The sequence below is a fragment of the Salvia splendens genome, chromosome 22 (assembly GCF_004379255.2).
Source record: "Salvia splendens isolate huo1 chromosome 22, SspV2, whole genome shotgun sequence".
In the NCBI taxonomy this organism is placed as follows: Eukaryota; Viridiplantae; Streptophyta; class Magnoliopsida; order Lamiales; family Lamiaceae; genus Salvia; species Salvia splendens.
Window position 1 is genome coordinate 23,243,325 of NC_056053.1, and position 137,939 is coordinate 23,381,263.

Below are 137,939 nucleotides of genomic sequence, written 5' to 3' on the forward strand. Positions count from 1 at the left end.
ACTCAAATTCTACTACACCTATATTATATGGGTATATAATTTTTGTTTTAAAAGTTAAAAGTGTAAATGAATGGGTATATATCAAGTAAGGCACAAGGTGGCAAGTGGAATGTAAGTTACGGTAGAACCTTCGCAAGAATCAATAGTGGTTGTTACATGGATTAATAATAATTAATTAATTAATAATGTCTCATGTCTGAAAATAATAAATTAATTAAAAATGTCTCATGTCTGAAAAAGACAGCTTATTAAGTGGTAGATGCTAATATGGTTTTCACAAAAAATTAAGATGCTGCGTCTAATATAAGAGATGGATGGAGACATCATATCTAACTTATAGTATTACTATAATTATCAATTATTGGTTGCATGTCTCTACAATAGTTCTTTCAAACAACCCTCTTTGTCTTTCCTACAACTTAATTATTTACTTCATAGCAAATTCAACTACTTACCTTCGAATAGTTCACCTTTCCAAATTAATTTTCTAATTAAAACTTTACTTTCATGAGTATGGAGTGTAATTTCATTATCAGATTAAACTTTCACTATAATTCTCTTCTTATTTTTTGTCTTCTTATTCAATCATCGGTCATTTCAACGTGTACTCCAACCTTACATTATGAAAATTGCATATTGTGGGAATTCTTCAATTCTTTTATATCCCATAAATATTTATTTTCATTTATATATCTAAAATAATTATAAATATAACTTAAATAAAAATTATTTAAGTAAAAGTAATTAACTGGCTGCGGGACACCCAAATTAGTGTGGGGTGAAATTAATTAATAACTTAACCATGTGATGTGATAAACTAATTAATCACGAATTTATATGGTGTGGTTATTAGTTTATGGAATGATTAGTTGGTGGTGTTGAATGTGACTTTGCAATGTCAACACTCAACTAAATTCACTTTATTCTTTGTTTGAGCATTTGGTAAATAATAATTCTCCAAGTTTAATTTACTACTTAAATTAATATCTTCTTCCATTTCACGTGCACAACCTTTCTCTAATTATTAGTGGGATTATTATATTGTGATCTAATAGTGCATGTATATTGTGAATCTGCATTATATATGCTCGATGTGTAATGTTAGATAAAAAATAATAGAAAATTTTATTTTTAGATCTCAATCGAAAAAGGAACTCATAAATGTCAGCTGTTTCCATTAAAGCGAAATGAGTCGGTAGAAGATATTTTTAAAAAAAAAAATCCAACATCTTAAATAAGATGTTGATTGTGGGGTTTTCGGTTGGTCGAGACAAATAAAAACATGGTACTTTTATTGTAGTATTGATATATGAGTCATGAAAGATAATAATATTGTAGAACTCCGTTTTAATTAATTTAAATACAAAAAGAGTTGTTCGTAAAAAACATCAATTTATAAAGAAAAAAGTACTTATTATAAATTAACTTTCATTCTCATATTCCATGACATTTCAATCACAAAAATATAATTTTATTCAAGCCATCATTTTATTAATAAACTTATTCCATTAATACTTAAATTCCCTACTCTAACCCTGACATTTATGTGTATCGGGTACCCGATATCCGAATGAACAGACTAGACCGCCCAAAATCCAAATGTCAATTAAAAAAATTGTACACTTTCTTTTAATGGGCCAAAGCCCAAATCTTCTATTTGAGCAACTTCAATGGGCCTTTGAGTTATGCAATGCAAATATAAGACATAGGGAAAGGGCTATAAAAAGAATTAGGCTGCAGTTTGCAACAACTACAACTTAGAAAATCATTATGCTCTATTCAGTGACTGTTATATTCATATTTCACTTAATTTATAGCCAATTTGAGCTAAATATCAGTTCTTGCTTGAATTTTAGTTTGACATCACATAACTAAAGCATCTGAGTCCTGAGAGCAAACTGAAGTTTCCTTGAAACAATTCTATATGCACATAAATCTTCACATTATACAAATATCATAATAATTTGGCAAAGGGAATCACAAACATTACTCTTTTTCTTTTTGTTTAATGTCAAGAACCTTTGGCAGCAGCCTCTCTGAACTTGATGTTAAAGTTACTCAGATTCCTCTTGCTACCATAATCTGCATTCTCTTTCTGCATCATCGCCACGAACTCGTTGCAATCTATTCGGCCATCCTGCAACAAAAAAACAAAAAAAAAAAAAATTAAGCCATGTTATGTGCTTTTCATGACTAAAAACTAATGAAAAGCAACAAGAATTTATTTACATTGTTCTGATCAACTTCGCGGATGATGTCTTCCAAATGAGAATCTTGCAATCCAAACTCTTGGCACGCCTTCTGCAGCTCGTCTTGTGTGATGAAGCCGCTGCCATCCTTGTCGAAGTAGGAGAAGGCCGTGTAGAGATGGTCCTCTCTCTCGATCTTGTTCAGATGCAGCATTGCTGCTATGAACTCCCCGTAGTCTATGCTCCCACTGTTGTCCACATCTGCCTGCACGCGTGTAAAATGTCAACTGCAACGCACACGTTTCCTTTGACTAGATGATGGCAATATTCATTCCACTTACAGACTTCATGAGATCATAAATCTCAGATTCACTGAGATCAGCACCAACTCTTTCAAGACCAGCCTTGAGCTCTTCAAATGTGATGTAACCACTGTTATCCGTGTCGATCATCTTGAACATTTCTCTCAGCCCTCCTATTTCCTCTTCAGACAGACTCTCTGCAATCACCTACAACCATTTTTCCCCTAAAAATTTAGTCGAAAACTTTCCATGTTTGCCAAGATTGATAGATAGTTAAGACTTATGAGTGCCTTATACCCTTAGAGCCATTTTCTTGAGCTTGTCCATAGCTGAAAACTGCGTTAAACGGCTTAAAACTGCAGAGTCGAGAGGCTTATCAGGCGCTACTCCCTCCACCTGCACCCAAGGATGGCCTGCAAGAAACGACATCGCCTCTGATGTTATCATATTTGAGCCCTCAAACATAAGGCAGCCAACAAAATTTAAGTACTCACAAAGAATTTGATGAGCTGTGATACGCTTCCTGGGATCACGCAGGAGCATCCTCCTCACGAGATCCTTGGCGCTCTCGGATATGCCAGGCCATGGATCCGAGTTGAAATCAACGGTTCCATTCAAAACCTCTTCAAATATTTCTTGCTCAGTCTCTGCCAAAATGTAAGCACAAGCATGGGAAATTTGTTCAAGGCTGAGTAAATAGAAAACAATGGAATCACAACTTACCTCCCCAAAACGGGGGCACACCACAGAGAAGGATATATACTATGACACCGGCACTCCAGACATCTACCTCTGGTCCATAGTGCTTGCAAAGCACCTCTGGAGCGACGTAGTAAGGGCTTCCAACCACGTCCGAAAACATATCCCCTGTCGTTGTTTGTCAATCCAAATATTGCTCAGCCTCATAAACCAAGTAATTGTGAACTATGACAAGCAATCTTCAGCATATAAACAAATTTTGAAAAGTAAAGCAAATAAATCAGAGAGTTTTGTGCTATGAATACAGTATTAGAAGGATATGTTCATCAGTTCCTACAACGTGGACCACACAAATACACGTCGACTTTGGCCTACTCCGATACCATGTTAGAATTGACTCCATCTTCCCCTTAAAGGCCTTTAATTTATACCAAGTTGATGTGGGACAAATAGGGCTTCAACAGACAACATCTGTAAGTTTTTACTAATCAAAAGATGGAAACTATAGCTTAACAATTAAGATATCAATGTTCTAATCCACCTTTTGCAACTAAAACCATCACATTCTCTTAGACATAATAACTACACATCAATACCAACATTCACTACAACATATTGTGAAGTTCTAAGCCAAGAAACATGATAAAACAAGAGGCATAAACATTCACCTGGCTTAAAAAACATGGACAGTCCAAAATCAATGGTCTTCAAAGGCGAATCCTCGTCCTCATTCACGAAAAGGAAGTTCTCGGGCTTGAGGTCCCGATGCATCACTCCCAAAGAATGACATGTTTCTATCACACTAACTATAGTCCTAGTAAGCTCTGCGGCCTTCTTCTCCGAATAATGCCCCCTCTTGAGGATCCTATCAAAGAGCTCACCCCCTCCACACAGCTCCATCACAACATGGACTGCAGTGGCATCCTCGTACGCCCCCTTGATAGAGACGACATTCGAATTCCCCGACAAGTGATGCAAAATCTCCACCTCCCTCCTCACATCATCCACATCCTCCCTAGTCAGCAGCTTCCTCTTAGCAATGGACTTGCAAGCATACTCTTTCCTGGTCTCCTTCTCAACGCAGAGGAACGTCGTCCCAAACTGGCCTTGCCCGAGTTTTCGCCCAAGCTCAAAGTCCTCCTTGAGCTGCCCTGACTTGGATCTCAGCACAGAGTCCACCCGAAGGCCGGCGCTCACAGCCCTCGTGAAAACCAGAGGCTTCTTGGGCTTGGGGGGTGGTAAAGATTCTTCCTTTTTCTCTGCCTTGGGTGGAGGGGGCTGTGGGGGTGCCTCAAGCTCCATCTTGGGGGGCTGAGGGGGGCTGGTCTGGACAGGGGGAGGAGGAAGAGGGGTTGTTTGTATGGGTATAAAGGTGTCATCTTTGTCTTTCTTGTGATGGTAAGTAATCACGGTTGGCCACTTAACCCACCATAGTGTGTGTGAGATTGTGGAGAACCAGCAATTCTTTGCATTGATGCTACACTTGTTTCCCATTCTTCTTCTTTTTTTTTTGGTTATGTACAAAATCACATGCTAATCATATTTGTGATGTGTGTGATCAAAATCAGTGTGTGAAATGGGAAAAGTGTTGAAACCACTAGGGGGGGGGGGGGGGCTTTGATAACCCCAGAAAAAACCCAAATTGTGATTGAAAATTCAAGAACAAATGGTGAGATAGAAGGAATTGAAAATGGCGATTGAGGAATGGGAAGGGTTCTGAATTATATACATCTATGTATATATATACATGTGCGTGTGTGTGTGTTTGTCTCTCTCCCCTTGGGTGAAGAATATTTGATTTAGGATTGAATCATCTCTTCCTGTTTTATTGAAATGTGAGAGAATGGGGAGAGGGGGATGGAGGGGGTGAGGGAATAAGGTAGGTTTTTCTGTTGGAAGCTGTGAAAAAAACTGAATTAATTGAGCATATATATATATATATATACATTCAATTAATCAATTTATGTGTTTAAGTCGTAATTATGAATTAAATACTCTTAATTATTAATCTGAGCAATAAATATCCCGTTATTAATATTCATTACAATTTCTAGGGATTTCATGCTACAATTTTGGACTCTGTTTTATAAGTTTTATAGTTTGGATAATTCTATATATTTTAAATTGATTACATACATGTTGCACATATTTTTAGGTCATTTTTTTCATATAACCTCAAAATAAATTAATTTATTTTGAGGTTATATGAATTAAAAAAATAAATTAATTTATTTTGAGGTTATAACCTCAAAATAAATTAATTTATTTTGAGGTTATAACCTCAAAATAAATTAAATAAAAAAAAACCTAAAAAAAAAACCTCAAAATAAATTAATTATCTTACCCTACCAAAATAAATTAAATGAATATATATATATATATAGGGGTGCATTATAATGATAACCCCAATTTGTGTGATAACCCTATAACTAAATCTTCACCACACATTTTTAAAATATGTGGTCTAGATTTAATCTAACAAAACTAACATTTTATCAAATAAAACTATCATATTTCGGTTATATAAGGGCAAAATTGTCATTTCGGATATATCAAAATTTGACCTATCAAATCGCTCTGCCTCTCTTCCTCTCCCGCTCCCTCCACTATCTTCGCGAAATCCTCCAAACCCAACAACCCGTCCCCGTCCGAGTCCATCGGCGCCACCGCCGCCTCCGCCTCTTCAGCCGCCATGTCGCCACCGTATATTAATGTATGTGTAGAGATAGAGAGTGTATGCGTATACGAGTGAGTAATCTGCTTGGATTTGTGAATGAATCGAGATCACGACGCACCGTTGTTCTGTAAATATAGCATAAGCTGGTTTGCCTTTACTCACTCTCACTGTGTGATGTGAATATATACTTGTGTGTGGGTTTGTGTGTGAGAAATATTATTGTTTTTTGGGGGGAGGGGGGTGGTGTAGGGTGGGGGAAGTAATGCCGCGTTGTATAGAATGCTGCGGAATAATATACAGTGCATATGGATAATTTTGATATGATTAATATACATAAATATTTTTATCTAAAATCCCAAAATTTGGAGAGTACTAAACTTTGCTTGTTGTATTGTGACTATTGTCCACATTATTAATTAGAGGTAATGAGTTGTGGAAAACGTTTTCGACGAATGAAAATAACAGTACTTTTAAGAAATGAAAGGAATAATACTGATCTTCAATTTTTTGATTTGGAGATTTTAGCTTGTTAATAAAATCGCAACAAATTGAAAGTTGTATTGAAAGCTAATATTATCATATAAAATGATAGTTTCAGAAGGTAAAATGATAGTTGCACTTGATAAAATGATAGTTTCAGGGGATAAAATGATAGTTTCAGAAGGTAAAATGATAGTTGCACTTAATAAAATGATGGTTTCAGGAGATAAAATGATAGTTTCAGGGGATAAAATGATAGTTTCAAATGATAAAATGATAGTTTCAAATGATAAAATGATACTTTGCATAAAATGATAAAATGATAGTTTCAAATGATAGTTTCAAATGATAAAATGATATTTTTGCATAAAATGATAAAATGATAGTTTCAAATGATAGTTTCAGTGGATAAAATGATAGTTTGAAATGATAAAATGATAGTTTCAATTACAAATCGTGTTTTGTCATGTCCTCTGCTGTGTCCTTTGCAATCGTGTTTCAATCACGCATCTTAGACCTTATTTTAGCTGCAACAGCTTCATGAATATGAGAAAAAAAATCAATATAGCAAAAAATCAAAGACACATCACTCTTGTTCAGAAAACACTTCACTCTTGTTCACAAAACACATCACTCTTATTCTGATTTTACTTCACTCTTGTTCAGAAAACACATCACTCTCGTTCAGAAAACACATCACTCTTATTCTGATTTTACTTCACTCTTGTTCACAAAACACATCACTCTTGTTCAGAAAACACTTCACTCTTGTTCACAATACACTTCACTCTTTTTCACAAAACACATCACTCTTGTTCAGAAAACACTTCACTCTTGTTCACAAAACACATCACTCTTATTCTGATTTTACTTCACTCTTGTTCACAAAACACATCACTCTTGTTCAGAAAACACATCACTCTTATTCTGAGTTTACTTCAGTCTTGTTCACAAAACACATCACTCTTGTTCAGAAAACACTTCACTCTTGTTCACAATACACTTCACTCTTTTTCACAAAACACATCACTCTTGTTCGGAAAACACTTCACTCTTGTTCACAAAACACTTCACTCTTGTTCAGAAAACACTTCACTCTTTTTCACAAAACACATCACTCTTGTTCAGAAAACACTTTACTCTTGTTCACAAAACACATCACTCTTATTATGATTTCACTTCACTCTTATTTGCAAAACAACTATAAATCTAACCATGTAAACATAATACAAAGGCCATACGATTTTCATAATCAGTTAACATCAGTGAAACAACTATAAATCTAACCAAAGAAACTACGGTTTTCATAATCACTTAAAGTCAGTGAAACAACTATAAATCTAACTCAGAGTATCATTCTATCCGGCAAAACTATCATTTTATCAACTCAGAGTATCATTCTATGATAAACTCGGATTTTAACTGTTTTATTGGACATTAAACATGATCTTTTGTGTGCTTTCATTGCATTATCTTAGAGTTTATGTCCATGTTTCACTATAAAGGTGCTTTGATGAGTTTATCTAGTGTTTGAAGTTAAAATAGGTCAAAAAAAGGGTCAAAATGAGCCAAGACGAGGCTGGGGTCTGCTTCAAACGTTAATCTTCCTATCAAGATGGGGTCCAAATCCTATTTTGAGACTACCATTGTCTTCATCATCGAAAGAGCTTCGCGTGGGTACCTCACACGCCCCAATCGGAGTTCGGATGAGAGAAATATGACCGATCTACAAAAGCCGCGCGCGATTGCCGGGAGTGCTACCCGACCGGGTGGAATTTATGTTGAATAATTCCACCCGGCTGGGTCGCCAGTTTTGTTCATGAAGAATCCAGAGAGTTTCACCCGGCCGGGTGAATACTCAGTTCAATAATTCCACCCGGCCGGGTCGCCAGTTATGTACATACCTACAAATCAATCGATCATCCTAATCAATAAAAATAGATAATAAATATAAATGAAAACTATATTCATTTTGTCACAATGCCATATACTAGTAATTAATTTAATTTCCCATCCTAATTGTTGTATTATATAGACCAAAGGAAATTTTTTTTTTTACAACAACGCTATATAAAAAAACATTACTCTAAATAAGATGTGATTTCAAGAAATTATAATGCACGAAAATAAAAAAATTATCGAAGAAACAACAGTAATTATGAAGAAGCTTGAATCCCATCCCACAATATGCAGTAATAAAACATATAGTAGATGGAAATCTTAAACGATTACCAAAACATGGAGTATTAGTGTTGTGTGAGTTGGGCTAGTGGGTGTGGTGTTGAATTGGTTGTTAAGTTGAGAAAGAGGCAGGCCACTGCACAGTCATCAACCTCTGAAGTTGGATACTTATTCATCCATGCAATTCAACTATCATTTCAGGGGATAAAATGATAGTTTCAGGAGATAAAATGATAGTTTCAGGAGATAAAATGATAGTTTCAGGAGATAAAATGATAGTTGCACTTGATAAAATGATGGTTTCAGGGGATAAAATGATAGTTTCAGGGGATAAAATGATAGTTTCAGAAGGTAAAATGATAGTTGCACTTGATAAAATGATGGTTTCAGGGGATAAAAGTAAAAGTATCATTTTATCAACTCATAGTATCATTCTATCCGGCAAAACTATCATTTTATCAACTCAGAGTATCATTCTATTCGGCAAAACTATCATTTTAGCATCACTAAAATGAAGAACATGTAGACAACTATGTATTGGATAGCTCATCAAATATATAAAAAATGATTTTTTATGTTTAACTTCTAGGCAAGATTACAGATAAAAAAGACACTAAAACCTCTTTCAAAAAAAATTTTACTGAACAAATAAAGAAGATCTCACCCATTCGAATAAAATCATCATCAAATTAATTATAAAACTGAGTTGATGCTGAGTTTAGTTTCAGCTGATATTACAAAAGAAAGATATATATAGAGTTTTGAGGTGTACCAATCAAATTGTACATGCACCCTCTTTCTCATTTTTTATGGTACAATTATTTTTGGAACGAAATTAAGACTCACTAGCTTTGTCTAACGACGGTGGCGAGGAGAGTCAACATTTCTCGGTCGGCCTTCTTTCGGGAAGAGATGGTGCGATTCTGTTCCAGATCCGGCGTCGTCTGCCGCTTTAGAAGCTTCATCAACCAGAATTCTTCCCTCAACACCATCAAATCTGGGAACAAAATCGATGAGAAGAGGAATATGGAAACAAAATCGCTGAGAAAGAGGAGAGAATCGAACTGAGAGAGAATGAAAGAATGGAGCGAAATTCAGAAATTAAATGAGAGAAATGACATATTTACCCCTTGCGCCTTTTTTTATGAAGTAAATCTAAGTTTGAATCCCAGCCACAAGATTAGAAAATATGTGCGGTCCAGATTTGGTTATAGGGTTATCACATAAATTGGGGGTTATCATATGGTCACAACTATATATATATATATATATATATATATATATATATATATATATATATAGGGGAACGTTATTCTCCTTTTCATATCTTAGATCCTTTTTTCTTCTTAATATTACGCGTTAGATCTAAGGCATCAACGGATCAGATTGATTCTATAAAACTGATTCCGTGTTGCATTATAGAAGGTGGTTGTATGCATTACAGGGTTATTATTGACATTTGACGGAAAAGTACCTGCCACATTTTGGTATCTGCGAATAATGCACCACATGGTCACGAGTAATGCATATAATTGACTATATAATGCACAATATGTGAACTGCAATGCATACGAATAAGATGTACCATGTTATGATGTTTGGACACACGTTTCTTGTTTCCCCTAAGGGTTTAATAAGCTTAGGGGCTAGGGTATAGTACGCAGACACGTATGTAATCTTCACATGGTAACGAGAAATGGATATAATTGACTATATAATGCACAATTTGTGAACTGCAATGCATACGAACAAGATGTGCTGTGTTATGATGTTTGACACACGTTTCTTGTTTCCCCTAAGGGTTTAATAAGCTTAGGGGCTAGGGTATAGTACGTACGCATTAATAACAAATTATAAAACGATACGAATAATTCACCAAATTGTCACGAGTAATGGATGTTATTAACTATATAATGCACAATATGTTAACTGCAATGCATACGAATAAGATGTACCATGTTATGATGTTTGACACACGTTTCTTGTTTCCCTAAGGGTTTAATAAGCTTAGGGGCTAGGGTATAGTACGTAGACATTACTAACAAATTGTTGTTATTGGAATATATGTATGTGCATTATTTGGTTTAGGTAGTGCATTATATAGCTGTTAATTGTCATTATCTGAGTATATTATGCATTATTACAGGTATTGTGTATATGGGTTAATCAACGGATTGAAGATTACATACGTGCATTTAGTAATGTCTACGTACTATACCCTAGCCCCTAAGCTTATTAAACCCTTAGGGGAAACAAGAAACGTGTGTCAAACATCATAACATGGTACATCTTATTCGTATGCATTGCAGTTCACATATTGTGCATTATATAGTTAATAACATCCATTACTCGTGACAATTTGGTGAATTATTCGTATCGTTTTATAATTTGTTATTAATGCGTACGTACTATACCCTAGCCCCTAAGCTTATTAAACCCTTAGGGGAAACAAGAAACGTGTGTCAAACATAATAACACAGCACATCTTGTTCGTATGCATTGCAGTTCACAAATTGTGCATTATATAGTCAATTATATGCATTACTCGTTACCATGTGAAGATTACATACATGTCTACGTACTATACCCTAGCCCCTAAGCTTATTAAACCCTTAGGGGAAACAAGAAACGTGTGTCAAACATCATAACACAGCACATCTTGTTCGTATGCATTGCAGTTCACATATTGTGCATTATATAGGCAATTATATGCATTACTCGTGACCATGTGGTGCATTATTCGTAGCGGTTTCCAGCCATTATTAGATTACTATTGTACCCTCATAATACACAAAATAGGACAAATAATGCAACACGGGATTAATTACCCAATGTTGATCTGGACCGTCCATTTCTCTAATCTAATGGCTGATATTAAGAAGGAAAAAGGAGGAAATATAGGAAAAGGAAATGAATACATCCCTATATATATATATATATATATATATATAGTAGTGATATAGGGCAAGTGCCCATTAACTACATAACTAGAAAACAAATCATAGCCACAAGATCAAGAAAATCAAGAGCTAGTACTAATATATGTAATTTTTTAATTTAAAGGAGAAATTAGTTCCCTCTATCACAAATTTACTTCACAATAACAAGGCGGGGGTATAATGGTCATTGCACATCCAAAATTAGGTTACGTCATTAGCAAATTCAATTCATTTGAAAAAGAAACTGCGTTCTTCTCCTCTTCCTTCTTCTGCAAAATTAAACCGCGATTCAACCTCGCGTCGCCTTCGCTGTAGCCGTCGCCATCGCTATCCAGTCGTCAACATCTAGTCCTTCGTCAAACAACATCGGCTCAAACGGCTCCTGATTTCTTCAATCAAACCTTCCACTCAACAAGCTGGGAGCTTCTACAACTCATTTTTGTGGGCATCGTCGTTTCGTACGGACTGTTCAGCAAGAAAAACGATATTGAGCCTCACAAAGACAACTACAAGATTGATAATGCACATCTATATTTGTCCAAGCTGCTGCAGGTTTCATCTGTTTTTGACAATGAATTCGAATCCGAATCCGTGATCGAGGAGAACAAGTTTGAAGCATTGAACTCTCAGTATCATAGAGGCGAGGTGGTAGTTGTAGTTGATGAGCAAAACGACGTCGTTTCACAGAGCAGCCGAAAGCCTCTCCTTCTTCCCGTTAGAAGCTTGAACCACCACCTTCCCAACCCTAATTCCAGAGCTGGAGAGGCGGAGGAGGAGAAGAAGGTGCTCCGATCGCCTATTCCATGGCGATCGAGGTCGGGAAGGAGCGGTGATGGCGAAATCACCTCTCCTTCATTGAATTTGAAGAGGAGTGATCAGTCTACGAAGTATTTTTTGCTATAGTGATGTATTTTGTTAACATCAGTGAAGTAAAAACATGATTATAATGATGTATTTTGTTAACATCAATGAAGTAAAAACATGGTTATAGTGATGTGTTCCGAGTGATGTTTCTATGATATTTTGCTATAGTGATGTATTTTGTTAACATCAGTGAAGTAAAAACATGGTTATAGTGATGTGTTCTAGGGTTAGAGTGATGTTTATTTGATTTTTTGCTATAGTGATGTATTTTGTTAACATTAGTGAAGTAAAAACATGGTTATAGTGATGTGTTCCACGGTTAGAGTGATGTTTTTTTTTTTGATATAGTGATGTATTTTGTTAACATCAGTGAAGTAAAAACATAGTTATAGTGATGTATTTTGTTAACATCAGTGAAGTAAAAACATGATTATAGTGATGTGTTCCAGGGTTAGAGTGATGTTTCTTTAATTTTTTGCTATAGTGATGTATTTTGTTAACATCAGTGAAGTAAAAACATGGTTATAGTGATGTGTTCCAGGGTTATAGTGATGTTTCTTTGATTTTTTGTTATAGTGATGTATTTTGTTAACATCAGTGAAGTAAAAACATGGTTATAGTGATTGTTTCACGGTTAGAAACATCCAAAAATCAAGCGTATTCTCCTTCAATGGCCTTCACGTGATAGCTTCCTCAATCGTCTCCTTCACTCCACCAATGCCCAAATCCAAGAAGAAGAAAAGAAAATAATACATACATATATTATATATACATACATACAATTGCAAAACCACCATTTCTTTCCTCTAAGCATAAATACAAAAAGCACACTCACACACCAACTCATCATTGCCCCACAAATTCTCAATTGTCTTTCCTTAACTGCATAATTTCAGCAAAAATTCAATTCACCAATTGAAACTCCAACCGAAACAAAATGTGTTGCCGGAACCATAGACTAGCAAATTTCTAAATATTGATGTGTCACACATCTTTTGCCAATCCGGAAAGATCAAATTCTCCATTGGGAAGAGCTTCTTCTGGAGGGAAGTTCTCAAGATGGCATGAACTATTTATCGAATAAGCCCGGGGCACCAACTGACTCGAAGATATTGTTCTTCGCCTCTTCAAAAAATCTGAGCTTCATTAGAAAATATATCTAAAAGGCTACCTGAGCTTCAATCACTCATTATTTGGAGCATCATACCAACTTTTACCCTAATTGATATGGTGCACCATGTGGTGGATTTTGGGGGCGGATGTCAAGCTATGGGTGGGTTCCTTTTCAACAAAAATAGTTACTTGTTCTCCTTCATATTCGATTATCATGTTATGCACATAATACATGTTAGATAAGCATGATTAGTAAAACATACGTGACAGACCTTCCATGATTGTCGGACTACACCCAAAGCGCTCAATGTCCTTTTGGCTGCCTGTTTGGACTAGAACTTAAGCAAATCTACTTCATAAGTTGTTGGCAAATGATCACTAAATTCTTCCAACAAAATTCAAATGAAAAAAATTATTAACAGTGAGAACTAAACCAAAGTGTAAAACTATATGGTCCAAGATTTCTTTAATCTAGGTTTGCAATTGCTTCGTACTTTCAAAAACCATAATCATTTAATTGTCAGATTATTCTCGTACTGAATCTATTACTACAAACAAACATGTCTCTTCCCAAGCAAACACTAGCTTCTCATCAACTCAAAGTCAACCCACTTCCTAAAGCGTGCCGGCCGTTCGTCACTCCGGCCTGACGAGGAGGCGTCGTGCGCGGAATCCTATCCTCCTCGAACTTCTTCACTGATGCAAAGAACGCCCTCCTTAAATACCTCTGTCCCAATTAAGCATCAACGAAGAAATAGTTTGATAGGATAGATAACTTATCTATCCGGAGTTATATGTATTCTTGTCATATTTTATTTATTTATCTTCTGTATCCAACTAAATGCCCAAAGTCGATGGAAGTTCGGTTTGTAATCTACTAATCTTTATGTTCTCTTTTCGAGTGAACTTAATTTGTATCGGGGTCGCACCATCGCGCGTGTTTTGAATACATTTTGTTTCTCTTTAAGCTTCTAATAGCTTCTTACTGGTTCTGCCCGCGGTTCATTTTTTTATGAGTGGATTCAAACTCGAGACCTTTGATCTCAGACATTTACTATTTACCATTAGGCCAACTCACACGCACGGGCATTGCATTTTATATTGGCTAATGCTTGCTTCTTTCAGGCAATAGCGTAATGGCGCGGCTCTGTTGCAGGGTTCAAATTCTTTTTTAATTCCAAAATCAAAACTCTATAAATACAACTATATTTCACTGTTTCATTTCATCCACTCTCTCCAACAAAAATTATCCATTCAAAAACTGTCTAACTCTCTACACAAATGGATCTGATGACAAAGGGCGTATAAATCACCGAGCTCGTGAACTCAGCTGTGAGGCAGCTATTCGATGAATATTTTGTGCGGCCTGATTGGATGAATTTCCATTTTCTCTGTAGGACCCATGAATTTTCATTGGATGGAATTTACTTGATAAATGTACTGATACACAGTTACACACTAAGGGCTCGTTTTGTAGCGTGGATTGGATATAGCATGATAATTAACTTGGGATTAAATTTTCAGGCTGAAAGATGGATAACATCTTGATAAGGTTTTTGTGAATTTGTTTTGTAGAATAGATATTGCTTAGGATTATTTCATAGATAAAACATGAAATGACAAATATACCCTCATTGCATATATAAATAAACAATTAGATGTGCAATTCACCTTACCGGTTCAATTATTTGCAACTCTACTTGCAAGTTTTAATTCTAATAATTATTCATCCATCTCTAATTAGAAGTTTAATTATAATAATTATTCATCCATCTCTAATTACAAGTTTAATTATAATAACTTTTTATTATCAGTTCTACTGGAATTCAAAGTAGCGACCATATTCCGTCTTAGTTAGTAATGGAAAAAAATCGAAAAAAATTCAGAATAATCAAGCATTAATTCAGAAAGAAATAAAAAGTTGGGTGAACATATTGTGGTGTTCTTTGCTTTTACAGTTTAACAAATTACAAATTAGAGAAGGCAAAGTGATGCATCACAAATTTGGAAACGAGAACCACTTTTACAGCTCTCGGATCAGCGAACAAATCTACAGAAAATTTAGGGAGGCTCATGATCTTAGAAGAGCTCATCACTGCCTCCAATTTGTGTAAAATTGTGCGGCAACAATGAATTTATAGAACACAAAGCTCAAGTCCAAAACAAATCATCTATCAATATCAGTGGAGTAAATGATGATTGAACAAATCTATTGAAACAATTTATAGAAAATCAAGGCTCGGATTTGGATTACCAACATCATCACCTCCTCAGATTTGCAAAAATTGAAGGAGATGACAGATGTAAGTGTGTCGGCGGTCGTGGAGAAAGGCGGCCACGCGCCAGCAACCACTACCACCGGAAACCTGCACTACAGTCGCCGGCCATTTTCGGCACAAAGGAGAGAGACGCATCGAATCTATGGAGAGAGAGAAAGAGGGAGGTAAGTGTATAGGCGGCGTGGAGAGGGCGGTCGTGCGCCGGCGACCACTACCACTGAACACTTGCACAACCATCGCGGGCCAAAGTATCGTGTTGAGAGAGTGGACTTCGTTGAGGGGGTAACAGAAAAGGAGAGAGAGAGGAGGTAAAAGAAAGGGCCTGGAGGGGAAATCTTGTTGAAACAGTGCATAAACCCACAAATTTTTTGGGATTAATTAACCAAGCCCAATAGTGAAAAATAGAACTATTCATGAGGGCCTGGCGGGCCGCCGGCTTTTTTTTCGGGCCTTGAGTTGTATTTATCCAAGCTACAAAACAGACGATTAACAATGATAATAAACCTTTTCCATGTTTATCCCATCTATAAAACATGCCTTAATAGTATTAGTTAGGGATTAAAAGTATAATAGCTCTCGGACCATCTCCAAGTGGAGAGGTAAACTAATATAACTACCATATTTACCTTTTTACATTAAAAATCATTGTCCAAGAAGAGAGGTATTTAAGAAGGTATTATACATTTTCCTATTTTGAAATGGTATCTTTACCTCTCCATTAATGGAATGGAGAGGTAAAATCTTATAACTACCATATTTGCCTTCTTTTCATGAAAAATCCTTCTCCAATGAAAAATGTATTTGAGAAGGTATTATACGTTATGTTTTTAATGCATTTTGTACTATTATTTTATTTTTAAAAAATAATTTATCTTTCTATATACCTTTTCCCTTTGGAATGCGTTACTTTTTAAAATGGTATATTTCACTTTTAATAAGAAGGTAAATACATAAGTTTATATTTTCTACATACCTTCTCTCATTGGAGATGTTCTCACAAGAGGAAAGAGGACAGAGAGCGTTTATTAAGGAGTTAGATAAAGACCAGTTTTTCTTACTGGTGTAAATTGTGCAGGTTATTTATTATCGGATCGATCCATTAATGACCCAACCATTAAGGTCTAATATTTCTTGTACTTTTTAGAAATTGATCTGGTGCACTATTTTAATTAGTAGTACTAGTTTAGGGTATTATGTAAAACCCAAATAATTAGCTAGAGTTTAGAATTTTACTGGCCGATTACCTAATTGATTACATAGGTAAAATTACAAAAGAAAAGTCAACAACAGTTGAGGGGCTGGGGTGTGCCCAAATTTCTCATTGTGATCGAGTTGGAGTTGGAGTTGGAGTTGGTCGTGAACTCATTCATCATGGCCCGGCTCTCTGGTTTTGGCCTCCTCAGTTTTGACCGGTTCCACATCCATACTTGCCTAAGTCATTATAAATATTTCACTCCATTCCATTCCCACCGCGTGGTGATGTGATAAATAAGCAACAAGTTGATAAATAAGGAACAAGTAAAACGCTGAGTTAACAAAAGTAAACGCGTTATTAGCCCAAACCCCAACCTTCATTTCAACATTCTCATTTATAAAAACCCACCCACCCACACACTTGTGTTCACAACCAGAATCATTTTATTCATCACTATTACTACAAACTAACATGTCTCTTCCCAAGCAAACATTAGATTCTCCCCAACTCAAAGCCAACCCACTTTCCCAAGCATGCCGGCGGTTCCTCACTCCCGCCCGCCGCGGAGCCATTGTTCGTGGAATCCTCTCCTCTTTCCTTGGCTGTCTCCTTCCCAACTAAACCATCTTTGTGATCATCGGAATAAATGTGTTCAAAAATATACCCAGCTGCTATAAGAATTTCATTGAATAACTTATGCTACTACTACTACTACTACTTTAGTTTGAGAGGTTGGGTTTGTAATCTTTTATTGTTCTCTCTTTTCGGAGTGGAGTGAGCTTTGTTGTATCGTTCGTGGTGTTGGTGGTTTTGAATAAATTCCGATGACAAAATTATTGGCACGAGACGAGCTCAACAATTTAGCATTACAAACCTTATTTGAATAAAAAAAAATCAACATCTCTTTTATAATGAGTATCGATATTTTTGATAAGTAAGGCAGTTATAGCCTTAAATTGATATCATTAATACTTATGATTTTAGTGTACTATATTTTAATAGATTAAACAATTTAATTTAATCTTATCAGCTACCGATAACATAAACCCGCGGCTCTAACTGAGTGCCCTAGCCGCTCATCGCCGCTGCGCTTAACAACTTTATTCAGCCGTAGTTGCGCCGCCTTCACCCTCTACTGGCGACATCCCGTTATTTTCGAGGTGAATTTTGTTGCTGAAAAGCAACAATTGAATAGATTGATGAAAACTGCGTTGTGATCAATATGATGTAAAATTTCCTAATTTCTGGAATATGAATCAAATAATAGAAGAAAGTTTTACAGTTAGATATCGCGGAGCTGTTGTGTTGATGGCGCACTGAAATTCCTTTTCAATTTGCAAAAAATTAGTTTTGGGAACTTATTACTTATTAGTGGTTTTGCTGAAACTTGATGGTTGAGTCCAGGCTTGTGAATTTTCATTGCTAACGAAATGCTCAAGAGAAATGAGTTTGATATTTGCAGTTTTGTGTCTCTGTGTTTGCAAAATATTCAATCTGCTGATACAGTATTTGTCAACTTTGTTGGACTGTATTCTACCATTTGTCTTAGTATCTAGCTCTAATAGTCATTAATTTCGGTGATTGTGCAAAAACTGATACAGATGAAGTACTTGTAGCCATTGAAATTGTAACGAGTCCGTTTGCTTGGCTTGGATTGGATGTAGGTGATAAGTTCTCATGCCTTTCTGATTCTTATGCTAATAAAATAACTGCATCGCCCTTAAGGTTAAGGACGTGTTTGCGTAGTTTAATTGCTAGCTCCTAAGTTTAATTTTTAACATATTTGCCCTGATTGAAACCTCTAAGGCTCTAACTCAGGATTTTTCATGCTTGAAGTCATCCCCAAACCAAACATCTCTTATCCATTCCGACGTGGCCAGCTGCCTTCTTGGGCAGCCATTGCTGAATTCGAATTATGTCTCCTAAAATATTTCTATTGGATTTAGCCAAAAAATATTTCACCGCAGGCATAGTTTGCCTCACGATTTCCGACCGTTATGCTAGCTTTACTGCTGTTCGTGGTTCGTCCATGTCTCCGACTTTCAATCCCCATACTGACAGTTCTACCGGAATTTCATTTGGTAAAATGTCTAATTCATTTTTCATAAATGTCCAATTCATTTTTCATCTCCCCTCAATTTGGGGCTTGATTGTGTGTTCGCTTGCAGATGACTACGTATTGGTTGAGAAATTCTGCCTTGTCAAGTACAAGTTCTCGCGTGGCGATGTCGTCGTTTTTCGGTAATTTTTTGTTTCTCGAGCGACATTATCATATTGTTTGATGTTCTTGTTTCAAATTTATAGGTGTTATTTTTTGGGGAAATGTTGATAAACAATATTTGTGCTGTTGAATTAATTCTTGGATTTGTAACATAGTTTCGTTAGACCTAAACATTGGTTTGGTGTTATCTGTTTTAAGAGGCATTATAGCTTTAATAAATTGCTGTAATTTGATGCAACACTTTGAATATGTAGAGTTTGATAATGGCTTTTAATCGATTTTTTTATCTGACTGCTGCTAATGTGTTCAGTACAATGCCATCTATGGTTCCTTCGAATACACCTGAATTACTTCATATGGTAAAGACATGAAGTTTTCCTCTTGAGCCTTTTTGTTGTCTTTGTAGGGGTTAGTATCCTAACTCGTGTTTTTCCATTTGTTCTAGTGCAGTTGTCAGCACTTGTTCATGCGATGAAGTGTTAAATTTCAATTAAATTCTTGCAGTTACTGATGCAGGATAGATTCGATCATAACACTAAGGGATCTTTTCTATGTCGTACAAAAGACAAGTATTTAATGATACATGCCTGATTAAGCATACTGCAGAAACTCAACAAATTATTATGTTATCTTGCATTCAATGTATTTCTTGCAAGATATTGGTGGTATGGTTGCTTATATGTTGACTGTGGACGTATCACAGAGCTCAAGATTTAGCTTGTGTCTAGAATCTTTTCATTAAAAATGAGCTTTTTGGTTGATGACGCGCTGTATTCTAAATAGTTGTGCATTATTTCATTCATATCACATAAGTCAATTGTCCATCTCTAACTGAAATGCAGTTCAAAGAGCCCCATTGATTAAGTTGGCTTATATAAAGATACTCAATTTGTTCTTTGTTTAAAATGACTAAGATTTACATATACTATGAAGTAGTAGTACAATATGCTTATTTATTTTAAGACTAACTTTCTTCTATGTTCACTTATGGGATGCCATGATGAATTCGTATATGTGTGTTTCTCTTTACAGTTCCCCAAGTAATTATAAGGAGAAAAACATAAAAAGAATCGTTGGCTTGCCAGGCGACTGGATTGATCTCCCTTCACTTGACACTGTGAGGGTTCCTGAAGGGCATTGCTGGGTTGTTGGGGATAACTCAGCTTGTAGCCTTGACTCAAGATCTTTTGGCCCGGTATGATGCTCGATATTTGTTATATGAACATATTTATATGTGTGTGTGTGTAAGTCGGTTTAGGAAGAATTAAGTCACAAGAGTGTCCCAGAAAGTGTTAAACTACAGAATTTGGACCATCTTGGTATCTTGCTTTTTGCTTTCTACCCTGTTAATGGGTGATTAACATTATATTTTCGATTAGTTAAGATATGTGCAGTGATGATTTCAGACTTGTATGCATATGTGTATTCGTCGTGTCCTAGCCTAGTATCCAGTGGCATCGTTGGTGTTTGGTTGTGTTTAGAATCGTGTATGATAGTTTGACGGGCTTTTGCCCCGTGAGATGGTTTGGAACGAGACTCTTAACTTCCGTCTCCCTAAATGTTGTGGCAGATTCCTCTGGGTTTGATTTGCGGGCGCATCACGCATACGGTCTGGCCTCCTCACAGAATTGGTGGAGTTAATAGCAGAACCCATGCATTGCCGCCGGTTCATGTTGAAGAATAAACTTTTCTTTTTTATTTCTTTATTTAACAAGGGAGGTTTTGATTCATTTATTGATACTAGTATTCTTCTGAATTTTCAGGATAAATCTCATTTGTTTCATTGTAAATTGGGAAATATACTTTGTTATAGCATTGAATACTTTACTACTAACATTAACTTTTTTTTATTATAACATTGCAGTGCGTGTATTGATTTTTGGGCAAATTTTGTGTAAAGTCGGAAATTTTTAAAGTAGTTTGGTTTTTCATGTTAATTTTAAATGTTGTATGAAAAGTCATGAATTTTATCGGACTGTGTGCATTTCCCATTCGAATCGACCCGATAGATTTCCGATGCAATTACTTATCCTACGCGGCGCGTCGGATGCGTGACTTGGCAAATTTCTACTAATTCTAATTATTTTCTTCCGTCTTTGCAATCTCTGACCCTAGACTTATCATTAACATACAAGTAGCACAAATGTAAACATATAAGTCAGAATTCAACATGCAAAATCGAAATAAACATACAAATCGAATTTAGCATAAAAGTAGTATTAATTCCACAATTTGAATTCAATCCCAAATTTGGCATTTTCCAAGTCACGCCTCGGGCGCGCCACGTAGGATAAGTTTGTGTCCGAAATCTATCGAGTCGGGTCTGATGGGAAATTTACACAATCTAGTAAAGTTCATGCTTTTCGTGCAACATTCAAAATTCACGGAAAAAACCAAATTATGCCGAAAATTCATGACTTAACAAGCAATTTACCCTTGATTTTTTTGTTCAAATTGATTACGTAAACATATGCAAACAGATACCATGTCGTTTTAAAGTTTCTATTAAAAGAAGTTGGCAATATTTAGTTTGACTTCGATAAATTAAAAAATATTATTGACTTTTTTACTTTATACTCCCTCTGTCCCACATAATTTAACCCAGTTTTCCATTTTGAGCCGTCCCACATAATTTGACTCATTTCACTTTTACCATTTTTGGTAGTAGACCCCACATTTCCACTAACTCATTCATACTCACATTTAATTATAAAACTAATATATAAAAGTGGGACTCACATTCCACTAACTTTTTCAACTCATTTTTCATTACATTTCTTAAAACTCGTGCCCGGTAAAAGTGTCCCAAATTATGTGGGACAGATGGAGTAGTATTTATATATATTAAAGTTTAATTTATTATTATTTTTTGTTTAGTTTGAAGTTAAAAAGAAAATGAACAAATTGAATTTTAACTTTTATAAAATAAAAAATGACAATATTAATTTTTAATATATCAAAATTAAACTAAATATATAAAGCAAAATAAGACATTGTAATCATGCGAAATAAATAATGCTATATGTGGTGTGATTTTAATTTTGTCTTTAAAATAAAATTTAATTTATACCCAAAATAACCCTCACACTGAGTGCCCTAAACCTTGCAGCCTCCGCGCGCCGCTCACCGCCAATTCAGCCGTAGTTGCGCCGCCTTGTAACGCCGCCTTCATCCTCCCGGCGACATCAAATACTCTGTAATCCTATCTATATCATGAAATTATAGAAAAGTTTTACAGTTAGATATCACGCAGCTGTGGTATTGATGCCGCATTGAAATTCCTTTGTCAATTTGCAGAAATTTAGTTTTTCGGAACTTATTAGTGGTTTTACTGAAGCTTGATGGTTGATTACATACTTCTGAATTTGCTGAAATTAAGGAAAATCTCTTGAAGAGAAATGAGCTTGCAAAGTTTGATATTTGCAGTTTTGTGTATCTAATTGAGGTGAATGCTTGTTTGCAAAATATCTCATTGAACTGTATTTACCCATTTTTTAGTATCCTGCTCTAATAGTCTTAATGTGGCTGATTGTGCAAAAACCGATACAGATGAAGTACTTAAAGCCACTGAAACTGTATCAAGAATTGTTGAAGTCAAGTGAGGTCAAACGAGGCCGTTTGCTTGGCTTGGATGTAGGTGATAAGTACATCGGCCTCTCTGTTTCTGATGCTAATAACATAACAGCATCGCCCTTAAGGTTAATGCTCCAGCTTGTCTGTTTCACAATTTACCCCCGAAAAGGACTCATAAGTTGTTTGCAAATATGCACATTCCATTTTATGTGATGTTGATTTTTGTTTGCCTGCAGTGTCCTTGTACGTAAAAGAACAAATATCGACCTGATATCTACTGATTTCCAGACTTTGGTGAGCATTCTTTATATTCTTGATTGATCATTCATTCATTTGGACTCTTGATTGATATAGATTAAATTAAATGCTAAACTTTTTTAGAAGGCTAATCGGGCAGTGTTTGTCTTCAGTAAATAGCAGATTTTGGTGCTACAACAGAATTTTCAGTTGTGATTTGCAACCATGATATATTGAAAGTAGTAATTTTAACATGTATGTGACGTTTGTGGAAGCTTGAGTCATTGATACGCTGGCATCTTCTTGCTATTGTTTATTCCCCTTTTACATGATTCACTGTTAGAGTTGTTTTCGTGTTTCTCAACTTTTTGCCATGAAATTATTGGTATAGTTATGTCTCCCTTGTGTGCTCAACTGATGATTCACATGCTGGTGTATATTATGTTTGCTGTTTATTTGTGTATTCACTATTCATGCAGATTTCCGGACTTTCCCTGGAAGGCTTTGTCATTGGCTATCCTTTCGACAGGCATAAGAGCAACCCAGATGTGCGTTGCCCTCATCTTGCACATCATGCTTACCTTATTTTTTCTCGCACTTCAATATTCCGTTTCTGAGTTTCAAATATGCAAATTATGCAGGCAGTGCAAGTGAAGCTTTTTATCGATGATCTCAATAAAACAGGGAAGTTTGAAGATTTAAAGTACACATTCTGGGATGAGTGCTTTACATCGAAGGTGAAAGCTTCTTGTTTCTGCTTTATTTATGGTTATTCACTGATAAAGGGTAATTTTTTTCGTGATTTGAGAAAATACTCATTTGCACAAGCTGAACCATTTAATTAATGAATGTTTCAGAATGTTGAGTTTCTCTTGAAGCCTTTGACATTACATCCAGTACAACTCAAGACAATTATGGACAAATTTGCTGCTGTGGGAATCCTTCAGGTATCAATCCAATCTCGCCTTTATATTTTTTAGTTACACAGGGTATGTTGCTGAACTGGATCATGTATATTTCTACTGCATAGATTTCATACGAATATTCTCGTAAAAAATAGTCATATCACGTTCCTTGCAAATTCTTGTCTATAAGTATTTGAAAGACAAGGACATGAAAGTCCTGTCTCAGAAGTCGGGGTCTAAATCAAGAAACTGAAATTATTCGTAGGAGCTGTATGTCGTAGTGAATATAGTTTTTGATAACTGGCAGGGTTACCTGGATTTTGCTAGCAGAAGTCGAGGTCTAAAAGAAACTGAAAATCTGCTTGATGAAAAAATTGACTGATGATCTCGACTCACGAACACTATAGAGTGGCAAAATCATACAATTTTTAGCACGTGGAGTGTTTTAATATCCACATATCTGTTGCTATTCCGAGTGAAATAATACATCAGCGTCCGACACCATATGGTTATCATACCTGTCTGTCGTTCTTTTTATCACGCGATGAAACGAGCCCTATATGTATGACTGTATGAGTCTTATGGTTTGCAGACCATGGTATTTAGATTACACATATTGTTGCTCACATCGCATGGTGTGATTTATCTATGTTGTATGATTTGCATTAATAAAATGTACTCTTTTTTGTGATATCTCATATCGATTGGACTATGATTAGTTCAAATGTTAGATGAGTATTTGTGAATGCAATTCCACCAATTGAATTTAGACCCAAGTGAGCCACAATAACTGACTTTGAGTTCTATGACTTAATTCATTTGTCAAACGTATGCACATAATAGTCATAGCCCATGACTTAAATAGGCTTAAAACTAAGTTATATGGAGTAGTAAATAATATCTCAAGAAAATATTCAAGTTCATTTCTGAATCCTGGGTGCTCTTTATTTTTGTTCTGCTTACAAATGATGGCAATTATATAATGATTATTTAATGACTAATGAGTTGTAATACATGTGACCTACTATACTATAAGCTCAATCTACTCACAATCGATATCTGACTTCACTTTATTGGATAGTGATAACTCGAGGAGGAGAATGACGTCACATCTTGGAACCTTAATTTATAGAATTTAAATATACATATATGGAAGCTTAATTTATAGATATTCAAATCACTTTTTTGACCCCAAAAAATCATGATAGAAAATCCACCACATTAACATTTTCTTTACAAAGTGCATGCTGCTGACGATGTGAAAGTGATAAGGGATATCATTACAATAAACTTTCTTTGGAATTTGTTATTTATTAGAACTTAAAATTTAATTGCAAAATTTTATGAACTTAGATCTAGTAGGTAGTAATTTTTTTACAAATTCGATGTTTTTCCCAAACTAAAACCAGTTGTGGAAAATTTAGTACGCATGAGAATTAAGTTCATGATTTTTACAATAAAGTAAAAAATAACAAATTCAACAATAGTTTGTAACTACAAGGATTAATAAACCTAATCATAACTCTATTGGTCACTTAAAAAGCAGTCAACATTAATTAACCAAAATAATTTAATACTTTGAAAGTTTGGAGTATTAGTGCCAACTATTAAACGCGGATTTGATATACATAAATTATGATATCAATACAAAAATTTAATTTGTTTTTTAAAAAATCGCATAAAAAATAGCAGAATACGACGAAAGAAAAGGCGTTGCGGAAAGCGACATATCGCACGGCTCATTTTCCCCCAAAACAATGACATATCCATTGTTTTATATGCTGATTATTTTAATTGTCTACCATATATAATTATGTCCAAATTTGTTTGCTACCAATAATTTCCACGAGTCATGATTTTTAAATATAATGTCTTCGACGTAACATGGTTCAATTTAATTCTATTTTTGATTGATTACACTAAAATTTAAGGTATAATAGGAATCGAAATGTAAGTGCGTCCCCACATGAAAAAAAGTTGGTGCAAATAAATAATCCTATATTCACAACCACTCCAATTAATATGAATAGTAGTAGTAGTAGTATTTAATGTCAACATTTCTTGGTTTAATTTTCTTGGACCGGCCTATATCACTGATGAATAATAAACTTTTTTGTTATTAATAATAATTCTTGTGGACTAAGTGCTAATTCTAAACTTAATTAGTTTTAATATGTGAATTCATTTATAAGGCCACATCTTTATTTCAAATTCATTCTTCTAATTAATGGGCACAACTAGACACATACTAAATTTTTTAACAAAATTTTAAAATACTCCACATCTTCAAAATTTAATAATTAACAATAAATAATTTCAAATAAAATAAATGATTTTGGGCTGTGACATCATATGAAGATTTGTTCGTATCTAACTAGACTATATATCAACAATGGAAGGATTACAACCTTCTTTTTTGGAAAATTAAGTCAAAAGTCCACATTGGATGCTTCTATATAATCATATATATCGATCTGTGAGTACTCTATAATTTAGATACCCCCATTTATTAATTTAAATCCATTATCAATATAAGATTAATTTATTTAGTTTTTTTTTGCCATGCCAAGTCTCTTTCTTTCCTTGTCATTTTATTGGTTGGATTGGAGCAATTAATAGACAAAACAAAGACAAACAAAAAGGATTTTCCACTTTCCAATGTTTGGGGTAGATGTTAAATGCATGCTGAAGAAAAATTATAATATTATATTTTCACCCTTAATTCTGTTATACAAAAATTTGTGATTGCAAGCAATCTATATACATAAATTTTCTTCCAAACGCATTAATTATCACATCCCACCTTCCCACCATTTCAAGCAATATATTCATTCATAAATGGAGAGAGTTTTGCATGAAAAAGTCAATTGTCTAATTTTCAAGTCACAATATTCATTATTATCATTTTGCTTCCCCCATTTAAAGCTCAACCTATTTCTCAGAAATTAAATGACGAAATGTGTACTAATACTATTAATTTAGCTTTATATCATAGCTTTAATAATTATGAGTTCATAGCCTTCTTAAGTCCTTATGTTTAGCATTTTTTTCGTTTATCCCCTTTAAATTAATTTATTTTTCAACAAATATCCTCAACTTTGCAATTTGCTTTATTTTTTCCCAGTAAAAGTGATCCAATAGATATCTATTACGATGTTAAATCCATTATAAATTATGACAATAAGTAAAGTTAATCATAAATAAATGTTACGTTAATAAGTAGAGTACCTATTATGTAATTTAAATTTTACTATTATTAACTATTGCAAAAAAACATCAATTTTTTTTTTGCAAAAATTAGAAAGAAAATACTAGTAATACTTTTTGCACTAAAAGGTTTGAAAGTGGTGTCGATATTATAAAGTGGTTTTAAGCTCGAGGTTTATTTTTTAAACCGTCCCTAAGATGATTTATATATAGTTCATCTAGAAACCATTTTGTAGTTCACAATTTGATGCAACTTTAACTTCAAGAAATATATTAAATCGCATAATAAATGTAACTGTACCAAAAATATACTCCATACTAGTAGGATTTTCGAGCAAAAACAGTACTATTGCTTGTATTTTCGAGCAATAAAATAAATCGCATAAAGAAAGATATAGTGTAGTATTTTCGAGCAATAACTAGAACCGACTAAAAATTTCTTAAGTAACATAAAAAAGGCAATTTCAACTCCCTTTTCACTCGTGGTCATGCTAGAAATGATCGATGATCTGAAAAATGATTCCATCACAATGAATATTGACAATTGTATTTGTTTGGATGTACATATTATTTGATTACTAGTACTAAGTTATTTTTTATTTAATTTTATATTTTTGCAATTTAAAATTCACATACGATATCGATTATAGTACTCCTATATTCTAAAATAATAAGAATATTTTTACTACTATCAAAATTGAAAAATAAAGATTATCCAAACTTCTAAATCCTGATTTTCTTCAAAATTTTGCAATTAAGTCAACTCTCTCTCTCTCTCTACAGGCATGCTGCTGTGCTGTTATTACTATCTTTGAAGGCCAGCAAAATAACGGCATATTCACTCTCCCATTTTCAAACACATTTACACAGAAATCCTCAAAATTGGATAAAAACAAGCCAGTATTTCGTTAATCTGCATTTCCCAGATGAAAATCTACCCATCTAACTCCCCCCACGCTTTCTCCTTCAACCAAATTCCTCCCCTTTCTCCATAAAAATACAATCTTTCCGCCAATTTCTACCCTAATCCGATGGTGGCGGCGAAGATAATGAGGTGGAGGCCATGGCCGCCTCTAATTTCGAGGAAATTCGAGGTCAGGCTCCGCGTCGGGAGCCTAGAGTGCGGGGATTACGACAAGGAAAATAATGGTGGGCTCGCGGTTGAGATCAGGTGGAAAGGGCACAAGCTTTCGTTGGGCTCCTTCAGGAGGAGTGTGAGGAGGAATTGCACTCGGGAGGAGACGGTGAAGAGGGTCGATGAGCCAAACGGCGCCGTTTTGGTGGAGTGGGATGAAGAGTTTCGCAATGTTTGTAGCCTTTCTGGGCATAAGGAGAATGTGTTTCATCCTTGGGAGATCAGCTTCAGTGTTTTGCAAGTGAGTTACTTTTCCCCCCCTTTCTTCAATTCAAGATTTTAGGTTTCTGATTTGTGTTCTTGAATTTCTTTGGGATTTTTGTTTTGGCGATGATTTTTTTTCCCTCAATTAGTGGATTGCCCTTTTCTTTTTAGTTTGTGAGAAAGAGGGAATCAGGATGTTGTTTGAGATATTGACAATCTGATAAAAGATGAACTTTTTATGGGTTATCTAAGTTTGTAGTTGTAGCATTATCTCTGTATGGTTATGATTTTCCCCCAAATTCCTCAGATTTGTGAGGATTGCCTTGAGTGATTCAGCTTTTATAAGTTTAGTTGGAGGATATTCATAACTTAGATGAGTTTTTTTCAATAAAAATTCAAACTAGACTTGTGTATATATTCTCGTTCTAGCATCATCTGTGGAGCCCTTTCGTTGCTTCATATTCATGTATATTTTCTGAATGAGGCGACAATTCACTAACTCAATTCTCTGTGTGGTGTTTTTCTGTGCGATTATGAGCTGTTACCTGTTTTGGTGGGATCTACAATCTTAGTATGAGTTTTCCTGTTTGTTGTTTAAAAGTTTGAGTTGTTAATTCTAGTTGGTTGTTTCTGTCGAAACTCTTAAAATCTATCAATCTGAGGGTTGAACGTCTTAACAAATCGGGTAACCTGAATCTTTCAAGTCAATGAAGGTGAAAGTGATTATGAGAATCAATGTTTTTTACTAAATATAGACTAGACTACTTACCAATAGCAAATAATAATGTTTTCGATTTCTGTTCTGCCCTTTTTCTGCAACCAAAGCCTTATTTCTCAATGTTGTTAAAAGTTAGGTTCTACAATTTTCTACTTCAAGGAACCCTTGGGAACTTTTGTTGGCTTGGCTGACTATGATTTATGATAGAGAACTGTGCTTTATAACTTTTGTTGTGCATCAGGGCCTGAGTCAAGGGGCGAAGAACAAGGTATCAATTCTCGGTTCAGCGTCCTTGAACCTTGCTGAATATGCTTCCAAGACTGAGGAGCACCTTGAAGTCAAGATTCCTTTAACTGTTTCCGGCATTCTGGTTGAGAGTCGTCCTATGCTCTGTGTAAGTAGTTGTACTATTTATGTTAGGACCATAAAGATGTGGACAGTGTTCCGTCTCTTGATTAACTCTTTTGTTCGTTGCACACATTAGTGACGTTAAATCTTTCACCTGTCTTGCAGTTGTCTTTCAGCTTTCTGGAGCTTATAGACGTGCAGGAAGCAGCGGCTGTGGTGCCAAGTGCAGTAATGTCTCCTCCGTCTCCTCTAGCATCTGGAGAAACTTGTGCTACAGAGAAAGACGAGGTTTCTGCTCTTAAAGCCGGTCTGAGGAAGGTAAAAATATTCACAGAGTACGTTTCGACTCATAGGGCTAAGAAGGCTTGCCGAGAGGAGGAAGGTAGTGAAGAAAGGAGCTCTGCCAAGAGTGAGGAGGGTGAATATGCTTACTCTTTTGACTCAGATTCACTTGATGAATATGAGGAAGGGGAACCTAATGAAGCAAAGGAGGATTCTTCAGTTAGGAAATCATTTAGCTATGGTACATTGGCTTTTGCCAACTATGCAGGTGTATCGTGTTATTCGAGTGATAGAATCAATAATGAGGATTTGATTTACTACAGCAACAGACGTAAATCAGATGTTGGTTGCTCTCATGTTGAGGATATAGCATCAGATATCCCTGAGCAGACATCAATTCAGAACTCCAAACGTAGTATTTTGCCATGGAGAAAGAGGAAACTGAGTTTCAGATCTCCTAAAGCTAAAGGAGAACCGTTACTTAAGAAGTCTTATGGAGAAGAAGGAGGTGATGATATAGACTTTGATCGCAGGCAGCTCAGTTCTGATGAAGGGGCCTCATTGGGGGTAAGATATCCAATACTTCCCTGGTACCTTAACAAAAGTTATAAGAAGGCGGCGACAACAAAAGTTCTTTGCTTTTTTGTTATGTACAACAAAAATATGATAATAGGATCTTCTGTTTTCTTCCTGTTTTGATTATCCACAATTCTGATTATGATTGAAAGACCAACCAAAGCAAGATTTTACGCGATACAATCTTCCTTTGGCACTCTTGAATACAAAATTTTCAGGAGAAGTAACAAGCATATCCATTTTTTGCAGTGGCATAGAACTGATGAAGAGTCGAATACAAATCGGACATCAGTTTCCGAGTTTGGCGATGATAGTTTTGCTGTTGGCACGTGGGAGCAGAAAGAAATAACAAGCCGGGATGGTCATCTGAAGATCCAAACAGAGGTGTTCTTTGCTTCGATAGATCAAAGAAGCGAAAGGGCTGCAGGACAAAGCGCTTGCACAGCACTAGTTGCTGTTATCGCTGATTGGTTGCACGACAGTCACAACCTCATGCCCATCAAGTCGCAGTTCGACACATTAATCAGAGACGGCTCCCTGGAATGGAGAAACCTCTGCGAGAAGGAAACTTACAGGGAGCGGTTCCCTGATAAGCACTTTGATCTGGAGACGGTCATCCAAGCTCAAATCCGCCGTCTCTGTGTTGTTCCCGAGAAGTCATTCATTGGATTCTTCCATCCCGAGGAGGGGGATTTCGATTTTCTGCATGGAGCTATGTCGTTTGACAGTATATGGGATGAGATCACTGCCTGTTCGGCAAGCAATGGCGAGGCCCCTGTTTTCATTGTCAGCTGGAATGATCACTTCTTCATCCTCAAGGTCGACAGCGATGCTTACTATATCATCGACACATTAGGGGAGCGACTGCACGAGGGGTGCAACCAGGCTTACATGCTGAAATTCGACACGAACACCACTATCTTCAAACTGCCAGATACTAGTCAATCATCAGAAGAAAAACCTGTTTCCGAGCAACTTGTGAACTCTGAAGAAAGTGCCCCAGTGACAGGAAACACAGGGGACGACCACGGACAGGAAGAAGGCGTTGTTTGTCAAGGTAAAGAGTCGTGCAAAGAATACATAAAGAGTTTCTTGGCAGCAATCCCAATAAGGGAACTGCAGGCAGATATGAAGAAAGGCTTGCCCCTATCGACACCTCTCTATCACCGGCTGCAGATAGAGTTTCACTTCACTCAGGCGGAGGAGCAGTTGGCGTCCTCGGCTCCTGCAATGGAAGTCGCGACGTGCGCTACCCAAGAAGTCTGCTAGAAAACTGGTAACTGTGATTATGGCTAACTTTGTTTTTCCTTTTTAGAAGCTTAGTTTTGGGATGAATTTGGCAGCAAAAGAGCATCCATTTCACCATCTTTGGTCTAGTATGTATAAGTGTAACCATCTTTCTTGTAAAATCAAGTGTTTCCGCAACTTAATTTGGTTAAGCTAATGTAGCTTCTTTTGTAGTGCCTAATTTTGGGTTATACTTTAGTTTTGTGACTTTTTCTGATGGAAGGTGTGACATCTTTTTCATTTTATAGTTAGGTATCTAATCTTGTGGCTTTATTTGATAGAATTTTGTGTGATCATTGAATTGGTAGACAAGCTTTAGTGCAAATTATACCACATGATTAGTATTGGGGCATAGTAATGAGTGGGATAAAGGGAAGGAATTGGGGTATGATTGAATGATGAAATGATGGGCCTAAGCTTCAACAAAATTATAAAGGTCTGGTTTATTTAAAAAGGTTGTTGGAAAAAGTTAGTCGATCTTTTGAATATTGGTAATCACATATTTGGTGGATAAAAATCATTCATAATATTAAATGCCTTGGCCTCACATGGGTGGGGTTCATAACTACTCCATTTTACATTTGTTGTTGTTTATTGTTAAAATAGTTAAACACACAATTCAAAATTGAATAAACAATAAAATGTAGCTCAGCTCAGTTGGTAAGAAATTTCTCCACCCATTTAATAAATAGGAGGTTTGAGTTATCATAGAGTAAACAATGAACTATTATTATTTTATTTAAAAAGGGAAAAAATTGCAAAATTGATTTATGAGCTTTTTGGACAATATTTGATATAGTTTCTATGAAATTGACTCGACAAGTAAATTAAACATACAATATAGCATTATGAAAATGAAGAATAGAAAGGAGAAAAAACTGAATATACATATCCTGGTTGGGCCAAAGACCACTAGTAAATTCACTATATTAGCAATCAATTGTTATGAATTTATGATTTCTCGAGAATTGTTGGATTTGGAGTACATCGAAATGTACATAAAATTTGAATAGCTCAAAGGTATACCGATGTGACAATAAAATTGTTATATGCTTATGTAATTTTTTGCTCGTGATATTATCGGTCCTCTATTGGACATTCAAAATAGTGCAAACTGCCATCTTATATGGTGATTAATATTTTACTACAGATTTTGTAATAACAATGTTAAGTACACTTATTTGTATGACAAAATATTCTATACATAGAAACAGATCTAGAAAATGAAACTCGTGAGATCAAATATTGTGATAAAGGCCGCCAACAACGTTGGAAGGCAAAGTGGTTCAACGACAGTGTCTTACAGTGGATGGCAGACGAAGAACGAAAGTGAACCTCAACCCTAAAGGAAAAGATCACCATGAAATCGATACAAAAGGTTGCGCAATTTTTGGCACAGTAGGATTGATCGACCACCGATCCCACCTGGATCCGCCACTGACTATTCGTACATCGTACATGTTGTAGCTAATGCTAATTATTTGAAAATAATTAGGTGGAAGATATCAATAGCCCTTTAACTTGCATATTAGTTCAAACTTTCATGACTATAATTATTCATCAGCTCATGTGGATACAAACTAGAGTTTGGATATACACATAGCTAAACCTTTGTACAAAATTATTCCAATCAGTTAAAACTAATTAAACCACATAACAAAGTAATTAACCACTTATTAACCAACGTGACAAAGTGTGCACTTAACCAACCCATTCTCATTACAATCGGGGCACCTCGCACGTGCCCCGTTCGCCACATTAACCCTCCTGCTCCCGTTGCACGTGCCACACAGCAGGAAGGTCATACCCCCGCATGCCCCACAGGGGCGTGCGGAGGGGGCCAAAGGTATACCTTGCAGCATAGCCCGCAACATCCCGTTATCGTGCAGCCCAACAACCTCGTCCGCCCCTCCCACGTATTTCCCCCTAACGAAGAGCCTCGGGGGGACCACCCTGCCTCCTAGGATCCCCCAGAGCTCCTCGCGATACTCCATGTGCATCGACACGTCCCTCTCCGAATACACAACCCTAAAACTCCCCAAGAGGACCTTGATCGTCTTGCAATCCTCGAAGGTCTTCCTGATCCCCCTTAGGCTCGTGGTGTAGAGCACCACCGAGGAATCCGATGCTTCTTGCTTCGGACGTGGTTGCTCGTCTTCGTGTTGTGGCATGGTTGGCGAGACTGAGGCTTGGTTTGTCCAAGTAGGGGAGGTGTTGGAGATTTTCTTGAGTTTTCTTAGCATGATTTTCATTGTTTTGGTTTAGGATTTGATGACTAAGTGAAGAGGGGATGGATGTAGAGGGATGAGACTAGTTGATTGTGGAGGAGTGATGAAGTATATATTTCATATTGGGAGAAAGTGTTGTATGTTTTTGTCCAACTTGTTATGTGCCACAGCTATGGCCTAAGAGTGGCCTACTTGTGGTGATGAGCTTGTGTTTAAAGGCTAGCTAGGTACATGAGTGATGAGTTGTATGTACCCTCCTAACATTTTACGAGGGCTAAGTATAATCTCATTCATTGAAGCGTACCTGACACATGAAAGAGAGACCAACTATAGCTTAAGGGTGACCTAGCTAGTTCTTGGTGAGCTTGTGGTTAAAGGCTAAGTACATGAGTTCTATGTACCATGCTAGCATTTTTTAGATCTAGTTTTTGCTACTAGTGTTATATACTATGATGCCTACTTGCTAGCATTTGGCTCGAGCATGGTACCAACTCTGATATCATGTTAGATTTTACAAGGCTAGGTACGATCTTATTCATTGATTCATATCTGATACGTGAACGAGAAGATGCTCTATTTTTTACTTCACATTTTCGATATGGGACAACTACATGCCTTTTGTTAGTACATTTTTATAGTTTAATTGCACGAAAGCAAGGTCACATAGAAATAGAGATACAATCCAAAATGGAGCGAATGGAAATAATTCTTTTTGTGGTTTATAGGTTATGGCACAGAAGAAGAAAGTAGAAGATATACAAGATAATTTGGAATATTCTGAGGAAGTCGTCTCCCTCTTTCTTGCTTGATTGTTGGAAAGTAAAACAATTTTTTATCACTTTTCAAAAAAATTTAATCATGTATTTAAAAGATGGATTGTTGCAAGAAACCCTTTTCGATAAAACTGCACGCCAATCAGAAAGCTCCACGTGGATGATCGAAGGGCGTAGGGGTAATTTCGATCAATAGGGTGGTGGGGATGAAGTGAAGGGGAGACAAGGAGTGCCATAGTTGATAATTGAAGCACAAAGGGAGAGCAAAAGCAACCTTCTTTTTCTCAATTCAAATTTTCGACTTTGTGGGTATAAAGCAACTATGATTGAAGCTTTTTTGGTACAAGGCCATGAGGCATGTCCACCAATTTTCAACCCTTCCAACTAACTAACATATACAAATATACATTTTGCAAGTCCAATCACAATCACCAATCAATAACAATGGCGGATGATCTTAGGGGCTAGAGTCGGAGGCCGACCCCTCTAGGCTGTCGGGAGGCCCTGATTTTCTCCTTAGGGTTGGCCGGAAATGTCATGGTCGGCCCCGATTAACATAATTTTTTTGTGATTTCTATGTGTATATATGTGTGGTGAGTTGCATAGAACAAAAAGAATTAAGATAGAGAGACCTAATATGTTCATCTCTTTATTACTGCATATTTTGGTCTTGAAATTAGGGTTTTATAAATTGAAATATTGGGTATGGTTATATTTTAAATAAATGGTTACACTGAAGCTATTTACTTATTAGTTGCCCTAATTCAAAAAATTTAGGATTTTGGCTAATTAAAGGGGTCTCTAGATTAATCGAATTATATTCAATAGATTCTGATAATCTGTTAAATTCATACGTGCACTTTTGATTTCACTGATTAGATATATATTTTGGATTTGAATTTATAGAATGATAGACCATCAAATTATTCGAATTTATTTCAAAATAATACTGTAACACATAAGTTAAGACTACCTTATTATAGGATATGAACCAAAATGAAAAACAAGCTACGCGAAGTGACTTGATGGAATACTTGTTCAAGTATCGTTAATATTCCCCCCGTCCCACTCAAGATGACCACATTCTTGAGTGACACGAGATTTTAGGAAGAACTGTTAGGTGAAATAAAGTAAAAAGGAAAAAGGTAGCTAAATATGCTAATGAGGAGAAGGAGAGATGATGTTATTTCCAAAATTGGAAAGTGGCTATCTTGATAGGGACAAATAAAAAAGAAAAAGGTGGTCATCTTAAATGGGACAGAGGGTCTTGCTTTGGGTTAGTAGAATTATGATTAAACCCGAAACTTGTAATTTACTTATTGCTTGAGTAATCAACGTTTAATTGGGTTCACGCGTCGATGGATAGTAGCACAATTGAACTCGAGAGGATTCCCTATAAATAAAAATGTCATGCTAAATTTCGTAACACATATTTACCACCCTTCAATTAAACTAAAATTTACTCCTAGCCTGATGTTCAGATTCAACTACCATTTGTGTAGTATTAAATCTGACTTTCGTAGCCTTCTAACGATACAAGCCACACCTCCAATCTAATTCATAAATATAGATGAAATGAGTTGTTACAAATGTGTCGTGATCTAAATATGTAGTAAAACATTTAAATGTCTTCTCTATGGATAGTTCACTGCCAATTTAAAAAGGGGAGAATTGAAATTAAACAATTAAGACAATTAGTACTTTTTCTGAATAATTGTTTTCTTCTGTTATATTGCAAGGGAAGTTATTCAGAAATTATAAGTGAGAAAGCAAAAGAAAATGGATGAACGATGCTAGACTAATTATACAGACTGTTAATTAATTAGTACTACTTCATTTAGATTTCAGACCATAATTGTGATCATTATGATTTATGACCAAAAGAACAAACTCTATGAAGCTTTCCGTTATGACCTAGGATTCTGTAAATCACACTTTACAGGTACAAAATAAACAAATAAATCATTAAATAAATAAATAGATAAGCATGATGTTTATTTGATTGAAGACAAACTTGACCTACTAAATTGATTGATGATAATCTTTCACCAACAGATACATCAAACGCCCAACGTTAATTTCGAAATGCCATAATGTTTGATTTTTTATTAATACTATATACATATATTGTTTTTATAAAATAGTATACAATGGTTTTAGTTAATTTTCCACGTACTAATGTCAATGTGATGATTGGAATGTTGATGTGGAAAATATGACAGTTTTTCGATACATAAAAAAGCTCTAATCATCTCGGTGAGCAATGATCAGATTCACAATAAACTCCAAGCCACGACAAAGTGAAACAGAAAGTAGAATCAAAACAAAATTTGAAGATTTAGAGTCATTACTCTTTTGGTTTGAGCATTTCTTGTTATAAAAGATATGAAGTACTCCCTCCGTCTACAAATAGGAGTTCCATTTTTCCATTTTAGTCCGTCCGTGAATAGGAGTCTCGGTTTACTTTTACCATAAATGGTAATAAGGTCACACCTTCAACTAACTCACTCCACCCACATTTCATTTAAAACTAATATATACAAATGGGACCCTTATTCCACTAACTTTTTTCCACCCACTTTTCTTAATATTTCTTAAAACTCGTGCCGTCAAGGAATGAGACTCCTAATGGCGGATGAAGTAAATAAAATCGGAAAATAAATAGAAGACATATTAGAATATTTGAATAGTTATGCACCTGATTCCAACATATCTTGAAAAAAATACTTTTGCTTACTATAAGTGTAACGTATCTATTTACAATCAACACATTTAATTTGACTTGTCACACCACTTACAATCAACACATTTAATTTGACTTGTCATACCACTTGAAATTACTATACTATACAATTTCTTATGATCGAAAATTTGAGCATATATCTTCTATTTCCATTTTGACAAATAAGACTCTTGCAAACTCCTCAAGAGTCAAGAAATTATTTGACAAGATTTCATATTCTCAAGAAAATAATTCCAACCTAATATAGTTATCGCTTAGTATCAATCTACTCCCGCTGTTCATGAAATGTTGTCCACTTTTGTCATTTCGATCTTCTCAATTTCCATTAACTTTCTACACTCACATTCTATTATAAACTAAGAGTAGTGGAGTATATAAATGTGGAACCTACATTTCACTAATTTTTTCCACTCACTTTTCTTCACATTTCATAAAACGCACACCGAGTCACGAAATATGGACAACATTTCGCGGACGGAGGGAGTATAAGAATTGGACCTTAACCCTAGCATACTGTCACGCCCGCATTTTCTAAGGATAGAAAACACGGTTGATCGCGACTAGGGGAGGGTTAAAGAAGCGGGGAAGAAAGGGGAAATCAACACAACTCAACCATAGCCCGAAACAAATGGGAATAGCTCGAATAAAATCAGAGTATCTCAACAATCAACAACTCAAAAGAAACAATATTTAGCGATACAAGAACTCAAAAGAAAGACAACTACTTAGCGGAAGCATTTCGAGAGAAGGAATATGCCACGTGTGAAGACATGACACATTCTAAACACTTAATTTCTTCAACGGTCTTGCTCAACACCCACCGCACCCGTCACGCTCAACCTGCAATTTTTAAAAGAAAAGCAGGGCTGAGTACTTGATGCACTCAGTGGACTCATGCCGAAAACATTTTATAAAAAGTATTTATCATGCCACCATTGAGTGACCTCGGGTTTTAACTTTGAAAATGCCCGAGACACTAAAATCATTTCCATTGTAAAATTCGGTTGATCAACCATTTTCCCATAGCTATCTACCATATCTGATCCATTGATGACAAGGAATGTGGCCACATCCCAAGTCACTAGACCGGCCGACCCAAAAGACGGCTCACGATCTCCATAGGTGTACACTAGCCTGAATAGGGACTCACTCCCTAGACAGACCCGAATTCGATTATCCATTGATGGCAAAAGCCACATCAGATAGGTTCCATAGAATAAAACAAAACACGGCATGACAAATATTCATATCATTTTCACATAAAAATATACTTTGGGCATTGCCCTTATTTAAAAAGAAAGCCCACCTCGTTCGTTTAATTTTTATGATTCCTTACTTCGACTTCAAATTGATTCGCGGAGAATTCCCTTCCTTAAGTCCATGCTTCCCGTCTTTCAATTATTGCTGAGGCTGCCCAAGCTTGACCCAACAAAATGAATACTCCAGCCCACTTAATTCTTTAACAACTTGGCCCAAATGAAGTATTTGATACAATAGCCCAACTAAAAAAAATATATCTTCCTGAGGCCCAATCTTTTTTTAAAAAAAACCATAGGCCCAAATCCTTATTTTCTTCCCCCATTGTACACGCCCATCTTCTTCTCTCCCAACCTCTCTCTATTTCTCTCTCTCCCGTCTCCATCTATCTCTCGACACCACGTCTCGAATTTCTCCCAACCCGTCGCTCCTCCAACTCCGCCAGCCACCGCTGTCGATTCGTACTCGGCGTCCAGCCACCGCCGCCGTTGCGGTCTGCACAGGGTCGTCGCTGCTTCTCGCCGCCATCACCGTCTGCACAGAGCCATCGGCTGCTGTTCGCCGCTGCTCCGTCTATCTGTCGTCGTCCAGCCGATCTCTCCCTCCATCTCCGGTGCACTCTCTCTCGTCGACAAATTGAACAGTTTCTCCCAAATTTTCCGTCGCTCCGATTTGCCGCCGTCTGTCATCACTGTTGGAGCGGAGGTGACCCAGCCGTCGCGGTTCACGCTGCTGCTGCCGCTGGTTGCCGTAGATGCGGTGTCTCAGCCGCCAGACTCTCCGACCTCGGGTACGTGCCGACGGGAAGTCATCCAGGCACGCCGGCTCTGTTCCTCCGTCATCACTCGACTGCTCGCACAGGCCGACTTGTTCGGCAACCACCGTTTCTCATCGCTTCAGCCTCGAAACAACTCCGAACAACTCTCGAAATTCTTTGTTGCAAAGAGTTGCCGGAAAAATAATTTGGGGAACTCTCGGCTCTCTTCCTATAACTATTTCTTCTCAACTTTGTGGAAGGAAGAAAATACGGCAGAAAGGATGTTGAATTCGCAGTGTGCCTCTTTTGTTTGTTTTGGAGGAATGAGAAAACTGCATTGTGTGGTTGAAGTAAATATACGGACATATTTTGGTTGGAGATTTTGCTGGGATGTGGGCATGCATCTTTAAACGTGGGAAAAAAAAGGGGTGGGATATGGCTGGGTAGTTAGTTTCAATCAATATTAACTATGATTGATAACGTTTATTTATATATTTTTATTTATTTCATTTGTAGATTACGGAGAAGGAAAATCTCTGCAGAATCTTTAATTAGAATTTAAATTAATACAGCTTGGTGACTAAGTCAACAGAATCAAATATTTAATTAGATTAATTTAACTTTTTTTTCTCTTTTTTTTCCGGGTGTTACAATCTACCCATCTTAACAAAAATTTCGTCCCGAAATTTGCTTACGTCCTTCGAATATAGAATTTCTCCATCATCTCGTCTTCCAAGCAGCTTCGCCATATCGTTTAATTAACATTGTAGTTGAAAGTCTCACGCTGCCACTTTTAATAAATTACGCGAGATTCGACTATATTAAATTAAATCGCGCACTTCGCATCATCCCTCCTTGTCTTGCACGCTCTTTTGCGTTTGGACATTTCGTCTTTGCTATCTTCCACTTCTTGAAATCTTCCTCGTATTCTTTTTGTTCTTGTCGTTCAGGGAAAACGTAGGAAATAGTAAAATAGTTCGCACATCAAGCTTGCTCCAACGTTTCGCGCCATTTCAAGGAAAAGTTTCATGGTCCACCGGCCTCCATTCGCACTCTCGATCTCCTTGCCTCGTCGTGCCTTGACAAATTAGGGGTTCACCCCAAACTTTCAGATTCTCGTTCGTTTTTGGCACTCGGGAAAGTGATCGATTATTTCAACTTAAAACTACGGTTCGCGCATACACAATCTAGTCTACAACATAAGCACTCTATGTTCGCAACATACTTCATCATCTCACATCTCAACATCTACCACAATTAACGTCATTTATACCACAAGATAAATACACAACATTTTCACATCTCATAGCTAAACACTTTCGCACTTCACATTTGCATTCATAAAATTTTGACACAAAGGCTTTCTTCAAACTCTTTCACACTTTCCTAAAATTTCCACATATCACTTTTAAAGTAAAAGTTTTGACTCAAAACTAAAATATACTTTCGCATCAACTTTCATCCATCGTATAAAACACTCCATTGAATAACGCATCATACTTTGCACCTCATAACATAAATATCATCATACTTCCATAGCTCAATTTTCCAAACGAAAAAGTTAAAACTATTTTTCTCGAAACTCAAAATTTTTTTCGAACAAATCATAAACACAGTATTTTCCATTGATCAAATCTTTTCATAAATGATAAGTCACCCCATTACAAGACATACATCTTTTTATCACTATAGATTTTCATCTTCTCACAAAACACACATATACTTTTTTTTTCAACCATAGCTCCTCTATCCCATTGTAAAACATATTTTGTATTCATAACCATAGCTCTTCTATCCCATTGTAACACATACTTTGTTTTAATAACCATAGCTCTTCTATCCCATTGTAAAACATACTCTTTTTTTTCATAACCATAGCTTCTCATCTCCTTTCCTGAAAACTTTCTCATAAAAATTTTCATAAAAATAAATTACCTCTTTCTTGATTGAGCGTGGCGAAGCGGGATGTTGAGCCTTCAATACACAATTATTATTTTATCTTCTTTTATTAATTATTTTAGTCTAGCGAACAAGTCTAGACTAAGACTGAAAAAGACTCTCGGGTCCAGAGCGGAAAGAAAAATGGCTCTGATACCACTTTGTCACGCCCGCATTTTCTAAGGATAGAAAACACGGTTGATCGCGACTAGGGGAGGGTTAAAGAAGCGGGGAAGAAAGGGGAAATCAACACAACTCAACCATAGCCCGAAACAAATGGGAATAGCTCGAATAAAATCAGAGTATCTCAACAATCAACAACTCAAAAGAAACAATATTTAGCGATACAAGAACTCAAAAGAAAGACAACTACTTAGCGGAAGCATTTCGAGAGAAGGAATATGCCACGTGTGAAGACATGACACATTCTAAACACTTAATTTCTTCAACGGTCTTGCTCAACACCCACCGCACCCGTCACGCTCAACCTGCAATTTTTAAAAGAAAAGCAGGGCTGAGTACTTGATGCACTCAGTGGACTCATGCCGAAAACATTTTATAAAAAGTATTTATCATGCCACCATTGAGTGACCTCGGGTTTTAACTTTGAAAATGCCCGAGACACTAAAATCATTTCCATTGTAAAATTCGGTTGATCAACCATTTTCCCATAGCTATCTACCATATCTGATCCATTGATGACAAGGAATGTGGCCACATCCCAAGTCACTAGACCGGCCGACCCAAAAGACGGCTCACGATCTCCATAGGTGTACACTAGCCTGAATAGGGACTCACTCCCTAGACAGACCCGAATTCGATTATCCATTGATGGCAAAAGCCACATCAGATAGGTTCCATAGAATAAAACAAAACACGGCATGACAAATATTCATATCATTTTCACATAAAAATATACTTTGGGCATTGCCCTTATTTAAAAAGAAAGCCCACCTCGTTCGTTTAATTTTTCTGATTCCTTACTTCGACTTCAAATTGATTCGCGGAGAATTCCCTTCCTTAAGTCCATGCTTCCCGTCTTTCAATTATTGCTGAGGCTGCCCAAGCTTGACCCAACAAAATGAATACTCCAGCCCACTTAATTCTTTAACAACTTGGCCCAAATGAAGTATTTGATACAATAGCCCAACTAAAAAAAATATATCTTCCTGAGGCCCAATCTTTTTTTAAAAAAAACCATAGGCCCAAATCCTTATTTTCTTCCCCCATTGTACACGCCCATCTTCTTCTCTCCCAACCTCTCTCTATTTCTCTCTCTCCCGTCTCCATCTATCTCTCGACACCACGTCTCGAATTTCTCCCAACCCGTCGCTCCTCCAACTCCGCCAGCCACCGCTGTCGATTCGTACTCAGCGTCCAGCCACCGCCGCCGTTGCGGTCTGCACAGGGTCGTCGCTGCTTCTCGCCGCCATCACCGTCTGCACAGAGCCATCGGCTGCTGTTCGCCGCTGCTCCGTCTATCTGTCGTCGTCCAGCCGATCTCTCCCTCCATCTCCGGTGCACTCTCTCTCGTCGACAAATTGAACAGTTTCTCCCAAATTTTCCGTCGCTCCGATTTGCCGCCGTCTGTCATCACTGTTGGAGCGGAGGTGACCCAGCCGTCGCGGTTCACGCTGCTGCTGCCGCTGGTTGCCGTAGATGCGGTGTCTCAGCCGCCAGACTCTCCGACCTCGGGTACGTGCCGACGGGAAGTCATCCAGGCACGCCGGCTCTGTTCCTCCGTCATCACTCGACTGCTCGCACAGGCCGACTTGTTCGGCAACCACCGTTTCTCATCGCTTCAGCCTCGAAACAACTCCGAACAACTCTCGAAATTCTTTGTTGCAAAGAGTTGCCGGAAAAATAATTTGGGGAACTCTCGGCTCTCTCCCTATAACTATTTCTTCTCAACTTTGTGGAAGGAAGAAAATACGGCAGAAAGGATGTTGAATTCGCAGTGTGCCTCTTTTGTTTGTTTTGGAGGAATGAGAAAACTGCATTGTGTGGTTGAAGTAAATATACGGACATATTTTGGTTGGAGATTTTGCTGGGATGTGGGCATGCATCTTTAAACGTGGGAAAAAAAAGGGGTGGGATATGGCTGGGTAGTTAGTTTCAATCAATATTAACTATGATTGATAACGTTTATTTATATATTTTTATTTATTTCATTTGTAGATTACGGAGAAGGAAAATCTCTGCAGAATCTTTAATTAGAATTTAAATTAATACAGCTTGGTGACTAAGTCAACAGAATCAAATATTTAATTAGATTAATTTAACTTTTTTTTCTCTTTTTTTTCCGGGTGTTACACATACTCCTTGTCGATCGCGTGTTTCGTGATAACTAAAACTCTCCGGCTAGAAAATTCGAACCTCATCCCAAGGCCCGTGATAACTCGTATCATTTAAAATTTATTTTTGTTTAAAGGACTATGGAATTTGAATTTGAATGCTTTGTGGAAACAGATTCTGTGACAGTGAATCTTGAAAGATGAATAATGCATGGTAGCATAAAAGAAGGTTCAATTTGGTGGGTTTTGGTGTAAGGAAAAAAATGCTTAAAGAAAAGGGTGTCTGTCTTAGAAAGATGTTTGGATGGTCATCCTTCAATTGGTATAGCTGTACATATATAATAGAGTACCAAGTATCTTTAAAGCCTACTCAACCTACTTAGAAAGATTCTCTTTCCTAGAGAATTATTTCAATCTTACCTTCTTGATCCCACGCTGCGACAATTCTGTGACTCTGTCCAACCACATGAGTTCCGATAAAAATATTGATGTGGGACAAAGACCGATTCAAGTTTTTATGAATAAATATGGACATTTATAAAAAAAATCATGTACAAGGCAAAAATGCTCGAGCAATAGACTTCACGATCAACACAACAAAATAAACCTCTAAAAAAAAGTTAGCAAAATGTCAATAATAACATGACACCAATAAAGATCGGAGATAAAGGAAAGCAAAGACAATAGCTAAGTAATAAAACAAGCCAAATCAGGAAAATCAAGCCAACGAGATCAAACCAGATATCAACACAAATGACTTAGTTCATCTTTTATTTTATTTTTTATCGCGTTCTATCATTTTTCTTCTATCTTTAGAATTATTTCTCTATTATTTTATATTATTCGTCGTACTTGTTGAGATATTAACAAATGCTTACAATACTTTCGCCTATCATTCCATATCAATGTGTAACAAATTTCGCATGACATTTATCAGGCAACGTAACAATGTGTAGAAGGGATTGATTTTGAGGGAGGAAATTGAAGGAATCCAAAAACATCAATCACTTCTAAAATAATTCAAAATTATGTCAATGATAGATTGATAATCTATTAGTTGTTTTAGCTAGATTTGGACATAACAACAATTATATTAATTGTAAAAAGCACATGAACTTGATGTTGAGCAAGGATGCTACATGTTAGTGATATTGCTAAATCAACAAAATTAATCTAGACCCCTAGCTAGAAGCATAAAATAAAGTGTTAGAAAACATGAAATATCTGGTACTAGAATCCACCCAATAATAGGGATTCCAAAGATAAAAGTGTTGCATAATTATTATTTTAAATTCAGCATGCCACATCATTGAATTCATGTAAAAAATTTAGCTCTCTAGTATCAAGTATCCTCGTTCCTTGATTCTTACCATTAGTAAAAGCACAATATCAAACAGCATGCAGTAGAACTATTATATCCAATTATCCATGCATGACGAAGTGTTTTTATTGCTATATACTATCACATTCACATCCAAACACAATTATTAATACAAAATTGATAAGATAAGAGAGATAGAAAGAAAAAGGTTAAAGTTTAAATAAAAATTTTGACCCACCTCTATAGGAAAAAAAATAACTTATTATAAATAAATAAAGACTAATTTTGGTGTACAATCCAAACTAACTATAATTATTTTTGGTGGACAATGCTAGTATAAGTTAGATAATTATTAATGCATGATTATATCGGTTTCGATCATCATATTCACAACTGAAATCACTCAACTTTGTTCACTATATAGAATTATAATCAAAATTTCATTGAACTTTCACGATCATTTGCAATATTTAAGAAATATACCATTAGATCTCAATCATATCACATTCAATCATTGGCAATGGCGAACTTAGAAAATATGTTGATAGCAAATTCACTTATTTATATTTTTCTTACATATTACTCTCTTAGTCCTATAAAAATAGGAACTTTGGGTATGACACATATTTTAATGCAAAATTAGTAAAGTAAAAGAGAGGTAGAAAGAAAAAGTAGTTGGAGTATTGTTAATGGAGAATGAGACTCACCTCGTAAGAGAGAAATACTTGCCAAAATTGGAAGATGACTATTTTTGTGGGACGACCCAAAATGAAAAAAAGAAGACTATTTTTATTGGATCTTCTTCAACTACTTCTTTCTAACCTGTTTGCTGCATCCATTCTTTTTCTTTATTTTTCAGTTTAGGCCCATCCACATCCTCCAATCCAACTTCCGATATTTTGGTCTTTAGAGAATCGCGAAGATAATTTTTGACAATTTTAAAGTAGGAAAAAAATAATTTTCATATATAGAGTTATGCAGTTCCAAGAAACAAAGTTGAAATTTTTTTAAATTTGCATGTCACTCCTAAAATAACAAACTATGCAAGCAAAAAAACATGGAGCTCAAGTTACATTATATTGAATTCAAACACAAACAACAATAAATCTTGAGCTTATTCATTGAGATATTCACAATGCAGACAGAATTAGTAATGGATCAGTCGTCGAGATTTCCCCATTTATGAGTGGTTAAAGAGATATAAGCAGAGGCCTTCTCATCGATTCTGGGCTCAGCCACCCACCACCCTCTGTCTTCGTCGCTCGGGTACACTTTGTAAGCTTTCACGTGCTCGTCCCTCACCTCTCTCTCCGTGCTTCTGCTCTTGCTCTTGCTCTTGCCCTTGAACAACTTCGCCAAAGACAAGGACGATTTCTTCTTGTTTCCTTCCCCCATTTTTTTTCTGATTTAGTTAGGAGATGAATAATATATATGTGTGTGTATAATATGATATTTGTATTCAATTTGTGCTGAATTTATAGTGAGAGAGGGAATCTGGAGATGTGAAGGAGCATTGTTCTGATTGATGGCTGTGATTTCATGATCATGACATTACATATGCTTTGTCTAAGAGGAGAATTGGTTGGATCAAATACTACCATGCTCAAGCGTAGTTTGTTTAGCTAACGAGTTTCACTAACTTCTTTAAACGAGGGTTAATCGGAGAGGGAATAAAGTAGAGAAGAGCGATTGTGTTATATTTTTGTTCAAAAAGGAAATGACTCCACTTTAGGCGAGAAGTCAGAAAAAGAAATTCGAGGAGACTACCAAATAGTACAAATAAATTAGGCTAAGTTTCGGGTGAAATTATTGTGTATCATGTCCAATTTTTAGGCATTTAGATGATATATTTCGAGTCGAGATTGACCATATGATTGTTTGTCATATTCTATAATTTATTTATTTATGAGAATTAAGTATATTATGTTAATAATATACTAAAATGAACAAATGTATGATACTTTATATATGTATCTCATATTATTCACACTTTTCATGTTTTGACTCGTCTTAAACTATTTTCTCTAAATTTATTTTAAGTAATGCTATGATATTCAATTAGTATATTTAAATTTTTTTTTATTAAGTTGATCTCTCATTATACTTAAAATATCAATTTAATTATATTTAAAAATGCAAGTCACATAAAACTTAAGGAGTAGTATTATAGGTAAAAATAATCAAATAGTACTATAATAATTTAGACAAAAAAGTTGGAATAAAAAGTAACTTTATACTGTAATTTCCGATTGAAAAGCATCAAAACACTCGAACCATTTGTTAGGGTTTATACTGTCTTACTATTCAACAAGATCAAAATCGATTTAAGGTAAAAAAAAAAATTCCAGCAATCTTGCCTTAGTTCATCTGTGGGAGCTATGGAAGATGGGAGACACCAAAGAGATACGCTGACGCTGACCCTTGTGGCAAGAAAGCCCTGTTTCTCGCTGCCCACCGCTTGCCCCAACTGTCTCCCAGCTTACATTTATCTTAAATTTGCCAACGTCCCCTTCACTTTGGAATTCAATCTCATACATCCCGATTCTGGTAATTCCCCCATTTTTTTATTGTATCATAATATTATTAATTTGAATTTCTGCTGCAGATTTTTCTTTTGGGACTTTTATCGAGTAATTATTTTGTCCAGCTGGTTCTGGTTTTTTGTTTCGTATATTTTCACACATTTTCTGTTGTTTGTTTCGCTGCATAATTGAACCTTGCCTTGAACGCCTTGTAATTGAACGAAATAGTTCTTGCTTTGGGATTCTGATTCTACCGAATTAGCTAAAAATTGCTGGCATTAAATGAGCCTTCTGCAACGTTTAATTTTGGATTATGAATTTATGGATTTATTGTGTTTTTTAATAAATATTCTGCAATGTGATTCTTATCTGCAAGAATCTGGTTGATTGTTAGCCTGAACACTATCGTTATATCTCTTTTAAGCATGTTGGAAGCGAGTCATGTGACTTTATATAGATGTAGGGCCTTCAGATTGTTGTTATAGACTGTAGTTTGATGAAATAATTCTCAAGCAATCAGACATTTCCAGATTTTGCAGTAAGCTGTAATCAGGAACTGATACTGCAAATATTTCACAGTCCAACTTCTCCAAAATCACTGGCAAATAAATCTTTGATGGTTGTTGGATAATTACTATTGAATAGTATCTGAATGACGGGTTCAAGTTTCAATAACAGGCTAGACTATCTAATAATTTCATGGAAAGGAGGATGAAACTAGCAATGGAGTTAGCTTAATTGTTCCATGCCAAATCTAATGGAATTTATTGATATCTGACTCCATCATGTTTAATCAAGAATCTTGACATTGTTTGGTTCCTCAATGTTATATCATGCTTTAAATGATCAAAGTGGTATTGTCGAAGAACGTTGAGTTTCTATAATAACAGAGGCGCGTATCCATTTCCTTGAAACTTTCTTTTGACCAGAAGACTTTTTTTTTGTCAGAGCCATTGACTTTCTATATAGGCATTAATCTTTCTATTAGAAACAGCAAACATGATATTTTGTTTTTGCTTATTATGCATCTAAAATTATTTAACTTATAAGTATGTGTATCTCAAATAATATACATTGCATTGTATCCCTACCAGATCAGATACCCTTTGTAGAGTCTGGTGATTATGTTGCTTATAACAATGAGAACGGCGGAGTCCTTCAAAAATTAAAGGAAGAAGGCATTGTTGACTTGGACGCTGAGGTCAGTGGTGTACCTGAATGGGTTTCATTCAAGGCGATGGTTGAGTCGTGGCTTGCTGATGCAGTCTTGTATGAACTATGGGTGGGTTCTGATGGCAAATCAGCACACAAGATTTATTACTCTGATCTCCCTTGGCCAATAGGGAAGATTTTGTACTATAAGCAAGTCTATGCAGTGAAACAACTACTTGGGATAACTTCAGAGAATGCAGAAAGAAGGGAAGAAGAGGTATTTCTGTTTGGATATATTTCTTTCTACGTCATTTAAGCATATCTATCTAATGGGTGAAACAACTATTTGGGATTTCAGCTGCTTTTCTCTATTGATATGTGTGCTATCTTGTGAGGATGTGTAACACATAAAACAATAAATCAAATCTGTCAAGTTATAAGGTTCTGGAATCTGGATGGAACAAGATCTAGATTCTAGACCTAACCTTGTTACATATGTTAGTCTGTTTGTATTCTCAACATTCACAACTGTCCACGTGATAAACAGAAATGCATATTATAATGGAAACATACACACACATGTATATGTATATGTATGCATAGTTTCTTATGCATTTTGCTGTTTGCGTAGTGTGGCTTATTCTGCTGTTTCTATGTGCAGATATATCGAAGAGTAAGTGTGGCATATAGTGCATTGTCAGCTAAGTTGGGGGAACAGACATTTTTCTTTGAAGACAGGTGATTTCCTTTGCTCTGTATAAATCTAAATGACTGCTGCCTTTTCTTGTTTTATACTTCCCCTCGTCACCCAAAATATTGCACATTTTGCCATTTTGGAGTGTCCCATGGATTAGTGCACACTTCTCTTTTTGCTATTTTTGGACACAGTTCATTATTTTATCCTCACTTTCTACTCTTATTTACAACTTTAACACACATGGATCTCCATTTCTCCACTCACAACACACTTCACCTAACACTTATTAAGACCCATGCCACACAGCCAAGTGTAAACTATTTTGGGGGACGGAGAGAGTATTTAGCAACTGCTTCCTAACGCAATGTTTCCAATGCAGGCCAACAAGTTTGGATGCAGTTTTTCTTGGTCATTCTCTGTTTACGCTTCTTGCTTTACCTGTAAGTACTTATAATGGTTATATTTGAGTAATCATTGTAATTGGAGACTTCCTTGCTGAAGTGAGTTTGGAATTTTTGGAATCTATATATAATGAAAAGCTGAATAATGCATTCCTGTGTTCTTACTTTTTACCCCATAGGAAACATCTGTTCTAAGAAGCAAGCTCTTGGCTCATGCTAATCTTGTGAAGTATGCGGAGAATCTTAAAATGGAGTATATAGATGCCAGTTCGTCATCTTCATCAGTTCCTCAATCAGATCCCTCGTCATCAGCTCCCAAAAGAGGCCCTTCACATTGGAGTGAGTCACTTGTAACTATGTTGCTATCCGATTTTACTAATTTTACATTGTCTATGTTGATAAATTTACATGTTGTTACATTGTCTTTGCTTTAGAAAAACATGGACTCTTGTGAGAAACTTCTTAGGCTATATTTGGTTTCTTTTGGAGTACCTACAACTATCTAGAGATATGTTTGGCAGTTACTCGTTTTGGGTCGTTTTCAAAATGCATGATCTAGTTAATGCAAAACGCATTCCTTTACTCTTGATTAAGGTCCGAGTTTTCATATTTGATTTTTTTCATGTTGAGAGGTTGAATCATGTTCATGTGCTTGTAGTTTCTATTGACAATCTTTACCTATTACTATTTGCATATTTAGTAGAATTAACCCCATTAACAACAAATTTAGGTTCAAAGCCAAAGAACAAACCTACTAGGGAGAAGACAGAGGAAGAGAAGAAGTTCAAGAGACGCGCTAAATACTTTCTTGCTACTCAGCTTGTTGCTGTTTTGATTTTCCTTTCCATTCTTGGTGGATCTAATGATGCTGAAGTGGAGCTTGATGATGATGACGGCTTCGACTATGAGTAGGAATTACCCTAATGATTCATTTTTTTCGTGTTTTTCTAGCCGACTTGGACTTGCTAGGGGTTTGAGAAAATCTGCAAGTCACTGGGTTTCTATTTTCTGAGAGAGTCTGCTAATGAGTTTTGGACTGAGGTTGAATTTTCTCTTGTACTAAGCTATTGAAGCTGAGAATAAATCATAAATGCAGTTTTGCCCATTGACAAAGATGGATTCATAAACTCTCAATTTTTCAACATTAACTCATTATTGTTTGTCATGTGTGTATAGTCCAAATCATTTGTTTATTCATTTAATACTGTTAAAAGCTGTTAACTGACTTTTCTTTTGTAATTTTAGCTATATACTAGTAATGTTTTGAGCATATGTATATGCTATTTTACTAAGAAGAAGAAGAAGAAAAAATTAAATTATGTTCATGCGATTGTGCAATCGAACCATTTCAAGTGATAGTACAATCATATGTAAAAATCAAAGGTTCACTATAAAAAAACGTGCTTAAAGTATTTTTCATTCAATTAATGACGTTAAATTAAATTTCTAAATACATCGTGGTTTGGAAAATATTATCATTTTTAAATAACTTATTTATGTTGATATATCTAATTGATTAAATATTGGATTTATAATAATTAGTGTCACACTCCCATTTTATTTTCTTCATACCAAATATCTAATTGATATTTTCTTCACAATATATAATAATATGAAATCCAAACTCATAAATTAATAGTATAATAATTTTTTTTGTAAAGTAAAAAATCAAATAACTTTCAAAATAGAAAAAAATAAATAAACAAATACTCGTACTACATATTGATTGGTGAAATAATTAGAAAACATTGGGCTTATATTCATTATTATTGGGCCTTAATGAATAGAGAAAACAGAAAAGCAAAATAAATCTTTCTAAAATTCTCCCTCCTTTATTTCTCCCTCATACTTACGCCGCCACCTGAATCTCTACCGCCGGAATCCCCCGCCGCCGCCGGCCAATCAGGTCAAGAGAACGGACCGTAGGTATACTTTAGAATTCATTTAGGTAAGAATCTGCTTCTCTTTGCTCTAATACGCCTCCATCTTCTCTCTTCTACTTTTTTTAAAATTTGTTATATGTTGTTTGAAAAATTCAGCATATTTGCAAATTCAGTGTAGTGTTCTCTGCCATGGGAGCTCCGAAACGACAGCGTAGCCCCAAGGACGAGGAGAAACTCACTGCCAAACAGAGGAAAACTGGTAAACATGGAGGTATTAACAGAAATTGAAATTTTGCTACGTTTTGAGGTTGCAAAGTTTTCCCCTTTTAAAATTTGTATTGTGTAGTGCCTGCAAAAAAGTTGCATGATAAGGTGGAGCAGCGAGTAGATGAACATTCAGAGGGCGAAGAAGCAGAATTAGTTGCCAACACAAACACAAAGCTGACAGTATACGACAGTTTATTGAAAAAATTGGGTACACAGAATGTTTCTGTTGCAGACGCAATCAGAAGAAGGTAAACCGAACCTATGTGACCTATTCATCCAATCCGTATACAGATACACTAATGTTTGTAAGATAAACTCTAAAAGCAATAATACTGCTAGCAACAGTATGATGCTTAATTGAAAAGCATTGCACATTTTTTTCAGAGAGTTAACGGCATTAAGATTCACTCATTTCAATTGTTGAAATGTTTTGGGATTTCTGATGTTACTTTTTTTGGGTAGGCAACGAGAAGAGCAAGGGGAAAGTGATGAAGATGAAGATGATGAAGAAGACGACAGTGATCCAGAATCCATTGACGAGCTGGAAGAAAATGTTGATGATGATGGTGAAGACGACGATGGCGACGCTGATGATGGTAATAACATAAAGGGAAATTTGTCTCCAATAACGCTGGTTTCACCATTCCCTAGTTATGCTCTATGTACAGAGATTAAAAAACTCGAAGTCGGATATTATTGAGAAAGGAACTTCATGGACTATATACATGTGGTGCAAAAGTAATTACCGATATTTGTTTTGCTGATTGGTTTGCCGTTTGCTCTTAGTTCTTATTGAGAAATAACTATTTGTTAAGAACATCAATAATTATTTGTATATTTTTTGAAACTCTGAAGTAGAGATAATTATTCTGTAATGCCATTGCAACTGAGTTCAAATGCATACATATCTACTCAATTTTCTTTTTGACATATTCCCTAGATTGCTTGAAGATACGCTGCTGAATTTTCTTGTGACGAAATGATAGGGTCCTCGATTTATCAAATCTCACCGAAGAACATCTCCAATATCATAGTATCTTTTATTTTAGTTTGTTGTCATTAATTGTCTTTGTTTCTCAGGTATCTAGATGGACAGGCGCGTTTCTATCGGCAGACATTAATTTTAGGCTCTCATACAAATCCAGGTACTATAGTTGATACTATCTGCTATGAGTTTTTGTTAGTGATGTAATGCAAATGGAACTTGGAAGCTCATGCACGAAACATGGAAGAAAATAGATCGTAGAAACATAGTAAATCCTGGGTTTTTTTTTCTTTTTTTGTTCTAGACTACGATTATTATTCCTCGAGTGTACTAGGCTTTTTTTAAATTCCGGCTTTGGGAGAGACACATGACCCTCATGCGTCACCCGTTAATGAAACGCATGACCGTGATGCGTCTATGGGTAAGACGCATGAGGGTCATGCGTTTTTCAATTTTAATTGAAAGACGCATGAGGGTCATGCGTCTTAGGGTAAAACGCATGACACTCATGCGTCTCTCCTATAAACATAAATTCGCTCCGTAGCTTAGTGGTAAGAATTATGTGTTGTCATTGTGGAGGCCTGGGTTCGAATCCTTACACTCGAGGAATGATAATCGTAGTCTAGAACAAAAAAAGAAAAAACCCAGTAAATCCTAAGATTCGATAGTAATCAGCGTTTCTTTCATAATGAACTCAATCATCTCTCTTCTCAACATTTTCTGAATGCAAGTACCACCTGAGTAGATATGGCTTTTTCGATTTGGTTTTAAGTTGAAGTATCTTTTTTAACGTTCTTATTTTATTGCTTTTGCAGAAATGAATGCCTTGTTTAATCAGCATTGCCTTAACTACTGAGGAAAGGTATGCTCATATTCTCTGTATTGTAATTCATGCAAAGAACTAAGTTTACCTTACTTCAGTGTGAAATTTGTTTCACAATGGTGTGCATTCTTCCTTGCAATACTCATTTCTATTTGATTACTTTTGCTAAAATATTTGGATAAGACAAATAAATCTTAACAGAAGTAGCCGGTAATATGTTTGCTGCGTATGTCTTCCCACCTGGAAATTTTTTGTTCAATCCATCTGGTGAGGATCTCTTCATGATGTTCATTGTTGCAGGTGAAATTGGAGTGCACATATCACTAGCGTCTAGGTGTGAACTGAAAAACGAAAAATTCAGCAGTTACCCTGTTATGTGGAATTGGGTGCCCAGTTCGTATTCCACATGGTGCTCAATCGATGCCCATGTGCTCATTCAACAAATGCATAAATTTTCGTGCTCAATTGAATTTGTATATAATATTTATTTATTTTAAATTGGAACTTTTAATTCACATAGTAATTTATTTAGTCTCATCTGATTTAATAAAGCACTGATATACTAGATATGTATTTCAGATAGTTACTTCGTGATCTAACAACTCATCTGTCGATTTTGCAGATCTATGAGCATTTTGATATAGAATCAATAGTTGAAGCTGACAATGCCCGCCTGAAATATTTCTCTGATAAGGTTTATCCCATGCTGTTATATTCACGTATATATACTGTCAATTTTGTACATAATACTACTATGTTTTTTTGAGTTTCAACTAGTACAAACACATCCTATACTGAAATAATAGCTTCCATGGGTTGTCTTCTACAACTGCATTTCTTCATGGATGGGAAAAGCTGACAGTGATAAATATTTTTTTGCGGATCTTCCCAAAGATAAAAGATTCTGTTCAGGTGATACAAGGCTTTATATGTATACGTTTCTAAAATTCCCTTTCCATTTACAAATGATTCACCTTTCTATATGCTTCCTTTTTCAGGATGGTGTGATGATTTTTGCAAGCTCCTACTTCGAGTACGTCCGGCTCAGGAATTATTTGAAATCTCAGTCTGCTTCGGTCTGCTTGTTTGGAGAGTAAGAAAATTGTCATTTTTTTTCTATTTTAAACTCTTGTATCTTTTTTGTATTATCCGTTTCCATTGTTTCATATTTTTCTAGAGCGTTTTCTTAGACAACTAATGACTTTCTCTTTATTTAGGTATATAAAACGAAATGAGATATCTCACGTCAGGGGTGAGTTTTTCAGAGGAGAAAAGAAAATTATGCTCTACACTGAGAGAGCCCACTTCTATTACAGATACAAGGTTAGTCCAACTCCCATGGATATTCCTTCGAATACTGCACTGCTTAATCCTAACAATACCATGTATAATCCTCTTAGCCATTATAGGAAAAGAACTCGTTATTGCCAGCGTCTGTTAAGAACAGCTGCACGTGGAACTTCTCATTTAAAAATGGACTAGTTTTACTTACTAATAGTTTGCCTTGAACGGTTATTGCTTAGTATCGAAAAAACTTCCACATGAGTGTCGATGCATATACAGATTCAAATTCAAATGTCGAGTTCTATGGCTGCAAGAATTTTCTTTTCCCTGTCATAATCTTAATGCTCTTTTCAATAGATTTGTGGAGTGAAGAATTTGATAATCTACTCCTTGCCAGATAGAGAAGAATTCTACCCACAGGTATCTTTACATTTTCCGGTTGCAGTTGTTTCCTATTTTCATGTCTATATTCCTTCCCTAGTACTTAGTTGTGCAGATTATTAACTTTCTGGAAGAGTCCGACAACATGAATTGCAGAGTGCTGTTTTCTCGTTTGGATAATCTCCGGGTACCATTCTTGCACTCTGTCAGGGTCAAATTTATACAAAAATAGGTCATTTTTTTCAAAATGATAGATTTGTAGCCTCATTGTCATTTTTCTAAATTAAGAATCTAAGATCACTCACTTTTTAAGAAGAAATATTAATCGTTGCATGTGTTTGTGTCCGTGATCAGCTCGAGAGAATAGATGGTTCTACTGCTGCGAAAAGGAAGATCAATTCAGATAAAGGGGTATTCGTTTTCGCTTAGAATTTATTGCAAGATGCAGAAATCATTTAACCTCATCTTCACGATTTTGTGCTATTCAAGAAGTATTTATCGCCCGCGTGTTTGATAGTTGTATCACCAATGACTTCGAGCATCGTTGAAGTTTTCAACTTCGTGTTTGCTCAATTTTGGGACTCACATGTAACCATTTTGTAACTCTTACTCTCAGAATTCGAATAATCTTGTGTTTGTAACTTATATGCAATTCTGAACGTTTAGTTCCCACATCATTTTGCTTAGTGAAATTGGTTCTAATTGTATCTATCTCTAGATAAATCCTAAATATTCACTAATACAATACACATCACTTACTAAAACACAAATGGTCTTTATTCTTCTACAAATACACCCAAGAAAGGAGATAAAAATAAAACACGAAGAGATACCCGACAAGGATAGGAGAAATGCAACATTCCTAAAAAGGACTAAAGGTTTGAAGAAGAAAGCAAACGAACTATCGATTCTCTGTGGCGTCGATATAGGCCTCGTGATCCACAAAAAGGAGCAAAGCAATGCGGCTCTATGGCCTTCTCCCGAGAGCTTCGGGTCAAGGCTGCAGGAGTTCTTGGAGTTTCGCAACGAGGAAAGAAAGAGAAGGATGACCACACATGAGGGTTTAATGAAGCAGATGGTGCAAGGAGAGATGGAAAATCTTGAGAAGATGAAGAAGGCCATCCAGCTAAAGGAGTCTCGGCAGCTAGTGATGAAGTCGATGCAGACTGACTCTTTCAACGGGTTTGGAATCGATCAGTTGAGAATGCCATGAACTCATTTGCAGATCACATGCTTAAGAAGTTGCAACAAAGAGATAATGAGCTTAATGATGGATGATCATTAATATTCTATCTTGTACGTGTTCATGTTCTCTTATTAATTTTGTTGAAGAGTTTAGTTTTGTAAATGCTTTGATTTGAATGAAATTTTTGTATGACAGTATCATCCCTATACAACAATATCATCAATACAACACAATATTATCAATCATATATCACAATATCACCAACACAGCCAAGCATTATCATCAACGAAAATAATTTTCATAGAGATCATATAAATTTCTTTATATAAACCTTTGCTACTATGATTTCATTAGAATTTTTTAAAAATATATTTAATTCGATATATTTTCTGTGAAACAATAAATTATCTGAGTTATTGAAAGAAAGCAAAGTAAATTACCTTAATGGTTTTGTGATAATATACTAAAAATAAGGAATGAATCATATATGAAATATTTTATTTTGTTAATGTGTTGATGAAATATGTTGTGTTGATAATATTATATTGTTGTAATACTCAATGTTTATTTCCCAGATCATTTTGCTTGGTGAATTTGATTCTGATTGTACAATTCATTTTTCAGAAATGGATTGATGTCTAAAATAGATTTTTGAAATTCACTAATACACTACTTGCCACTTTCTAAAACAAATACACCCAAGAAAAGAAAAAAGGATAACACTAAAATCTCAACACAAAACAAACACACAACCATAAAAAAAACCATGACAAGAGGAAGCATAAAACACGAAGAAATACACAACGAATATAGGAGAAATGCGATGTTCCGAAAAAGGAGAGACGGTTTGCTGAAGAAAGCCAACGAGCTGTCGATTCTATGTGGAGTCGACGTAGGCATCGTGATCCACAAGAAGGAGCAAAGCAACGCGGTTCTGTGGCCTTCTCCCGAGAGCTTCAGGTCAAGGGTGCAGAAGTTCATGGAGTTTCGAGACGAGGAAAGAAAGAGAAGGATGAGCACACATGAGGGTTTGGTGAAGCAGATGGTGCAAGGAGAGATGGAAAATCTTGAGAAGCTGAAGAATGCCATCCAGTTGAAGGAGTCTCAGCAGCTCGTGGTGAAGTCGATGCAGACGAACTCGTTCAACGGCTTTGGAATCGATCAGTTGAATGCTATGAATTCATTTGCAGATCACATGCTTAAGAAGCTGCAACAAAGAGATAATGACCTAAATGCTAAATAAAATGAGCAATGATAATATTCTAGTTCATTTTTTTGTGTTTGTTTAAACTTGTAGTGATTCCATGTATGTTTTATTCAAGGATTGATTTATCTTTCCTATTAATTAAGATATACTTGTTTTTTTATGTTTCATTTTTTAATTGTTGGTATCAAATAAATGAGAATGAAAATAATGAGTGAATGTAAATAATGAGGTATGGAGACATATATAGAGAATTAATTTTTTTTTATATAAATTCGATAGGGCGGCCTATGATCGGCTATATCACCGCTATGATAGGCCGATCATGGCCCTATGGAGATCGGTCATGGCTGTTCAATCGGCCCTATGGGGGAGGCGAGAGAGGGAACGGCCTATCATAGGCTCATTCTCAGCAATGCCTATCATGGCCTCGGGAGATCGGCCATCCATTTTCAATGCTCAAATAAGCTCAATTTTGAGTTTTCTTGCAATTTTATAGAATTCTCTATAACTCATTAAAAAGAGTCTTAAAACATCTGTACAAACTCATGAAGTCCTAAACTATGAAATGTTTTCTCATCTTTCTCGAGGAGGTTGATGACGTGGCGGAAGAAACCAGTTTCGCACGGCAGCGAGATGGCGCCGTTTGGTTGGTACCCGAACTCCTCCTCCGCCTGGTCCAGAAGGGCCACGAATACCGGATAGTTCAAGAACCGGGTTGGAACCACAAACCGGTCACGCTCCAACCCGACATAGACCGCCACTGAACCAGGCGGAGTGTGTTGGTTCAGACCGTCCGGTTCTTCACTAAAGCGCCTCATGAGGCTTCTGGTTTTCCAGCGCCTCACAACTTGCCTTAGCCTTACGATTTGAGTGATCCCAATCACTTTCTTCATTGCTGAAGAGTGAGAATAGAGATATGAATACTAATTTCAAAGGGTGTATATATACTAGTATTTGGCAAAGAGCATAACTAATAAATATTATTTTCTTAATTTTTTTCATTTAATCAATCTTCTTAAATACAAAGGTAACTGAACCTATCCATAAAAATCTAGCTTGATAGTATCTTTTTATGATAACAGTAGATTATGTATAGATTAATGGTTCAAATTAATTTCCAATTAAGAAAGAGGGAAAGAGTTTTATGTCTTTATTCAAATTCATTTGTAATACTAAAGTAAGTGGATAGAGTCTTTATTCATATTATCCTACAAATGTACATTTGGTGATCTACTGGGAAAGAGTAAAGGCCAAAATTGGTCCTAAATATATATTCATTTTATGATTTTGGTCATATACATTACGTTTTGAATTATTGCGTCCCATACATTTCAACTCGGGTCAGACTCAATCCAAAATAGTAGTAACAGTCAACTTGTGTTAACTCGGTTTTGGCCCAATTAATCATTTTAATAATATATTTTAAAATAATACTCCTACTAATTATTATTCTAAATTCCCAAAATAAAAATAATCCTTTCCTCTTTCTGATTCTTCTTCCCTCTTTAAACGCGTTTTCTCCTTCCTTCTGTTTGATTCTTCTTTCTCAGTTCTTCTACTTTGAAGAACCCTAGTTCTTGCAGCAACCCAAAATAATTATAAGTATTATTATAAATCCAAAAAAAAAGAACTCATCCCTCTTGTCGTAATTCATTTATAAAATATTCTCAAAATGTTTAGAAATCTTTTTTTTTTGCCAGTAACAATTTCTTCAATTTTACATTACAAATCTAAAAATGGAGATGAGAGCAATCCAAGATATCGGCGTTGGCGAAGACCTCACTCTACCCCTTCGCTCTCTCGCCGCTGTCCTCCACGACTCCGCCCTCAGCTTCCATTGCTCCGGCTGCTTCTCCACCCTTCCTCAGCATCCCTTATCCCCCTTCGGCGATAATTCCCACTATGTCCCAACTCCTCACTCAGCTGCTCCGCTGTTGATTCCGTCATCCATTCCTCCTCCGGTGAACACCGCCTCATCTCCAATTCTCCTATTCCTTGTGGGACTCCTCTGCCTCGCCCTGCTTCGCTCACGTTTTCAAGAACCTTCCTCAAGAATGCACCTTTTCACCTCAATTAGGAGTAAAAAAATGAATCCTTTGTCAAGATGGGGAATCCCAAAGCCCAGATGGTTGTTTGGAGAGAATCGCCGGTTTGATGACAAAAGATGTAAATTTGGAGGGCTTTGCATTTGAATAGATGCTTCTACGTTTGGTAATGACCAAGGTTCAATATATAAACAACACTTGCTTAGGAATTGCTATCTACGGTGCTGCATTTTCAGGGATAAATCACAGTTGTTCTCCAAATTCTTGCTACCGGTTCTTGGTGAGGCAAACAAACGATGAGCTAGTATTGCGCCGGCAGGAGGCGGCTACAACGACAGAAATGGTGATGGTTTGATGATGGGGGAGGTTTCACGAACGAAGGGTACTTGCAATTTTGGGTTACTGCAAGAACTAGGGTTCTTCAAAGTAAAAGAACTAAGAAAGAAGAATCAAAAAGAGGGAAGGAGAAAACCCGTTTAAAGAGGGAAGAAGAATCAGAAAGAGGAAAGTATTATTTTTATTTTGGGAATTTAGAATAATAATTAATAGGAGTATTATTTTAAAATGTATTATTAAAATGATTAATTGGGCCAAAATCGAGTTAACACACGTTGACTGTTACTACTATTTAACGACTCCGTCCATTTTGGACTGAGTCTGACCCGAGTTGAAATATATGAGATGCAATAATTCAAAACGTAATATATGTGACCAAAATCGTAAAATGGACATATGCTTAGGACTAATTTTTAGCCTTTACTCCATAGTGAAAAATAGATAAAATATGAAAAATGAAGTGAAAATGTAATGAAAATAGTGTTAATAGATAATAGGATCTATATAAGGGTAATGTATTACACATAAATATTTCAAAAATGCAAAAAATTAATTAATTTTGTAGAACATATATACTAAATAAAAATAGTTCATATTTACAAAAATGCAAAAAATTAATTATTTTTGTAGAACATATTAAATAAAAATAGTTCATATTTACGCGGCATAGAGGGAGTTTTTCATAAATTTATACTCCATTTAATATTGATGTGTGTGTGTGCGCTCTTATTTCTTCTTCTTTTTTTCGCTAAACTACAAACAATCGTTTTTAGCTACATACAAAAAATCTTTTTATTTTAGCTAAAATACAAACAGTACAATATCTCATCCTAATATTATTGAACCAAAAAAATTTATACGTAAATTCAGAAAAAATCTTATATCTTGGTCGATACTGTAAGTTCAAATATACGATTATTAAGTTCAGAATATTATAATGATTATTTAACGAAATCACTTAAGTTTCGTTGACCTCAGAGTATTTGTTATGTAGTAATAGAATGCGTTGCGTTGCGTTGCGTGACATATCAATAAAAATGGCAAATCCAATTGAAAATTAAAATCTAAAATCTATGTGCATCATGCATAAAAATTTATAGATGAAAAAGAACACAAAATAATCTAAAATTTATATACCAAGATTTGCAGATTTATTTATTGGAATTTATCACTCAATATTTTCATTTGATTTATTTTTGGCCTTTTTATTTCTATACACTTAACTGAGGCATCATATGTTATTATTATGTTCACTGTAACAATTAACAAACTTAAATCGAACCTAATTGGTATACAAGACAGTTTGAGAATCCAATTCCATGTAAAACTTTTAGGAACTAACACAACAAAAATTGATCATAATAGACTCCAACAAAGAACATCTTACCACTGAAAACTTGTAGCAAAACATCATAAACCTATAATTTCAACAAAAACAAGTTAGTAAGAGAGGTGTCTGCAAAAGATGATCAAATAACATCGGCAGTTAGAGACCGATCACCGCTTCAGTGACAGATATGGAATCGGGCTATATTGGCGCTGGCATGGAGGAGCCAGCAAGAAACATTAGCGAGGGTGGTGTCAATATCCGATCATGTACTTAGTTTGCGTCTCCCAATAAACCTTGGATTGCTTTACTATGTCGGCCCGTTCAGCAACCAGCCGCTCCTTCCAGTAGTCCTTGCACCTGCCAACTTAAAACCATTCAAAATCTGTATGCACCAAACACAACAAACAAACTTCTCCACTCACTCTTTCTTAAGAACCGCATCCAGTTCCGTCATGTGGACTGCCTTCGTGTACACACCCACCTGCAATGTAATCAAATATCACATGATCAAATTTATTAGAAGCATAGAGCTAAGAGATAGTATAGGCTATAAATGAGCAGGCAATAGTACCGATCTGCAAACAGGGCATTTTGATTCCAAATCCGCAGCTTTGAAAAATCATAACCGAAGCTGCAGAGCAAGCACATGATTTGCAAAAGAGATGCCCACAACCCAAGGCATATGGATGGAAAACTAGTTCCTGATGATTGCAAAATGAAAACATGTTTACTTAGTTGCAATAAAAGAGATCAAAGGAAGCATATCTGCAGTTCCTTAGGAATTTAATCAAGAAAATAACCTTACCAAGCAGACTGCACAAGTTAGATTGTATTCTAGTTTGACATTGTCCGGGAGGATCAAAGTCAGCGTGGGCTCTGAAGAAGTTAAGTCGAAAGAGAATGGATTATGGGGTCCACCAGTTTCACCTCTAGGTTCATTGAAGTTCTTACAGAACGCCCCTAATTCTAGTAACCAAGGTGACTGCAGAATTTCCATATGTTCTGAGCTCATTTTAGACTTGAATCTGCTTCCATTTGCAGAACTATGTATCTGCATCAATTCATTGAGGTAGTGAGGAATGAACAGAGGTAAGGTTAGAAATCCGGCGATTATCAGAAGTAACAGAAAAACCTGCCACTACTTACTTTATCATACTTCTTGAGAATTTTCCGCATGGCCACAGCATTCATCATAACATATTCAGTTAACATCAGGCATTCTTGTGCTGTCTTGTGCTGGGGGCTGGCAAAAACAATAGCGCAAGAATGTAAAATATCGCTGTGCTCCACCGTGGATATGAAACTGGAGAAGCTGCCTCACTCTTGAACTAAAGCATCCGGCTATATCAGTAGCCTCCTTCATCAGCTCGGAGAAGAATTTCTGATCACACGCTACATTATGCAAAAGACAACATTATAACCTTGTAAGTTGTAAGAGCAAAAGACAACATTATAGCCTTGCACATCCAGATAAATTATTGAGTCTATATCTTCCACGTGTATATCAGATTTATGAGAGGTATATATACATGTAAACTACACACTACATGCACAATAGAGCACCTATATAATTTTATAAAGCTGCATTTTTAGTCGCAACGAAGATATTTCTACAAGGTATAGATACAATATGTGTTGAAGTTTGGCTTAGAAAACATACAGAGTAATCACTACATCAGCTATACGAATTTCCTGTGGGTTTATCATGTCCTTCAATATATATACAGCCATCATTAGCTCACTGCTCCCAATTTGCACATCCATTTAAACTATATCTAATATCTTCCTCTTCATCATCTATATCAGATATATAAAAGGATAAAAAGGTATATATACTATGTAAACTATAGACTACATACAACACCTAAATAATTCCATAAAACTGCGTTTTTAGTCTCAAATAAGATAATTCTACAAGGCACAGATAAAATGTGTTGAAGTTTGGCTTTACAAACGTATATTGTATAGTGTTAGCATCAAACATTAAGCATAAAACACACATTCAGAGTAATCATTGCATCAGCTATACAGAACAAATCCCCTTTCACAACACTATACACAATGTCTTTTCAATTTCCAAGGGAAACCACAAAACATAATCAATCAAATCCAAACATCATAATTCAACCAGTAATTAAAAGGAGAGGGCAGCAATTACTTACATTGACACGATTCAAATTGGCAAAACTGAGAGAATGCAGCTTCGTCTCCATCAACAGAAGGGGAATCGTTGATTGGCCTACATCTTCTGCAGCTTTTGAGCACTTTTTTGAGGCGCTTGTACTCGACATGGCGGCAATTCTCGACGAATCTCTCCTGATTCGTCTCCAGATACGCCGAAAACCTCTCCCCAAACTTCATCCCTGCGGATTTGACACTGCCGCATCAAATTGCCTTGATTGATTTCAAGCTTTGGCGATGAAAATTGAAATCTCTGACGCCCCTAAATCGAAATTAGGAGTCTTTATTAAATTAAATGGAGTTTTTGAAAGAGAATTGAAGAAGAAGAAGAAGAAGAAGAAGAAGAGGAGGCAGATTTATACGTCCGCGTTTTCTGTTACCACTGCATGCATTGCACGTGGTCATGTTTAATTTTTATTTTCTATTATTTTGAGAATTAATCAGCCAATTCTCATGCATGAGGTATGACACGTGTCATATTATATTTACATAATGGTCATTTAAATAAGAAATTTAGTCTGATCAATTCCATAATGTTCAATCTCAATTGTCTCATAATTGTATAAACAATGATGCTCAAAAGATATTGTTTGTTAGAATAAATATTTTTTCTTTTTCTATACCGATAAAATAAATAAAAAATTATAACTTTATTTACTATATTATTTAAATCTCAAATCTTTTGAACATATAAGAATTTTATAAAATTTTATAGTTATATCTCTTATAAAAATAGAGAATCTTTCTATTTTAGTCTGTTCTGTAAAAATAGTTTATTTTTATTTTTAGTAATTTCTTTCTCTCTAATGAACTACTCATATTTCCCATTAACATACTTCATTAATTTTTTTCTTTGTAGCTCTCACATATTATTATTATTATTAAATAATAACAATATAGTACCAACAAAAATATTTGTGAGATCTTTGGATATAAAATGTACTCCTACAATCTAATTGATTGTTTTCTTTTACTAGCTAGGAGGAGTATCCTTTTCTGAGTGAGTATAACATAAGACCACGTCCCTACAATTTAAAGACATGCACTAAATTATAAATTATTGATGGGCAGCCAAATGGATATGTTTTATGTGTTGCATCATTTTCTGTCCACAAATTTCATCACTAAATTATAAAGAAAGCTTTCGACACCTTTCCATAATGCTTTTCCAACTCAACTTTGCATCAAATCTTATTTGTATAACATATACAAACTTGAGAAAATAATGGGACCAAAAGAAGAAGGACAGATTCGTATTCGCTTCAATAAATATGGTAACACTTGCAAAGAAAAAAGTGAAAACAAATCATGAAAAGGGCTTATTTCTCTTTCAAGCTTGTTGTTACAAACATGTCTTACCTCATTGTTCGTATAAAGTGAATGAAAGAAATTGTATTTTTAATTTCATGAATTATTGATCATACACTTTGCCATCTAATTTTTTACTATAACTGAAAGTGGATGGAGAGCTTTTTTAATACTCCCTCCGTCCCATACTACTCGCACTTTTCATTTTAGGCCGTAAATTTGGGATTGATTTTTTTGTGTAATTAAAAAAGAATTTTAGGTGTAATGAGACATCACTTAATAAAAGAGCTCTTAACTTAAACTAACATATTAATTAAATGCATTAATTCTAACTTAAATTATAAATAGTGTAAGGACTTTGTGACGAGCCGAAAAGCAAACGTGCGAGTAGCACGGGACGGAGGGAGTATTTTAATTCCTGGATTTATCTTTTTTTGGTTGGATAAGCAATCATCTTTAAAAGTTTTTATCCTTTTATTGAGATATTGGTGGTTTGATATTTGAAGTTGTATGATATTTGAAGTGGTACTAAGAATTGGACATACTTGTTGTATTTCTATTGATTTGACTACTTGAATTATATTATACTCCTTCCCCAAATATTGTTTCACTTTGATCCGGCACAAATTTCAAAAAAATTAATGAAAAGTGAGTTCAAAAAATTAATAGAATGTGAGTCATATTTTTATATATTAATTTTATAATAAAATATGAGTATGAATGAGTTAGTGAAATATGAGGTCCGCTACTAAAAATGGTAAAAAGTAAAATGGGACAAACTTTGTGGAATGGACGGAAATGGAAAAATTGGACAAACTTTCAGGGACGGAGGGAGTATGAAGTATATTAGCAACGAAATTATATTTTAATATCTAATTTAATCGTTCATTGTTATTAGTGATTTCAATTACGTTTAATTCTTAGTATCAAATTGTCATTAAGGATTTCAAATACAATAACAAACCGTCACTCTACAGTATAATTCGGAAGTAAATATTACACTACATATTTCATATACGCTAAAATGAAATTTCTTTCAAAATTCCCCCTTTATATATATGTATAGATTACACTTTTCTTAGACAATGTATATTATTATTATTAAAAAAATTAGGTTAAATTGTCAAAATTTTAAATGAATCTTAAAAGGAAATAAATTATATGGAGCCCATTTTCCATTGTCAAAGAAATTGAAACGATTCTTTCCATATTTAAATATTTATGCAACCATCAACATAAATATTGTGATTTCAATATTATTATGGTAATGAATTTAAACATATGAGGAAGCTAAAGCTTGCAAAAGTAAAAATTTAAATTGAATTATCATTAATACAATTATATTAATACAGTTATGAGTAATATGGCAGTTACAATTTCATGACTGGATTCAACTTTTATTGATAAACAAATTAAATGAAAAATTACATTCAAAATCCAAATTTTATAAATATTTAAAATGATAGTAAAAAACTCACCTTTTATATAGACAATACTAAGTATAAACTAAAATCTAATCATGATCCAATTTTTAGTTTGTAGTTTATAAAAAAATATTCCTATTAATTTACAATTGATTACACCTCTCTTATGTAACATTGATCCATTAGTCTTATAATAAAAATAGAAAGCTATTCTTAATCATTATTTTTTATTCATATTTTCTAATTCTTTTTTTACAGTAATTTTCAATTTCACATTAATATCTGACATAAGCCATGTGAATAATGATGAATGTCATATTGGTAAGTCAAATGGTGAGACGTGGATTTAATATGAAACTTGTCTGCTTTCTATAATTACTTTCAATCCAAACTATAGATTATTGTAGTGTACGAAGTAGCAAACTGCTCTCCAAAAATGGGATTTTCCGGCAAACACCCCACATGCACTCTCCTCCTCCTCCTCTCCCTCTCCCTCCTCTCCCTCCACACCCTCCTCCACCGCCCCCGCCTCCCCCTCCCCTCCCCCTCCGCCGCATTCCTCTCCTCCGCCTCCAACTCCACCCTCTCCGCCTACCTCCGCCGCCTGACCCTCCGCCCCCACCTAGCCGGCACCCCCCTCTCCCTCCCCTCCGCCCTCCTCGTCCACTCCCACTTCCTCTCCCTCGGCCTCCCCACCCAAATCACCAACTTCTCCGCCCTCCTCTCCTTCCCCTCCCTCTCCTCCCTCTCCGCCCACTTCCCCAACGCCTCCTCCGCCGCCGTCACCCTGGACGACGCCGCCGCCGCCCCCGGCGTCGTCCCGCCGTACCACGCCTACTCCCCCTCCGGCGCGGCCTACGGCGCCGCCGTGTTCCTGAACTACGGGAGGGAGCGGGACTACGCGGCCCTGGCGGCGCGGGGCGTGGAAGTGACGGGGTGCGTGGGGCTGGTGCGGCGCGGTGGCGGGATGTCGCGGCACGAGGCGGTTGCGAATGCCGCGGCGCGGGGGGTGGCGGCGGTGCTGATGTACACGGAGGGGGGGTTTAGGGAGGGGGTGGAGAGGGGAACTGTGATGAGGGGGGTGGGGGACCCGCTCAGCCCCGGCTGGGCCGGCGGGGAGAGGCTTCGGGTGGATGATCCCAGGGTGGCGGGGAGGTTCCCCGCTATTCCCTCGATGCCCGTGTCGGAGGCGGCGGCGGAGGGGATCTTGGCCACGCTGGACACGGAGAGGATGCCCCATGACTGGAGGGAGAGTTTTCAGAGTGGAGATAGGAGATTTTGGGGTGTGGGGCCCGGCCCGACCATGCTCAATTTTACTTACCAGGTTAATTCATTTCAATCCTTTTTTTTAATGTTGATTGATTTTTGTGTTCAAAATCTGAAAAAAAAAGTGAAAGGATATTTAGATTTGTTTGCAATTATTGAAGTTTTTGGTGTAATTGTATCCAATTTTGAAAAATCAATTGTGGATATCTCCGGTAACGAGTGAAACGATGTTATAAAAGAAAAGTGGAACGGCACCGTTTACTTAATCAACATCAGCAATATATTAGACGTAGAGGTTATCAGATTTGTTTCTTGTCCTTTGGCTTTTGGTAAGGGAGGTTTCGGCAATCATGTTGAGAAATAGATTCTTGCTTGAGCTAACTTGTTTTTATTCATTTTGGATTATTTGAATTTTGTTTTCTTTTGGATTTGCTGACTTAAGAAATATTTGACCAAGATATGCTGTACGTCAATACAATGTATCAATATCATGCATTGTTAGATGTATTAAATTATCTACAGCATATTTATAATTAGCATAACAATATGTATTGTATTGATTTGAAAGGGAGGATAATTCTTTTGATCCGAAAAGTTGAAGTGCATTTTCATCTGTGTTTGCAGGGTGAGCAAGTGATGTCGACCATCCACAACGTATTTGCGGTGATAAAGGGCTCGGAGGAAGCTGATCGATACGTGCTCCTAGGCAACCATCGAGATGCATGGACTTACGGTGCTGTTGACCCTAACAGTGGCACTGCTGCCCTCCTTGACATTGCTCGTCGTTTCGCTCTTCTCATGCGATCAGGCTGGCGTCCTAGACGAACCATCGTTCTTTGCAGCTGGGATGCCGAAGAATTTGGGATGGTAGGTAATGTACTTTCGCCTGCTCTTAATGTGGACAATTGCCTTATCCTCACCTGCCTCGTGTCGTTTTGTTTTTTATTTGAGTGACTGAACAAAGCCTAGTTTGCCTAATTTTATGTTTGTTTTCAGATTGGATCTACTGAGTGGGTAGAGCAAAACCTTCTGAATCTCGGGTCGAAAGCGGTGGCCTATTTCAACGTGGACTGCGCGGTGCAAGGGCCTGGTTTGTTCGTTAGTGCTACTCCTCAGCTTGATGATCTTCTCGTTGAGATCACGAAACAGGTACATTTCAGGACAGGCTCGATTATTTGAAGGATTACATGATCAAAGTTGTTATGCCTGAAACAGGTTAAAGATCCGGATTCAGAGAACGCGTATGTATACGAACAATGGGCAGCTGCCAACGGAGGTGTTAATGTGAGTATGTTTTTTTTAATCATTTTTCATAATTCATGACTCGCATTGCATCAATCTTTAAGTTTCGTTGCATTTTCTCTTAACACTAGAAGTCGGGGCGTGGATAGCCACTTCTCGACTTTGTGTTGTCACACTTGTCCCCGATTATGATGTTGGTTTGTTAGCAGAAGATTCAGAGACTGAGCAGAGTCGATTCAGATTTCGCTCCGTTTTTGCAGCACGCTGGAATTGCTTCTATTGATCTGTATTTTGGAATAGGTGACTATACATCTTGTGCATTTCCTCATTTCAAATTGATATGCATCAATCAATCTTTGCATTTTGTGCAGACTTTCCGGTTTATCACACAGCATTCGACTCGTACGATTGGATGGTGAATTTCGGAGATCCCTTGTTTCATCGCCACGTGACAGGTCTGCTTGAAACTCCTGTTTCTTTCCGAGCAGTTCGCCTTGCTCATCGTCTTGTAATGCTTTTTGTTGTCTCCAGTGACCGGAATATGGGGGCTCGTCGCTCTTCGACTGGCTGATGATCCGATCCTGCCTTTCAACTACCTTTCTTATGCTGCTGAATTGCAGGTAGAAAAAATTTCATTTTATTTACATGTCATTAGGCCTCATATCCAGTGGCATACTCGACTATTTTGCTAATTTATCTTCCCCACAGGAGTATAAAAATGCCCTCAACGCTTTGGTGGGAGAATCCATCTCTCTGGATCCTCTCACTGCAGCTGTCGAAGACTTCACAACGGCCGCGTACGAAGCAGATGGCGAAATCAAGGTACGAAAATCCGCCATCTTAAGGGAAAAAGTTGCGTTGAAGAAATTGTGTTTCCAATTGCATCCTCTGTTGTGTATTTCAGAAAGTGAGGGCGGACGAAAGCACGAATGGGCAGACGCTACTGAGGAGGCGCATGTTGAATGATCGTCTCATGCTCACCGAACGAGGCTTCCTAGACCCGGAGGGGCTCCTGGGAAGGGAATGGTTCAAGCACCTGGTAAGTACATTCTTTGAGTGGCAATGCGAGTTGTTAAGAAGTAGTAGTATGATGAGATGAGTGGATGTTGCAGATTTATGGGCCTCGTGGGGATTCGGAGAGGGAAAATGAGTTCTTTCCCGGGGTAACAGATGGAAAACGGAAGGGGGGAGACGAGCAGGCGAAGATTAGGCACGAGATATGGAGGGTGTCAAGGGCCATCGAGAGAGCAGCCTCTGCTTTGAGAGGTGGACTCACATAAAAATGGTGATATGAAATGGAACAGTATATCTATCTATCTATCTCCTTTGCTCTTGTGATTTTACAGAGGAAGTATGCCCGCAGGGGCGTAGCGCAGTTGGCAACGGAGGGGCAGATCTTGCTGCAATATAGAGGAAGTAATTATGCTGTATTGTTGCATCCTGCATCATCTGTTGCTGCCTATCAAGTGTGTAAATATAGTGTGTTTTTTTGCTCCCTTAAAAGTCAATTTTTAGTTTTACTACCACCGTAAAAATAAGGGAGGAAAGAATAAAATTGCAGTAAAAAATAAATGAATCGCGCCAGGTAGGGGTCGACCCTACGACTTTCTGCTTAGGAAACAGACGCTCTATCCACTGAGCTACAGGCGCTGCTTAAAAATATGTCGCTAAATTATAATACTATTATTGAAACTCATCTCTATTCTGTACTACTGCTAATTTTTACCCTCTTGCTATTAAATATATATCCTCACTAGCGCACTTCACACATATAATATATTCTCATCAAAGAGTTTTATGTATTTCCGAACTCTAAATTGTTTATATCTATGGATTATTCTCATTAAATAATGCTAAAAAAGAATAAAATGTTAAAATGAGAAATTTGATTGGGGGTACTAAAGCACAATATACGATATTGTAAACGGATTGCAGGTGCCATCACACATATTGATATTAAAACAATCAAATTTGTTTAACCAAAACTCTTGTATGGTGTATCAGGCATAGTATAAAAAATAAGAGAGGAAAAGAGAGTGAAGAGACTTGGTGATTGCTTGATGATTTTATTCAATACCAGACATCCATTATACAGGTGTACAAAACTTGTGCTCTAAGTTAATTCTTGGGCACCAAGACATTATTATCTAACAAAAACAAAATGATTGAATTTGATAATGGAAGGAACAATTTTATCGTTTGAAACTAACTTTATGCTTAGGGTCCGTTTGGTTATCATGACGGGTTGTTAATATATTTGGGCCCAAATGTGGTTTATAATCATGATCTGCACTTGAGTCTTGATAATCCAGTTGTTTGGTTCACCTATTCAATCATGAATAACAATCCCATCCCATTGTTTGGTTAACTTTGAGCATGTAGATATTGGTCTTGTGCTGACCCTTTTGCCCCTAAGATTTTCCACTTATTTTGGGATTACATCGCCTCCCTTTGGGTTGTCCTCATTCGCGGTTGATTTCCTCCTGAGAGTAACTTTCCACACGACGGCGGCAGCTTAAGGTCGTCGACGGTTTCGAGATTTCAGCTTCCCAGGTTAGACTAACATACTTCGTTCCCAGTTACCCGTTGATGTGCCGAGAGCTCCTAGATCTAAGCTTCTTTTGATATAATGTTGAGTATTAGTTTTCTTGATGGCCCCTGTATTCTGTTTTAATCATGAAGCTCTGAACTTTTATTACCTGATGTGTATGTCGCTTTTGCTTGTCTGCTAAATCGATTTCACTGTGAGAAGCTTTGTCTGAACTTTTATTACCTGGGTGTTTAAATTATTGTTTTCATTCTATCTTCATGTCATATCTGGAGCTCTCTTCTTCATTATTTCTTGTCTCCGTATACACCGGCAATTGTATGTAACACTTGTCTCTGTTTTTAATTGTTCATAGCAATGTCTGAGGCACGGACTAATGCACCTAGTGCCGGTGGCAGCCAATGCACCCAAGGTTTGGGGGTTAAGAGCACTCAGTTTTCACCTAATTTATGCACATCCAGTAGGCAACGACATTAACCAAATTTGATTTGCCTCTATGCTGATTCTCTGTTATAGGCCGCAGTCAGTATCGCCGCTCAAGCTTCCGCCCGTGCGACCGCCCTCGCAGATCTTGGTCTGACCGTGAAGAGCTGATACTAATCTCCGCTTTGAAGGAACTTGTTGCCACAGGATGGAAGTCAGACAATGGCTTCCGAGGTGGATATGCACAAAAGATAGAGGAATGGTTGAAAAATGAGTTCCCAACTACTGATTTGAAGGCAACGCCACACATTCAATCCAAGATTACTACATGGAAAAGGAACTACTACTCGCTGTCCAAAATACTCGACCGTAGTGGGGTTGGCTTCAACGTACACAATGATTTCAAAATTGATTGCTCGGATGACCAATGGGATCAAATCGTGAGGGTATGTGATAGTTGTATATTCTTCACTCTTTCATGGTTTAAAATTTGTTGATCTGCCATGTCTTCACTTGTGCGCCCGCACACTCATTTTTCCATTGCAGCAAGATCCCAATGCCCGCACCATGCGCCACAAAGCTTGGCCTCTCTGGGATGATTGGAAGATGATATTTGGGAACGATAGGGCCACTGGAGGGACTGCTGAGGGTATTGGCGAGGCAGTGGCTAACAATACCACGGATGAGGCATTTACATCTATCGGGGAAAGTGCTGATTACTACCCAAGCTTTGAAGACTTTCTAGGGTCTGATCAAGTCCAACCCGGCTACACAAATGAAGTTGTTGATGACAACAGCGCTCAAAGTGGGCAGAACGTGGCTGCAAACACTAATGCGCCTCCTGCTCCTGCTCCAAAAAAAATGACTCGTAAACGCAAGAGCTGTGATGATGATTCTGCTTTGCTCAACCTCCTTAGCAACTTGCATGCTGAAACGAATGCACGTTTGGATAAGTTGACCGCTCGTATTGGTTATGAGATCGACTTGGGCCAAGCTAGGAAAGAGATCTTCCGTCATTTGGGAAACATCCCGGAGCTGACAGAGTCTCAGCGCTACGACCTCTGCGACATCATCGGTAAGGAGAACTCGAGGCTGGAAATCTTCACCGGCCTCCCTGACGCCTCAAAGCCGGGATATGTGAGGCGCATCATTGAGAAAGAAGGTCTTAATTAGGAGTCGCTTCATGCAATGGGTGGAACGTACATTTGCCGGTTGATTTGGGTAATCAAAAACTATGTTCTTTTGGACCTAATTAAGCTAGTTTTTATATATTATCTACTATGAAGACATTTCTGTAATTTAAACGTCAGTTGGTGGTTTTTGGCGTAGCTTTTTTGTAGCTGACCTTTTTTGGCATGTCAAGAACTATGTTATATTATCTATTGGATGAAGTGAAATGTTGTGTGCTTAATTCTTAATTACTTATACAATATCAAAGTTATATATATCTCAATTGCTGCTGCGTCCCTCAATTCTTCGTGTAGACTCTCCAACCTCATTTTCCATTCATTTTCACAAACCTCATTTTCATAGATTTTATCATATTTATATCACTATACAAATATTCAATCATCAATGCATTGATGATCACGACTTGATAAAATTATTGACTGAATCTAGATGTTACAGCTCTGCGTCGAGCACTACATCAGCAAAGAGAAATAGATGATTTTAATAGATCAAAATATGATAACACATGGACTTCCATTAATATTGTTCCATTTGCATCAAAAGGAAACAGCTCCGGCTGATCTTGCTAATCAAGATCTGTGATAACCGAGCCTAACACCAATCCCATGCTTACTACGACATTCTACTAAAATATTCCTAACCAGCCGACCAAGTAAACTCAAAACACAGCCGAGATTAGTGATAATGACAAAAAAGCTACACAGTCGCACACGACTAGATATCGGGCTTCCGTGGCATCCTATACCAGATGGGGTCTCTCGAGGTAAAACACGGCCGGTGACATTCTTGTTTGTTGACTCAAGGTCTTGTGGTCCTCCGTCATCGAACATGAGCTTGCGTCGTGCAAGAGAAAATGGGTTCCCACTGTTGACCTCGCCCGGCTCTACGGGTTGTGCATTCTTCTTTGGTGCATCACACAAATGGCCCGCTGCCTCCACAGAATCCGACAGGACGATCAACGTTCTCTCTATCCCTTGCATGCTTTCATTCACCGCAAACAGCTCCCGTAACTCTTTGTATGCAGGGTCACCACTACTGTGGTATGCCCCGAAGAGATGGTTTCTCTACATCGATTACAAGGTCATACATCATCTTAAAATATTCACATAATGTTAACTTTTCTACAAATAGCGCATAGAACTTACAGGGAGATGGCTTGCCCACGTGTTCGCCGAGACGATGATCTTGTTGCTCGGTTGATCCCAGTAAGTACCTGCGATTCCTAGGAGCTCTTTGAAGGTCCTATAGCGCTGTTCCAAGAAGTGAAGGCGATCCACAATTTCCCACCATTCAAACGTCACCCCAAAATGATACTCCACCACGGACTGAGCCTCGAAAATAAAGTGGCTGGGGAATACCGAACCCTCACAGCCATAGTCCTTTTTTAGGCGAGCCATGGTGGACAGAATGATGGTGTCAATTTCATGCTTCCATGTTCCACGGTAAAGAAATGAGCTTTGGAGGGGTGAGTCCATTGCCATTTGACGCTATCTAAGTTGAAAGAGAGAAAATATATAACTGTGTAGTTGCTCCACCAATGAGGTTCATATTTATAGAATCCTTTCTTCTTCCTCATTTATGAGCAGAATTCTTACACTCCATCACTCTGATCTACCCCTCATTCATTTCTATACGGCTATTGATGTAGTTGAATCAAATCAAATCCCCCATTTGTAGGATTGGAGATGATTCATTGAAGTGAGTTTGCATATCCCGCAAAAGAAGCTACAACATAAAAGCTACAACACCTACCCCATAAATATTAGTCAATAAGTCACTTTTCGTCCAAGACATAATATACAAATTACAAACAACTTAATTCAAAATATAAGTGCATGTAGGTGATTCACCAAATGTCATAGCAACAGCATAATTCATGAATAGAAAACTACATAATAAGTTGGAGTCTTTGTTGCACATTTTGCATAAACAAACTACACCATTTTCCCTAGCACAAATCCAACCAATAATAAAACTAAACCCAAGCCAGCCAACAAGAGGTTCACCCGAGCTTCAACGCGACAGCGGCCACAGACCCCACAATCACTACCCTGCTTGATGATGTTTTTATTTTTCGCTTCCTCCCTGTACTTCATATGTTTATTAGGCCGATAAAGTTGACTCTTTACATATGTCGGTTGCTTGCCATCCCCTATCCGAGAATGGTAGTCATCGCACCACAAGAAAGACCCGGAATGTTTATCATCGGCTGGGCATTTATAAAAGTAACGACCGGCGTGTGTGGCCGCTTTCCCAGCACATAACAACTTCATCCTGCCACCGCCGCAAAGACACTCGGGTATCATGTCCAATTCTTCAGTTACCGTCGACATTGGCTCGCTACAAAACAAAAAACATTGAGAAAATATGTAATTATTTATAATAACCTCACAATAAGATACTGCTTATATAACAGATGTAATCTGACAATTCTAGGCAAAATTAACCAAATTAAATTTGGAAAAGTCACATAAAAACACACATTACTCCACATGGAGTTAGCCAAGTCATCCCGCATTTGGTTCCATTCTGAAGTTGGCTCTACTTGATCTACGAATTCTAGGTCACCATGAATCTCCTCATCGACCAGAGGTTGTGTATCTCCGTCAACGTGTTGCTCAATTGGATCATTGTGCATCTCACCCCGTACGAAATTGTGTAGCAGGAAGCATGCCATGATTAACCGGATCTGGATCTTAATCGGATAGAAAGTAGCACTCCGTAAGATACCCCATCTCATCTTTAGCACTGCAAAGGCCCTCTCAATTATGTTACGAGCTCTAGTATGCCTTAGATTAAACAATTCTCGTGCATTTTGCGGACGCTGGGTCCCGACTCCCCATTCCTTCAAATGATAGCGCACGTTTTTATACGGAGTAAGGAATCCTTCACTGTTTGCGTATCCATTATCACATAGATAATAAGTTCCTATAAAAGTGCCAACATACGATGGGGTATTTAGCTAGTGTAAATAATGGGAAAAAGATAAAAATGAATACTACAAGGATTAAATAATCACAGTATCCTGTTCTTACACCTTTGTTTACTCTCAATCCACCTTCTCTAGTGACAGCATCCCTAAGCACTCGAGAGTCACCCGCCGATCCCTCCCACCCGGGTAAAAAGTATAAGAACTTCATATTGCGGTCACACGCAGCAAGAGTATTGGTCGCGATTTGGCCCTTTCGCGTGCGATATCGTGGCTTGTCTAAGGTCCTTACGAGCACATTTATGTAAGTGCCGTCCAAAGCGCCAATACAACCCTATTTGCAATTCGGTACCAGCATTATGAAAACAATATATTACTACCAACAAACTGCAAGAATTGAATGCAAATCGTGCAAATTAAAGTTAGATTACCTTGAAGTGTTGCCATCGTGGATCAACACAATTGTTTGTCACCGGATCAGGCCGAGGCAATAAAATTGTATGCAACTTGAGTACCGCTTTAAGTACAAGATGCACATAGTGAGAAATGGTTTCACCCGAACGACGAAATTCAAATCCAGAAGGTCTATTTTTCTTATGATGGGCTAAAATGCCTAGGAAAATTGCTACTTGCTCCTCTAGTAACACAAATCGACCATTCCGTAGTCCACCACGGTCTCTTAAAAGAATACACAATCGTCCAAATGCATTCCTATCCATACGGAGGTTCGAAAAACAGTCGACATCACTAACTGCAGTGAGCCTGTTCATATGCCTCACTTGTGGAGGGATTCGCTCAATTAGTGAATACCTAACTTGGTGATTTCTTACACGACGTGTAAAACGCCTTGTTCTTTTCAAGTATAAGTACAGAATGATGATTTGTTGAATACGCAACAAAAAAAGTATATCTTCCACCATCAGGTTAACGGAAGGGGGTACACGAACAATACGGGCCATCACGAGCAATTCAATTACAACTACCAAGGAAATGTTACAAAATCAGAATGAAATTCATGAATATTGGGCACAAAAACATAAAATTGCCTTTAGAGAACTCTAGATTCAGTAAAGACTCACTTTACTAACGAATACACAGTCATGTGATGCACATACACGTACTCAAATTTGGCTGCAAACTCAAGTTATGAACAGATACAACTTGTCAATACAAACTCTGTGTGCATACTAACGAGAACTATTTACTCTGCAGAGAAACTGGTCTTCCATTTCTATAAACCAATATACTACTAATAGAGATTAAAAATTCTTAGCAATAATAAAGCTCAACACCTAAAAATAAAGAACAAGAGGAGATCTGGAAAATCAAGCACATAAAAAATAAAGCACAAAAGGAGATCTGGAAAATCAAGCACGTAAAAAATAAAAACACAAATGGAAAGAGTCGATTGTTTATGAACTGGAGCATCAATAACTAACCGTCTGAAATTTGGGCGAAAACTTGCTGATGTTTATGTCGACCGATTCCGGTGGACGAATCGGATCCCTAACGCCGACCCCCTGGATGTGGACGCAAAATTCAGACGGCATTTGTGACCATATACAAACACCGATCCAAATTGTTATAGAGGGGAATAATACAACAATTTTGGCCTACCTTTTGTGCGTGGGGGTATGGAGTCCTCAAGTGTTGTAACAATCTCTGGCTTCAATTGTAGGGTGTGTCTGCAGTGGTTTCACACAAGGTTTGGGGATGAATTATTGGAGGAGGTGTTTCCAAAATTCAAATCACGTATAGAGGGCAAAATGGAAATGTTGATGCTGTATCGGGCACGGGAGTCGAGGCATGATTATAATCGGTGCCTCAAATGCTGATACGAAACACATGTTATTTGGATGAACAGTTCGGGCTTTGACGGGCCGACATCGGGCCTCATGTTATCAAACAAAGCAACCAAACAGCAGGTTAACTCATGATAATAACATTTAACATGATTTGTCATGCTAACCAAACGACTCATTATAGTTTTATTTGTCGGTAATATCTTATTCAACTCAAGTGACATTGTGACGAAAACCTGAAAATCCCATAATGAAATTCGACTTTCCATGTAACATGTTTTTAAAATATCGTAATTAGATGTTTGATACATCTGCTTAAGCTTTAAACACATGATTAAAAACCATTTAAACATTTTTGTCATTATTAAGACATAAAAAACTTTGTATGTACCTAGCTTCACATATAATTTGGGTAAATTTCCGCGTTTAAAAGAACTACTATATTAATAAACGGAAACGACCTATCAAGTTTTTACAAGAAGACAGGTTAAAATACATTAGATCATCACAAAAAACAAAGAAGGAAACTTACCATATCTTTTCCCTAAGATATGAAAGATTAAAAGGGATATAGTATAAAATTTATTTCCTAATTCGATCATGTTTCTAAAAGGAAATTGAAGTTTTTCTTCTATATATAAGCTTACATTTTCTTCAAACTTTCGATCAAATTCTTCCTGTCCGAATCAACTCTCTCAATCAAGCTTTCATATCAATGGCTTCTTCATCTTCCCCATACTTGATGCTTCCTATTGCCGACGAAAACAGCCAAGAAATCCAACACCTCTCCTTCTACAACCTCAAACTCCCACCAAACCTCAAAAACACACAATTCCAATGCATTGGTTCATCCAAAGGCTGGCTTTCTTTCTTAGACCAAACCCTAAAAACCCCTTTCCTCTTCAACCCCTTTTCCCAAACCCTAATCCACCTCCCCCAAAACCACCACCAAATCACCAAACTCAACCTCTCCCAAGATCCCTCCCGCCGTCGCCATCCAAACCCTCCTCTTCAACGCCAAGCTCTCCTTCTCCCGCAACCGCAATGCCACGTGGCATGCCCTCCCCTCCCAGAGCAAAACCTACTACGACGCCGTATACTGCGATGCAACAAAGACCCTCTTCGCCCTAGCTCCCGGTTTGCAAGTCGAGTCGTGGAACCTGAACGATGATTCTCCTACAAAGACGACGATAGTTAGGGCTTCTTTCCCGAGATAATTGCGCCTCGCGAAGGAGGCCTTCCCGCGTGATCTCTGCTCGTCTCAGTTGTACCTCGCCCTCTCCCCGGAGTAGGGGGAGGTGATCGCGGCGGTGAGGTATGTAGGGGATTATGTGAGGTACGACGGGGAGGCGGTGTACAAGGGGGACACGCTGACGGACTACATGGCGGCGCCGCTGGTGTGTCCGTACAGGACCATGGGGTTTCGGGTGTTTAGGGCTGACGTGGAGGGTTTGGGGGCTTGTGCGATGTTTTTAGGCGGGAATGAGACGGCGGTGGTGGTGCCGGCGGCGGGATTGATGAAGAATGCGATTTATTTCACGGATGATTATTGGGAGAGGATTGATGAGGATTATAGCTTTGGAGGCCATGATTTTGGGGTTTTCTGCATGGAGGATTCGAGGTTTGAAGAGGTTTTTGATTTAGAGATGAAAAAGATCAATACGCCGCCGTTTTGGATCACTCTCCCTTCTTCCACATGATTAATACTCCATCATCAATTCATAATCCATCGTAGTATATATATTTGTTAGGTCAATTTTGTTCATTGAATGAAATATGTCAGGTTGATTAGTTCTAATTTGTAATTGGTAAGAATGTTATAAGAATTTGTGATTATTTGTTGACAATCGGTTGTTAGTTATTGGTTAAGTCTATGTACGGACAGGACAGTATTGTTACATAAATTAATTATCAACAGCATATAATAAAATTGCAAACTCTAAATATTGTAAAAACTCCAAATTATAATCTGGACCTTTAGAAAATGTCAACAGATGACAAAATAATAGTAACAAAAAATGTCAACACGGTATCAACGGTTGATATTGTGTTTATACTGTAATGACATTTTTTGTTGTTATTTTGTCAATCTGTTGACAATTTATAATTGTTCATATCATGATTTGGAGTTTGTATAATATTTAGAATTTGCATTTTATCACCACTTTTATAGTGAGGGAAACTTACCATATCTTATCCCGAAAATTAAAAAGGGATATAATATAAAGGCAACACAATTTCTTTCCTAATTCAATTCTGTTTCAAAAGGAAATACTAAAAGTTTTTCATCTTTATATATATCCTTCAAACTAGATCTCTCATTCAAATTTCGATCAAATTCCCTCTGTCCAAATCAACTCTCTCAAATCAATGGCTTCTTCTTCTTCGTCTTCGTCGCCATTCCTCATGCTTCCCGTTGCTGACGAAAACACCAAAAAAATCCAACACCTCTCCTTCTACAACTTCAAAAACAACAAACCCTACAACCGCAAACTCCCACCAACCCTCAAAAACACACAATTCCAATGCATTGGTTCATCCAAAGGTTGGCATACTTTTTTGGACCAAACCCTAAAAAACCCTTTCCTCTTCAACCCCTTCTCCCAAACCCTAATCCACCTCCCCCAAAACCACCCCGACATCACCAAACTCATCCTCTCCCAAGACCCCTCCCTCCGCCCCCACACCTACGCCGCCATCGCAATCCAAACACCCCTCCTTTCCACCAAGCTCTCCTACTCACGCAACCGCGATGCCACGTGGCATGCCCTCCCCAACCAGAGCAACACCTACTACGACGCCATATTCTGCCATGCAACAAACACCCTCTTCGCCCTAGCCCCCGCTTTGCAAGTCGAGTCGTGGAACTTGAACGATGATTCTCCTACAAAGAGCACGATAATTAGGGCTTCTTATCCGAGATCGTTGCGCCTCGCGAAGGAGGCCTTCCCGAGTGATCTCTACTCGTCTCAATTGTACCTCGCGCTCGCCTCCAGAGGTGATATAATCGTGGCGGTGAGGTACGTTGGGGAGTTCGTGAGGTACGACGGGGAGGCGGTGTACGAGGGGGACACGCTGACGGACTACATGGCGGCGCCGCTGGTGTGTCCGTACAGGACCATGGGTGTTACAGAGAGCCCACTGATTCAGGCCCAAGATCTATCAGCTGAAGAAACGGAACAAGCAGCTGCAATTAGGAATCCAATCGGAGGCCCGATAGCAGAAGCCCATCGTCGTGAAGCCCGTGCTGGAAAACAGCCCACATATTTGAAGGATTACGTGTTGAGTTTGGAAACTGCCACACATGATTGAACGTGTCCTCTGATGGTTAATTAGTTGGTTTTTCATAGTATTGCATTTTCCCATTTCCTAGTAGTGGATAGTATAGCACGTTTCCATTTCTTAGTTGGTTATTGCATTTTCCCATTTCCTTGTAGTGGCTAGATAGCATGTCTCCCTTCCATAGTAGCGGTTAGTTGTAGCTCCTTATAAATTATGTACTCCTCATTGAGGAAAGGCAGAGAAGAAAACAACTAATCTCAGTTTTTTTTTGTGTTCCCTTTCGTTAAATCCTTCTTGAGCTTTGGTTAAGGAGTAAGATCCTACTCCAAAGGATCTATTCTGTAACAATTTGGTGCTTTCATTGAGTCACAATGCATTCAAAATCAACTCCCCCACCTACAACATCCACCGTGGTCAATACCTCAGCAAATACCAACCACACACCCAACACTCCCACTCCTCACTCGGAGCAATTCCCGTCTCTTCCCCTTCCAATTCAACACCACTTTGATCGCCTACAACTCTCCACCAACACACAAATTGAATCGCTCGCGTCGACATTCACGCAACGCCTCGATCAGTTAATGGCTCTATATCACTCCTCACTTCAGCCACCTCCCTTTTCCTATGCTTCATCACCTCAAAATGTTCGGCCTCCCCCGACATCTTTTACCCCACACCAACACACTCCTTCCCTTTCCACTACACAAATATGTCCCACCCTTCCTGACTTTAGCTCAATTCACCACCCCCATACCTCAGTCACACTCCCTCAAATCATGCACCATCCATTCCAGCCTGCTCATCCCACCTTTCCTCAAAACACTACACCAACAGCCTTCCGCGGCTCCCAGCTTCGCCTCGAAGCCCCTAAATTCGATGGCCAAGACCCTACTGGCTGGCTTTTCCGTATATCAGAATATTTCGACTTTTATGCAACAGCCCCAACTGAGCGCCTTCGCTTGGTCGGTCTACTCCTCGAGGGCCCGGCATCTGAATGGTTTCAATGGGTTCGTAACAACATCATCCTTTCTTCTTGGGATGATTTTGTGGCTCAAGTCCGCCTCCGCTTTGACCCTGGCCACTTTGAAGATTATTTTGGGGCTCTCTCCAAACTGCAACAAACCTCCACCGTCCTCGCCTATCAAACAGAGTTCGAACGGTTGCTCAACAAGATTAGCGGTGTTGCCGAGCCAGCTTTGGTCTCGGTATTTATTGCGGGCCTCAAACCTCTCCTGCGCCGCGACCTTACTCTTCGTCGGCCGACTTCTCTAGCTGCGGCTTTTGCCTTGGCTCGTGAGCTCTCTGCTCAATATGTGGATACCATTTCTGCAGCCACTACTCCCCAACGCCGACAATGGTCTTCTCCAACTAGCTCCACTCCTTCACTATCCTCAACACCACCACCTACATCCAGCACCAATCTGCCACTGCCTTCCACTCGATCTGACCGCCCTATTCGGCGCCTCACCACTGCCGAAAAGTTAGCTAAAGATGCTCAAGGATTGTGCTACTGGTGCGATCAAAAATGGCACCGAAATCATCGTTGTCAATCACGGTTGCTCTTGTTTGTTGGTGACGATGATGAGTCCCTGGACTCCTCTACTCCGCTGGACCCTTCCGCAGATGATATTCCAATCGCCGATGTGTCCACCTTGCAAAGTCTCTCGGCCTCTTCCAGTCCACGTTCGCTCCACCTCACCGGCACTGTTATTGGCTCTCCAGTGCAAGTTCTTATTGATGGCGGAAGTACGCACAATTTTGTCCATCCTAATATTGTGGAGAAACTCCAACTACATGTGCAGCCCACTACCCCATTTCGGGTCTATGTAGGAAATGGAGATTCTTTATCTTGCACCAACCAATGCCTCGAGGTCCGCCTCCATATTCAAGGGTACGAGTTTCTGGTGGATTTATTTATACTACCCATTCATGGGCCAGATATTGTGCTCGGAGTTCAGTGGCTCCAATTGCTCGGGAGAGTGACTCATGACTATGCCTCTCTAACCATGGAATTCACTTGGCACGACTCCCCAGTTTTGCTGCGTGGTGATACATCTCCTCTGCGTCAGATTTCGATGAATCATTTATTTTCATTAGCAGATGCGGAGTCCCTATCGGCCTGCTATGAAATTGTTGTGCTTCCTCGGTCAGCACCGCAACTGTTGCAGCCTTCAGATCCCCCCTCTGATCTCCATCCCTCCGTTCGTGAGGTATTGCTTGCACACGCCCCAGTTTTCAGTCCTCCTCAAGGATTACCGCCGCGACGCCTATTTGATCATAGGGTATTTCTTAAAACTGGTACCTCCCCGGTTCATGTACGGCCATATAGATATCCTCATTTTCAGAAGTGTGAAATAGAGAAAATGGTTCAAGAAATGCTGGACCAAGGGCTTATTCGTCCTAGCCGCATCCCATTCTCCTCACCCGTTCTGCTCGTTAAAAAGAAGGATGGCACATTTCGCTTCTGTGTGGATTATAGAGCCCTTAATGCAGTCACCGTACCAGACCACTTTCCAATACCTACGGCTGATGAACTCTTTGATGAACTTGGTGCGGTGCAGTATTTTACAAAGCTCGATCTTCGTTCAGGTTACCATCAAATTCGAATGCATGATCGTGACTCTCATAAGACTGCTTTTCGAACCCACGAAGGCCACTATGAGTTTCTTGTCATGCCCTTCGGATTGACGAATGCCCCATCAACATTCCAAGCTTGCATGAACCGTCTGTTTCGGCCATTCCTTCGGCAGTTTATAATCGTCTTCTTTGACGATATATTAATTTACAGCACCTCCCTTGATCTTCATCTCCGACATCTGGAAGCGACATTATCTCTTTTATTGGAGAATCATTTTTATGTCAAGCTTTCAAAGTGCTCATTTGGTAAAACTATGGTTGATTATCTTGGTCACCAAATTTCTGCCGGATGCCTTCATGCTGATCCCGCTAAGATTGAGGCAATGACTTCTTGGCCTACTCCAACAACGGTGCGACAATTGCGGGGTTTTTTGGGCCTCACGGGATACTATCGGAGGTTTATTGCCCATTATTCTCATATTGCGGCTCCGCTCACTGACCTATTAAAGTCCAACTCTTTCAAATGGACCGATGCTGCTACATCGGCCTTCACGGCGCTCAAGGTCGCAATGACTTCTGCCCCGGTTCTACATCTGCCTAACTTTTCGAAACCATTTATTATTGAAACAGATGCTTCAGCCACCGGCATTGGCGTTGTCCTTCTCCAAGATGATCACCCTATTGCTTTTTTTAGCAAGAAGCTTGGTCCCCGTCGCTTATCTGCTTCGACGTATCACCGCGAGCTATACGCTATTGTGGAAGCTATTCAAAAATGGCGTCAATATCTATTGGGTCGCACCTTTACTATTCGGACGGATCAACGGAGCTTGCGAGAATTATTGCACCAGATAATTCAAACTCCCGAGCAGCATTTCTTCATCCGTAAACTTATGGGGTATCAGTTTACTATTGAGTACAAGCAAGGCTCATCCAACCGTGTTGCTGATGCTTTCTCTCGGCGCAACGAAGTTGACGAACCGGCCCTTCTGCTGGAAACTTATTGTCAGCCTCCACCAGAGCTGATATCTACCCTCCGTAGGGAGAACAAGACACTGCCCGAATTACTTCAGCATCATGAGCTTGCAGCCCAAGGCAATCTTCAGCCTCCTTTTTCAATTCACGACGGGTTGGTGTTCTATAACCATCGTCTTTGCTTAAGTGCCAGTTCAAGTTTGATTAAATCCATCATTGAGGAATGCCATGCCACCCCTTCGGCCGGTCACCCGGGAGTTGATCATACCTTCCGAAGAGTTGCCACTTCCTTTTATTGGCCTCGGATGAGAGCTGATATCCGTCGCTTTGTTATGGCATGCATCACTTGTCAAACAACGAAGTACTCAACTAAGCCTCCGGCTGGCTTACTTCAACCACTGCCCATTCCTACTCAAGTTTGGGATGAGGTGACTATGGATTTCATCACGGGATTGCCTCCCTCCCGCGGCCTTGGCACAATTATGGTGGTCGTCGACCGTCTCACCAAGTTTGCTCATTTCGGAGCATTGCCTTCTTCCTTTGATGCACACCGCGTTGCTGCTTTATTCGTGGATGTGGTCATCAAGCTTCACGGATTTCCGGTGTCTATTGTCTCTGATCGTGACCCTATATTTCTTAGCAACTTCTGGACCGAGCTCTTTCGCCTCAGCGGCACTTCTCTTAAGCGGAGCACTGCCTATCATCCTCAAACAGACGGGCAATCCGAAGTTAAGAATCGTGGATTAGAACAATATCTTCGGGCCTTCGCTCATGCACGTCCCACACGTTGGACAATACTTCTTCCATGGGCTGAATTTGCATTGAATACTACCTTCCACGATGGGCTAAAAATGAGTCCGTTTCAAGCTTTGTATGGTAGACTTCCACCTTCTATTATACCATATACACCTCGATCCAGCACTCTACCAGCCGTAGATGACGTTTTATCTGAACGTGAGGAACTTATGCGTCAGTTACGTCGCAATCTTAGCATCGCTCAGCAGCGCATGAGGGAGTCCGCCAATCGTCATCGCCGTGAGCTTACTTTTCAAATCGGTGACTTGGTTCTATTGAAATTACAACCTTACCGACAGTGCTCTGTGGCCCGAAAGCTCTCTGCTAAGATCAGCAAGCGTTTTTATGGACCATTCAAGGTTATTGAACGAGTAGGCGAAGTTGCTTATCGCCTCGAGCTTCCGGAGTCAGCTCGTATCCACCCGATTTTCCATGTGTCTCTGCTCCGACCATACATTGCTTCGTCAACCCAACCTGTGGTTCAGTCACTCCCGGCAGACTTTATTGGGGATCGACCCCTCTCTATTCCTATTGCCGCAGTTCGAGAACGCACTATTTTGAAGAACGGAAAACATGAGCGGCAATGGTTAATTCAGTGGTCCGATGGATCGCTCGATGATGCCTCCTGGGAGCCCGTTCAGCAACTGCTCATTCAATTTCCCGATCTTCACCTTGAGGACAAGGTGGTTCTTCAACCAGAGGGGGATGTTACAGAGAGCCCACTGATTCAGGCCCAAGATCTATCAGCTGAAGAAACGGAACAAGCAGCTGCAATTAGGAATCCAATCGGAGGCCCGATAGCAGAAGCCCATCGTCGTGAAGCCCGTGCTGGAAAACAGCCCACATATTTGAAGGATTACGTGTTGAGTTTGGAAACTGCCACACATGATTGAACGTGTCCTCTGATGGTTAATTAGTTGGTTTTTCATAGTATTGCATTTTCCCATTTCCTAGTAGTGGATAGTATAGCACGTTTCCATTTCTTAGTTGGTTATTGCATTTTCCCATTTCCTTGTAGTGGCTAGATAGCACGTCTCCCTTCCATAGTAGCGGTTAGTTGTAGCTCCTTATAAATTATGTACTCCTCATTGAGGAAAGGCAGAGAAGAAAACAACTAATCTCAGTTTTTTTTTGTGTTCCCTTTCGTTAAATCCTTCTTGAGCTTTGGTTAAGGAGTAAGATCCTACTCCAAAGGATCTATTCTGTAACAATTTGGTGCTTTCATTGAGTCACAATGCATTCAAAATCAACTCCCCCACCTACAACATCCACCGTGGTCAATACCTCAGCAAATACCAACCACACACCCAACACTCCCACTCCTCACTCGGAGCAATTCCCGTCTCTTCCCCTTCCAATTCAACACCACTTTGATCGCCTACAACTCTCCACCAACACACAAATTGAATCGCTCGCGTCGACATTCACGCAACGCCTCGATCAGTTAATGGCTCTATATCACTCCTCACTTCCTTGAATCTATGCAGGAATGGAATGCTACATTAATTATTAAACAAGCAAACCTTACTAACTACGCACTAAACACTTTCTAAGAAATCATCATTACTTATTGAGAGTATATTACAGAGCGATTTATTATTAGAAACTCCGATAAAAGTATAAGACAATGGCTATGAATACGATCGAGTTGAAATCATAAATAGGCACCATTATATGAAAGCATAAACTTTACTGAAAATGAATTCTTCTCAAATTTTACTTGCGAAGGTGAGACCTTCTGTGGCCAGCTTATCCAAGTTGTCTGCCGGAGGCTGCACCTTGGCAACTTTGGCCAGGGCCTTGTTCTCTTCCGGGCTACCGCTCTCCAAAAACGCCCCCACAACTTTTCCGTCTTTCACCCAGTATGCTCCGAACTTGTGGCTAGGAGACGCCGGGCTGCTGTCTCCAAACACCACGCTCTCACCAACGTTGTCGCCATAGAACTGCCACGACAGGTCGAATGATCGGGAATAGAAGAAAGGGAGGTAGTCGTACTCACCAACTGATTTCCCTTCTTCGCTAGCGTATATTGCCTGCAGAAATAATAGCATAATGTCAATTGTATCTCACTCCATGTGCAAGATATTTAAATGTGCTTGGGCCTACCTCCACAGCCTGTTCAGCTGATTTGCGAGCGTGATCTACGTGTTCAACTCTTCTAATGTCACCATACATCTTCATGGGGAATGTGGCAACATCACCCACGGCATACACATCAGGTACACTCGTTTTGAAGAAAGCATCGGTCTGCAACAGAAATAAGGTGTAACAATCATAATACCAACAATATGCCTCATTTTTTCTTGAGACTCTCAGTTTGAAGAGTGTTTTGAAGGATGCATGCGGTTTTGTACCTTAATTCCGCCCTTGTCCTCTTCAATCTGGCCTTTAAATAATTGTGTCAGTGGTTTTGCACCCACACCAACGACAACAATATCAGCTTCGAGCACCCTACCATCCTTAAGTTTAACATTTTTCACCTGAAATCAGTGGAAAGGTACAAATTTAGGTAACCTATGAAGTTCGTCACAGAGTATGTATCCAGGAATCAAATTTTCAAAGCTTTAATTAAAGCTCACCTCCCCATTCTCATTGGTCTCAAATCCAACTACTAATGCGCCATTGATAACATTTACTCCCTTGTTTGTATAGTAACCTTCATAGAAGGCAGCTATGCCAGCAGTGAATAATCTAGGCACTGCGAAATCAAACATTTAAGCAGTGTCAGCAGCTGCCATCAGTTATAAAGTCTCAGGGTTGACATAATATATTCAAGCACTTCATCAGTTGTAAATTGAGTTATTTGAACACACTTCTGAAAAAAAATAATGAGATGAATATAACTTACTGCACCAAGGTTCAGGGAAAACCATGCTAACATCAATATTATTGAGTCTCAAAGCTGCACTTAGTTCCAGCCCGATGTATCCTCCACCAACAACCACAGCTTTACTACCATTCTTCTTTGCTTTGATTGCAGCCACAAGTGCATCAGCCTCGTCAATTTCTCTCAAATAAAAGATGTTTTTAGCATCAGCTCCTGGTGTGCCGAAGTCTGTCAATCTAAGAACCTGATCAAAGCAACAGAAAAATGAGAAACACACCCATCAACCAGGATACCAAACTAGAATATGGAAATTATATTCAGGAAAGATACTTAACAGTAGAACCAGTGGCGATGATAAGTGTTTGGTACTTAAATATTTCCCCAGCTGCACTGGTAAGGGTCTTTGAAGCAAGATCTGCTTTGACAATTTCTGTGCTAAGTATCAAAGATATTCCTGCAGATCATCATGACATGGTACGTAAGGAGAACTTTAATTGAATCTCATACAAGAGATACTAGGAAGGAATCTGATCAATGCATGTCCTCGCCGACTCACCCAAAAGACTGTCAACGGTAGAACTACTCTGGCAGGTAATATGATTAATGAGAAAGAAAAACTAAAGTACCTTTCTCTGTATACCACTCGGGAAGGAGCCTCTCTCCACCACTTCCAACACACACATGAAAACCAGGGAGTCTTGCAGTCCCTGGAGGAAATTAATATTAATAAAAAATCAGAACTCTGTGATTGAAATAATACTAATAAAAATTTTCTTTGGGAATTTGGACAAAAACTTTTTTTAGCCAATTTGAACTGAAATTCTACACAATTGTTGCAATCATCTCAAAGAAAACATAACAACAGTGCATAACAAACAAGTGCAAATAAACTTCTCAAACATTACATGACACAGTACAAAATAGTCTTTGTTCAAGACTGAGAAACACATACGTTTGTTTATGAGAATGCAGCCAGGATAAGTTTCACATGGTTACTGTTCATAGTCTAAGAGATATACAGGGAATTATAAATTTCCATTTCTCTATATTGCATTTGTGCGTTTTGCCACTTGTGAATGCTAACCAACTAACCTTCTGGGAATAGGTATGCCTTACTTAATGCCGGGCGTTCATAAGGAGCCACCTGAAACCATCATCAAATAAGAATATTAACTCAACATACACAGGCATCCTTTCGGATGTGAGATCAGAATCTAACAGTGTGAAGAAAAGACTGTCAACATACACATACACCTTTTAGGATGTGGGATCAGAATCTAATAGTGTGAATAAAAGATACGCAGGCATCCTTTTGGATGTGGGATCAGAATCTAAGAGTGTGAATAAAAGGCTTGGGAGGGACCAGGTCCAAGTGTGAGATAACAACAGAAAATAATTGCATTTCCATGTCAGGAAGGGCTAGGCAAATATACCAGCAGATAGCAAACAAAATAAATAACAAAAAAAACGAATTCTCTCAATGAAGAGTTGACATTCACTATACTCCTTTCTGTGATGCATAAAATTGGTAGGAAGCAAAATGCTAAGCTTTTTCTTGAAATGTTTGACAGCACAGAGTAGCACATGATAGACAGAGAGCTTAATAGCTCAAAATTGCTGAAGAAACAATAGAAATCTGAATAAATAGCTTTGAGTGCATACCGCCTCTTTAGAAATGATAGCAACTTCGCCAGGTTTAGCCCCATGCTTAGCGAACGCCCTAGCAGCATATCCCTAACATTACAAGTCAATTTCAAGTTAGCCGCACAAACACAGTACACTAACAAATCAATTCCAATTGTTTCCACATCCTATTAACTTCACATAACTCTCAAGCCACATCGTAAATTCGTAAGCATCCATCTCTTAATCCAATACACATAATCAATCGCAACAAAGGACTGCAGATCAGCATTTATTCCGGGGAAAAAAAACCACAGCGATAAACTTAACATTAGAATCTAATGCTGATAAAATAACAAGCGTCAGCCTTTCATCTTCTATTTTTTTCATTTCATATGCAAAAACTAAACTAATCAATAGCTGAATTCACAGTCGCCATCTAGATCGATAAAATACCCAAAAAAATGAAAATGGAAAAAATTGAACTGAAAAAATAAATACTCACAGCAGAAACGCCTCCACCAAGGATCACGTACTTGAATGATTTCTCCGCCATTGAACAGATTCGGTAAATTCTGGAGATATTTTCAGTTTTGAGCTGCTTTTAGCGGAGAAATTTCTAGAAATTAATAAATATAGTAGCGTTGAAGCCGGCGCAGTGTGTAGATTGGTTGAGGATTGAATGTGGAGAAGATGAATGGCTTACACGTGGCACAGTATCTGCCGTTTAATCTGCTGACAGTGTAATCCGTTTCTCAGTACTAGCATGGAAAAATTAATTCATATTCCTATTTACTAAAATTATTCTTTACTTCATATATTTGGAGGAAACTTTTGGAATAATTTTTTAAGGATTAGAAATAGTTTAACACTGATTCTTTTCAAGTTATTTTCAGTAGTTTAAACAATAGTAATAAAACATATATATATATATATAGTTTTTTATAAACTTATTAATTTTTAATGAGTTAGACATAATGCCAATAAAAATCATTTAATACAGATTTAAATAAAAAATAAAATAAATAAGCTTTCACTTCTGAAATAAAAATATACTAGTTATTAGATTGTAACAAAGATTTTTTAAATTTCAGTAACGTTTTTTATAATATGATTAGGAGTACTATTTATTTTATTTCATTTCATTTTATTTTGAATGAATAGTAATTAGTTAATTATTTGTTTATCTATTTTGATCTCATATTCTACTAATAATATTTTTTTAAAAAAAATATTATTTCTTGCTTCACTAATTTTATAGAGTACTTATGTAACTAGTCGTACCACTACTAAAATTTGTGTGATTGGAAATTGAATAAACTAATAAATCAACTATTTACAAACCTAGTAGGGCCTCATTTTTTGGTACATAAAAATTGTGATACCAATTAAATGTCTACATAAAAATTACTGCATTCAAATGAAACTCAATTGTTTTTATGCATGTATGCAACTAATATTATGATACTATTTGTTGGTTGTGACCATATTTTACTCAGTCATTTCCCTTCTAATCCAAATCTTTATTATGGGCCTAAAGACAGCCCAATTGACAACATAAGTATTTCAAATTGGTCAATCTAGTTGGTCTGAAAAGCCCAAAAGTATCTGAGGTTTGGGATAAAATATCATGAACCAATTACAGATTTGTAGAGAAATTTTCAGAAATTTGTAACGATAATTAAATAGTGAATCCAACTTTAAGATGATAAAATAATCAAGTAATAAGATGATGGTTAGTTAAGTATTTTTTTTATTACTCAAATCCTCTTTAAGTGAATTACCATTTACAAATGCAATCTATCCACATCACATACGTGTGTGATTTTCCTCATATATATTCAAAATAATTAGTAGTATGAAATAATCGTTACTTTTATTTATGGGTTATAAGGGGACCGCTAAATTTACCTTTGTATTCAACATCACGAGATCTTGTTGACTCTCAACTGAAGTTAGTGACTTTTTTTTATTGAAACATCCCTTTCTATTAAAGAATTTGGCAATAAATTTATTGTTCTTCTGATTTTATAATTTCATGTAACGCCATTCTAGTCAAATTAGCATATTACATATAGCACTATATAATAATTCAAATTCAAAACTCTGAATTTGGAACAGCTCATAATTTTCATCTACTAATTACAGATTATGGTTCGAATTTTAGAGCTTTTGTGAAAAATAACATGATTTTTTTTAGTTTTAAAAATGATGTAGCTAGAATTTCAATTTTGGCCCTTGATCGATAATCTAACATAAAAAATTGACGGACTTGCTAGATTCTCCTACGAAATACTATACAATAAATAAGACAATGTTCTCCCAAACTTAAAATTGTGTTAAGTGGCCTTCTATTTTAAATTTTTTTTTTTAAGAGAATGAATAATGATTCCATATTTATTTCTGTGGTAACTCGAATCTTTAATCTATTGTGGTTAGAGGATAAGTGTCTTATCAACTGAGGTGTGTTTCGTTATCTTAGTGGCCTTCTAATTTTTCATAAGGACTGATGTAGTACTAAATTTCATAAGTTCCCCAATAATAATAACAATAATAGGTGGCGTTCGGTTGCCATGACTAATATCATGAGACTAAATCTAGGATTAAGTTGTGGGATTATTTTAGTTGGAGGGGGAGAGTATGACTAATTATCATGAGACTATCCATCTAGGATTCAGTTGAATGGTTCAATCTTATGAACCAAACATGATACATATTTAATCATGAGATTTAATCTTGCCAACCGAACACCCACATAATATATAAATATAGTAGTACTAAATTTCCTCTCATTTTATATCGTAGTAGTAAGTATAGCCATAATTTAATTTCAGGAGCTGCCTTAAAAGGAAGTTATCATAAAATGGCCACTTAGAAAGTGACCATTTTTCTTTAGGGCAATGTACTCAAACCTAAGACATGATGAGCCCAAAAGTACTTAGTTTTTGGGTGGTGTTTGGACCCCTAGACATGAGTACTAGTACTATGTTTTTAGCCCAAAGTTCTTCTACCTTATGTTCACATCAACTTTTCTTCTTTTCTATTAGCTACAAGCTTTTCTCCCACAAAACCAAAAGGCTTGTGAGCAAAGTAGTATTCAAATTAAACCACATGCATTCATATTGAATCTAAAGAGAAGATGTCTTCTTCTTTGGTTGAATTCCCAAGTCAATGTATGTGCTTCATTTATGTTATACATAATCAAGAGGAAGACTTAAGCTGAATTATATACTACCATTAGGTCAAGCCTAACAAAAACAAACCCAACAATAGTGGCAAAATAATTAGATAGTATAAATTAACTTTTTTTTTTAAATGACACTATTTGCCATATAAAGATCTTGATGCATTTCTCTCACTGTTTTCTTATAGACACTGATTTGATAAGTGAAATTATTATTTTTGAAATCTATACCCCATATGTTCAATTATTGTGCTTTTATTTATTTATAATACTGTTACAATGTGAAAAAATAGTGGTTCACATATGGTGGTTGATTGGAGATTTTAACCCATCAATAATAGGTCCAATTTATATGAGCCCTATTTCTGACAAACACCACGTGATTTTGCAGACTTTAGGAAATTTTGAATATGAAAACATAAATTAAAAAAATCATATCATATATTGAATCCTTTAATTCCAATAAAACAATTCACATTTTACTATTTCCAAAGAGTTATTTTTTAATATATTTTCATCCGCTTTTGACCCACTTATTTATATCAAAAAAATATGTGATCCATTATTGTCGACATTAATAATCATAAAAACAACAAAGTAATTTATTTTCAAATCATTAACCACATTATCTAACATTTATTAAAATTCGTAACATACACTATATTCTAATAGTATAATAGAGAAAGTATTATTGTACTCCATTATATATTTATGCTACACATTTAATATTTTGTGAAATGACATACTATAAATTTGTAGTAAGAGAAAAATTTAATGAAATAGAGGTATGCATGCGCGATGCTTACTAGGAGTAGTATATGCTTGATCTATTTTTATTAGCTATTTCTAGGCAGTGGATGTGTGGGTCATTTCCTATGTTTAAAATTGTTATTGGAATTTAAATAATATTAAAGGAATTTAAATAATACTAAAAATACATGACAGATAACTTAATCAACTTTATTCATACACCGCAACTTAATCGTAATTATACTCAATTGCCTATATTATAGCTAAATCAACAATTTTAAATGGAAATTGGAAAGGTAACGATGATAGGGAGTATTTCTTTATTAAGATTTGTCAACTAAATTTATTTTATTTTTTAAAAAAGATTGTCAACTACTATTATGATTGTTAAGTTACATAGTAGAACGTGAAGCATTGCACCTAAAAAGTAGGACCCAATTGACTACAATGGCAATACACATTGTATTCCTTTAAATTCGTGACTCCATTTTCTAATAGGGAAAAAAAATGATATTATATGCTTTTTGCTTAGAGCATTAGCAATGGGGCGCCCTATGGCGCGCCATATCAGCAGTTTTATCCTCCTACCTCCTCACCTGCAGTGGGGCGCCCTAAGGTGCGCCCTATGGCGCGCCACATCATCATTTTATTGTTTTGTAAAAAAATGAAACCGCATGCAATCGTCCGCGGTTGATCGTCCGCGACCTCCACAATGGGGCGGACGATGGCGCGGACGATGGCCATCGTCCGCGCTATCCTCCGCGACCGAAGTATAGGGCGTGACTATCGCCCGCGCCCTATGGCGCGCACCCGCAATGGATGCGGACGATGCGCGCCATCGGGCGTGCCATCGTCCGCCCATTGCGGATGCTCTTAGGCCCGGGAATTCGGTCATCGGTTAGTCGGTTAACCGATAACCGAACTGAAAAATTCGGTTCTCGGTTAACCGATAACCGATAAATTCAGTTATCGGTTCGGTTTCGGTTCCCATTTGAAGCCACGATCGGTTAGTCGGTTAACCGATAACCGATCGGTTATACTCGAAAGAACCGAGGGAACCGAAATTAAAATTCCCCAATTCCTATTATTTATTTTCCCTCAAAAATTCTTTTATTATTTCCCTATTCAAAACATTATTTCCCACTTCCCAACCATACACACGCAGCTGAATCTGGAGACTCCCACACCGCCGCATTCTGCCACTCTCTTTCCCAGCGCCCGGCGACTCCTCCCCACCGGCCGGAGACTCCTTCCCAGCAGCGGCGGCTACTCCTTCCCTTCCCAGCGGCGGGTTCTCCTTCTTCTTCCCAGCACCAGCGACCACTTCACTTTCCTCCTAGCGGCAAGCCCTCCCAGTAGCGGCATTGTAGCTTATTATAATAGGTTGTTTTTATTTTTTAAATTTATAATACGAAATATAAACATGATTATTTCTACAAACATAAGAAAAATAAAGAGCATTGTAGCGCAAGTGGTAGGCTGGCCATTTTTCTCACACATTGACTAGGGATCGAATCCCGGCAACAACTTGTTTTTTTTTCAATTCGGTTCCTATCGATTAGAACCGAACCGAACCGTGTAAAATCGGTTCCTAACCGAACCGAACCGATTCCTTCTCGGTTCCGGTTCCGGTTCTTCGTTTTCGAAAAATTGGGGAGTCGGTTAACCGACTTTTCGGTTCGGTTCTAACCGAACCGAACCGAACCGATTCCCAGCCCTATTTTTGCTTGTTGGAACCGATATAGGCTTTTATAGATTTTTACAATAGTAAAATAGTTATTTTATTTTATTTATAATGAAAAGATTGCCAAATAAGACTTTTTAATTTATTTTTTTTGGTTTTAAAGAGGATTAAGATCGCTGGTTGCCAAATGCTACTTTTCAATTGTTGCTAATCTTACCTAATTGAGGACTCCCTCCGTCCCATTAAATATGCAATATTTGGGAATCGGCACGAAATTTTATTTAGTGTTGTTTTGTGAGTTAATGAAGAGAGATGAAAAAGTAAAGATGAAGTTATTTCCATTTTAGGAAACGTTTCATTTTTAATGTTTAATGGGATAATCCAAAAAAGAAAACGTTTCATTTTTAATGGGATAGAAGGTTATTCATGTTTATTTGTCTTCTTATTCAACTATTTATAAACTATTACCTAACTATCCCTGTTTTGATATGGACTTTTATTTATTTATATAGCATATGCATTGGCGGAAGACTTTAAAAACATTTTTAGTTTCATAAAATTAAATCAAAGTTATTTTTTTCATCCGCATAATTAATATTAATATAGATTTGCTACTAATTAGTCACACAATCAATTTAAAACAGACATGCGTTACGTCAACAAAATTTTGGATAGTTCGTTTATTTTTTCGATAGGTTGATTTTGCTATTTTTTGTTGTTTTTCTTCTAAACTGTTTTTGTATTACTATTATTTTGTTGCTAGCTAATTTTAGGTTTGTATTTATATTATCTATTCAAATACATTTTTAGCATATTTGGAGGCAATAGGACGACGTGGTATAAAAATAAAACTATTACCACTATGTTTATATAACTGGTTGAACAAATAATTTGAAATAATAGGTTAACATAGTTTAAAATTGGTCCCAAATAAAGTCTTTTAATTATTATTATTTATTTTGAAAACATATTCTAACTAATTTGGGCAACCACATTTATGTGTGGCTTCATCTGCCGACAGCCAGCCAGATTTATTATTAGTAGATATTATTTGCACACAAATAAATAAAACCTTTCCACGTAAAATGTTGCTATCATTAATTTTTATGAATTTATTTTTTAGTATAACTAAAGAATTACCGGTTCTGAAGTAATTAATAAATTTGGTTTGTACTCTCTTAGTAAGTGTAATTTAATAAATATCCTTATTTAAATATCACAGCTATATAGCTTGATAAAATGTAGGATTTTAAGATGAAGATAGCATGAACATGCCCAACTATTTAATTATTCGTTTTCTAGTACTTAAAGTATGTGTTAAATTAGTAAAGAACATTATTGAGGGTATAAAAAGAAATTAAATGAAAAATGGTAGTTAGACCCACCGATTTTCATGGTAAGATAATATTTGAAGAAAAATTTAATTATATTGGTTTACGTTACATTTTCACTCATGATGCCAACCAACGTTGAAATTATTCAATCCATCCATCAAAAGTTGTCAAATAGTATAAAAAATCATCTTGAAATAAACATGACATATTAAATTAAATCAAACTATAAAGTTTGAATAATAATTTAGAGTAAAAATGTTGCTTTTGACTTATCATTTATATCGTTTGCTAAAAATATTCTACCATTTACTATACAATTTAGTATGATATCTATCTTTCATTTATGAGGATGCAATGTCTGATAATTATTTTTTAATAATCAAAATATCAATGTGACACTTATAATCAAAATATTAATGTGACATTTGAAATTATATGTCCATTAACTAAAATTACACATTGATTATTCAATCCATATGTAAATTCGAGTGTCACGTCGATACTACGTGTTATGGAAGCCTACATTAAATGAATTATTTGGAGTGGCCCAAAACTAAACACAAATGAATTATATTCGATTGATTTGAAAGGTTCCTATATGGCAAATATTTTTCCCAAAATTTCGTAACGAAAACGACATGAAAGAGCATTAAAATTTTTCATATGATATAAAATTTTGGAACTTGAAAAGATGTTTATACAAAAATGGTTTAAAGTCTAACCCTCCATATTAGCCTAACCTAATATTCGTTCTCAGTTAATAATTTACTTTTTAGAAATCTCACTTTAATTATTAGAACAATATTATGCATGTTAATAATTTAATTCTAATACATTTATTAATTACAGTATTGAATTTTAAAAATGAATATATAAGTTTAGAACTCTACCAAGTTTATATGATACTATCAAACACAATATAACTAATCTATCACGAATCATATTTCCTAACAATATTATTTTCTCGTAAACAACAGTGTCACAATCACAACGTGAATGCTGCTATAGAAAAATACTAGTGTTAAATAAAAATTAATTGAATTAATTAACAGTGTAAATGCCGCAATAAAAAAATTTACTAGCGTTACTTCAACATTAATTGAATTAATTATGCTTTTTACCCTCGCAAGTAGCTTATTTAATTGAGTTAAATATATAATTTAATATAGTAAAACAATGTTGAAGTAGTGTTAAAACTTAAAAGCCCTATACATCTCGACTTAGAAAACCACAGCATATGGTATTACTTTTGTTTGAACTGGTAATATGGAGTAATTTATATACTCACTTGTTTTATAAAAAAAATTATTCAGTTAAAACCGAGATTTCTGTACATATAAAATCATATTTTTATCATATAGTAATATATACTACGGAGTAATATTTTTCTAATCCTAAGACGATTAAGTGGGGCCCACTTCCATAAATCAAATTTCTGCGTAATTAAAAAACACAGAAAGTGAGAAAACAAGCATCGAAAATAATGCTAGAGAGAGAGAGAGAGACGGAGGGAGACAGTGGAGTTTTGTCATCTTTCTTCTCACATCCTTGTCCACGGAATAGCCTTCTGAGAATCAGAAAAGCCCATCATTCTCTTTAGGGTTTTCCACTCAATCTCAAAAGAGAGAAAAAGCTCAAATTTTGCAGCAATTTTCTTCATTAAAGGAGTGAGCTTTTGAATTTGTATTTATATTACGTCCGGAGTAGATCTCTGAAACCTTCAGGTAGCTTAGCTTTACCGCAGCTGATCGCATCTATCTGGGTAATTTGTTTGTTAATTAATGTTTACCGTTACGCTACCTTTCATTCTTGTAAAAATCTAAGCTTTCTGATTTCTGTATATTGTTATTGTTTTTTGAATTTTTGAATTTAAGGTAAATTTCGAAATGGGTAATTATTCTTGTGAAGTTGACATGATTGGATAATGAGAATCTATTTCTCAACTTTGATGTATGATTGAATGAGATTGGCATTTTGCACCATTTTTTTACTGTTTTGATAGTTACTGTTTTCCTTCTTTATTTGATTTGGGATTGTGGATTTGATGTTTTACAAAAATGGAAGGAGTTATGTTTTTTATGGATGCATTAACTATTTTTTTGCAGAAAAGATATATTTTCAATTTATGAGTAATTGGGCATTATTTCTGATTTAATGCTGTGGAATGTTAGTGTTAATATGCTTATGTTATCCCTGATTGTTGATGCAGGTGGATGTGGTGAATGTTCTGATCTGATAGTTGTAAGAAATTGGTTGGCAAAGCTCGTTGAATTCGGAGGTTTAGTTTCGTATTTTCAAGAATAGTTAGGCTCTTGAGAGATGGAACTCTCTGATTCTCTAATTTGAGTTGTTGCACATTGATCTGTTGCAAAGGATGGGTTCGTTTCGTGGGAATTGTGAAATAATGGAGGTAAAGGATGAACGGAGTGTAACGCGACAGCCTCAATCGTTTCGGCAATCAAAGAAAGACCAGAAGCCTCCGATCATTAAAAAAGGAATGAACAAGACGTTGGAAGACGACATCAATAAGCTTTTCGAAGGAGTCAATCTCAGATCAACAAAAAGTCTTGATCTTTCAGATGTGCGGAGAAACCCTTCAAAGAAGCCGATGAGGGGTGTTGGTTCTCATTCTCCTGGGATTGGATTCTCAGAGCCCGTCTCTTTGAAGCAGGCTCTTAGGGGATTGTGCATTTCTCAGGCAGCGGAGATGGCTGCTGTGAAACGGAAGTCGCTGCCAGCATCTCCTAGAGCCTCGGAAGCTGGGAAAATCGCTAATATTTACAGGTCTGTTGTGGTTGAAACCGGTGAATCTAGCTGTTCTTCAGTTGAAAGTGAGGCACGAAGGATAGAAATATCTCTGGTTCCGGAGCAGAGTGCCTCGTGTTCTTCTGAAACCTTGCCACAGTCAACATTCCAAGGTCCTTATTTTTCTCCCTGTTTAGATGATAAAGTGACTTTAAAGAATAAACAACATAAGTCACAAGATCCTGGTCATCAACTGGATGAATGCGACGATGGAGGAAAGTCTCCTGTCGAAGAAGATACCGGCTTATGTTCTGCCAGCAAGCTGCCTCGGAAGCTTCAAGATTCTGCTCTTCCACCGGCTACCGTTGTTATGGAGGGTGCAGAGTTGAACATTGCACATAATAAAATAATACCTGTTTCGGAAGCTGATATGCAGAAATCTGGAGTAGGCCTACAGGAAGAAGATTGCTGTTCAGTTTCTGTTCTTCCCCGAGACGATGCTCATGATAATCATCTAAAGGAGGACCTGAAAAGTTCTGGCTCAAGCAAAGCTGCGAACGTCCCCATCAAGGAAGTTCCCGCTTCCTCGAAAGTAGGTGAAATGGCAGCACCGAAGGTAAGACGGAAGTCTAGGCTACAGACAGTGTCTTCATCCAGTGTGGTTAAAGGAAACAAAGAAGGTACATCTCGTGCGGCCAAGCCAGTTGGCAGAAACAAGAACATCGTTATAAAGAAATCAAAGAAGGTAACGATATATACTGATGGAAGTTCGAAAGGATCTCATGATGTAGATACTGCTCAGAACCAAAGTTCAGAGCAAGTAATCTGCCAAAGGTGTCAGTGTTCTTTGAGGGAAACGGGTAAGGATTTCTGCAAGGATCCCTCGGATAGTGCTGGTGTTCAGGTTCCAACGGCTGGAACGGATTTTGATACGAATAAAGATACCTCTGTTGCTAAAAGTAACATGGTTGGCAAACAAGGTGAAAAATGGGATCTCTCTCAGAGCTCAAACAGCAGTAATTGCGACTTCAGTAGTAGCAACACGAGCCTCAGCGACGAGAGCAATCTGAGTGGCTCAACTTGCAATAATAAGCCGCACATGTCGAAGGACGTCAGGTGGGAAGCAATCAACCACATAAGAAAGAAGTATGGTTTTCTAGGGCTGAATCACTTCAATCTACTGAAAAAACTCGGTTCCGGGGATATCGGTTCGGTGTATCTTGCTGAATTGATAAGAACGGAGTGCCTTTTCGCCATAAAGGTAATGGATAACGAGTTCTTAGCAAAAAGGAAAAAGATGCCACGAGCTCAAACTGAAAGAGAAATTCTCAAAATGCTGGATCATCCGTTTCTCCCGACTCTCTACACCCAGTTTACCTCGGATAATTTATCGTGTTTAGTCATGGAGTTTTGCCCTGGTGGAGATCTACATGTCCTCAGGCAGAAGCAACCTGGTCGATATTTTCCTGAACAGGCCGCAAGGTATGGTATTTAAGGCTCATAGTTCGTTTTTCGTTATCTTCCTTTATGCCATAGAAAGTAATGCATTTCACTTAATGAAAAACATAAGAGGAAATTCACTGGCTTTTGAAGGGGCTCTAGAAAGTGCTTGGATATAGATTTATACTATATATTTGAAACATGACGAGGCGGAAGCCTACCTTCGTGATATACGTTTTTTGGAGTTAATGGATGAGTAGCAAATATAGGGAGTAACCCGAAAAACATAACTATGTCATTGGTTTAGTTTTCTGGCCTTCTCGTTTTGCGTTCTGTTACTTCCTTTGCTCTTATTGTGATCGACCTCGCATTTTCTGATTCAAAAACGATGCTATGCTGTTATGAACCAATCAATGTATGCATGTGACCGATAATTGTGCGTATTCGATGATAATTGAGGTGTTGATAGACACATATAGGTTGCATGATTCTGTTAATGAAACGTTTCTCTATTTAGCCGTTAGACTCTTTGTCGTTTCCCATCCCTGTCCGCATTTTAGTGTTTGTATATTCTTTACTCATAATTACTTTTTGCAGATTCTATGTTGCTGAGGTCCTCCTCGCTCTCGAGTATCTACACATGCTCGGCATCGTGTACAGAGATCTAAAACCGGAGAACATCATGGTCCGTGAGGACGGTCACATCATGCTGACAGATTTCGACCTATCCCTGAGATGTTCCGTAAACCCAACCCTCGTAAAATCATCCTCATTAGCAATGGAGCCTCCCAGGATCTCGGGTCCATGTGCAGGTTCCAACTGCATCGATCCATTCTGCACCGGGCCTTCGTGTGAAGTCTCGTGCTTTAGCCCCGGGCTAAACGCAGCAGCTAGAGCAAGGAAGCTGAAAGCCGACGCCGCACGCCAAGCCAGGCTGCTCCCGCAGCTCGTAGCCGAGCCAACAGAGGCGCGGTCGAACTCCTTCGTCGGCACACACGAGTACTTAGCCCCCGAGATCATCAAGGGAGAGGGCCACGGCAGCGCTGTCGACTGGTGGACGTTCGGCGTCTTCCTCTACGAGCTTCTGTACGGGAAGACGCCGTTCAAGGGTACCAATAACGACGAGACGTTAGCGAATGTGGTGTTGCAGAACCTTCGATTTCCCGACTCCCCCATCGTTAGTTTCCAGGCGAGGGATCTGATCCGAGGGCTACTGGTGAAGGAGCCAGAGAATCGGCTCGGGACGCAAACCGGAGCTGCCGAGATTAAGCGGCACCCGTTCTTCGATGGACTGAACTGGGCGCTGATACGCTGCGCCGTACCCCCTCAGATACCGGAGTTCTTCGAGAGTGAAATCCCGCAACCGGCGCCGGCGCAGGATGCCGGTGACTGTTTCGAGTTCGAGTTGTTCTGAAACAAATTAAGGGTAGTTTAAAAGTCTGCTTTTTTTCAGCTGAATTTGTAATATATAGTCGCCATAATATGTACTAGTACTGTTTAATAGAGTTGTTCCACATGATGAGTTAATGCCAAACAAGTTGAGATATTTCCAGATTACTGAAATCTCAAAAGCCATGTTCTCAAAATGTCTAATTAGACCAAAACGTTCGCTTCACAACAAAATATATTGAATATTAAAAATTTTAGTGTGTTTTTCCATCACATATAAAAATTGATGGTAATTGCAATAAAGTCTCTTTTTGGTTACTTATTGCGCACTGTTTTGTCATCTAAATTATTAAGCTTTGTGTACGGACTACTAGATTAAAATAATTTTGTTATGAGTGAATATGGAATAGTAACTAGTAAGGCATCTTCGAAACCACCGTTATAATTTATGTGCCAACGTTTATTGGCCCTAAAAAGGCAATTTGATGAACATTTTGGTGAGCTCTGTCGTTAATGATTTTTCCATCCATGTAGTGTCAATTTATAGTGATAAAAACATAATTAATGCCATTCACAATATGTTAATGGCCTAAACATAAAGAGTATAAAACAAATAATGTGGAGTATAAATTGTGCATTAGCATATAACTTAATTACTGTGAATTGTGATAATAGTTTTATGTTGTCGTGTAAATTTATATCAGGAGGGCATCCACAGTGGGACGGATGTCTCGGCGGACATCCAGACGGACTTCCCAAAAATACCTCCTGTCACGTCATAAGGACATCCCACTGCACTGTCACGTCATAAGGACATTTCACTGCACAATGACGGACATCCCCAAGGACATCCCGACGGACTTCCCACAATAATAAAAATTCACAAATTCACAAATTAAACAATTTACGGAATTAAACAATTTACAGAACTAAAATTTCGACACAAATACGGAGAAAATGCAACCACTTTATTTAAAACAAAAAACATACATAATTATTAAAAAAATACATAGTTAAAAAAAACCTACTGCTTCGACAAATGCGGCCCCCGTCTCACTCCTCGTCGTCCTCGCCGCCAGTCCCGTCGTAATTCTCGGGCTGGGGTGGCATCCCCAAATTGCGCCGTATACTGTCGATGACATCATTCATCATAATCTTGTATAAGTGGCCAGTCGCTGAAATCCACTTCTCCATGGTGATTAAAAGTAAATCATGCTGCTGTATGCGTGCGAGTGCGGGGGCTCGAGATCGATCTGAGAAGGAGCTGCCGATTGGACCTCGGGTCCGGACCCTCTGGCGCTTCCCCTAGCCATCCGTATCGCAAACTTTTGCTCAACCGGGAGACGGCGGCAGGATTGAGGGGTCGTGAACTCTGCCTCAGCTTCAGGGAGTTCGTGGGAACCGGCACTGCTGCTATACTCCTCGGAGGGGTTGATCTTCGTCCGCTTCGGCCAACCAACTTCAACACCCGAACTAAACTTGGCGGAAGTCTGCACCGTAAGATAAACCTCCCAATATTTGAAATCCATGAAACCCAATTCACTGTCGGGGTACTGCTGGTGAGACAGAAGCTTCACATCATCGGCAGATATGCCGCTGGTTGCCGTGCGGAGGTTGTTTTGGTAGATGCCGGCAAATCGGCTGAGCTGCCTCCTCAGCCGCTCCCACTGTTTCCGGCATTGCTCTCCATCATGAGGCTTCCGGGCGGTTTGAATTGGAGGTAGCTTCGGCTAATGCGCCACCACATTCTGTCGATATGCTGGTTAGCCCCGACGTAGGGATCCTCGACTACACTGATCTAGGCCTTCGCTAGCGTGACGCACTCCTCTATGCTCCAGATGGTCCTCTTTCTCCTGACGGCTTCCTCCCCCTCCTCCTCGACCCCGTCCCACCCTCGTTCCCCGCACGCGTAGACGAGGTAGTGGCCTTGCCCTTCCATCTCCCTTGCCTCCGCGTCCTCCCTCCCGCCGATGGCATCTCAGTGGGAGAATCCCTGACCGGAGATAACCCCAACTCCTCAAAAGATAAAGTCTCGATGCCGATGAACTGAGTCTCCAGAGGAGTAAGCTGGGGGGAATCACCCGATAATAGATCCATGTAGGGGCGATAGGCATTGTCCCCAGGTGATTTGGGGACCCCCTGCCTGCTCCCCAGCAGCGACAAGCATGCCCTTGTATCATCCCGGGCATCTGGGGCATCATCCCGGGCATCACGGCACTCATCCCGGGCATTTGGGGCATCATCCCACACCAAGGGGGGTACATATTGTAGTACCCGGGCATCATCCCCGCCATTTGGGGTTGGGGCATCATCGACGCCATTCCGGACATCACCCCGCACATCGGTGCACTTCCGCCGGCATTTCCTCCAACTCTAATGGGAAAAGTCGGCGTTTGTGACTCGCTCATGGCGGGGGAATCACTATCGAAGTGCTTCATTTATCTTCTGAAGAAATGAAAGTAGAGAGAGAAACTCGTTAAAATAAGTGGTGTGAATGAAATGAAGTTCAACGAGTCGTATATATAGAGTTTTTTTAAAAAAATAAAAAATCGGGAAGTTCGCCAGGACGTCCGTCGTGTCAGCGCAATGACGGACGTCACAACGGACGTCCCCGGAATGCCGCGGAACTCCGATGTCCGCATCGCACGTCCGCGTCCGCCTCCATGCTATGTAATGGCGGACGTCCCGCGCGAACGTCCGCCGGGACTGCCGCCGTTGTGGATGCTCTGATGTTGAGTTGATGACCCCATTTTGTTGCCTTGTTCAGTCAAATCACCGAAACGTGCAAATGAACATAATTTCACTAAGCAAAAAATAATCAAATGACTACTTCCAAGTGTATTAAAAATGTGTATCACAGTTGATTTGGCAAGTATGTATACGATAAGTCTCCATTTTTTCATCAAGAATTTTAAGAAACATGAATTATAAAAAAATTAATCGAAATCCAGAGGAGTGTGTTCCAGTGGCATGCGACTCGGTCTTTCTTAATCCTTAGATCATTTGCCTCATCCTTCGAGGTGCTTACGAATCAACACGAAGAATAGTCACGTAACACGTCGGTGGATACCCTTGGTCTAATAACAAAAATGGAAGCCTATTTTTTTTCTAGAGAAATGAATCTCAAACTCCACTAAATCGTTATCCACATTTTAAGAATATAAAACTAATAGTCTATTACCATCTTCATCTCTTAAAACTACAAACTATTTCCATTTTTGTTCAACCTTTAAAAACATAAACTTTCTAAACTTTCAATTTTAGGAAGTAGGTCACACAATCCACTAACAATACTTCTAATATATTTTTTTTTTCTTTCACTTTTACTTTATTCATTTTTCTCTCTCCATCTCTCTTACTTTACCAATTGTGTATTAAAAATTTCAAAAGTGTTGATTTTTCAAAACGGGGGTAATATAAAATTGGATCCAACTATACTGAAATAATTTGTTAAAACTCGGGGCGAATTAAAATGGATTTTTAAATAGTGGAATTTGTGGAAAAAATAAGTATTAAATATAATTAAATAATGAGAAAAATTGCTAGATCGAAACAATAAATTGGTAATGGAAAAAGGTGGCCATTATTGAAAGCTATCCACCTTTTCACATCGATCTACCAATGCCGGCGAGAAATCAATCAAAATCGGCTGCGCCACCTATCGCAGAGCCTACTGCTCACGCCCAACCACCCTCTTCTAAATCACACCTACCTCCTTCAAACGCCGCTGCATTATCCTAATTCACATCGTCTATATCTACGCTCTCGCTTCCCCTCTCCAATACCTTTCCAGATCCAAAATGAATTACCAGCAGCCAAAGGAGAGGAAGCTCAATTCCAAGCACGAGCGCGAGGTCACCTACGAGGAGTGCCGCAAAAACCACGCCGCCAGCATCGGCAAGTACGCCGTTGACGGCTGCTGCGAGTTCATGCCTGCCGGTGAGGAAGGCACCGCTGCCGCCCTGAGGTGCGCCGCCTGCAACTGTCATCGGAATTTTCACAAGAAGGTGCGGCGCTGATCGATCGATGTTGATTTGATGATTTACACAGCCGTGATTTTTCATTCATTCATTCGAATACTTCTTCGCGAATTGAATAATTGTATAATTGATCTGGAGAATTTTGTATTGCTTTATTGTTCATTGTTGTTAGGTTTTTTCGAATTGGGGATGAATCGATTGTATTCGTATGCTTCGCCTTCGCGGATGGAAATTAGGGCTTTTTCAATTTTCGATCAATATTTTGCTTATATATCTGCATGCACGCATGGTATGAAATTAGATGTTTTAATTTCTACTAATTGTTTTTTAAGTATTTACAAACATTTTTACAATTTCTATGCCATAATTTGTGTTTGCAATTGGAACTCTTTTACTGCGTTATTGTCTACTGCAATGGTTAAAATAACGGCAACTTAATATAATTTTTTTGGTTGTGTTATTTTGGCAGAGTATTTTTTAATGATGTGCATTTTTTTTGTAAAGAAATTACAATGACATGTTTTTTCATATTTTGATAAGTAACATATACTTAGCTCGATTTATCATTTTGTTCATTTAACTGGATTATTAAAAAACAAAAATCGAGCTTTATTTTATAAAAATTATAAAATCTAAAATATTAATAACAATTTTATTTATTAATATAATTAAATATATAAAACAAAACTATTAAAGTTAAAAATGCACTAAGGGACTAAGGCCATCCACATCCATGTATCAATACCGTCTCTTAACCGTCTCATCTCTTAACTATTCATGGGCCTCACTGCACTTTTTACCCTATCTCTTAACTAAGAGACAGCAGATGCATCCATCTATCTTTTAACCATCTCATCCATTAACTATTCATTCAATTTTATTTTCTATTTTTTCCCAACAAATTCAATTAATAAAAACACACTTCATTAAATAAAAGAAAATTACAATTTAAAATCCCCCCCAAAAAACACATAATTAAAATCTAACAAAAATAAAAAGACATAATTTAAAATACTAGAAATTAAAAATTGCACACTTAAATTTTAAAAACTACTCTGCCGGTGAATCATCCCCCGAAGTAGATGGCGGTGCACCCAAGCTAGATGGAGGCGGAATACCAAGTTGACTTGCCAGATACTCAATGCCGGCGTGATGGGCTTGAAATTGGGCAGGCGTCATGTGAGAAGTGTCAGCCATCGTGGCAGTGAAGTACATGGACATTAGGGTGGACGGCGGCCCTTGGGAGCCCGCCTGGCTTGATTCGCCTCGGCCTCAGCCCCTCCCCCTCCCTCTTGCGGCCTTCGCCGCATTGTTCTCTTGCGGCCGATGTCGTGTACCGGAGGAGCCCCCTGCATCGGATGTCGGGAACTCAACCTCTTGGGAGGCGTTGCCTCCCCCGCCATCACTAGACGAGTATTGGCACCCGCCGTATGCTTCGTGCGTTTCGAGCTCGAGCCCATGCTGGAATCGACACCGCCAGCCCACCTATCAAGATGTTTGACCGCCTCCTAAACATCGGAAAATTTGAAATCTTTGCCAGTGTCGGATTTAAAGACTCGCAAAGCCGCTCTCAGAATGTCGGATCCACTGGCTTCGCTTTGGTATTGTCCGCTTCCCTCTTGTAGATCTCATAAAATATTTTGACATCTCCGTCGGCTCGCTCAAAATGAGCGCGAAGCATCTTCAGGTTGCGGCTGAAGGCCCCCCTCGGCTTTTTTGCGTTGTATACGTCGGTGACCTTATCCCAAAAACACTTGCGGGTTTGTTGATTCCCGAGGATGGGATCGTTCGACGTGCTGATCCAAGCATCGAACAGAGCCATCATTTCCGCTTGTTTGTATGGATGACGGTCGTCGTCCTCATAGTCCTCCACCGCCTCCGGAGTGTATTCCTCTGGAATATCCTCCATAATTTGGGATAATCCCCGCGTTTGCATGTTCCTCGGACCGGGTGGGACGATAGTATACATCAATTGGAAAAGATGGTGTTTGGTACGCCAGCGTCGACGAGCCCTGGGTGCCCGGCGACGAACCGGAACCGGAAGCACCCAAAACATTGTACATGCCCCCCAGTCGACAAACGCGTTCAAGTCGTAGCCGCTGCCCTCGCCGCCGAAGTTTCCTTCACTTTTGCATAATTGGAGAGGAAAGAGATGATATAGTGTTTGTGTGTGGAAAAAATGGTGGGGAATTGTGTGTGTAGTATTATTTATAGATGAATGTGGGAAAAAAAGAAAAAAAAATTCAAAAAGGGTAAAAAAAGCGGTCATTTAAAAAAAAATAGATTAAAAAAAATAAATTAAAAATAGCCTAAAATCGACGCAAAGCCGGCGAGTGGGCGTCACGCCCCAACCGCTGCTCGCCACGTGGCCGACGCGCGTGGCGAGACAGCCTGCCAACTGCCCCTCCCCCCGAGCTACGAGACGCGACGAAGCTTCCACATCGGTGTCTCGATGCAGTCTCATCTCGCCGGGATGAGACCGAGCCCGCATCGAGACACCGATGCGGATGCTCTAAACACGTATATCTTGGTTGAGGTGGAAGTATGGAATAAAATAAGTTTTCAAAGGTTTGAGCCAAACTGAGGAACGGAAAAGGGAAGACCTTTTTAGTAAGTTGTGGAATAGAAGTAGGTGTCAAAACCTTTCTCACAATGGAGTTGTCAATTGATTAAGTGAACATTTTTAGATTTTAGAGTGATGATTGATACTACCATATTCGTGTCCTCAGTAAACCTTTCTCACAATGGAGTTGTGTCCTCCGTTCCCAACCTTAGCTCGTGTTTTGCCTTTTATTTTCTGGTTGGGATATTATTGTATTTTTCTAATTTTTTATTTTGCGGTTTGACTTTTGATTGTTTATCTCGGACCTTTATCGTCGCATGCAGACTCGAGCCTTTTTTTATTAATAAAAAAACATAACGGATGTAGTATATCAGAATTTGGATACTATTAAAATTACAAGTGTGCTATTTTCAATCAAACTTAATTCACGTAATCATAAAAATAAAAGTAGGTATGCTGACTCTCCTACAAAAATTTTATTAATTCCGACATAAAGTTATTAGTCTATCGTTACATATTAGGAGTAATTTTATGCAATTTTGATTTTTCGGATATTTTATACAGTTTCAGTTCATATCGTTATTCATAGCTTGAATTTCAATTTTGATTTTTTATAGATATTTCAATTTGGTTCGATTTAAAAATTTCTAATTTGCACAGAAAATTGAAATGAAAAGTACTTACTGATATATTTGACTGATGAACTAGTATAAAAAACAAAAAACTAAAACGAGAGCAAGTGAGCAACTCTTCGAAATGCGTTTTCAATTAAATTTAAAAATCTCATTATACTTTCTAAATCAAGAATAGTAATCTTATCTTATTGCTTCTCAATCTCCTCCAGAGAACTCTACCGTTCCTGAAATTGCTGGTAATGCTTCTTTCCCTGAACTCTACAAGCTTTTTTTCAAAGTTCGTGATGAGCTCGAGCTAACCGATTGTTGATATTTGGTGTTTTATTGTAGAATTAGTTGGTAGATTTAGGGTCGCTTTGTTTACCTACATCAATTTGACTGTGGCGATGATCTTCTATGCTTTGATGAAATTTCTCTAGGGTTTCGCTTTCACCGTTTTAAGCCTCATCACATTATCTCATGATTCAGCTGCTTCAAGTTGTTGTCAAGCTGCAATGTATTGAGTCACCAAACTTATTTTGAAATTCATTAAATAATTATCCGAAACGTCATGCATTCAATATAAATCTGGCAAAATTTTCGACAGTTGATAGTGACATTTAAACTATGGAGTTTTGAATTTTTTAATTTTATAGGCTTTTGCTGTATAAATTGAAAGGAGTTTGATGCTCAGTAAATTCATAAGCTTTTGCTGTATAAAATTCAAAGGCGTTTGAAGCTCGGTAAATTTATAGGCTTTTGCTGTATAAATTTGAAGGAGTTTGAAGCTCACTTTTGCTGTATTAATATAAAGGACATTTGAAGCTTAGTAGATTTATAGGCTTTTCCTGTATAATTGAGCAGCTATGGACGATGCAAAAGCGCTTCAATTCATCGAAGAAGTGACTGAGAATGCGGACAAGGTGCAGCAAACTACATTAGCCGGAATACTATCCGAAAACAGAGAGGTTGAATATCTGAAGCGTTTCAATCTCGATGGCGCCACGGATCGGGAGGCGTTCAAGTCAAAAATTCCGGTGGTAACCTACGAAGATATCCTGCCTTTCATCCGAAGAATAGCCGACGGAGATCGCTCCCCGATTTTGAGCTCTCAACCCATCTCTGATTTCGTCATCAGGTGCTAATCAATTTTGCTTTTCCCCTGCTTGAATTTGTTCTCAGCAATTCTGTTTTGCTTCAACAGCAGCGGAACTTCAGGTGGCGAAGGAAAACTCATTCCAGCCGTTAAACAAGATCAGGATATCCGACTATTGCAATCCGTTCTTGCTCGTGCTATTCTCAACCGGTAATCACACAAAGATAAATACTATAGGAGATGGTTCATCTCAGAACTGATATGTTTCTTTAAAATGAGAACTATATCCGTTCGTTGATACATTTAATACCAGTTGGTAACTTGGTATCATGAAACATATCAGTTGCTGAACTATATCAGTTCGCTGATTCATGAATGTCTGTAGGGTTTTGTGATACCAACTGATATAAATGTATCAACGAACTGATATAGTTCTCATTTAACCACTGAAGTGAACCACTCCCTATATATATACATTGATTGCATTTTCTTAAGAATTGTTATGACGGAACAGGCACGTGAAGGGGCTGGACGAAGGGAAATCCCTGCACTTCGTGTTCATAAAGCCCGAGAGAAGGACGAAGGGCGGGCTCATGGTCCGCTCCGTGATCACCAGGTTGTTCAAAGTCGATATTAAAAATATGCCTGGTGATGCAATGAAGGCATCATCAAGCCCGTATGAAGCCGTGTGCTGTGAGGATATATTCCAGAGCATGTATACTCAGATGCTCTGCGGGCTTTATGAGCGGGAACTTATTCTCCGAGTCGGGGCCGTATTTGCCTCGGGCCTACTACGGGTCATCAGGTTTCTCCAGCTCAACTGGCGAGAACTAACTCATGATATCCGGACCGGGTCGCTCGACTCGAGAGTGGATGATCAAGCGATCCGCGGGTGCATGGGCCGGGTGCTGCGGGCCGAACCGGAGCTGGCTGACTTGCTAGCTCGGGAATGCGAGAAGGATAACTGGGAAGGGATCATCACTAGGATTTGGCCTAATGCCAAATTTATTGAGACGATAGTGACCGGTTCGATGTCACAATACATCCCAACCGTTGATTACTACAGCGGCGGATTGCCGGTGATCAGCGCTATGTACGTCTCGTCGGAGTGCGCAGTCGGAATTAATTTGGATTCCTTCTGCAATCCTTCCGAAGTCTCCTATACGTTCATGCCACAGGCAGCCTACATGGAGTTCCTACCTCTCGACAACCCGGAGTTTTCTGAACCGGTGGACTTGGTGAATGTCGAGATAGGAAAGGAATACGAGCTCGTCGTCACCACCTACAACGGTCTGTACCGGTACAGAGTCGGCGACATTTTCCGAGTCACCGGGTTCCACAACTCCGCGCCGCAGTTCCGGTTCCTCGCTCGGCGGAATGTCCTGCTTAGCATCGACTCGGATAAAACCGACGAGACCACTCTTCAGGGTGCGGTGGAGAGGGCGTACAAACTGCTCGACGAGTCCAAAGTGGTCGTGGTGGACTACACGAGCTACGCAGACACCGCGACGATCCCGGGCCACTACGTGATATTCTGGGAGCTGCTGTTGAAGGATCCGGATGGTTGGCCTAGTGGCGAAGTGGTTGAGCAGTGTTGTCTTGCGATGGAGGAGGCAATGGATTCGGTGTACCGGCAGGGTCGGGTGGTCGGCAAGTCGATCGGGCCGTTGGAGATTCGGATTGTGGAGAGGGGGAGCTTTGAAGAGCTGATGGACTATGCTGTGGAGAAGAGGAGTGCTACTTTTAGTCAGTATAAAACGCCCAAGTGTGTGAAGTTGAAGGAAATGGTGGAGCTTCTCAACAAGAGGGTTGTGGCTGCGCATTTTAGCACAGCTCTTCCACATTGGGCGGCGGAGGAACGCCTCTGATCTTAATATGTATGAGTATTTTTTGTAATGCAACTTCTTGTGCAACAATATTGTAATACTTACACTTGTATTTGTATAGGAACACTTATTTGGTAATCAGAGCTATATATATCTTGCTTCTTATATTATTCATTCAGTCCCTTAAAATAGTAAATTTTAAAATATAAGGGAAGTATTATTAGTGAATGGTGAATTTCACATTATTAATAATATTAGTGGAATACATGAAATATTATATTATTAATTCTAATCAATTGTAAAGAAATATTGTGTAGGAGTAATAAATTATTTAAAAATTAAGTACTAAATTATTATTGTATAATATTAAGGTACAAATCAAAATGGAAATACTATTATTTTCAAGGGACATAAGAAGTATTTCTTATTATTGTATAATTTTAAAGTACGAATAAAAGTGGAAATACTACTATTATTTTTAAGGAATATAAGGAGTATTTCTTTACAGAATCTTCTATTACTGTGTTTTGGATTTTCATTGTTTATTATGTTTGTATATATACTCAACTACTGCATTTAAATTAAAAATCCCATTAAAAAGGTAAGGTATGGACTCATAAAATAAATAAAAAATGCTTTTCAAAATGCTTTTCAATTGAATTTTAAAATTCGATTAATATATATGTCCAGTACAGTAGTTTTAACCCTTTTCTCTCTCTCTCTCTCAGCTCTACAATTCGCCTTCGGTAGATTTGATAGAGAAATTGAATTTCCGCATACACTCTCTTCCAATCGGCTTTCCCTCCGCCGCCGCCCCCGTATATTCTGAAACTGTTGGTAATGTTTTCTTTCCCCTGAACTCTTGAATTTTTTATTTAAGTTCGTGGTGTGCTCGGGTAGCCGATTGTTGATATTTGGTGTTGTATAATTGTATTGTCCGATTAATTGGTTGATTTAGGTTCGATTTGTTGACCTAAATCAATTTTACTGCGGGGATGAGGTTCTATGCTTCGATTAAATTTGTCTAGGGTTTTTGTTTTACCGTTTTAAATTTTGAATCTTTGTCACATCGAAGTTATCTTATGTTTTAGCTGGTTCAAATCGTAAATTTGCAATGAATTGAGTCCATGAGACTAATCATTTGATGCTATAGATTCATAAGAAGCTCAACCTTCATTTTGTGATCAAACAGATCGTCCCATGCTTCCTAATAAACACTAATTTTAAACCTTACCAGCAATAATGAAGTAATTGACTCAGATGACACAATCACGAACGGAAGAATGAAATCTGTTTAATGCAAACTCAAAGTACTAACTACACTATATGATCAAGATCAAGAACGATGATCGGTTATAAGAAGATGAACTAAAGTCCAATACACAAGATTGAGTTTATATTTCACAGACTTCTAGCCTTTTCTCTCTTATTCTCATATGATCAGATTGATGACCTTTTATAGTCGCTCGATTAACTGCTATTTCATTTTATTCCTCCATGTACACAAGTAGAGTTAGTTGATTTTTGCAGCTTCTTTTCCAACGGTTATAACTGACTTTTGTAACTCTGTTCAAACAACTATCTCTGGTAGCTCAATGGTTGCAATTTGATCTTGGTCATCCATTTCTCAACAAAAAGGATATGAATGTGGTCTTAGAATGTTTGCTAAATTAGTAAAAAGCCAGAAATTTGATATCTTGCTAAGCGAGATAGAATGGAAAGATGTTGGGTTCATCTTTTGTACTATGATGAATATTACACTCGAATTGCCTCCGTGGTTATGCATTTCCTAGCTTCTAAGCATAATTTTTCTGTTTATTTACGCAGGATCTTGTTGCAGGAACCATGCCAAAGGTGAAGACAAACCGAGTAAAGATACCAGAGGGCTGGGAGTTGATTGAACCGACTCTTCGTGAGCTACAAGCAAAAATGAGAGAAGGTTCTTTAATTGTTATCATTAATCTATTTATTTTCTTCTAATCTTGTGACTTAGTCTTAAGTGGCACATATATGTTTCTGCTTCCTGTCTTCTCATATTAACATCTTAGTTTCTTACATCCGTGCCTGTCATTTTTTTGCGGCAGCTGAGAATGACCCACATGATGGTAAAAGGAAATGTGAGGCCCTGTGGCCTATTTTCAAAATAGCCCATCAGAAGAGTAGATATATATATGATCTCTATCACAGGAGGAAAGAAATCTCCAAGGAATTATATGAGTTCTGCTTGGATCAGGGTTATGCAGATCGTAACTTAATCGCAAAGTGGAAAAAGGTATGCCCTTGTTCAAGATTTTCTACAATGATAATGCAAATCCTCTTTGTTTCTGTTAGTGCATATTAGACATTGGAAATCTTTGTTTGAGGAAGTAACATACGAGACTGATTGTTGTATCAAATATAATGTTGAAAACCAAGATTACTATAATGCACATTACAATATTACATACACTCTTACAGATTATCATGATAATTGTTTTGATGGCAGCCTGGTTATGAAAGGCTTTGTTGCCTGAGGTGCATGCAGCCTCGAGACCATAACTTTCAAACTACTTGCGTCTGCCGCGTCCCAAAGCACTTACGTGAGGAAAAGGTTATTGAATGTGTGCACTGTGGCTGTAATGGCTGTGCAAGTGGGGATTAAGGACTGCACTCAACTCTAGCTAGCAGAGCCAAAACTGAATCAACGAGCACAACTCATTTGTACTGAAGTTTTCAGGCACAGCATTTCTAAACTCTTCTCTATGCTTAAACTTGAAAACATGTTCACTTTTTTCTGTTTTCATTTGACATTGTGGCGATGTAATGAAAGTATATTATCTGATTAATGTCAGCTATGTTAGCATTAAACCTTTCATAATCATTAGTTTTTCGTACAAAAACTCTCACCTGTCTGAATCTATCTTCTCCAGCTCTTCTTTCCAATATAGGTCTTCATCGTAGTGATAATCCTCGATCCGAAATCTTTCCATTGCCTATCGTCTTGATTGGTTACCTAGTTCGTATCCACGAGACTTATCTTTGGAGGTGTTATGAGAAAAATCCTACTCCGTAAACAGAATTCTTCTACTTTGACTAGAATTCCTCTTAGCCATGAGTTCTAATTCCACAGCACAATTTGTTTCTAGCTCATGAATAAGATATATTCTGCAAAATTCTTTGACTGTGGCCAACGATCTACCTCAAGATTAATACGACTAAAATCCGATTTGAATGTTTAATTTGGCATAATATGCTAGAAATATGGGGAAAATTGCTAGCCATGTATAAGTGGTATTCTACTTATTACAATCGAAGAAAAGTCTAATTATTACCATCAAAGAAAAGGAACAGTAACATGGAAATTACAATGAAAACGGTAGAATAAATCAAACTATACGTTGAGTTGAGGAAACCCTTTTTCCTCGAGATAAAATACGTCGTGGCTAGTGCTATCGGATTGGCGTATAGTTCTAAGGATAAAAACGGTTCCCTCCTATCATGTAGAAACGCTTCAAAACTGCTAGGCGTCGACGAACTTGCCGAAGTTCCGAGAATCACACAAACAATTTTCCTATAAATGCTAAGGGATGTGCAAACAACATGAGACAAACTTTAAGAAGTGTATTTTCCTTTTTTTAAGACTGAGAGTCGTTAGGCATGGAAGGTCTCACCATCAACACGCCTCATAAAGTTAACGACAATTACATACCATGCCATCAGCACGTCTTATAAAACCCAATAGCGGTTACTACAATCGAATGACGAAAGGTGTATTTTTTCCAATAGAATCTTTACAAAAATGAAGGATTAAAAGTCAATTTAGTTTGGAAAATTATGTAAATGGCTGATGTGAGTGGTGTGGAAAACACTTAGTCAAGCCACCAACCGTCAAATGCAAAGCATGTCTATTACTAAAATGGCTGCCGGGAGAGACATGCTGGCAGAGCTCTCGAGGCGTGAGAAGGAGGCCGGAATCAAACCTGATCTTGAACTCGATGCAATCATGAAGGCCACATCCATCCCTGGCATGAAAACCAGTTTAATCACTGATTATGCACTCAAGGTTTGTTACCTCAAAAAAAGTTGTTTTTTTTCTTTCAAGAATGTGGATTTTGACTTCAAATTTACAGATGCTTGGCTTGGATATATGCTCGGATACTCTGGTTGGTGATGACATGAGGAGAGGCGTCTCGGGAGGGCAAAAGAAACACTTAACGACTGGTATGTACGCACTTTGAAAGATGCATAGTGACTTAATTCTTGAGTTTCTTCTTTTCAAATTGTGATTTGATCATTCATGGCAGGGGAAATGCTGGTTGGTCCGACAAAAGCCTTTCTCATGGATGAAATATCGACCGGATTGGACAGCTCGGCCACTTTTCAGATCGTGAACTACATGAGGCAGATTGTGCATATAATGGATGTAACCATGGTCATCTCTCTGCTGCAGCCAGCCCCAGAGACCTACAATCTGTTCGACGATGTTATCTTATTGTCAGAAGGTCATCTTGTGTACTAAGGTCCACAGGAGGCTGTCCTCGGCTTCTTTCACCACATGGGGTTCAAATGCCCGGAACGAGAAGGAGAAGCTGATTTTCTTCAAGAAGTGACATAAAAGAAGGATCAAGAGCAATACTGGTACATGGCAAACCAACCCTTTAAATACATCTCACCTTCGGATTTTGCAGAGGCGTTCAGCTCCTTCCACATAGGCCAACGTCTCATTGAAGAGTTCAGCGTTCTGTACGATAAATCCAGAGCTCACACTGTAGCTCCTTCCTCATGACCCTCTTGATTGGCCTCGTATTCGGCCTCATCTTCTGGAACTAATGGACAAAAGATGTAAGTCTATATCTCAAACATAGTCTCTAAGGTAGTTCTTGAAATGAGCTAAGGCTGGGATGTACTAGGCTTTCCCTTATGCGTTCGCGCAGGTGGCTATCGAGACAATGTATGTTGCAATACAGAAAATAGCATACACTCTCCTGCTCTACTCAATGATTGGATTCCAGTGGACTATTGCCAAATTCCTCCTCTTCTACTACTTCATCTTCACATCCTTCCTCTACTTCACTCTGTGACAGTTAAGACATTACTCGGACAAAACTTAGGTTTTGATCATGATTTTCTGCCTCTTCTTGTTTTCTTGAACATGGTTTTTATTTTGCTGTTTGTGCTCATCTTTGGATTTGGCATCAAGTGTTTGAACTACCAAAAGAGATACTAATAGATATTGTAATAGTCCTGTTTGTGTTTGCTTTTTTTGTACTAATATTATTGTTTTAAAAGTATAGACATTTTTGTGTTGAGAACAAAATTAAAAGTGTCCTAGCCACGAGCTCATTACTATCTAGAGTCATGGCAACCACCTTGTCATGTCACAAAGTTCTGGTTTTGCATGCCCGGTCTAAAGTCTATCTACTTTAAATTACAACTATTGACTTGTTCTGATTTTACAACCAATCAAGATTTCAGCGTTGATATCATTGATAACATACTTCCATGGTAATATCGGACATCATATTGTAGGCCGCAAAACAACATCGTATTATACAAAATTAAATAATTTCATTTGGTGTACTTCATTTCATCTCTTTTTTCCTTTCCATTTCATTCTTTTTAAATAGAATCTAGTATAAGTTGTATAACTCAACAAAATGAAATTATTTAATTTAGTGTAATACGACATCATCTTGCATCCCAAAGTGTGACTTTGTTTTGGATGACATCCGATAGCGCCACATATGTAAGTCATCATTCATCTAATTATGTCAACGATTTAATTACTTGCAAAATTAGAACAAATAAATATTCTACCAACATAGAGTTGGGAAGGGCCGCGTTGACAAGTTGGTCCCTTGGGCCCACCTAGTTGGGGCCCACAATCATATGGCCCGGCCCGGCCCAAATACTCTTTATTAGTACGGGTGTACAAACTATAAAGGCCCACCAATATTAATGGGAAGCAAACGCAATAGTTTTGAAAAAAAACAGACATTTAATTTGGCAATGCATACAAACAAATAAAAAATGGTGGGTGAGGATCACAATCTTATAAGTCGATATTCTGTCACATCAATAAATATTTGCTGACATTGTATGGTTTCGTTTGAATTAAAGTAAGTTACTGAAAGTGGAGTTTATGTGAAGTGGCCTTTTCACGCATGCATGCAGGGAACCAATCCACAATTACTGTTTTTTTTCCTTCATAATAATAATATTATTATTACTATTGTACTTATATTTAGCCCCTACTACTATACTATAAAACATAGAAAGTTATTTGGAGAATATGGTTCAATTTTTAAAACTTGAGGTTATAGACCACACGTAACATCACCCGACTATTTTATGAACAAAGGATAAATAAAAAGGACAAATTATCGGAAAAATAATGAAATTTTGTGAAATTCTAGTTCGTCCCGTAATTACAAGTACCAGCTGTAAGTAAAATGTTTGGATTTGTTTGCAATTATTACATGGCGAAAAAATTCGATTGTTGCATTTAATATATTGTTGATGTTTTTCATCCAAATGTCATGTGAATTGACAATAGCGTTTAATTTACTGGTGGTGACATCATCGTCCACATATAATATTTAGGTATCATATAAGATATTATTTCACTAAAAAATTCATTGCGAACGAATATACTACAAATATTTATGATTTTTTGACTAATTTTTGAAGTTTTTGGAAGTAATATATATTAGTAGTACTGTTTTATTATGCTAGTTGCCTACATTGGAGAATGATACTAGCATATTGATTCTCTCCAGTTTTAAGTTTAGTTTAGTTTGTTTCACTAAAAATTTCGTCACTTAATTTTTTTTACCGCAACGAAGTAGGATATACATTGATGAAATCAAATTCTTGGAATTAGAGAAACCCATCTTAATCATATCAGTTAATTTGTAGAAAATTTTAAGCAACGTTGTAGTATTAGCTTGGATTTATGTTTTCAACGTGTACTTGCTTTCTCTTCCAATAATATCAAGATAATTTGATTTAAATTTGTTGCAATTTTGTTGCATTAAATTGGATTGTGTACTTTGTGTGTGTTTTCATATGTACATGGATGTATCTTCACAGAAAATATCATATGGGGTAGTACTTACTAAATTTGAAATTAGAATATTTTTTTTCGTGGTGATTCAAATTTCCAAACATATTATTTCAAAAAGAGCATATTACTCACTGAATTGTGCTTAGTTATCAACGTTAGATTTATGTTAAGATTTAGAAATTTTTGGAAGTAAATTTATGTTAAGCAGAATTTATGTTGTAGTAGAAATTTTATTATAGCAAATGAGAGTAACCATATAAGCAAACAAAAAAGTCATGTGAGTTGCATTTCATAGTAATATAGTACTATATGTCATAAAAAGAAAAGAATTGAAAATTATCCAAAACCAAGAAGGCCTAGAACAATAACTCAATAATAATGAATTTAGCTTGAACTATGACTCTATGAGACAAATTAGCGCAATATTTCAAAAATCTGTTCCTCAAAGACCAAAATCATGGAAGATGAATTTAATATCACCACCAAATCCCAATTTATCCATTGATCGACAAAGATCATACTAATAATTACAAGAAGGATATAAACTATGTGATGGATCCATGCATAAGCATTGTTCAATCAATTCCTCAAAGATTGCTAGCTCCAGTTCAGCCACCGTCTCCTCCACCCCCGCCTCCGTCTTGAACTCGACCTCCATCATCATATCTAAGGCGTCTCGCCACAAATGGCCCATAACTACCTTGCTTTTGTCTCCGCCTATTGCCCTCTTCATGCGACTTTCTTTCAGACTGGATGATGGACGTTGTTTTCTGCGTAATAATAACTGCTCGAATTCTATGCCGTGTTCTTCGTCAGAAGCTTCTAGTAACTTCTGCTCGAGGTCCACTTGGTCTAGTGCGGCAAGTTTTTCGAATCTTTCAAGTCTCTCTAGAAGTTGTTTTCTAGCTCCTGCACAATAGAATTCACAATTTAAGTTTAGTAACACAATGCGTTTAAATTAGTACTAACATAATTTATATTGAATTATTTTAGAATGAATATAAATGGTAATGATGAGTTCCAATTAATGATTTCAGGAAAATGAGAGTGATAGAAAGCAAATACTATTATGCAAAGACAAGTCTTCCACCTAATATTGGGCAATGAATTAAAAACCTTATCTTTAAAAAGAGAAACTTGATCACAATAATTGCATAATAAAATTGTGTTTTGTGTGTAAAATATGTACTAACGTTCGATATTCGCATACGCGGGCTCGAGATCATCGTACTCGTCTTCATCATCTCCAACTAGATTGGGATGCTCCTCGTCTTCGTACAAAGCGTCTAACACACACACCGGACTACATTGCTCCTCCTCCTCTCCCACAACGCCCTCCTGTCAAATTCGACGAATAAGCACTTATTAAAATAAAGGGAAAAAGTTTAGTTTAATCGACAATGTTCTAAAATGGTGGTTAGAATAAACACAATAATTATTGCAATCCAAGAAAGAAATACAATAATTAATCAAGATTTGTCCTTTTGGAATGGAATTTATATGAGGAGACAAAAGTTAGAAGAAAGAGAGAATTTTTGGTGGAAGGAACTGATCTCTATAGATATGCTGATGCAAATAAAAAAAACAAAAAAGGTATGATTAATTAACCCCAAAATTATTGATTCTAGATTATTCAAAACAAAAGCTTGAGGGTATAATCGACATTTAAACTCGACAACCTGAACACCAACTCATTGCACACGCCGACAGTAGAAGCAAAGTACAACAACATAATTAACAACCCCTTTAAATGATTCTAAACACTACTATTACTTAAATAATTATACTAACCTTTTTAATAATTCATTAGTTAACCTCAATTATAATTAATCACGAACTCAGACTTATTGTACGTACCAAATTAGAGAACTAATTCTAAAAGATTATACAAACTATATAGAAAAGGTGAAGTTCCTTTGCATTAGTCTATCAAAAGGCACAACTAATATTCACTTAAAAAAAATTGCACAACATAGTAAAAAAGTAAAATTTCAATGCAATCATTTATTCATTATTACTCACAAAATAACCAAACAAAAAAGCAGAAATCAAAAAAAGAAAAAAAAAGAACTGACAAATTCAACCAAACCTGTTTTACGCGGCGAATCGGAGAAGCCGCCGGAGAGTCAAAATCCGGCGTGCGGGGGCCGGAGATAGGAGAAAATCCGAAATGACTCATCGCGCTGGAGGCGGAACGATCATCATCATCTCTCCGCAATCGACCGCACGAGCACGGAATTCGAATTTCCCTCCCTTTCAATTCACAATTCCCCTCACCTCTCCTCCGATGCTTCAGTATCCTCAAAATCGACCCAAACAAACTCACTCCGCCGCTCGATTTCCTATGTTTCTGTATCCTCTCCGCGGCCTCCGCTAGTGCGGCGGCGGTCCCCGCCGGTATGCGGAGGAATGCGCGGGACTCCGGCGGAGATGAATTGCGGGGGTGAGAGCGAGAGCAGGAGGAGCGATTGTTGTCGGAGAGGTAGGTTTTGAGGCGGAAAGGCTCCTGATGCTGCTGCAGTAGCTCATGCAGGATTGGATGCTTGTGATCCATGGCGGAATTGGGGGTTTTTGGTGGTGTGAATTATGCGAATTGAGGAATTGAAATATGCAGAATTTGTTTCGAGTTTAATGCAGATTCGGCTTTTAAAGGGTCAGAAAAAGAGTGAAGGGAGCGCAGCAAGCATTAGCAATGGCGTGGGGACGGTGACAGATGTGTGAGACAGATATAGAGATAGATAAAGATAGACAGAGAGATATAGAGATTAGAGAGTCAAACCATAGTAATGATATAAATCTGGGGATTAACAGGTCCAGGCAATTTATAAATAAAAAAATAGTATTTATATTTAATATTTTAAGTTCGAAATGTTACATTAAATTACTCCTTCCATCCAACAATAAGAGTCCACGCAAGTTATAAGAAACGTAAATGTTGGAATATGAATCTTACTTTTATGTATTGAATGAAACATGAGACCTAGTTATTATTTTACGTAAAAGTGAAAATGGAGCCTTTTCGTTTGACGGACTAAAACGACAAAAAAAAAAGACTTTTATTGTGGGATGAAGAAAGTAGTGGAGTAATTTTTGTTGTAGTCGAGACAAAGATATTATTCCTTGCGAATAATGGCTTTATACCGTAATTAACAACTGCAAATATTTGAAATTTTGAGTTAATGTTGTTTGCTATGTTGTTTGTTTATGGACACTTTGCATGGCAATTTGGGGTGGCTTGAGAAGTTGAGCTCAGGCGTTTTTTATTGTAAAAAAAGTAAGTCTATCTAGTTTTGAAAATGTGCTTATTTTATAAATAATCCCAATTAGTTTGACTAAATTGTGAGTTACTATTTCAGCCTATGTTCATGATAAATCTTTTTGACTTTTGAGTTGTGAATTAGGTCACGAATAGGCTAACATTGGAAAAAAAATCTTAGCACAAACTTTTTTGATGTGAATATTGTTTGCGCTCCCATTCAACTTGAACGAACATGATGAATGTGTTTCTTTTTTATAAAGATGATAAACGTATTATAAAATATATACTTTTAAAGTATATAGGATACCATTATTCGTACATGAAATATTACAAAAAAAAAATGGTTAGTAGTACCCATTTAAATCATGAAATTTAGTCAAATTATGGCTAATTCCATAACTTTTGAAATTGAAATATTAAATCACGAAGTTTTAATTTTTCTCAATTGTCTCATCTATACACAAAATGCATATTTTCATGATGTTGAAAATGACATGTTTCACCAAATTTAATATTTTCCTTTCACTTTTGTTCTTATTTTTTTATTCTATAAAAAAAATGTTGTATTTAATATCAACAAAAAAACATTGCGAATGGTTTTCACGACATAAATAGCTACTCCTATAAAATGCATCGCGGTGGAGTTAAAAGTTATAATACATACATATATTTGCCGTAAAAGTGAAGAGATTTGAAGACAAATAATAGCTAAAAGCACATAAATTAAACACGAAAATTGGTACTCCAATAATAAATGTAGTACTAGTATATAAAAACTATTAACTTCCATTATTCTATTGACTAATATTCAAATAAATAAAGTTAAGATTCGAGAAAATGGGGAATTAAATATATAAAATTTTATCTATTTTTCTGAGAGACCATGCATGTCCAAAAAACATTCTCGAATCTCAATCTAGTTCCTTTTAAACACAACAAAAGAAGCGTTAAATCGGATTAAGATCAACGGTTGTAAATAATCCAAGTTGTCTACAAATACGAAACCATCTCCCACTCTAATAACTAACTTAACAGAAAACTCTCTCTCTCTCTCTCGATCTGATCTGATCTGATCTGATACCTCTAATGGCAACCATCAAGTCCGTCAAGGCCCGCCAGATCTTCGACAGCCGTGGAAATCCCACTGTCGAGGTTCGTTTCTACACCAATTTCCTCGTCCAACGATTCATTTTCGATTTTCACCTTTTTTCCATTTTTAGATCATTATGTTTATGATTTTCACATTTGTGTATTTATACAATGTATATTGCATTTTGTGAAGAAATTAAATGGTTGATGTGATTCTAGGTTGATGTGTATCTCTCTAATGGAATCATGGCAAGGGCTGCTGTTCCTAGTGGTGCATCCACTGGTAATATTATTCATTTATTTTCATAATTTGATTGTGTATTTTGGGTAGTGATGACATAGGATTTGATTTTGCCAATACAATTCAATGATCATCACTTTTGGATCCTTGTTTTTTTTATCAATTCAATGTATTATTTACATATGGGATGGTATCTTTGTTGTTTGAAAGGTATTTACGAGGCTCTTGAACTGAGAGATGGAGGATCGGACTACCTCGGAAAGGGCGTTGCCAAGGTTAGGGTATTTGCGTAGGATGCCTTAAGGTTGAGCCCTTATGCAGTTTCTGATGCCATAGTTTTGGTTATGTTTTTAGGCAGTTAACAATGTGAACTCAACCATTGCACCTGCCCTTGTCGGAAAGGTCTGTTTTAGATCTCAAACTATGGATGTGTTGTTTGATGTTGTTTCCTTGTACTTGTGTCATTTTGGAAGTTTTGTTGAATTTTGCAGAACCCGACCGAGCAGACTTGTATTGATAATTTCATGGTTCAAGAACTTGATGGAACTCAGAATGAATGGGGTTGGTGCAAGCAAAAGGTACTCCCATATGCAACTTTACTACTTGTGTGGTTACTATTTGTTAATAAGCTTTTTTCGTGCAAAAGCTTGGTGCGAACGCGATTCTTGCTGTGTCTCTTGCCGTGTGCAAAGCTGGAGCTGCAGTCCTCAACATCCCTCTCTACAAGGTCTTAGCTGGCCTCTCTATTTTGTTATATACTTACTAAGAATAAAAGATGACTGTTTTTACATTTGTTGGATATATTTCTCTTCCTCTTTTCAGCATATTGCTAACTTGGCTGGCAACAAGAATCTGGTTCTGCCAGTCCCAGCTTTCAACGTCATCAATGGCGGATCACATGCTGGAAACAAACTCGCTATGCAGGCGCGTCTTCTTGCATTATGTTCGTTGGTATATTATGCATGTATTGATTGACTAACACGAATTTTCGTTGCAGGAGTTCATGATTCTTCCAGTTGGAGCTTCTTCTTTCACAGAGGCCATGAAGATGGGTGTGGAAGTATATCACCATTTGAAGGCATGTTATATCTTGTCAAGTGAGTTTCTTGATGTAGAAGCGATTGAGCATTACGTTGTGAATGTTTCCGATTTCAGGCTGTTATCAAGAAGAAGTATGGCCAGGATGCCACCAACGTCGGGGATGAGGGTGGCTTTGCTCCTAACATTCAGGTAACGTCTCTCAATTGGCCTAAAACTTCGTCTCTGTCATGTAATAGTGCGTTGATGGCTCTTGTCGTTGCTACTTCAGGAGAACAAGGAAGGCCTCGAGCTGCTTAAAACAGCTATTGCTAAAGCAGGCTATGAAGGAAAAGTGAGTTCCATCTCCTTCACTTCTCGAATCATCTCTACAACGAGACTGATTCGTTTATTCTCCTCTATAGGTTGTTATCGGAATGGATGTCGCTGCATCTGAATTTTACGGAAAAGACAAGACTTATGACTTGAACTTCAAGGAAGAGGTAAGCAAGTTCATAATCTTATGTCTAGGCAACTCCATTTACAGCTCACTTATGTTTTTTTTTTCCAAATTTTCGCAGAACAACAACGGTTCACAGAAGATCCCGGGTGACAAGCTCAAGGATCTGTATAAGTCATTTGTTTCCGAGTATCCTATTGTGTCAATCGAAGATCCCTTCGACCAAGATGACTGGGAGACCTATGCAAAGCTCACCACAGAAATCGGAGCCAAAGTTCAGATCGTGGGAGACGATCTTCTTGTCACCAATCCTAAGGTCATTGATGATTCCTACCTACTTTGATGATGGATCTGTTGGTTCTTTCCTTCCTTACATGGGTTTTTTTGGTTTGTGCAGAGAGTAGAGAAAGCAATCAAGGAGAAGACATGCAATGCTCTTCTTCTCAAGGTATAGTTGCTGTGCTTATCTTATCTCAAGGAGAAAACAATGAAAATAGAGTTATACATTTGGTTCATTTTTGGTGGCAGGTTAACCAAATAGGATCTGTGACCGAGAGTATTGAAGCGGTTAGGATGTCCAAGCGCGCTGGTTGGGGCGTAATGACCAGTCACCGGAGGTATTACTATCCCCTTTCGTCGTTCATAACAATAGACTTGGATTGGATTATGACATTTTAGTGTGTGGATGATGATGCAGTGGAGAGACAGAGGACACGTTCATCGCTGATCTAGCTGTCGGTTTGTCTACGGTTAGCATCCTTTTTAAGACCGGGACTACTTTCCTTTTTGAGATATTTATGGACTGGTGGAATTTGTTAGGGGCAAATTAAGACCGGGGCTCCTTGCAGATCCGAGCGTCTGGCTAAGTACAACCAGGTAACGATCCAGAGCGCTTGCTTGTGCAGATCGAAAACTTACTACTTAATCTAATGATGTTGTGTGTTTGTGGGCAGCTGTTGAGGATTGAGGAGGAACTTGGTTCAGCAGCAGTTTATGCAGGTGCCAACTTCCGAACGCCCGTTGAGCCCTATTAGACGTGCCCCGGGATGCATAGGAGGCTTTGCTTTTTCAGCAATGGGGTCGACTTCAGTAATGGCAAGTAGGCTTGAATCATAGACGAATAATCATTCATACTACTTAATAAAGGCTGGTGTTTTTGTTTTTTATTTTTTTTGAGATTTGAAGAATGCTGAGTTTGTGATCAAGAACAATAATAAAGATTAGTTGTAGCAGTTTATTACAATGTGTATTTGGATTTTGGAAGTGCAGAAACCATATCTTAAGCAGATTGTATAAAAACTAGAGCAATTTGTGGATACTGGAAATCACATGTTCTATAGTAAAATTTTTGGAAAAAAGTGTACTGATAAAGTTTTTAAGACTGAATTTAAATACTCACATACAGTTAATATAGAGTTATTAGTAGAATAAAAAATATTTACTTGCAAAAAGGTGAATTTACTATTTAATGTTTCGAGGTGATAGTATGTATGTTTACGGAATTATGATACGAGTAATACTCCGTATGAGATTATTCGATTAAAATATTTATTTACAAAATATATAAAAATGTAATGGTGAGTTATTCATAGAAAATATGAATTTAGAAAAAGATAAATTAACATAGTAAGTTGTACTAAATTATCAAAAAATTTAGCAATATATTTGATTATTACATCAAATTAAAATTAACATCGAAATTCACATACTCTTGTAGTATAGATTTATATAATAAAAATTTACTTACTTCCAAAAACTTAAATGGTAGTACCAAATATTCTTATGGGCAAAAAGGCATAGAAACTCACGTACATTTGTAGTATAGAGTTATTAGCACTATCAAATATTCTTAAAATAAAAAAGAAGTCAATATAGAAAGTTCTACCTTTAAAAGTACTTCATATTCATATTAAACGAAATACTACTATTTAAAAAAACAATGTATTAGTTATTAATGGAAAAAATTTATTTACAAAAAATAAATAAATTACTTAATCAGCAAAAGTTATATTAATATAATTCATTATTATATGAAATATAATGTAAAATACGATTAAAATAAAAAATGTGCTGGCTGTGGGGTTCGAACCCACGCGCACTTATGTGCAGAAGATCTTAAGTCTTCCCCCTTAACCACTCGGGCAAACCAGCTAATTGTTAATTTGATTGAGTTAATTATATTTAATTCTTGGTGTAGGAAAAGTTGATATGGTGCTATACCCAAAATAGTGACCTCTTATTAATTAACAACATTTTGATCCATTAATTATCCATATATATATAACAGATTATTATGAATTTTTTTGTTCTGTTATGAATCCTGAGTTTGACAATAAAATACTTTTAATTTTATTGTAATTTTTTTTATAGTATTCTCACGTTCTCATGGAAAAGTAGTTTGTGCAATAATGCACACCTAATGTAGGGGTGGCCGATCGAAAAGCCACATTTTTTGTGAGAACGTCATAATGTTACATTGGACGTATCACACTCCAAACAATTGCACTTGACAAAAAGGAAACTTTCACTCTTTATTGGATCAGAATCTCGTGTTACAATTCGACAAAAAAATGCATTCACTATCTCTATGAGAGGATAATATAAAATGATTTTATAGTCTCACTATGTTTAAATATTCTCATTTTGAACCCTTCTATATAGTAGTAGTATGAAGTTATGTTCATAGAGAATAATATAAAATGATTTTATAGTCTCACTATGTTTAACTATTCTCATTTTGAACCCTTCTATATAGTAGTAGTATGAAGTTATGCTGCATTAAAAAATATTCTCTTTCATAAATAAATAGTAATTTCACATATGTTTTTAGTGATTGGCCATTTTGATGATAACAATACTTATCATATTATGTCGTGTGATGCATGGTACTTTAATTACACAAAAAGTATGGTAGAAGTATATATGATAAAGGTAAAAGGATCTTGACCATTTAGACATATAATCTTTTTAAGATACCTAACCCAATTTCATAGACATTTTAATAATCCCAAATTTTTCCCACTTGCTTAAGATAAATACTTTTATACAGAAGAATATTGATTCCACTTGTCGTATTACTTTGGACTATATATGTAGCGTAATATGCACTGGAAAGTTTTAGCAATAAAATTAGGTGGGTCACTTCTTTTAAAATTAAATCCAAGTTGCTAAAACAAACAATATTGAAAATGGAACAACTTACCTATTCTTTATGACAATAATTAGAACCAGTTGTATATTCGATAATAAGATAGATGGTGCATTTTTTCTGTGTGTAGATAAATATTGAAATATATATGTAGTATTTATTTAAAAGATAAATTGTTGGAAAAATCATAGATTTTGGTCAAATTCTGGTCCGTCCCGTAACCTTAAAAATCAGCCATAAAATTATGGATTTTAATATTTTTCTCAATTTTTTTATGACGATAAAATATTTTGAATTCATATTTGTAATAAGTTGTTAATTTTGTGTGCACATATCTCAGAGAATGACTGCATTTGATAAGTGTACACTTTCATTACTACTCTTGGATCATCCTCATTATATTTTGCTTTTTTGGGAAATTTGCACACCATTACTTCATATTGCGATGTTTAAATGATAATGAAATTAATATCACTACCTTTTTAACAAATTCATAGTATTCAATATAGTAGATTTTTACCTAAAAAGCAACTCATTTGTTTCATAGTACTTACTAGTATTAGAATCAATAAACACACACTTTTGACCTAGTCAAGAAATTCATAGTATCTAACCGGAATCAAGTGGAGGAAGAACTAAATGGTTTGGTACATATTTGGTACTACAAAATCTGATGTTTTATAAGAGGTAAATTGTAAGAAAATATATTAATTTAAGTCAAATTCTGTTTCATCCCGCAATTGTTAAATTTTATTTGTAAAAATCATGAATTTATTAATTTTGTGAAACTTTCCAGGGATCTGATTTGAAGACACTGTATCTAATGTGACATCCATGAAATTATACAATGACGACGAGGATGTCCATAAATTATGTTCTACTATAATTTTTATAATACACATAACAAATAACTCAATTATGTCATCAATTTAAAATACACATGATCCAAATCAAAAGCATACTATTACAAATATAGAATCCGAATATCTCATCATGAGAAAATTGGCGTAAAAAGGATGGGTTATGGTCTATGCATATGTTTGGTTTAGTTTGGCAAATGTTTTAATAAGGATTTTTTTCTATGTTTAGTAAATTAAATTATTCAACGGAATAACGTGACAAGTTACGTTCTCCGCATGTGGACTTTTTCCACAGGTGAAAATCTTTTCAATAGCAGCACCATCTTTTTCTATTCCTAGCTTTATTTAATTATTAATTTTCTCATTTTATTAATTTGTACAAATATGTACATATATATGAATGGGCAAAATCCTTTTCAATTCCTCGATTTTGTCAACTTTATCTCTTTCTTTAAAAAAGAGGATAAAAGGGAATAACAACAAATTATAATAACTTAAGAATCATGAAGACCAACTTCTTTTACCATCTCCATTGCTAACGTGTTTGATCAAATCAGATAAAATCAAATCAAATCATATATAAACTGAGCCAATGCCTTCTCCCCCAACGCAGTTCTGCACCGTTTTTAACTAAAATACAACATTATCATTTTTCAGTCAAATCAAATCAATATTTTGTATAAAATCAATACGATATTGTTTTAGGTATCATTAGCTATCCTCTTATTAGTAACATCAACAAAACAAACAAAATTTAATAATTTTAGATTAAATATTTATAAATTCTGTAAAAAAATAAAATTCATGATTTTCACAATAATTATATTTTTAAAAAATAATAATATTGGGACATCTCATTTAAAGTAAGCAGCTGAAGGTTGAAAAAGTGGCCCTGAAAATAGAATAATAGGATTACGCCATTTAACTGAATCATCCCACTTTCCGACAATCGCGAGGCGGAAAGTAGGAGAGAGAAACAAACAAACAGTCGAAATCTTCACCAAAAAGCGTAGAAATTGAAAACCTCTCAACCATGGCGCTGCTTCAAATTCAATGAATTCCGATCTCATGCATTTACTGCCTCAATTCCAATGGAGATGCCCGGCCGCCGCTCCAATTACACCTTGCTGAGCCAAATTCCCGACGACCCGCCCTACCTCCCCGCGCCCCCCAAATTCTCCGCCGCCAACCCGCCTCCGCAGCCCTACTACTACGAATCGCACTCCGCGGACACTACCAAGCTCAAATCCGACCGAATAGGTGGATCGGCCGCCGCATACGACTGGGACGCGATCGATCAGCGGATGATTTCGCAGCAGAGCCGGATCGGAGCGACGTCGTTCGCCGGTGGCTCCTTCGGCCTGCAGAGGCAGTCCAGTGGGAGCAGCTTCGGCGAGAGCTCGATCTCGGGGGACTATTACCCGCCCTCGCTGTCGAATCCGGAGGGGGTTTTTAGTCATTTCAGCGACGGCGGCAGTGATTTGAGGGTGAAGGCGGCGGAGGCGTCGGGAAGGAGCTCGTCTCGGAAGAGCTGGGCGCAGCAGACGGAGGAGAGCTACCAATTGCAACTGGCGTTGGCTCTTCGTCTCTCCTCTGAAGCTACCTGTGCTGATGACCCTAATTTGTTGGATCCGGCGCCGGATGAATCTGCTTACCGCCCTTCTTCTTCCGCGGATGCTATTTCTCACCGATTCTGGGTAATGTGAACGACACTTATTGTCCTAGGGTTTGAAGATCATGTTCCACCAATCGTTTTATTTTGAATGTGTTTGAGTCCAGTTATGTTTGATGAATATAAATGTGATAATCAAGTGATTGCATGATAGTAGTTCTATGGCTACTGAAAGACCAATTAGATAATGAAAGATAAGTAGGGAAGTGACAATTGGTGGAATTAACCAAGAATTAGTTATGATAGTTTGAAAATAATATACAGTAGCTTACTACACTTCGGCATGAGGGATATGAGTGTCAAGTCGAGCAGTGACGGGGGTTTAGTATCGCATTTGTACATTTACCTGCAATTTTAGATTCTGGACTGTCAAAGTTACGTGTGTTTCTATGCAAGATAAGTGTACAGATTGAATGTCCAAAACAAGAGTGCCCCCAGAATGCCATAATTCAACTGCCACAATCATTTTAAGTTTGTTTATACATGAAATGGATACACTTATAACTGACTTGAGTGACTGAGGTGTGCAGAAATAGCCTAATGTTTGAAGCTTTGACATACAATGCATCTCTCATACCTAATGTGAGAAAATTTTGTGGATCGGTATTCAGTGCAAACTTTGTCGGTTTGTAGCACAATAAATTTTTTTTGAACATTTGCTTTCGCCATCAAACATCTGTCAAATAGTCGTGTGCATCTTTATCAAGGAATCCGTTCAAGAATATTTTGTGAAAAAGATACAGCTAGATTGTTGGTGTAAAACCTTCTGGAAATGTTAAGTTTGTGTCAGAAACTTATAATCATTAGGTTCACAAAGATCAACTGCAATACAATATCCGGAGTAAATTGGGTGACTTGTCTTTAGTGTCTTTTGACTCTTTTCTATCTTCAATCTGTATCTTTTGAAAACTCAAAATAAGAGTTTGTTTTATTCACCATCATATCCAGCCAAATTTCATGCATGTAGGAGTACATTATGTCATTAGCACCGTATATGACAATTAACAAAATGGGATGTCGATTCGCACTAGTGAATAAGGTCATATTATAAGGACATCTGATATCTATATTACTGAGTGTTTCCGTCAATAATAAAAACAAATGCAGCATGTTTACCCAAAAGGCAACATAATAAAACCAAAATAGAGCCTGACAGTGCCGTATTGGCGTATTCTATCGTATTTTAGCTGGTAACCAATTTGCTTGATACATGCAATAAAAGAAGTGATTTCTGTATTCGGTAAAGTTGCTCAGGATTCCAGGTGTATAACCTTTAGTAAGGACCATCTTGTCTTTCTTTGTTAGGAATTCTCTGTGATTTAGTTGTCATGAATAGTCGGGATTAATCACCTGATTTGAGAATTAAGACTACGTATTTGTTGAATGGCGATCTAGGTTAAAGACTGCATAAAGAAATCGAGATATGCACTGATCTTGAATATATTCACATGGCGCATATTTTGTGGCTTTACTTTTAATGTAATAAATGATATGGCTAACAAATTCTGCATTACTTTTCTACTTTATTGGGATGTCCAAATTCATATAGTTGTTTTCTTCAGGTAAATGGCTGTTTATCATACTACGACAAAATACCTGACGGGTTTTACTCCATCCATGGGATAGATCCATATGTCTGGGCTGTATGCTCTGATCTTCAGGAAAGTGGCCGAATTCCATCTCTTGAATCAATGAAGGCTGTTGATCCTGCCACTATGTCTTCTGTTGAAGTGATTGTAGTTGATAGACGTGTTGATCCTAGCTTGAGAGAGTTACAAAACCAGATTCATACAAAGTCATCTAGTAGCCTTACAGCCAACGAAGTTGTTGACCAGCTTGCAAAGATAGTCTGCACTCGTATGGGGTGAGCACTTGAAGTTCCTTCTGAAGCATTCCAGCAAATCATGTGTTGTAATTATGTTTTCTTTTTTCTAAGGCATGCAGCTTCTAATGGGGAAGAGGACTTAATTAAGATATGGAAACAGCATAGTGATAACTTGAAAGATTGCTTGGGGTCAGTTGTGCTACCGATTGGCAGTGTGTCTGTGGGCCTATGCAAGCACAGATCGTTACTATTCAAAGTATGCTCTCTACAGTTTGCATTTTCTTGTTCTTGTTTTCTCTCATATTTTTTTTTGACCTATATACCCCATATACCAATAGTAGTTATCTTGGCTATGTCCTAAGAGAATGAGCAGGTCTTTGCTTTTAAAACTGAACCCAGAGAAGAGAAAAGCCGACCTTAAATATCTCTATATAAGATTGTTTTCCATGGAAACTCATCTATTATTATAATTTTGGCAGGTTTTAGCTGACATTATCGGATTACCATGTCGGATTGCGAAAGGATGTAAATTTTGTAATCGAGAAGATGGTTCCTCATGTCTGGTTCGTTTTGAGCTGGACAGGTATTTCTTATTCCTTATGTGTTGCATTCATTTTAGTCAAGCTGCTGCTTCCCTAGTTCATATCCAAAAGTTGGGTGCTTCAAATTTGAGAGGCTTATACTAAGATCTTTAGAATTAGCATTGTATTGTTGCTGAATACGAGTGGACTCTTGGCTTCACAGCACATCTGTTAATTTATTAATGGTAATTTGTTGATAGTGATGTCACTGCTTAGTATGCTCTTACTTTATTAATTATTCCCATTGTGTCAGTTGAAGAACTGAAATTTGACAAATGGAGCCTCCACTGTCTGAACATCCTAAAGAGATAATATATATATATATATATATATATATATATATATATATATATATATATATATATATATATATATATATATATATCATGTGTGCTGTCAGTGCTGTTAGTAAAATTCATTCGCAGTGTATGGTTGCTAACTGTCTTAATCGTGTTTGAAACCAGGGAGTATCTTATTGATCTTATTGAGAAACCAGGATGCTTAAGTGATCCCGATTCAATGTCAAATGGTCCGTCTACCATCTCAATTTCTTCTCCATTGCGTTTTCCGCGATCCAAGAAGGTGGAGCCTACAATTGACTTCAGGTTACTGGCAAAACAGTACTTCTTGGAATTCCAATCGCTGAACCAGATATTTGATGAGTCATTAGCAGGTGATTTTCTATGAAATTGACCTTTGATGTGCATTTGCTTTTCTTTTGGAAAGTCTCACCAGCCTTTTTTGGCTATCATTATAACTGCTTTTTCAACTTTCTCGAGTTCATTAACACTGCTTGAGCATCACATGCAATGAGATTTTACCTTCTGGTTTGTTCCATTCTATATACTACCTTAAGTTTTAAAGAGTAATCCCGACATCAGTTATATATGAATACATTAGGCAGAATCTCAACAGTAAAATCATTTGCTCACAAAGTATGAAAACCATCAGTCTAATTTATCAAGATTCAGAAATGACATTCTGCAAGTGGATCAGGTGGTAAACATTGCAAAATCTTTCTATAATCTTGCTCCGTGCAACGCAGCATTTATTCGTTATCTGTTTTGTGTTGATATCCTGGTGGACATGTACTATGGCTCTTATTGCTTAATCCCTGTAATTTGATTCTATGGTCAGTTCTGTGGGTTTAGTGTCTTTAGCTCTTGAGCATTGAAGTGTTCCTACTTTTGAATTCTTTTTTCTGTTCCTCTTTCTCGTTTTCATTTTTTTGGTGGCTGTTGATAGCTGGACCTGTTACTGATGCTGGTGCTGGTGATCCCTTATTCCCTAGACAATCAGAGAAGATTAATGATGACAGGACTGGCACTCCTCCAAGCTTAAGTAAGGAGGAGGATGTTTCTCGTATGCCCCCTTACCACAAACTTTTGGATGCATGGAAGTACAACCATTGTTTTTCCAACCATCTAATGCTTAGCATGCTTTAAACTCTACAGGTAAAGTAATAGGTTCAACACCTTTAAAGCCCCCTCCTCCAGTCCGGCATAAAGGTTTGCCAGGTCCCAGAGGAAATGGAAATAAGGATGGGAGGTCTATTGGTGGAAATATGTTATTTCAAACCAAATCAAGTGCTGAACTAGCCTTTGATATCGAAGAGCTGAAGATTCACTGGGATGATCTAGTTATAAAGGAGAGGATTGGGGCAGGTACTCATGTCTGGTGGTTGCAAAAATTTGTGTAGTGTGTGGGTCTTAATTCGTTTTATTTTGGAACTTGGGAAGGTGGTACTCTAGCGTTTATTTAATTGTTTGCCTTATGATTTTTTATCTGTAGGTTCTTTTGGTACAGTTCATCGTGCTGAATGGAATGATTCGGTATGATATTTATCCTTCCGATTGTTAGAAGAGACCTGACATGTAAATTTTGTTAAATTGGAAGTTTGATTCTATCCCATGTTTCTGTGATATATAATCTCTATGAAATGAGAATCTTATTCTCCCTATATAATACTCGGTATTTATATTAAAAATTTTTATCTTACAAGAGATCGTATCTTCCAGGATGTAGCCGTGAAAATTCTTATGGAACAAGATTTTCATGCAGAGAGGTTCAAGGAATTTTTACGAGAGGTATGCATGCTGATTCCGCTGATCTTTATTGCAACGTGCCTTGTTCATCTGTTATCTTGATCTTTTCACTGCGGCAGGTGGCAATCATGAAAAGATTGCGTCATCCTAATATAGTGCTCCTTATGGGAGCTGTGACAGAGCCACCAAACTTGTCCATAGTAACAGAATATTTATCCAGGTATTAGTTTTTCATTTGAACTCCAGATGTAAATGCTTTAGTTATCATAGCGCGTTTTGTAGTGTTCTAACTGTTTATGTGTTTATCTTTCCCCCAGAGGTAGCCTGTATAGACTTTTGCATAAACATGGTGCTAGAGAGATGTTGGATGAGAGACGCCGGTTGAGTATGGCTTATGATGTGGTGTGTGTTCAATTTGCTTTGTTAGCATTGTAGCAAGCCCGTCCCCCACCTTTTCAGTTTAATATTTTTGGGAGATTTGACGGGTGATAATTTTCTCATACAGGCGAAGGGGATGAATTATCTTCACAAACACAACCCTCCAATTGTTCATAGAGACTTGAAATCTCCCAATCTTTTAGTCGACATAAAGTTTACCGTTAAGGTATGAAAAATGGGCAATCTCAAGGATGGATACTTCTTCATGTTGTGACTGAGGAGGTTGATGGACATGCTATGGATCTATTTCAATACTAAATCTAATCATCTAATGTTGTGATTTCAAATTTTCATTATTGTTTTTTATGATAACTGATTCTTATGTGAGGCTTTTGAACTTTTATGGGTAATATTCATGTGATATGTGTAATTGGTGTACCTTCTTACTCGAAGTGTCTATACAGGATTATGCTCTGTCAACTGATCTTGTCTATCCTTTTCAATTAGTTCCTTCTTTTGCATGGAATCTCACCTGTAAAATGTCTGTATCAGGTTTGTGATTTTGGTCTTTCCCGTTTTAAAGCAAACACATTTCTTTCTTCCAAGTCTGCTGCTGGGACTGTAAGTTGCTTTTTTGCAATGATCTGATGCCTTGGGCCTTTTCTTGTTTTGGAGAGCTTTCATCAATTAATGAGAAAGTTATTTTATTTACTGATAGCCTGAGTGGATGGCACCTGAAGTCCTCCGTGATGAACCATCAAATGAAAAATCAGACGTGTACAGTTTTGGTGTGATTTTATGGGAGCTTGCAACCTTGCAACAACCATGGGGTAACTTGAATCCTGCACAGGTTGGTGAACTTGCTTTAAAGTCATAGATAACTGTGGCAATTCCATCTTTGTGTCAGCTGTTAGATCCAAATACTAACAAATTCTTTCGTTGTTGTCATCGTTCTTATAATTTTGTCTAAGCCCAAATAAAATGGGAGATTTTACTTTACCTTCTGTCATCCAGGTTGTAGCAGCAGTTGGTTTTAAGGGAAAGAGGCTTGAAATTCCCGAGGATATGAATCCTCAAGTTGCAGCCATAATTGTATCTTGCTGGGCTAAGTGAGTATACTATCTGATGTTTGGAATATACGAGTTTATTTTAGTAGCTAAACTGTAGTAGTTACTTTGTTTCGTATCCAAATTGAAGCCTAAGAAACTTTATGGAAATATTAATTTTTCTTTCCTAATATGCGTCTTATAGGAACACATACGCAAATCCACCCTCACGCACCCATCCACGTAATTGTTTAGTTTCTTAACTGTAAGGATGAATAGTTGATTCTGACCTTAACGATAAAATTGCAGTGAGCCTTGGAAACGGCCCTCCTTTTCCAGTATCATGGAATCTTTGGCACCACTAATTAAGTCTCCTTCGAGATCCAAACCAGCAAGCCGTGGTGAACTGACTTGAAGATCTTGGACATCAGTCATGGATTCTTCTGATCAACTTCTAGCACTAAGGCTGGTGCTCGGATTTCAAGGTTGTCTATCTTGAACACACTCGAACTTATTGATGTCTTTTCTCGGCACTATTAATCTAGTTCAACCTCCTGCTGGATTTGTTTCAAGGTGTTATAAAATGCAAATGGACGAAAGCTGTGCGAAATTTCTCCAATCTAACGTCGAGTCTCGTTGTGATTGTCTCAGGTGTTCTTGTGTACATAAAAGTTAGTTGAAATTATGGAGGAACTGACATTTTTTGCGAAAGTTGAAGGAGGTGTTATCATTCTGAAGGTACTCTCAGAAATTGCAATTCCTTTTACTAGTCATTTAAATGAATTCGTCTATGTACATCAATTAAATCCAGAAACGAAATTGTGTTCATATCATTGTTAATTTATCGAGGGAAC

The 137,939-nt window shown here is 37.4% G+C and overlaps 22 protein-coding genes, 2 non-coding genes and 1 pseudogene across 49 annotated transcripts in view; 16 read left to right on the forward strand and 9 right to left on the reverse strand.

Moving 5' to 3' along the window:
• Positions 1-1,898: 1,898 nt before the first annotated feature.
• On the reverse strand, positions 1,899-5,074 carry LOC121787266 (calcium-dependent protein kinase 26-like). The gene is made up of 7 exons (XM_042185950.1): positions 3,859-5,074; positions 3,215-3,358; positions 2,986-3,138; positions 2,789-2,904; positions 2,531-2,698; positions 2,230-2,454; positions 1,899-2,137 (listed from the first exon to the last, which is right to left on the reverse strand). The coding sequence occupies exons 1-7, from the start codon at positions 4,682-4,684 to the stop codon at positions 2,012-2,014; spliced, it is 1,758 nt and encodes a 585-aa protein (XP_042041884.1). The 5' UTR covers positions 4,685-5,074; the 3' UTR covers positions 1,899-2,011.
• A 12,290-nt stretch (positions 5,075-17,364) lies between these two features.
• Positions 17,365-21,054, forward strand: LOC121785942 (mitochondrial inner membrane protease subunit 2). Of its 8 annotated transcripts, none has more exons than XM_042184431.1 (6): positions 17,365-18,078; positions 18,520-18,582; positions 18,755-18,999; positions 19,087-19,159; positions 20,172-20,334; positions 20,710-21,054. In XM_042184431.1, the coding sequence occupies exons 3-6, from the start codon at positions 18,834-18,836 to the stop codon at positions 20,821-20,823; spliced, it is 516 nt and encodes a 171-aa protein (XP_042040365.1). In that variant the 5' UTR covers positions 17,365-18,078; positions 18,520-18,582; positions 18,755-18,833; the 3' UTR covers positions 20,824-21,054. The 8 variants fall into 8 exon arrangements, with proteins under 8 accessions (XP_042040365.1, XP_042040362.1, XP_042040363.1 ...); XM_042184428.1 differs by having other exon boundaries at positions 18,520-18,578; positions 18,737-18,999; XM_042184429.1 differs by having other exon boundaries at positions 18,520-18,578.
• A 1,125-nt stretch (positions 21,055-22,179) lies between these two features.
• On the forward strand, positions 22,180-24,547 carry LOC121788077 (putative pre-16S rRNA nuclease). 2 transcript variants are annotated; one of them, XM_042186948.1, is made up of 8 exons: positions 22,180-22,335; positions 22,437-22,584; positions 22,689-22,837; positions 22,949-23,006; positions 23,429-23,497; positions 23,591-23,686; positions 23,807-23,896; positions 24,162-24,547. In XM_042186948.1, exons 3-8 carry the CDS (start codon positions 22,689-22,691, stop codon positions 24,234-24,236), a joined length of 537 nt encoding a protein of 178 aa, XP_042042882.1. In that variant the 5' UTR covers positions 22,180-22,335; positions 22,437-22,584; the 3' UTR covers positions 24,237-24,547. The 2 variants fall into 2 exon arrangements, with proteins under 2 accessions (XP_042042882.1, XP_042042883.1); XM_042186949.1 differs by lacking the exon at positions 22,437-22,584 and having other exon boundaries at positions 22,192-22,335.
• A 3,281-nt stretch (positions 24,548-27,828) lies between these two features.
• LOC121788090 lies at positions 27,829-31,792 on the forward strand. Its single transcript, XM_042186964.1, has 4 exons — positions 27,829-28,437; positions 29,360-29,512; positions 29,632-30,315; positions 30,574-31,792. The coding sequence occupies exons 1-4, from the start codon at positions 28,093-28,095 to the stop codon at positions 31,591-31,593; spliced, it is 2,202 nt and encodes a 733-aa protein (XP_042042898.1). The 5' UTR covers positions 27,829-28,092; the 3' UTR covers positions 31,594-31,792.
• Positions 31,793-33,287: 1,495 nt separating this feature from the next.
• LOC121786944 (uncharacterized protein At5g39865-like) lies at positions 33,288-33,782 on the reverse strand. The gene has a single exon (XM_042185536.1). It carries the CDS (start codon positions 33,780-33,782, stop codon positions 33,288-33,290), a length of 495 nt encoding a protein of 164 aa, XP_042041470.1.
• Positions 33,783-47,190: 13,408 nt separating this feature from the next.
• Positions 47,191-50,859, forward strand: LOC121785689 (mitochondrial outer membrane import complex protein METAXIN-like). The gene is made up of 6 exons (XM_042184092.1): positions 47,191-47,469; positions 48,539-48,873; positions 49,258-49,334; positions 49,673-49,733; positions 49,874-50,033; positions 50,425-50,859. Exons 1-6 carry the CDS (start codon positions 47,301-47,303, stop codon positions 50,604-50,606), a joined length of 984 nt encoding a protein of 327 aa, XP_042040026.1. The 5' UTR covers positions 47,191-47,300; the 3' UTR covers positions 50,607-50,859.
• Positions 50,860-51,489: 630 nt separating this feature from the next.
• LOC121786428 (U3 small nucleolar RNA-associated protein 25 homolog) lies at positions 51,490-56,003 on the forward strand. 15 transcript variants are annotated; one of them, XM_042185062.1, is made up of 14 exons: positions 51,490-51,642; positions 51,734-51,848; positions 51,924-52,092; positions 52,307-52,440; positions 52,925-52,989; positions 53,645-53,691; positions 53,953-54,125; positions 54,275-54,346; positions 54,496-54,564; positions 54,651-54,745; positions 54,870-54,975; positions 55,294-55,356; positions 55,418-55,504; positions 55,672-56,003. In XM_042185062.1, the coding sequence occupies exons 7-14, from the start codon at positions 54,027-54,029 to the stop codon at positions 55,744-55,746; spliced, it is 666 nt and encodes a 221-aa protein (XP_042040996.1). In that variant the 5' UTR covers positions 51,490-51,642; positions 51,734-51,848; positions 51,924-52,092; positions 52,307-52,440; positions 52,925-52,989; positions 53,645-53,691; positions 53,953-54,026; the 3' UTR covers positions 55,747-56,003. The 15 variants fall into 15 exon arrangements, 10 of the variants coding, with proteins under 10 accessions (XP_042040996.1, XP_042040995.1, XP_042040998.1 ...); XM_042185061.1 differs by having other exon boundaries at positions 51,491-51,642; positions 51,751-51,848; XM_042185064.1 differs by having other exon boundaries at positions 51,491-51,642; positions 51,751-51,848; positions 53,953-54,061.
• An 83-nt stretch (positions 56,004-56,086) lies between these two features.
• Positions 56,087-56,530, forward strand: LOC121786945 (agamous-like MADS-box protein AGL80). Its single transcript, XM_042185537.1, has one exon. The coding sequence runs from the start codon at positions 56,087-56,089 to the stop codon at positions 56,528-56,530; it is 444 nt and encodes a 147-aa protein (XP_042041471.1).
• A 739-nt stretch (positions 56,531-57,269) lies between these two features.
• Positions 57,270-57,746, forward strand: LOC121786947 (MADS-box transcription factor PHERES 1-like). The gene has a single exon (XM_042185538.1). The coding sequence runs from the start codon at positions 57,270-57,272 to the stop codon at positions 57,744-57,746; it is 477 nt and encodes a 158-aa protein (XP_042041472.1).
• Positions 57,747-58,234: 488 nt separating this feature from the next.
• On the reverse strand, positions 58,235-58,603 carry LOC121786948 (auxin-induced protein 6B-like). Its single transcript, XM_042185539.1, has one exon. The coding sequence runs from the start codon at positions 58,601-58,603 to the stop codon at positions 58,235-58,237; it is 369 nt and encodes a 122-aa protein (XP_042041473.1).
• A 2,790-nt stretch (positions 58,604-61,393) lies between these two features.
• Positions 61,394-63,903, reverse strand: LOC121786469 (annotated as a pseudogene).
• A 2,829-nt stretch (positions 63,904-66,732) lies between these two features.
• On the forward strand, positions 66,733-70,362 carry LOC121787202 (probable glutamate carboxypeptidase AMP1). Its single transcript, XM_042185877.1, has 10 exons — positions 66,733-67,658; positions 68,225-68,467; positions 68,597-68,749; positions 68,798-68,884; positions 69,052-69,142; positions 69,214-69,297; positions 69,374-69,462; positions 69,551-69,664; positions 69,747-69,881; positions 69,955-70,362. Exons 1-10 carry the CDS (start codon positions 66,771-66,773, stop codon positions 70,120-70,122), a joined length of 2,052 nt encoding a protein of 683 aa, XP_042041811.1. The 5' UTR covers positions 66,733-66,770; the 3' UTR covers positions 70,123-70,362.
• A 57-nt stretch (positions 70,363-70,419) lies between these two features.
• TRNAR-CCU lies at positions 70,420-70,492 on the reverse strand. Its single transcript has one exon. It is a non-coding gene; the product is annotated as a tRNA-Arg (tRNA).
• A 555-nt stretch (positions 70,493-71,047) lies between these two features.
• On the forward strand, positions 71,048-73,231 carry LOC121787204. The gene is made up of 4 exons (XM_042185880.1): positions 71,048-71,395; positions 71,746-71,802; positions 71,907-72,259; positions 72,360-73,231. The coding sequence occupies exons 2-4, from the start codon at positions 71,748-71,750 to the stop codon at positions 72,984-72,986; spliced, it is 1,035 nt and encodes a 344-aa protein (XP_042041814.1). The 5' UTR covers positions 71,048-71,395; positions 71,746-71,747; the 3' UTR covers positions 72,987-73,231.
• A 1,552-nt stretch (positions 73,232-74,783) lies between these two features.
• Positions 74,784-77,908, reverse strand: LOC121787203. Of its 2 annotated transcripts, none has more exons than XM_042185878.1 (5): positions 77,551-77,908; positions 77,373-77,453; positions 76,365-76,912; positions 76,042-76,267; positions 74,784-75,932 (listed from the first exon to the last, which is right to left on the reverse strand). In XM_042185878.1, the coding sequence occupies exons 3-5, from the start codon at positions 76,890-76,892 to the stop codon at positions 75,382-75,384; spliced, it is 1,305 nt and encodes a 434-aa protein (XP_042041812.1). In that variant the 5' UTR covers positions 76,893-76,912; positions 77,373-77,453; positions 77,551-77,908; the 3' UTR covers positions 74,784-75,381. The 2 variants fall into 2 exon arrangements, with proteins under 2 accessions (XP_042041812.1, XP_042041813.1); XM_042185879.1 differs by having other exon boundaries at positions 74,784-75,344; positions 75,487-75,932; positions 76,365-77,453.
• A 2,197-nt stretch (positions 77,909-80,105) lies between these two features.
• LOC121786949 lies at positions 80,106-81,047 on the forward strand. Its single transcript, XM_042185540.1, has one exon. The coding sequence runs from the start codon at positions 80,106-80,108 to the stop codon at positions 81,045-81,047; it is 942 nt and encodes a 313-aa protein (XP_042041474.1).
• Positions 81,048-86,910: 5,863 nt separating this feature from the next.
• On the reverse strand, positions 86,911-90,475 carry LOC121786129 (monodehydroascorbate reductase-like). The gene is made up of 10 exons (XM_042184671.1): positions 90,320-90,475; positions 89,854-89,925; positions 89,284-89,335; positions 88,818-88,898; positions 88,527-88,645; positions 88,213-88,435; positions 87,944-88,062; positions 87,719-87,844; positions 87,471-87,611; positions 86,911-87,397 (listed from the first exon to the last, which is right to left on the reverse strand). The coding sequence occupies exons 1-10, from the start codon at positions 90,368-90,370 to the stop codon at positions 87,074-87,076; spliced, it is 1,308 nt and encodes a 435-aa protein (XP_042040605.1). The 5' UTR covers positions 90,371-90,475; the 3' UTR covers positions 86,911-87,073.
• Positions 90,476-98,252: 7,777 nt separating this feature from the next.
• On the forward strand, positions 98,253-102,497 carry LOC121787801 (serine/threonine-protein kinase D6PKL1-like). 2 transcript variants are annotated; one of them, XM_042186641.1, is made up of 3 exons: positions 98,253-98,528; positions 98,976-100,993; positions 101,549-102,497. In XM_042186641.1, exons 2-3 carry the CDS (start codon positions 99,141-99,143, stop codon positions 102,363-102,365), a joined length of 2,670 nt encoding a protein of 889 aa, XP_042042575.1. In that variant the 5' UTR covers positions 98,253-98,528; positions 98,976-99,140; the 3' UTR covers positions 102,366-102,497. The 2 variants fall into 2 exon arrangements, with proteins under 2 accessions (XP_042042575.1, XP_042042576.1); XM_042186642.1 differs by having other exon boundaries at positions 98,253-98,490.
• A 7,100-nt stretch (positions 102,498-109,597) lies between these two features.
• On the forward strand, positions 109,598-112,589 carry LOC121787802 (probable indole-3-acetic acid-amido synthetase GH3.1). Its single transcript, XM_042186643.1, has 4 exons — positions 109,598-109,754; positions 110,362-110,635; positions 110,702-110,803; positions 111,108-112,589. The coding sequence occupies exons 2-4, from the start codon at positions 110,364-110,366 to the stop codon at positions 112,459-112,461; spliced, it is 1,728 nt and encodes a 575-aa protein (XP_042042577.1). The 5' UTR covers positions 109,598-109,754; positions 110,362-110,363; the 3' UTR covers positions 112,462-112,589.
• A 508-nt stretch (positions 112,590-113,097) lies between these two features.
• LOC121785859 (protein BUD31 homolog 2) lies at positions 113,098-115,266 on the forward strand. The gene is made up of 4 exons (XM_042184327.1): positions 113,098-113,256; positions 114,247-114,358; positions 114,504-114,691; positions 114,905-115,266. Exons 2-4 carry the CDS (start codon positions 114,265-114,267, stop codon positions 115,058-115,060), a joined length of 438 nt encoding a protein of 145 aa, XP_042040261.1. The 5' UTR covers positions 113,098-113,256; positions 114,247-114,264; the 3' UTR covers positions 115,061-115,266.
• A 792-nt stretch (positions 115,267-116,058) lies between these two features.
• LOC121786552 (pleiotropic drug resistance protein 2-like) lies at positions 116,059-117,598 on the forward strand. The gene is made up of 2 exons (XM_042185189.1): positions 116,059-116,619; positions 116,703-117,598. Exons 1-2 carry the CDS (start codon positions 116,451-116,453, stop codon positions 116,915-116,917), a joined length of 384 nt encoding a protein of 127 aa, XP_042041123.1. The 5' UTR covers positions 116,059-116,450; the 3' UTR covers positions 116,918-117,598.
• A 2,229-nt stretch (positions 117,599-119,827) lies between these two features.
• LOC121787862 lies at positions 119,828-122,227 on the reverse strand. The gene is made up of 3 exons (XM_042186711.1): positions 121,554-122,227; positions 120,658-120,802; positions 119,828-120,373 (listed from the first exon to the last, which is right to left on the reverse strand). Exons 1-3 carry the CDS (start codon positions 122,016-122,018, stop codon positions 119,985-119,987), a joined length of 999 nt encoding a protein of 332 aa, XP_042042645.1. The 5' UTR covers positions 122,019-122,227; the 3' UTR covers positions 119,828-119,984.
• A 1,538-nt stretch (positions 122,228-123,765) lies between these two features.
• Positions 123,766-126,767, forward strand: LOC121787861 (enolase-like). Its single transcript, XM_042186710.1, has 17 exons — positions 123,766-123,875; positions 124,032-124,095; positions 124,264-124,328; positions 124,408-124,455; positions 124,545-124,631; positions 124,700-124,780; positions 124,876-124,977; positions 125,051-125,131; positions 125,209-125,283; positions 125,363-125,425; positions 125,496-125,573; positions 125,652-125,846; positions 125,928-125,978; positions 126,059-126,147; positions 126,228-126,279; positions 126,350-126,406; positions 126,484-126,767. The coding sequence occupies exons 1-17, from the start codon at positions 123,810-123,812 to the stop codon at positions 126,562-126,564; spliced, it is 1,335 nt and encodes a 444-aa protein (XP_042042644.1). The 5' UTR covers positions 123,766-123,809; the 3' UTR covers positions 126,565-126,767.
• Positions 126,768-127,598: 831 nt separating this feature from the next.
• Positions 127,599-127,681, reverse strand: TRNAL-UAA. The gene has a single exon. It is a non-coding gene; the product is annotated as a tRNA-Leu (tRNA).
• Positions 127,682-130,459: 2,778 nt separating this feature from the next.
• LOC121787623 (serine/threonine-protein kinase CTR1-like) overlaps positions 130,460-137,939 on the forward strand; it is a 7,495-nt gene continuing 15 nt past the window's right edge. The window contains exons 1-17 of one of the 2 annotated variants that reach the window (XM_042186411.1): positions 130,460-131,235; positions 132,773-133,074; positions 133,147-133,291; positions 133,515-133,618; positions 134,081-134,289; positions 134,862-134,978; positions 135,071-135,280; positions 135,408-135,448; positions 135,635-135,703; positions 135,781-135,881; positions 135,979-136,063; positions 136,167-136,265; positions 136,592-136,660; positions 136,758-136,889; positions 137,054-137,148; positions 137,395-137,570; positions 137,737-137,939. The exon at positions 137,737-137,939 is cut by the window's right edge and continues 15 nt beyond it. In XM_042186411.1, the coding sequence (XP_042042345.1) occupies positions 130,630-131,235; positions 132,773-133,074; positions 133,147-133,291; positions 133,515-133,618; positions 134,081-134,289; positions 134,862-134,978; positions 135,071-135,280; positions 135,408-135,448; positions 135,635-135,703; positions 135,781-135,881; positions 135,979-136,063; positions 136,167-136,265; positions 136,592-136,660; positions 136,758-136,889; positions 137,054-137,148; positions 137,395-137,500 (2,490 nt within the window). In that variant the 5' untranslated portion in view covers positions 130,460-130,629 and the 3' untranslated portion in view covers positions 137,501-137,570; positions 137,737-137,939. The remainder of the gene's footprint in view (positions 131,236-132,772; positions 133,075-133,146; positions 133,292-133,514; positions 133,619-134,080; positions 134,290-134,861; positions 134,979-135,070; positions 135,281-135,407; positions 135,449-135,634; positions 135,704-135,780; positions 135,882-135,978; positions 136,064-136,166; positions 136,266-136,591; positions 136,661-136,757; positions 136,890-137,053; positions 137,149-137,394; positions 137,571-137,736) is intronic. The other variant, XM_042186412.1, reaches the window with a different exon arrangement.

Coding starts and splice junctions, on each gene's coding strand:
- LOC121787203 (XM_042185878.1), bottom strand. CDS start 76,892: ATGGCCCGTATTGTTCGTGTACCCCCTTCCGTTAACCTGATGGTGGAA. Junction 76,268..76,364: donor CACGATGGCAACACTTCAAG/GTAATCTAACTT, acceptor AATTGCAAATAG/GGTTGTATTGGCGCTTTGGA. Junction 75,933..76,041: donor TGGATTGAGAGTAAACAAAG/GTGTAAGAACAG, acceptor GCACTTTTATAG/GAACTTATTATCTATGTGAT.
- LOC121785942 (XM_042184424.1), top strand. CDS start 18,834: ATGTCTCCTAAAATATTTCTATTGGATTTAGCCAAAAAATATTTCACC. Junction 19,000..19,086: donor TTCTACCGGAATTTCATTTG/GTAAAATGTCTA, acceptor GTTCGCTTGCAG/ATGACTACGTATTGGTTGAG. Junction 19,160..20,171: donor GGCGATGTCGTCGTTTTTCG/GTAATTTTTTGT, acceptor TTCTCTTTACAG/TTCCCCAAGTAATTATAAGG.
- LOC121786129 (XM_042184671.1), bottom strand. CDS start 90,370: ATGGCGGAGAAATCATTCAAGTACGTGATCCTTGGTGGAGGCGTTTCT. Junction 88,646..88,817: donor CGAGTGGTATACAGAGAAAG/GTACTTTAGTTT, acceptor GATGATCTGCAG/GAATATCTTTGATACTTAGC. Junction 88,436..88,526: donor TCATCGCCACTGGTTCTACT/GTTAAGTATCTT, acceptor TGCTTTGATCAG/GTTCTTAGATTGACAGACTT.
- LOC121788077 (XM_042186948.1), top strand. CDS start 22,689: ATGAAGTACTTAAAGCCACTGAAACTGTATCAAGAATTGTTGAAGTCA. Junction 22,838..22,948: donor ATAACAGCATCGCCCTTAAG/GTTAATGCTCCA, acceptor GTTTGCCTGCAG/TGTCCTTGTACGTAAAAGAA. Junction 23,498..23,590: donor GGCATAAGAGCAACCCAGAT/GTGCGTTGCCCT, acceptor CAAATTATGCAG/GCAGTGCAAGTGAAGCTTTT.
- LOC121787202 (XM_042185877.1), top strand. CDS start 66,771: ATGGGATTTTCCGGCAAACACCCCACATGCACTCTCCTCCTCCTCCTC. Junction 69,143..69,213: donor TGATCTGTATTTTGGAATAG/GTGACTATACAT, acceptor CATTTTGTGCAG/ACTTTCCGGTTTATCACACA. Junction 69,665..69,746: donor AAGCAGATGGCGAAATCAAG/GTACGAAAATCC, acceptor TGTGTATTTCAG/AAAGTGAGGGCGGACGAAAG.
- LOC121787266 (XM_042185950.1), bottom strand. CDS start 4,684: ATGGGAAACAAGTGTAGCATCAATGCAAAGAATTGCTGGTTCTCCACA. Junction 3,359..3,858: donor GTCCATGTTTTTTAAGCCAG/GTGAATGTTTAT, acceptor AAACAACGACAG/GGGATATGTTTTCGGACGTG. Junction 2,455..2,530: donor TTTATGATCTCATGAAGTCT/GTAAGTGGAATG, acceptor ACACGCGTGCAG/GCAGATGTGGACAACAGTGG.
- LOC121786948 (XM_042185539.1), bottom strand. CDS start 58,603: ATGAAGAAAGTGATTGGGATCACTCAAATCGTAAGGCTAAGGCAAGTT.
- LOC121786949 (XM_042185540.1), top strand. CDS start 80,106: ATGGCTTCTTCTTCTTCGTCTTCGTCGCCATTCCTCATGCTTCCCGTT.
- LOC121787862 (XM_042186711.1), bottom strand. CDS start 122,018: ATGGATCACAAGCATCCAATCCTGCATGAGCTACTGCAGCAGCATCAG. Junction 120,803..121,553: donor CGATTCGCCGCGTAAAACAG/GTTTGGTTGAAT, acceptor CGAATTTGACAG/GAGGGCGTTGTGGGAGAGGA. Junction 120,374..120,657: donor CGCGTATGCGAATATCGAAC/GTTAGTACATAT, acceptor TCTATTGTGCAG/GAGCTAGAAAACAACTTCTA.
- LOC121786552 (XM_042185189.1), top strand. CDS start 116,451: ATGCACTCAAGGTTTGTTACCTCAAAAAAAGTTGTTTTTTTTCTTTCA. Junction 116,620..116,702: donor AAAGAAACACTTAACGACTG/GTATGTACGCAC, acceptor CATTCATGGCAG/GGGAAATGCTGGTTGGTCCG.
- LOC121786428 (XM_042185056.1), top strand. CDS start 53,868: ATGTTTGCTGCGTATGTCTTCCCACCTGGAAATTTTTTGTTCAATCCA. Junction 54,347..54,495: donor TGAAATATTTCTCTGATAAG/GTTTATCCCATG, acceptor GCATTTCTTCAT/GGATGGGAAAAGCTGACAGT. Junction 54,746..54,869: donor TCGGTCTGCTTGTTTGGAGA/GTAAGAAAATTG, acceptor CTCTTTATTTAG/GTATATAAAACGAAATGAGA.
- LOC121788090 (XM_042186964.1), top strand. CDS start 28,093: ATGGTGGCGGCGAAGATAATGAGGTGGAGGCCATGGCCGCCTCTAATT. Junction 28,438..29,359: donor TCAGCTTCAGTGTTTTGCAA/GTGAGTTACTTT, acceptor GTTGTGCATCAG/GGCCTGAGTCAAGGGGCGAA. Junction 30,316..30,573: donor ATGAAGGGGCCTCATTGGGG/GTAAGATATCCA, acceptor CATTTTTTGCAG/TGGCATAGAACTGATGAAGA.
- LOC121787861 (XM_042186710.1), top strand. CDS start 123,810: ATGGCAACCATCAAGTCCGTCAAGGCCCGCCAGATCTTCGACAGCCGT. Junction 124,096..124,263: donor TCCTAGTGGTGCATCCACTG/GTAATATTATTC, acceptor GTTGTTTGAAAG/GTATTTACGAGGCTCTTGAA. Junction 125,284..125,362: donor GCTTTGCTCCTAACATTCAG/GTAACGTCTCTC, acceptor TTGCTACTTCAG/GAGAACAAGGAAGGCCTCGA.
- LOC121785859 (XM_042184327.1), top strand. CDS start 114,265: ATGCCAAAGGTGAAGACAAACCGAGTAAAGATACCAGAGGGCTGGGAG. Junction 114,359..114,503: donor ACAAGCAAAAATGAGAGAAG/GTTCTTTAATTG, acceptor TTTTTGCGGCAG/CTGAGAATGACCCACATGAT. Junction 114,692..114,904: donor TAATCGCAAAGTGGAAAAAG/GTATGCCCTTGT, acceptor TTTTGATGGCAG/CCTGGTTATGAAAGGCTTTG.
- LOC121786947 (XM_042185538.1), top strand. CDS start 57,270: ATGACAAGAGGAAGCATAAAACACGAAGAAATACACAACGAATATAGG.
- LOC121786944 (XM_042185536.1), bottom strand. CDS start 33,782: ATGCCACAACACGAAGACGAGCAACCACGTCCGAAGCAAGAAGCATCG.
- LOC121787204 (XM_042185880.1), top strand. CDS start 71,748: ATGTCTGAGGCACGGACTAATGCACCTAGTGCCGGTGGCAGCCAATGC. Junction 71,803..71,906: donor TGGCAGCCAATGCACCCAAG/GTTTGGGGGTTA, acceptor TCTCTGTTATAG/GCCGCAGTCAGTATCGCCGC. Junction 72,260..72,359: donor AATGGGATCAAATCGTGAGG/GTATGTGATAGT, acceptor TTTCCATTGCAG/CAAGATCCCAATGCCCGCAC.
- LOC121786945 (XM_042185537.1), top strand. CDS start 56,087: ATGGTCTTTATTCTTCTACAAATACACCCAAGAAAGGAGATAAAAATA.
- LOC121787802 (XM_042186643.1), top strand. CDS start 110,364: ATGGACGATGCAAAAGCGCTTCAATTCATCGAAGAAGTGACTGAGAAT. Junction 110,636..110,701: donor ATCTCTGATTTCGTCATCAG/GTGCTAATCAAT, acceptor TTGCTTCAACAG/CAGCGGAACTTCAGGTGGCG. Junction 110,804..111,107: donor GCTCGTGCTATTCTCAACCG/GTAATCACACAA, acceptor ATGACGGAACAG/GCACGTGAAGGGGCTGGACG.
- LOC121785689 (XM_042184092.1), top strand. CDS start 47,301: ATGGAAGATGGGAGACACCAAAGAGATACGCTGACGCTGACCCTTGTG. Junction 47,470..48,538: donor TCTCATACATCCCGATTCTG/GTAATTCCCCCA, acceptor TATCCCTACCAG/ATCAGATACCCTTTGTAGAG. Junction 49,335..49,672: donor ACATTTTTCTTTGAAGACAG/GTGATTTCCTTT, acceptor TTTCCAATGCAG/GCCAACAAGTTTGGATGCAG.
- LOC121787801 (XM_042186641.1), top strand. CDS start 99,141: ATGGGTTCGTTTCGTGGGAATTGTGAAATAATGGAGGTAAAGGATGAA. Junction 100,994..101,548: donor TTTCCTGAACAGGCCGCAAG/GTATGGTATTTA, acceptor TACTTTTTGCAG/ATTCTATGTTGCTGAGGTCC.